Source organism: Mirounga angustirostris, unplaced genomic scaffold (genome assembly GCF_029215605.1).
Source record: "Mirounga angustirostris isolate CCGP_5_RB_7025 unplaced genomic scaffold, mMirAng1.0.hap1 SCAF_2, whole genome shotgun sequence".
Taxonomy (NCBI): domain Eukaryota; kingdom Metazoa; phylum Chordata; class Mammalia; order Carnivora; family Phocidae; genus Mirounga; species Mirounga angustirostris.
In genome coordinates, this window is record NW_026991710.1 from 81,023,492 (window position 1) to 81,151,977 (window position 128,486).

A 128,486-nucleotide genomic window follows, 5' to 3' on the forward strand; every position below is an offset into this window, starting at 1 on the left:
TTTATCCGTTTGTATAGCCCCAAGCATTCTTTACCCACCTGATTCCAACAGCTTGGAATTGGAAGACAGCTTGATAAAAAAGGTAATGAGAGCTCTCATTTTTGTCCCCCAGGGGTAGAATCCCTACTTTGAACTGGACATGTGCAGTAGTAACTCTGATGGATGGAACTTGGTGAAGTGCACATTTTCATTAGGCCCCTGTGGAGTGTCAGAGTTCTTTATCCTGCTCTGGTGGGGTCTGGGAGGGGGTGTTATAAAACGGGAAACTCAGAGTGGTCGAGTCACTTCTTCCCGCTCCAGGAGACTAAACCTAGACTGACTAAACGAGAGAGAGAAGAGTCATGTGATACGATAGAAAAGAACCTGGGCTTTGGAGCTTCACCAGTCAAGGTTTAACTCTCAGCCTAATCCCTGAGGGACTCATATCTTTGGGCAAAGCCATGGTTTCCTCACTACACAATGGCGACAACAGCCAGCTGCTCCGGTCATCACTGGCACATCCTAGGTGGATTGGGCAATATGAGCACCCATGTCTCCAAACACATTGGCCTTCCTCTGCCAATTGTGGCTCATCTTAGAAAAGTACTCGGCTACTATTTCACCTGTGTGACGTCATACGGAAACTAGGAAGAGATTCCAGAATATCCTTTTTTTTTTTTTTAAGGTTTTTTTTTTTATTTATTTGTAAGAGAGAGAACACATGCAGAGGGAGAAGCAGGCCCCTTTCTGAGCAAGGAGCCCAATACGGGACTCGATCCAGGGACTCCAGGATCATGGCCTGAGCTGAAGGCAGTCGCTTAACCAACTGAGCCACCCAGGCGCCCAGATTCCAGAATATCCTAATAAGATGACAGGTCTTCCCCAAGCTCACCCAGAGAGAGCCAGTATGAGGCAAAGCAATGCATGAGAAGGGACTGAAGTTAGTCAGACAGATACGTTTTCTCTCCAGCTGTGTGGGTTTTCCCTCACAACTGCACCAAAATCTCTGCTTCGAACTTTAAGAGACTTCCTCATTTAAGAAATGGTTTTCTTAAGTTTTTGTTCATACTTTATTAAGTTCCATAAGATGGTATACATCAGTTACAGCTCAATAAAACTGGAAACAAAATTTAAAAACAAAAAATAAGTAAACTTTAATAAGGTAGGCTACTTTGAAAATTATCCTATTTTTATTTATTTTTTGATACGTATTTATTTGAGAAAGGGAAAGAGAGAGCGTGAGCGGGGCAGGGGTAGAAGAAGAGGGAGAGGGAGAGGGAGAAGCCCAAGCCGATTCCCCGCTGAGCACGGAGCCCAAAGTTGGCTCCATGTGGGGCTGGATCTCACCACCATGACATCGTGATCTGCGCCAAAATCAAGAGTCAGACTCCCAACTGAGGGGCCCCGAAATTTATCCTAGGCTTAAAGACGTAACCATTGATCCCAAAATGTTAGCTCTTGAACTAGGCCACGCATTATAACTTTAGCCCACAGATGAGCAGTATTTTAAAATGTGTACCCAAAGTACACGGGAAAGTATCACTCTTTCTAAGTTATTTCTGAGAGAACTCTGGTTTCTATGTGTTTTGGGGGGTTTTTTTTGTTTTTTTTTTTTTAATTTTTATTTATTTACTTGACAGAGAGAGACACAGCGAGAGAGGGAACACAAGCAGGCGGAGTGGGAGAGGGAGAAGCAGGCTTCCCGCTGAGCAGGGAGCGCGATGTAGGGCTGATCCCAGCACCCTGGGATTATGACCTGAGCCGAACGCAGACGCTTAACCGACTGAGCCACCCAGGCGCCCCTGGTTTCTACATACTTTTATCAACTCTGAATTTTTCTGAGAAGTCCTTCACATTTTTTCTTAGATCCAAGGTCTATATACAAAATGTGATTTATAACTATACCCTATGGAAAAGAGCACCCCATTCTTGTCTTTTTGTGTTACAGATTTGTCTTGTACACTTTCTCATTGAAAATTGCCTCAGGATATTTGGAAAAGACATCACTTCCCTCTTGGGCGAGAACTCAATGAGTCGTGGTAAAAGCGAGAAGGCTGCAGGTACCGGGAGTAATTTAATTGACTTTAGTGAGAAGCAGACAGCAAGGTTGCCAGGGGTCATGGGAGATGTTTAGACAGAGCTGTTCTGGAGGCCAGCGCATCGCCAGGGCAAGGATTTCCATGGGCTCCTTCTTCCGAAGGCTGGCTCACAGGTCAAGGGAGGTTCCACACTGTTGTGACACCAAAGAAAGGATAAGATGAGGTCTCTGACTTTAAGAAGTTTCTAGTGTAGATCATAAGGGCATTAGGACTCATCATGGTATGCTACAGTGTTTGGGAATTTTTTCTAACAAAATTCTAAATGGGTGCTCTCTCTCTCTATATATATGTATATATATATAACATCATACATATATATGTATTTATATATATATAATATATAATTAGATACTTATACTATATAAATATATAATCATAATATATATATTTATATATATAAGATGTGCTCGGTTTGAAGCCAGAGCAAGTGGCCTTTCTTCCCCTCCCTCCTCTTTTGGCTCAGGGGCTCTTGAGGCACCACAGGATTCTAGTGCCCTTTGAAACGGGTTGAAAAGAACTGGCATCATTGAGAGAAAAGGACTTGACTTGATGTCAAACTACCTCTACAGAGTGTAAATTCCTGTGCCCCCATTTACCGGCTATATTACCTTGGCCAGTTATTCCAGCTCAGCATCAGTTTATTCATCTCTAAAATGTGGATAAAAGTAATGTCTAAATCTTAGAATTGTGGTAAAGACTAAATAAGATGATGGATGGAATCCAAAAAAAAGCCATTAATAGGACTAGGAGAAGTGCCCTTGAGACTAGAGCTAGTACGATTTGAGCCTAGCTAATCACAGCTACCTGGCAGCAGTCCACCTTAGAAGGTAGACTTTCGATTCAGAACCTGGAGACACGTATCATCAATCCCTCCATATTTCTGACATTTCTTGGTTTTATGATGCTTACCACATTGCTTTGAGGAAATCCTTAGGAAAATACAAGTTATCAGGAATTAAGATGAGCCTGGGGCACATGGGTAGCTCAGTCATTAAGCGTCTGCCTTCAGCTCAGGTCATGATCCCGGGGTCCTGGGATCGAACCCCGCATCGAGCTCTCTGCTCCGAGGGAAGCCTACTTCTCCCTCTCCCCCTCCCCCTGCTTGTGTTCCCTCTCTCGCTGTCTCTCTCCCTCTGTCAAAATATAAATAAAATCTGAAAAAAAAAAGGAAAAAGAAGTTTCAGCATATTAAACAACTACTACTACTACTAGTACTCTCTCTTCTTCCTTAGACTCCGATTGCAAGACTGTGACAAGCCGTTCTTTCAGAGACAGGGCCTTTTGGTGGGGCTTCAGCACTTGCCAGCACAACCGGTGCACAGCCCCACCTTCCGCAAAGCCAGGACAGCTCTTTGGAGTTTCCCTCATGGATGTGTGTGATAAAGACCACCTGCCCTTCCCAATTCTGGTAGGTCATCTCCTTTTGGTCTTCTGTAGCCCTCCTGAGAGGGGAAACTCTGAAAGGCCAAGCGTCCTCATCCAAATCTATCCCCAAATGGAGAAGTCATTACATAGTCCCTGGCTTTGGCAGAGAAGCTCTGTTACTGTTATTTCAACGAACAGAATCTGACTTAGGTCCAGCAGAGTCATGAGGCAAATACAACAGGAAAAGACATTCTTGTCCATTCCACTTGTGTCTTGTTTCCACAAAGACCCACCGAGGCCTGTTCAGATCAGTCAAAATGGACTCTGTGTCTGTGAGTCTCTGAGAGTCCACCTCATCTGCACACTCTCCCTTCATTGCGTTGCTGAACTCACATGAGTCTCAAGTCTCCTTCAGCGGAGTCTACTCAGTCTAACAATTGTAAACATCTGACACGAGCATAGACTCATCCTCTGGCAAATAGGAATCTGTTAATCCTAACAGAGTATGTCAAATGAAAGCCACAGAGTTTGGCCTGTGTTATCTCAAACCGCTGTAGTGAATTGTCAGTGTGGACATTCACTGAGTATTCGGTATCTCTGCAAGCACTGTACGGTATGTAGGGAACGTTCTGCTAGCTATGAAGAAATGTATCATATTAGGTACTTTGTTACCTGCTAGCTAGTACCCCAGTTCCTTGCATCACAGCAAATTTAGGGGCTAGCTAGGATTATCATCCTCCGCACTGCCAAACCGAATCAGAAAAGCCTCAGTACAGGATGTATGTGCCCCAGCTCACACAATAGATAAGTGGCATAATAGACTTCAGATCCATTGGATTCCCTGAGTCCAGCCCTTATTAAGACTCTACACAGCAGAGAGAGGACATGAAGATAGAGCAAAAGACAATGAAAGAGTCATGAGAAGGGAGGGTAATCAGAGAAAGAGAAGAGAGTTTCTGAGCCTGACTTTAAAAGAGGGATGGAAATAGAACAAGTAGGAATGGAGTATACAGTCACTTAAAGAGAAATAAACAAATGGGAAATGAGTATTCCCTAAATAGCCTTCCAGACTTGGGGAAGAGCATCTATGTAAGGGAATAATGAGAAAAGAATGGTAAAGTAGGAAACAGACGGTGATTCCGCAAAGGCCTTGAAGCGGAGAAGTTTGATTTAAAAGTGGAAACTCAATGGAAAGGAAAATCTGATTAAAAGAAGTATTTAAAATGTTTCAGTGTATGACTGTAAAATGGATATTTGGGTAGAAAGTATATAGAGACACTGAAAAAAAAAAACAATCTAAATTGACTTTAGTCCTTCCCACTCTAAAACAGTGTACCATTACATTCCCCTCCGCTTTCAAAACGGAGGCAAGCTTGTGCTCTGCGTTTGTGTATATGAGATGCCATATACGTTTCTTTTCTTCCTACAGGTTATGCTTTCCTTTATTAATCAAAAAGGGCCCCTCACAGAAGGCATATTCAGAAACTCAGCCAATATAAAATCCTGCCATGTCCTAAAGGAGAAACTAAATTCTGGGGTCAAAGTGAACCCGTACAGCGAATCTGTTCATGTGGTCGCATCCGTCTTAAAGGTAGGGAAGGTTCTACCATCATCCACACACAAGTAACTGAACCTATGATTGGTGTCCTTCATCATGACTGCTCAAGAACCATAACGGGCATAATAGTTTAAGAACCTGACAAGCTGAAAAACGCTTGACAAAATAAAAATTTAAGGAAGCTACTAGAGGAGTTAAAAGCCCCATGTGTTAGAAATACTTTCTGTTTTCACTACACACCGCCCTCCCCACCTTGACTCCTGAAGACTCCATGCAAAATACTAATACTGAAATGACTACCAGTCATGATAATAAATTTCAAAATACACACCAATACATACAGACTGTTTACTCATGCAAACATCCTCACCACCCTCCTAATGAAGGCAAACTTTCCAAAAGAAATAGAACAGGGAAATAATTTAATCCATCCACCTTGGCACTTATGAACAGCTCTGAACAAACCTATGTTAACGTAGTAATGACTACAGTCTTAGAATCTCAGTCACATTTGGTCTTCCCTTGTCCCCCGTTAATGTTCGAAGATGTGATAAATAGCAAGGTCCAGAAATGACTTAGGTAACCACTCCTACGTGGGGCCATAGTGATATCCCGTAGTAATACACATATAGGCATCAGGAGACAGGAGAGAAGAATGATGATACACGAGGTAGCAAGATGAGTGTTGCCCTCTGTAAGGTGCACACATGGAATCGATTTTCTAGCAAGAGTTAGGAGGTTCTTTCCTGATTCCGTGTTATAAGCACTGACTAGGAAGAGGGTGAGCACTTGTGGGGAGAGTGCTTAGACATTTCTAAAGTTTTCTCTTCCTGAAGTTGACGGATCTTGGTGGAGAATCAGACTCTGCAACCTTGGCCTTGATAATATCATGGCAAACTAACTGGACATTTGTCCTAAACTAGAAATGAATCTATCCTCAGGACCACAGTGAGTCTGCCATTAGACTCTCAACTTTTAGACAGTTAAGAAAAGGAAGAATGAAGCAATTGTGAGAGTAGCTTTCTTTTAGGGAGCACACATACCCCGAGTGAGAAGACCTAGTTCTTTCCTAATATGTTTGCAAGAGCCCACCTGTTCGTGTTTTGATTCTTTCAGGCCTTTTCTTGCTAGAATGAAGAGCTAGCACTGTGTCTAAAACAAGCAACATGGGTATGTGTATTTCTGTCCAAGAAGCTAATAGGATTTAGGATGGTCTATAGCCAGACCCTGTCAGTTTGTGGTACTTTGCAAAAAAAGCACACACAAAAAATAAGTTCCAGATGATAGAAGGGAGCTTTATCTTCATTTCCACCACAGCCTAAGCTCTGCTTTTATGCCTCTAAGTTTTAGCGGGAGAAAATCCAAGCACCTGCTCCTGCGTGTGCAAGTCAATGGAGAATCAGAGCCGAGCTCCGTGTGGGTCGCAGTTTGGGTATCTTTGAAGGAAGTGGGGGCTGAACTGAATTTTTTAACTACATATTTTCTCTGGAATATTTCCACTACATATTTTCTATTATATATATATATTTTTTTTTATCTCCCTAAGGATTTTCTTAGAAATATCAAAGGAAGCATATTTTTATCTGATCTCTATGACAAATGGCTCGGTGTTATTGATCAAGGCAACAAAGAGGAGAAGATAACTGCAGCCCAGAGGTAATGATGCACTAATTACACTACTCTGATCACATCTCCAAAATACAGCCAACATACTATCAGGAAAACATTGGCTTACGTTTTGCAGCTTTGCACACTATAATCATGACCAACGCCAAAGAGTTTCAATTCTTCACGCCCATGGGGCCCAGCTTCAGAATAGAGGCATGCTTTAGGGCTATTATTGTTCTTCTCCTGATCTTATTAATGTGGACTCCTTGGCCGTTTGACCCCTTCTGGATCCATGCAACTTGTAGACGAAATTCCCTGGTTCAAGACACATGCAAGAGCATCAACTGCCAGGGCTATGACCTTAAAAGTCTGTCAAACATTTAACTAATCAGAGAAGTGTTTATCTGGCTCAGGAACTGAATTCAGTGCACCAATTTTGTCTACATTCATGCCTGGAACTCTGCTACAGCGGGTTGTGTGCTAGATATACAAGGATATACCCTTTTCCCTGTCTCAGTTTTGCCAGCCTCCTAAGTGGAATCACTTGCCTAATTTAAAAGTGTGTTTTTCTGACCTTAGGCTTTTAGCCCAGCTGCCAAGAGCAAATGTTGTTCTCTTGCGATACCTTTTTGGAGTGCTATACAACATTGAGCAACATTCCTCATCCAATCAGATGACAGCTTATAATTTATCCGTTTGTATAGCCCCAAGCGTTCTTTACCCACCTGATTCCAACAGCTTGCAATTGGAAGACAACTTGATAAAAAAGGTAATGAGAGCTCTCATTTTTGTCCCCCAGGGGGTAGAATCCCTACTTTGAACCGGACATGTGCAGTAGTAACTCTGACAGAAGGAACTTTTTGAAGTGCACATTTTCATTAGGCCCCTGTGGAGTGGCAGATTTCTTTATCCTACTCTGTTGGGGTCTGGGAAGGGGTGTTGTTAAACGGAAAACTCAGAGCGGTCGAGTCACTTCTTCCCGCTCCAGGAGACTAAATCTAGACTGACTAAACGGGAGAGAGAAGAGTCGTGTGATACGATAGAAAAGAACCTGGGCTTTGGTGCTTCACTAGTCAAGGTTCAACTCTCAGTCTAATCCCTGAGGGACTCATAACCTTGGGCAAAGCCATGGTTTCCTCACTACACAATGGGGACAACAGCCAGCTCCTCTGGTCATCACTGGCACATCCTGGGTGGCTTGGGCAATATGAGCACCCATGGCTGCAAACACATTGGCCTTCCTCTGCCAATTATGGCTCATCTAGAAAAGTACTCGGCTACTATTTCACCTCTGCTACGTCTTATGGAAACTAGCAAGAGATTCCAGAATATCCCAATAAGATGACAGGTCTTCCCCAAACTCACACAGAGAGAGCCAGCATGAGGCAAAGCAAGGCATGAGAAGGGACTGGAGTTAGACAGACAGATATGTTTTCTCTCCACCTGTGTGGGTTTTCCTTCACAACCCCACCAAAATCTCTGCTTCCCAACTTTAAGATGCTTCTTCATTTAAGAAATGGTTTTCTTAAGTTTTTGTTCATACTTTATAAAGTTTCATAAGATGGTATACATCAGTTACATCTCAATGAAACTGGAAACAAAATTTAAAAGCAAAAAATAAGTAAACTTTAATAAGGTAGGCTACTTTGAAAATTATCCTTGTTTTATTTATTTTTTGATACGTATTTATTTGAGAGAGGGAAAGAGAGAGCGTGAGCGGGGCAGGGGCAGAAGAAGAGGGAGAGGGAGAGGGAGAAGCCCAAGCCCATTCCCCGCTGAGCACGGAGCCCAAAGTTGGCTCCATGTGGGGCTGGATCTCACCACCATGAGATTGTGATCTGCGCTGAAATCAAGAGTCAGACGCCCAACTGAGGTGCCCCGAAATTTATCCTAGGCTTAAAGACGTAACCACTGATCCCAAAATGTTAGCTCTTAAACTAGGCCACGCATTATAACTTAGCCCACGGATGAGCAGTATTTTAAAATGTGTACCCAAAGTACACGGGAAAGTATCACTCTTTCTAAGTTATTTCTGAGAGAACTCTGGTTTCTATGTGTTTTGGGGGTTTTTTTGTTTTCTTTTTTTAACTTTTATTTATTAACTTGACTGTGAGAGACACAGCGAGAGAGGGAACACAAGCAGGGGGAGTGGGAGAAGGAGAAGCAGGCTTCCCGCTCTGCAGGGAGCCCGATGTATGGCTGATCCTAGCACCCTGGGATTATGACCTGAGCCAAACGCAGACGCTTAACCGACTGAGCCACCCAGGCGCCCCTGGTTTCTACATAGTTTTATCAACTCTGAATTTTTCTGAGAAATCCTTCACATTTTTTCTTAGATCCAAGGTCTGTATCCAAAATGTGATTTATAACTATGCCCTATGGAAAAGAGCACCCCATTCCTGTCTTTTTGTGTTACAGATTTGTCTTGTACAATTTCTTATTGAAAATTGCCTCAGAATATTTGGAGAAGACATCACTTCCCTCTTGGGAGAGAACTCAATGAGTCGTGGTAACAGCGAGAAGGCTGCAGGTACCGGGAGTAATTTAATTGACTTTAGTGAGAAGCAGACAGCAAGGTTGCCAGGGGTCATGGGAGATGCTTAGACAGAGCTGTTCTGGAGCCCAGAGCATCGCCAGGGCAAGGATTTCCATGTGCTCCTTCTTCCGAAGGCTGCCTCACAGGTCAACGGAGGTTCCACACTGTTGTGAGACCAAAGGATAAGATGAGGTCTCTGACTTCAAGAAGTTTCTAGTGTAGATCATAAGGGCATTAGGACTCATCATGGTATGCTACAGTGTTTGGGAATTTTTTCTAACAAAATTCTAACAAAATTCTAAGTGGGTGCTATATATATATATATACCTCATACATATATATGTAGTTATATATATATATATATAATTAGATACTTATACTATATAAATATATAATCATAATATATATATTTATGTATATAAGATGTGCTTTGGTTGAAGCCAAAGCAAGGGGCCTTTCTTCCCCTCCCTCGTCTTTGGCTCAGGGGCTCTTGAGGCACCACAGGATTCCAGTGCCCTTTGAAACGGGTTGAAAAGAACTGGCATCATTGAGAAAAAAGGACTTGACTTGATGTCATACTACCTCTCCAGAGTGTAATTTCCTGTGCCCCCATTTACCAGCTATATTATCTTGGCCAGTTATTCCAGCTCAGCATCAGTTTATTCATCTCTAAAATGTGGATATAAATAATGTCTAAATCTTAGAATTGTGGTAAACACTAAATAAGATGATGGATGGAATCCAAAAAAAAGCCATTAATATGACTAGGAGAAGTGCCCCTGAGACTAGAGCTAGTATGATTTGAGCCTAGCTAATCACAGCTACCTGTCAGCAGTCCACCTTAGAAGGTCGACTTTCGATTCAGAACCTGGAGACACGTATCATCAATCCCTCCATATTTCTGACATTTCTTGGTTTTATGATGCTTACCACATTGCTTTGAGGAAATCTTTAGAAAATACAAGTCATCAGGAACTAAGATGAGCCTGGGGCACATGAGTGGCTCAGTCGTTAAGCATCCGGTTTCAGCTCAGGTCATGATCCTGGGGTCCTTGGATCAAACCCCGCATCAGGCTCCCTGCTCCGAGGGAAGCCTGCTTCTCTCTCTCCCCTTCCCCCTACTTGTGTTCCCTCTCTCGCTGTCTCTCTCTCTCTGTCAAAATATAAATAAAATCTGGGAAAAAAAAGAAAAGAAAAAAGAAGGTTCAGCGTATTAAACTACAACTACTACTACTAATCTCACTTCTTCCTTAGATTACGGCCAGAAGACTGTGACACACCGTTCTTTCAGAGCCAGGGCCTTTTGTCGGGGTTGCAGCACTTGCCAGCACTACCAGTGCATAGCCCCACCTTCCGCAAAGCCAGGGCAGCTCTTTGGAGTTTCCCTCATGGATATGTGTTATAAAGACAAGCTACCCTTCCCAATTCTGGTAGGTCATCTCATTTTGGTCTTCTATAGCCCTCCTGAGGAGGGGAAACTCTGAGAGGCCACGTGTCCTCATCCAAATCTATCCCCAAATGGAGATGTCATTAGACAGCCCCTGGCTTTGGCTGAGAAGCTCTGTTACTATTATTTCAAGGTACAGAATCTGACTTAGGTCCAGCAGAATCATGAGGCACATACAACAGGAAAAGTCATTCTTCTCCATTCCACTTGTATCTTGTTTCCACAAAGACCCACCGAGACCTGTTCAGATCAGTCAAAATGGACTCTGTGTATGTGAGTCTCTGAGAGTCCACCTCATCTGCACACTCTCCCTTCATTGCCTTGCTGAACTGACATGAGTCTCAAGTCTCCTTCAGCGGAGTCTACTCAGTCTAACAACTGCAAACATCTGACACGAGCATAGACTCATCCTCTGGCAAATAGGAATCTGTTAATCCTAACAGAGTATGTCAAATGAAAGCCACAGAGTTTGGCCTGTGTTATCTGAAACTGCTGTAGTGAATTGTCAGTGTGGACATTCACTGAGTATTCGGTGTCTGTGCAAGCACTGTACGAGATGTAGGGAACGTTCTGCTAGCTATGAAGAAATGTACCATCTTAGCTAGCATGTTACCTGCTAGTTACAACCCCAGGTCCGTGCATCACAGCAAATTTAGGGGCTAGCTAGGATTATCATCCTTCACACTGCCTAACCGAATCAGAAAAGCCTCAGTACAGGATGTATGTGCCCCAGCTCACACAATAGATAAGTAGCATAATAGACTTCAGATCCGTTGGATTCCCTGAGTCCAGCCCTTATTAAGTTTCTACACAGCAGGGAGAGGACATGAAGATACAGCAAAAGACAATGAAAGACTCATGAGAAGGGAGGGTAATCAGAGAAGGAGAAGAGAGTTTCTGAGCCTGACTTTAAAAGAGGGAAGGAAATAGAACAAGTAGGAATGGAGTATACAGTCACTTAAAGAGAAATAAACAAATGGGAAATGAGTATTTCCTAAATAGACTTCCATACTTGGGGAAGAGCATCTATGTAGGGAATAATGAGAAAAAAATGCTAAAGTAGGAAACAGATGCTGATTCCCCAAAGCCCTTGAAGCGCAGAAGTTTGATTTAAAAGTGGAAACTCAATGGAAAGGAAAATCTGATTAAAAGAAGTGTTTAAAATGTTTCAGTGTATGACTGTAAAATGGATATTTAGGTCTAAACTATATAGAAAGACACTGAAAAAAAAAAAAATCTAAAATGACTTTAGTCCTTCCCACTCTAAAACAGTGTACCATTACATTCCCCTCCTCTTTCAAAATGGTGGCAAGCTTGTGCTCTGCGTTTGTGGATATGAGATGCCATATACTTTTCTTTTCTTCCTACAGGATATGCTTTCCTTTATTAATCAAAAAGGGCCACTCACAGAAGGCGTCTTCAGCAAATCAGCCAATATAAAATCCTGCTATGTCCTAAAGGAGAAACTAAATTCTGGAGTCAAACTGAACCCGAACAGCGAATCTGTTCATGTGGTCGCATCCGTCTTTAAGGTAGGGAAGGTTCTAGCATTATCCACACACGAATAACTGAAACTATGATTGGTGTCCTTCATCATGACTACTCAAGAACCATAACGGGCATAATGGATTAAGACCCTGACAAGCTGAAAAACGCTTGACAAAATCAAAATTTAAGGAAGCTACTTTAGAAGTTAAAAGCCCCATGTGTTAGAAATACTTTCTGTTTTCACTACACACCGCCCTCCCCACCTTGACTCCTGAAGACTCCATGCAAAATACTAATACTGAAATGACTCCTAGTCATGATAATAAATTTCAAAATTCGCACCAATACATACACACTGTTTACGCATGCAAACATCCTCACCACCCTCCTAATGAAGGCAAACTTTCCAAAAGAAATAGAACAGGGAAATAATTTAATCCATCCACCTTGGCACTTATGAACAGCTCTGAACAACACTATGTTAACGTAGTAATGACTAGAGTCTTAGAATCTCAGTCACATTTGGTCTTCCCTTGTCCCCCGTTAATGTTCGAAGATGTGATAAATAGCAAAGTCCAGAAATGACTTAGGTAACCACTCCTACACTGGGGCCATAGTGATATCCAGTAGTAATATACATAGAGGCATCAGGAGACAGGAGAAGAATGATGATACACTAGGTAGCGAGATGAGTGTTGCCCTCTGTAAGGTGCACACATGGAATCGATTTTCTAGCAAGAGTTCGGAGGTTCTTCCCTGATTCCGTGTTATAAGCACCGACTAGGAAGAGGTTGAGCACTTGTGGGGAGAGTGCTTAGACATTTCTAAAGTTTTCTCTTCCTGAAGTTGACGGATCTTGGTGGAGAATCAGACTCTGCAACCTTGGCCTTGATAATATCATGGCAAACTAACTGGACAATTGGCCTAAACTAGAAATGGATCTATCCTCAGGACCACAGTGAGTCTGCCATTAGACTCTCGACTTTTAGACAGTTAAGAAAAGGAAGAATGAAGCAATTGTGAGAGTAGCTTTATTCCAGGGAGCACACATACCCCGAGTGAGAAGACTTAGTTCTTTCCTAATATGTGTGCAAGAGCCCACCTGTTTGTGTTTTGATTGTTTCAGGCCTTTTCTTGCTTGAATGAAGAGCTAGCACTGTGTCTAAAACAAGCAACATGGGTATGTGTATTTCTGACCAAGAAGCTAATAGGATTTAGGATGGTCTATAGCCAGACGCTGTCAGTTTGTGGTACTTTGCAAAAAAAGCACTCACAAAAAATAAGTTCCAGATGATAGTAGGGACCTTTATCTTCATTTCCACCACAGGCTAAGCTCTGCTTTTATGCCTCTAAGTTTTAGCGGGAGAAAATCCAAGCACCTGCTCCTGCGTGTGCAAGTCAATGGAGAGTCAGAGCCGAGCTCCGTGTGGGTCGCAGTTTGGGTATCTGTGAAGGAAGTGGGGGCTGAACTGAATTTTTTAACTACATATTTTCTCTGGAATATTTCCAATACATATTTTCTATTATATATATATTTTTTTATGTCCCTAAGGATTTTCTTAGAAATATCAAAGGAAGCATATTTTTATCTGATCTCTATGACAAATGGCTCGGTGTTATTGATCAAGGCAACAAAGAGGAGAAGATAACTGCAGCCCAGAGGTAATGATGCAATAATTACTCTACTCTGGTCACATCTCCAAAATACACCCAACATACTATCAGGAAAACATTGGCTTACGTTTTGCAGCTTTGCGCACTATAATCATGACCAACGCCAAAGAGTTTCCATTCTTTATGCCCACGGGGCCCAGCTTCAGAATAGAGGCATGCTTTAGGGCTATTATTGTTCTTCTCTGATCTTATTAATGTGGACTCCTTGGCCGTTTGACCCCTTCTGGATCCATGCAACTTGTAGACGAAATTCCCTGGTTCAAGACACATGCAAGAGCATCAACTGCCAGGGCTATGACCTTAAAAGTCTGTCAAACATTTAACTAACCAGAGAAGTGTTTATCTGGCTCAGGAACTGAATTCAGTGCACCAATTTTGTCTACATTCATGCCTGGAACTCTGCTACAGCGGGTTGTGTGCTAGATATACAAGGATGTATCCTTTTCCCTGTCTCTGTTTTTCCAACCTCCTAAGTAGAATCACTTGCCTAATTTAAAAGTGTGTTTTTCTGACCTTAGGCTTTTAGCCCAGCTGCCAAGAGCAAATGTTGTTCTCTTGCGATACCTTTTTGGAGTGCTATACAACATCGAGCAACATTCCTCATCCAATCAGATGACAGCTTATAATTTATCCATTTGTATAGCCCCAAGCGTTCTTTACCCACCTGATTCCGACAGCATGGAATTGGAAGACAACTTGATAAAAAAGGTAATGAGAGCTCTCATTTTTGTCCCCCAGGGGGTACAATCCCTACTTTGACCCGGACATGTGCAGTAGTAACTCTGACAGATGGAACTTTGTGAAGTGCACATTTTCATTAGGCCCCTGTGGAGTGGCAGAGTTCTTTATGCTACTCTGGCAGGGTCTGGGAAGGGGTGTCATTAAATGGGAAACTCGGAGCAGTCGAGTCACTTCTTCCCCCTCCAGGAGACTAAACACTAGACTGACTAAACGAGAGAGAGAAGAGTCATGTGATACGATAGAAAAGAACCTGGGCTTTGGAGCTTCACTAGTCAAGGTTCAACTCTCAGCCTAATCCCTGAGGGACTCGTAACCTTGGGCAAAGCCATGGTTTCCTCACTACACAATTGCGACAACAGCCAGCTCCTCCGGTCATCACTGGCACATCCTGGGTGGCTTGGGCAATATGAGCCCCCATGGCTGCAAACACACTGGCCTTCCTCTGCCAATTGTGGCTCATCTAGAAAAGTACTCGGCTACTATTTCACCTCTGCTATGTCAACAGAAACCAGCAAGAGATTCCAGAATATCCTAATAAGATGACAGGTCTTCCCCAAGCTCACCCAGAGAGAGCCAGCATGAGGCAGCGCAAGGCGTGAGAAGGGACTGAAGTTAGACAGACAGATACGTTTTCTCTCCAGCTGTGTGGGTTTTCCCTCACAACCCCACCAAATTCTCTGCTTCCCAACTTTAAGATACTTCTTCATTTAAGAAATGGTTTTCTTAAGTTTTTGTTCATACTTTATTAAGTTTCATAAGATGGTATACATCAGTTACAGCTCAATAAAACTGGAAACAAAATTTAAAAGCAAAAAATAAGTAAACTTTAATAAGGTAGGCTACTTTGAAAATTATCCTAGTTTTATTTATTTTTTGATACGTATTTATTTGAGAGAGGGAAAGAGAGAGCGTGAGCGGGGCAGGGGCAGAAGAAGAGGGAGAGGGAGAGGGAGAAGCCCAAGCCAATTCCCCGCTGAGCACGGAGCCCAAAGTTGGCTCAATGTGGGGCTGGATCTCACCACCATGAGATTGTGATCTGCGCCGAAATCAAGAGTCAGACGCCCAACTGAGGGGCCCCGAAATTTATCCTAGGCTTAAAGACGTAACCACTGATCCCAAAATGTTAGCTCTTAAACTAGGCCACGCATCATAACTTTAGCCCACGGATGAGCAGTATTTTAAAATGTGTACCCAAAGTACACGGGAAAGTATCACTCTTTCTAAGTTTTTTCTGAGAGAACTCTGGTTTCTATGTGTTTTTGGGGGTTTTTTGGTTTTTTTTTTAAACTTTTATTTATTTACTTGACTGAGAGGGACACAGCGAGAGAGGGAACATAAGCAGGCGGAGTGGGAGAGGGAGAAGCAGGCTTCCCGCTGAGCAGGGAGCCCGATGTAGGGCTGATCCCAGCACCCTGGGATTATGACCTGAGCCGAACGCAGACGCTTAACCGACTGAGCCACCCAGGCGCCCCTGGTTTCTACATATTTTTATCAACTCTAAATTTTTCTGAGAAGTCCTTCACATTTTTTCTTAGATCCAAGGTCTGTATCCAAAATGTGATTTATAACTATGCCCTATGGAAAAGAGCACACCATTCTTGTCTTTTTGTGTTACAGATTTGTCTTGTACAATTTCTCATTGAAAATTGCCTCAGGATATTTGGAGAAGACATCACTTCCCTCTTGGGCGAGAACTCAATGAGTCGTGGTAACAGCGAGAAGGCTGCAGGTACCGGGAGTAATTTAATTCGCTTTAGTGAGAAGCAGACAGCAAGGTTGCCAGGGGTCATGGGAGATGCTTAGACAGAGCTGTTCTGGAGCCCAGAGCATCGCCAGGGCAAGGATTTCCATGTGCTCCTTCTCCCGAAGGCTGGCTCACAGGTCAAGGGAGGTTCCACACTGTTGTGAGACCAAAGAAAGGATAAGATGAGGTGTCTGACTTCAAGAAGTTTCTAGTGTAGATCATAAGGGCATTAGGACTCATCATGGTATGCTACAGTGTTTGGGAATTTTTTCTAACAAGCCTAGTTCTCCCTGTCCCCCTCCCCCTTCTTGTGTTCCCTCTCTTGCTGTCTCTCTCCCTCTGTCAAAATATAAATTAAATCTGTAAAAAAAAAAAAAAAAAGGAAAAAGAAGTTTCAGCGTATTAAACAACAACTACTACTACTAGTACTCTCTCTTCTTCCTTAGACTCCAGCCGGAAGACTGTGACAAGCCATTCTTTCAGTGACAGGGCCTTTTGGTGGGGCTCCAGAACTTGCCAGCACAACCAGTGCACAGCCCCACCTTCCGCAAAGCCAGGACAGCTCTTTGGAGTTTCCCTCATGGATGTGTGTGATAAAGACAACTTGCCCTTTCCAATTCTGGTAGGTCATCTCCTTTTGGTCTTTTAAAGCCCTCCTGAGGAGGGGAAACTCTGAAAGGCCAAGTGTCCTCATCCAAATCTATCCCTAAATGGAGAAGTCATTACATAGTCCCTGGCTTTGGCAGAGAAGCTCTGTTACTGTTATTTCAAGGAACAGAATCTTAGTTCCAGCAGACTCATGAGGCAAATACAAAAGGAAAAGACATTCTTGTCCATTCCACTTGTGTCTTGTTTCCACAAAGACCCACCGAGGCCTGTTCAGATCAGTCAAAATGGACTCTGTGTCTGTGAGTCTCTGAGAGTCCACCTCATCTTCACACTCTCCCTTCATTGCCTTCCTGCACTCACATGAGTCTCAAGTCTCCTTCAGCGGAGTCTACTCTGTCTAACAACTGCAAACATCTGACACGAGCATAGACTCATCCTCTGGCAAATAGGATTCTGTTAATCCTAACAGAGTATATCAAATGAAAGCCACAGAGTTTGGCCTGTGTTATCTGGAACTGCTGTAGTGAATTGTCAGTGTGGACATTCACTGAGTATTCGGTGTCTCTGCAAGCACTGTACGGTATGTAGGGAACGTTCTGCTAGACATGAAGAAATGTATCATCTTAGCTAGCATGTTACCTGCTAGCTACTACCCCAGGTCCTTGCATCACAGCAAATTTAGGGGCTAGCTAGGATTATCATCCTCCGCACTGCCTAAATGAATCAGAAAAGCCTCAGTACAGGATGTATGTGCCCCAGCTCACACAATAGATAAGTAGTATAATAGACTTCAGATCCGTTGGATTCCCTGAGTCCAGCCCTTATTAAGATTCTACACAGCAGGGAGAAGTCATGAAGATACAGCAAAAGACAATGAAAGACTCATGAGAAGTGAGGGTAATCAGAGAAGGAGAAGAGAGTTTCTGAGCCTGACTTTAAAAGAGGGAAGGAAATAGAACAAGTGGGAAAGGAGTATACAGTCACTTAAAGAGAAATAAACAAATGGGAAATGAGTATTTCCTAAATAGACTTCCATACTTGGGGAAGAGCATCTATGTAGGGAATAATGAGAAAAAAATGCTAAAGTAGGAAACAGATGCTGATTCCCCAAAGGCCTTGAAGTGGAGAAGTTTAATTTAAAAGTGGAAACTCAATGGAAAGGAAAATCTGATTAAAAGAAGTGTTTAAAATGTTTCAGTGTATGACTGTAAAATGGATATTTCGGTTGAAAGTATATAGAAAAACACTGAAAAAAAAAAAAACAATCTAAATTGACTTTAGTCCTTCCAGCTCAAAAACAGTGTACCATCACATTCCCGTGCTCTTTCAAAATGGAGGCAAGCTTGTGCTCTGCGTTTGTGGATAAGAGATGCCGTATACTTTTCTTTTCTTCCTACAGGATATGCTTTCCTTTATTAATCAAAAAGGGCCACTCACAGAAGGCGTCTTCAGCAAATCAGCCAATATAAAATCATGCAGAGTCCTAAAGGAAAAACTAAATTCTGGGGTCAAAGTGAACCCGTACAGCGAATCTGTTCATGTGGTCGCATCCGTCTTCAAGGTAGGGAAGGTTCTAGCATTATCCACATATGAGTAACTGAAGCTATGAATGGTGTCCTTCATCATGACTGCTTAAGAATCGTATTGGGCTTAATAGATTAAGAACCAAACAAGCTGAAAAACGCTTGACAAAATCAAAATTTAAGGAAGCTACTTTAGGAGTTAAAAGCCCCATATGTTAGAAATACTTTCTGTTTTCACTACACACCGCCCTCCCCACCTTCACTCCTGAAGACTCCATGCAAAATACTAATACTGAAATGACTACTAGTCATGATAATAAATTTCAAAATACACACTGACACAAACACACTGTTTAACGAAGCAGACATCCTCACCACCCTCCTAATGAAGGCAAACTTTCCAAAAGAAATAGAGCAGGGAAAAAATTTAATCCATCCACCTTGGCACTAATTAACAGCTCTGAACAACCCTATGTTAATGTAGTAATGACTACAGTCTTAGAATCTCAGTCACATTTGGTCTTCCCTTGTCCCCCGTTAATGTTCGAAGATGTGATAAATAGCAAAGTCCAGAAATGACTTAGGTAACCACTCCTACACTGGGGTGATAGTGATATCCACTAGTAATATACATTTAGGCATTAGGAGACAGGAGAAGAATGATGATACACTAGGTAGCAAGATGAGCGTTGCCCTCTGTAAGGTGCACACATAGAATTGATTTTCTAGCAAGAGTTAGGAGGTTCCTTCCTCATTCTGTGTTATCAGCATCGACTAGGAAGAGGGTGAGCACTTGTGGGTATGGTGCTTAGACGTTTCTAAAGTTTTCTCTTCCTGAAGTTGACGGATCTTGGTGGAGAATCAGACTCTGCAACCTTGGCCTTGATAATATCATGGCAAACTAACTGGACAATTGGCCTAAACTAGAAATGAATCTATCCTCAGGACCACAGTGAGTCTGCCATTAGGCTCTCAACTTTTAGACAGTTAAGAAAAGGAAGAATGAAGCAATTGTGAGAGTAGCTTTCTTCCAGGGAGCACACATACCCTGAGTGAGAAGACCTAGTTCTTTCCTAATATGTGTGCAAGAGCCCACCTGTTTGTGTTTTGATTGTTTCAGGCCTTTTCTTGCTAGAATGAAGAGCTAGCACTGTGTCTAAAACAAGCAACATGGGTATGTGTATTTCTGGCCAAGAAGCTAATAGGATTTAGGATGGTCTATAGCCAGACGCTGTCAGTTTGTGGTACTTTGCAAAAAAAGCACTCACAAAAAATAAGTTCCAGATGATAGAAGGGAGCTTTATCTTCATTTCCACCACAGCGTAAGCTCTGCTTTTATGCCTCTAAGTTTTAGTGGGAGAAAATCCAAGCACCTGCTCCTGCGTGTGCAAGTCAATGGAGAGTCAGAGCCGAGCTCCGTGTGGGTCGCAGTTTGGGTATCTGTGAAGGAAGTGGGGGCTGAACTGAATTTTTAAACTACATATTTTCTCTGGAATATTTCCAATAAATATTTTGTATAATATATATACATATTTTTTTTTATCTCCATAAGAACTTTCTTAGAAATATCCAAGGAAGTATATTTTTGTCTGATCTCTATGACAAATGGCTCGGTGTTATTGATCAAGGCAACAAAGAGGAGAAGATAACTGCAGCCCAGAGGTAATGATGCAATAATTACTCTACTCTTGTCACATCTCCAAAATACAGCCAACATACTATCAGGAAAACATTGGCTTACGTTTTGCAGCTTTGCCCACTAAAATCATGACCAACGCCAAAGAATTTCAATTCTTCACACCCATGAGTTCCAGCTTCAGAATAGAGGCACGCTTTAGAGCTATGATTGTTCTTCTCCTGATCTTATTAATGTGGACTCATTGGCCATTTTACACCTTCTGGATCCATGAACTGGTAGACGAAATCCACTGGTCCAAGACAGATGGTAGAGCACTGCCTACCAGGGCTATGACCTTAAAAGTCTGTCAGACATTTAACTAACCAGAGAAGTGTTTATCTGGCTCAGGAACTGAATTCAGTGCACCAATTTTGTCTACATTCATGCCTGGAACTCTGCTACAGCGGGTTGTGTGCTAGATATACAAGGATGTATCCTGTTCCCTGTCTCTGTTTTTCCAACCTCCTAAGTGGAATCACTTGCCTAATTTAAAAGTGTGTTTTTCTGACCTTAGGCTTTTAGCCCAGCTGCCAAGAGCAAATGTTGTTCTCTTGCGATACCTTTTTGGAGTGCTATACAACATCGAGCAACATTCCTCATCCAATCAGATGACAGCTTATAATTTATCCGTTTGTATAGCCCCAAGCGTTCTTTACCCACCTGATTCCGACAGCATGGAATTGGAAGACAACTTGATAAAAAAGGTAATGAGAGCTCTCATTTTTGTCCCCCAGGGGGTAGAATCCCTACTTTGAACCGGACATGTGCAGTAGTAACTCTGACGGATGGAACTTTGTGAAGTGCACATTTTCATTAGGCCCCTGTGGAGTGGCAGAGTTCTTTATCCTACTCTGGCGGGGTTTGCGAAGGGTTGTTGTTAAACGGGAATCACGGAGCAGTCGAGTCACTTCTTCCCCCTCCAGGAGACTAAACACTAGACTGACTAACCGAGAGAGAGAAGAGTCATGTGATACGATAGAAAAGAACCTGGGCTTTGGAGCTTCACTAGTCAAGGTTCAACTCTCAGCCTAATCCCTGAGGGACTCTTAACCTTGGGCAAAGCCATGGTTTCCTCACTACACAATGGCGACAACAGCCAGCTCCTCTGGTCATCACTGGCACATCCTGGGTGGCTTGGGCAATATGAGCACCCATGGCTGCAAACACATTGGCCTTCTTCTGCCAATTGTGGCTCATCTAGAAAAGTACTCGGCTACTATTTCACCTCTGCTACGTCTTATGGAAACTAGCAAGAGATTCCAGAATATCCTAATAAGATGACAGGTCTTCCCCAAGCTCACACAGAGAGAGCCAGTATGAGGCAAAGCAATGCGTGAGAAGGGACTGAAGTTAGACAGACAGATACGTTTTCTCTTCAGCTGTCTGGGTTTTCCTTCACAACCCCACCAAAATCTCTGCTTCCCAACTTTAAGATACTTCTTCATTTAAGAAATGGTTTTCTTAAGTTTTTGTTCATACTTTATAAAGTTTCATAAGATGGTATACATCAGTTACAACTCAATAAAACTGGAAACAAAATTTAAAAGCAAAAAATAAGTAAACTTTAATAAGGTAGGCTACTTTGAAAATTATCCTAGTTTTATTTATTTTTTGATACGTATTTATTTGAGAGAGAGAAAGAGAGAGCGTGAGCGGTGCAGGGGCAGAAGAAGAGGGAGAGGGAGAGGGAGAAGCCCAAGCCGATTCCCTGCTGAGCACAGAGCTCAAAGTTGGCTCCATGTGGGGCTGGATCTCACCACCATGAGATTGTGATCTGAGCCGAAATCAAGAGTCAGACGCTCAACTGAGGGGCCCCGAAATTTATCCTAGGCTTAAAGACGTTACCACTGATCCCAAAATGTTAGCTATTAAACTAGGCCACGCATTATAACTTTAGCGCACGGATGAGCAGTATTTTAAAATGTGTACCCAAAGTACACGGGAAAGTATCACTCTTTCTAAGTTATTTCTGAGAGAACTCTGGTTTCTATGTGTTTTTGTTTTTTTGGTTTTTTCTTAAGCTTTTATTTATGTACTTGACAGAGAGAGACACAGCGAGAGAGGGAACACAAGCTGGGGGAGTGGGAGAGGGAGAAGCAGGCTTCCCGCTGAGCAGGGAGCCTGATGTAAGGCTGATCCCAGCACCCTGGTATCATGACCTGAGCCAAAGGCAGATGCTTTACTGACGGAGCCACCCAGGTGCCCCTGGTTTCTACGTATTTTTATCAAGTCTGAATTTTACTGGGAAGTCCTTCACATTTTTTCTTAGATCCAAGGTGTATATACAAAATGTGATTTATAACTATGCCCTATGGAAAAGAGCACACCATTTTTGTCTTTTTGTGTTATAGATTTGTCTTGTACAATTTCTCATTGAAAATTGCCTCAGGATATTTGGAGAAGACATCACTTCCCTCTTCGGGGAGAACTCAATGAGTCGTGGTAACAGCGAGAAGGCTGCAGGTACTGGGAGTAATTTAATTGGCTTTAGTGAGAAGCAGACAGCAAGGTTGCCAGGGGTCATGGGAGATGCTTAGACAGAGCTGTTCTGGAGCCCAGAGCATCGCCACGGCAAGGATTTCCATGTGCTCCTTCTCCCGAAGGCTGGCTCACAGGTCAAGGGAGGTTCCACACTGTTGTAGACCAAAGAAAGGATAAGATGAGGTCTCTGACTTCAAGAAGTTTCTAGTGTAGATCATAAGGGCATTAGGACTCATCATGGTATGCTACAGTGTTTGGGAATTTCTCTATCAAAATTTGAATTGGTGCCATATATATATGTCATATCATACATATATGTTTAGTTTTATATAATATATAATTAGAAATTTAGAATATCTAATTATTAAACACAATATATATACTTATGTATATTAGATGTGCTCTGGTTGAAGCCAGAGCAAGTGGCCTTTCTTCCCCTCCCTCCTCTTTTGGCTCAGAGTCTCTTGAGGCACCACAGGATTCCAGTGCCCTTTGAACTGGGTTGAAAAGAACTGGCATCAGTTCTTTCTCTCTAAAATTGTTGGTTAAAAATATTGTCTAAATCTTAGAATTGTTGTAAAGATTAAATAAGGTGATGGAAAAAAATAAATTTCAAAAAAGCCATTAATAAGACTAGGAGAAGTGCCCCTGAGACTAGAGCTAGTATATTTGAGCCTAGCTAATCACAGCTAACTCGTAGCAGTCCACCTTATAATAGACTTTCGATTCAGAACTTGGAGACACATCTCATCAATCCCTCTATATTTTTGACATTTCTTGGTTTTATGACGTTTTTCTCATTGCTTTGAGGAAATCTTTAGGATAATACATGTCATCAGGAATTAAGATAAATCTAGTGTAGTGTCTGAGAATATGCTTATATAAGACAACTGTTTATTTTTCATTTCAGTAGTGTCAGGAAATCCACCTCTTGAATCCAAGCCAGTGAGAGTGAGAGTGATTTACAAAAAGGCACAACTGCAGAATGATACGAAGACCCCATCTGGCATGGTTCCACCCAGCTACCTGTCTACAGTTTTCTAAGTCACTGAAGGCTACCATCCCCATAATGACACTTGACTCTTCCGTTTTCTTTAGTTCCTATAAAATAGAAAATAAAATGAACTGTTTTTCCAATGAATGAAAAATGAGCCCCTTCCAAGGAACTTGCTCATCCCATTTGAATTTTTCTTGCCTCATCTCATATTATCCATATTGAGGAAATCTTCCCACAAAGTATCTCCTCTGTCTTTGATACCTACCATCTCATATTATGTACTTTGTTGCATTTAAGTGTATTGCATATTTTTATACTGATGCAATAAAAATAATTCCATCACTCAGTGGGTTAGACAACCATTTTACTTGTTTATGATTCATATCAACACTTCAGTGGAGGCTCATCTGAGCAGTTCTGGTCTCAGCTGAGGTCACTTGAGCACCTGCAGTCAGCTGGCAGCTCATCTGGAGCTAACCTAGGAGTCTGTTTATTGGTGTTGGCTCTCAGCTGGTCCCCATGTCTTCAACGAGCTAGCCTGTCCTTCTGTATGTGGTGGAGGAAGAGTTGCCAGAAGCAAGAAAGGCTTTTCAAGAGTTAATGTGGGAGAGGACTGTGCAAAGCACCATGCCAAAGACAGTGATTTACAAGACAAGGAGGCATTCATTATTTATTAAGACCACACATGATAATCAAAACTCAAGGCAGCACCACTACTACACATATCCTTTTTTTTTTTTTTTTAAAGATTTTTTATTTATTTATCTGAGAGAGAGAATGGGAGACAGAGAGCATGAGAGGGGGAGGATCAGAGGGAGAAGCAGACTCCCCGCTGAGCAGGGAGTCCGATGCCGGACTTGATCCCGGGACTCCAGGATCATGGCCTGAGCCGAAGGCAGTTGCTTAACCAACTGAGCCACCCAGGCGCCCCTACACATATCCTTTTATTCATCGGCTTTTAATCCTCAGTGGATTATAATCAGCATTTCCTAAAAGGCATTCAAAGTGTGGTAGGAAGTATCTTTGAAATAATAACTGATTTTTTACCTCAGGTATTCTTTGCCTCTATCCTTGTTCCGGTCTTAAGCTGTCTTACGGACAACTAAATCACTTCCTCAGGGAATAGAAGCTATAGGAGAACATGAGGAAAAGGGAGCCCTTTGTTGCTTATGAGTTTTAAAAATTTAGCTTTCTAGGAAACAAAACTCACTCGTGGCATAGAGTAGATTTAGGTGGAAATCTCATGGGAAAAGCCCAAAATCATTAGGTACATGGGACATCTGCCCCTTTTCCTGGATAGAAGCCAAAAGAAAGCAGGAAGGCCTCACAGAATAGCGAACTGACTTGTCTAAGAAAGACGGGGCCCCTGTGGGTCCACATAGAGTTTCTTATACCTCAGCATGGAACAGATCAGTAAGAAAAGTATTCCCATCAATTCCAGAATAGTATGGAAGAAATACAGAGAGCCACCAGGTTTGAAAGACATGTCTCAACAACAGTAGTACTGACCAATTCCCCAGGACCAGAGAACAGTGAGGACATCTCAGCAGATGCTAGTATACATCAATGACCCAAAGCAGCAGATAAGTGCCACCTCGCCATTTCATAGCCTTCTAACTCCCTGGCACTAGAAGACTCCGGAACATAGACACACTCCTGGGGGAAATTAAGAGATCCTGAATTTCTACCAATCTGGGAACAGAGAATCAAACTAGACACCAAGCGAGCTATTTAAAAACACAGAATTGGACATTTATTACATATGTCAATGTATAGATTGAGGTTGGTATCAATATATATAGAATATATGATCCAAGCAGTTTTCCTAGAAAGGGTTCCCTGGTCAAATAGGTTAGGGAAATTCTATATTTTCCTTTTGAAGTCAAATGCTCCAGTTTTTTCCACATTTATTTGACATTACTTGGCCCTTTTGGAGTAACCCCATTAATTAATGATCCTGGGAACATACATTAATAAACATTGCTCTGAATTTATTTCTTCTTAACTCACAGATTTTACCATTTCACTCACCTGCTAAGAAGCCATCAATAGATCTTTGAATTTTTTTTTTTTCAGAAAAAAATGTCCTTTTTTAGATCCTCCACAATGCAACCTGCTCTACTAATCGATTTTGTCTTCACTCTTTCCCATTGTAGATCCTTTGCTTTAGCTAGGTCAGAAATGTTACTGGTCCCTGAATAAGTCACACTCACTTTTCTAACTATAATTCTCACCTCTCCTTGGTCTCTACGTTTCCACCCACTAACTAGGTAGCCATCTGGGTTCTCCACTCCCAGAATTTCACAAAGCCTTCCTGATCTCAAATTAATTGTTCTTTACATGAGCACTTGCCCCTACTAGCCATTGGCTCCTATGCTGCTTTGCACCGTCGGGAATTATGCCAGTGTGTTCATACATTATTCAGCAAATCCAAATTCCTGTGGTAAACAACTGTATCTTGTGTTAGTTTTATATTACTTTTAATGCCTGGCTAAATTTCTACTCAAAAAAATATGAATGAATATGTTCAATTTTCGAAGGGTGTAGAGATTTTATACATATTGGTAGCAACTGCAAGTTTTTAAAACTGAAGAGGTAGAATACAGCACATATGGAATTTCAATGGGTGGCAATAAGACATCATCAGTTTGACCAATTTTTTTAGATATGACTTCACAGCCTTATTCACAAGTTCTGGGATATACTATTTTTATTCATTATGTAAAAAATCTGATATCGGTGTGATGCATTTGGGAATAATTGCATTTTTGTATTAAATTTCTTCTAAATATCAACAATCCAGAATAAAAGGGGCAAAAAAAACATGGCTGGGCAATGCATCTGTGAGTTTTTAAGCCAAGGAAGATATTAAAAAAAAAAAAATTGAAAAGAAGAGGAGCTAGAAATACCAGAAGGTAAAGAAAAGCTGAAATTGAACTTATTTGTCAATGGCAACTCAAGAGTTTCCTGACCTAGGAAAATGGTTAATAAATGTTAGTATTTCCTTCAGGAGACTCAAGCATAATGTCTCCTTGAGAATAACAATTTATTTCTTAAATTTGAGGAAAAGATCCTAGGAACTCTGATAAACTGTAAAAGAACTTAATTGCCTAATCTAGAATGAATAAAAGACAATTAGACATTCTGATATTGGCCTTTACCGTACCTGGGAGTAAGATGTGTGTAGTCATCAGTCAATCTGCACTTAGTGATGTAGTTAAGGTTAAACATCTCCAGAAGTAAAATAAAGGTACTTAGAATGACTCTCCTATTTTATTCCAGAAAGAAAGCGACTCACAGGCTACCAATATCAGCAAATTAATATCATGGATGGTTGGGATTAATTACCATGATAAATTAAGTGGGATATATATATAATCACTCAATGTTTATTCCACAAAAGCAACATGTAAGAATTTGGTGAATGGAATATATATTAGTACAAGAAGCCACTTCTTTTCAGAGAGCACTGAACGATACCTTTTATATTTTTCTGTAATTCTTTCTATGCTAGCCGAATGGGCCAGTAATACTCTGAAGATTTATAGTGGATGGTGACTCTATTTTCCAGTTTTGTTTTGTTTTACTTACCCACAACATAACTGGTGCTAAGAAAAAATTGGCTTCCTTATGGTCCTGGGCCTAAATGTCAGTATTAATTTAGTTGGCTTAATCTTTAAAAAATGGTATCATTCCTTTGTCAAATAAACAACTAGAAAACCAAACTGTCAAAGGAAAGTTATAATTTCCTAAAATGGAAAAAGAGAAACTGCTTTGTAAGAATGGGAGTTTTTCCAAAATGTAAAAATATAAAACTAGTTGGGAAAGAAAAAACAAAACAACACCGTCTTCAGGATAGTGATTACCTCTGTGGAAGGAAAGAATGGGATTGAGTAAAGGGGGAAAAAAGAAACCTCAAGCACACATATATTAATTTAATTTCTTGAAAGATTTAAAAATGCTAACATTTCACCATGTGCTTCACACTTCTTAAGAAAATGTTAGAGGTGACTTTATTACATAAATATCCACAACATACCCATGTATACACACACACACACAATTTGTATATATAAACATACAAAACATTGTTAAATGAATAAGTAAACTACAGAAATTCTTATCATTCAGCAATTTTATCTTTTTACCATAGGTTTTGTGATTCCTCTGTATGGATGACCTGGTTCACTCCGTCTAGTATTCCATTATATGATAATGCATTTATGTGTGTACACATCTACCTTGATCAAACTTTCTAGAGGCTTGCCTAGTTTATTAGCTTTCAAAGAAATAGATTTTAAAAATCATCTCCATTAATGTTTTTTCCTAGGTTATTAATTTGTGTTTTGCTTTTACCATTCTATTGCTTCAACTTTCTTACTGTTTTCACTTCTTCATCTAGCTTCTTGGATTAAATGCTAGCTCATTTAAATTTAGTAAATATATTTAATAAGACTATTCATAACTTCTAAGTACTGCTTTATCTATATCTCACAAATTTTTCATATTTTAGTTTGTTGATAAAACCATTACAGTTTATGATTCTCTTTGTGAAGTATTTTTTCACTTACTCATTGTTTAAGCTTTTGTTTTTTTCAGATTTTCTAACCTATAGGATTTTAATTACTAGTGGTAGTAGTTAATTTCTAAATAAATTACATAGTAATTAGATAATATGGTTTGAATAACTATGACTTTTTGTGACTGAGAGTATACAGTTAATTTTATACATATCTAATGTGTTGCATGCATACTTTAGGAGAATGTGTATCCTCTGTTGTGTTGTCTTTTGGGTGCAGGCATATGTAAATTCACAATTATGTCCTATGCGTTCCTCAGATTCTCTGTATATTCTCCAAATATGTGGTTTCTGAAAGAGGTGTTAAATTTTGCCATTATGCTTACATGAGCTTTTCAATTTTATTTTGTAATTCTGAATTTTTGTAGTTGTTGGCTTTTGGTGTTTTATTGTTTAACTCTATATTGTTAGGCAAATACAAATTTATAACTTCTATAGCCTTTTCATGAAGTATAGCTTATTTGCTTTATTCACATTAATGTGTTGACTTCATATTCTATTTTGACAGATATTGTTGCACCAGCTCTTTTTTGGTTCATATATGCTTAGTGTATTTCTTTTTTTTCCTTTTTATATTTTCTGTTTCAGAGTGTGTTTGTGTGCATGTGTGTATAGCAGTGTGCCTTATAAGCAGCATATAACTGATTTTTTTTATATCCATGCTGATAATTTCTGATTTTTAATAGAGTGATTTAATCTATTTACATTTATTGTCGTTACAATGTACTTTGAGTTACACTGACCACCTTATTTTGTATTTTTCTTTCATCAGAGATTTCTCCTGGTTTCTTTTTTCTTCCTTTCCTAATTTTTATGTGTGTACACATCTACCTTGATCAAACTTTCTAGAGGCTTGCCTAGTTTATTCATGCAGGCTAATTTTTGTTGGATTGATAATTAAAGTTTAGTATTTTCTCTATCAATTTTTATTTATATATATTAAAATTTCTCAGCTATTATATCTTTGACTAATTTGCTGCACTATCCCTCTATTATCTTTTACTAGAATCCACTAAAATTTTATGAAACGGTGATTCTCAAAGAACACTCCATATAAACAACTCTTTCAATTTTTCTCTTTATACTGCATCCTGAGTAAAATTCTCAGTTCATTCTTCCAGTTTATTAATTCTTTAACTTTGGACATTCTAGAGTTAATTCTTTTAGTTTCATGTCTTTTTTTCACGCCTATATGTTTTCTGGGATTACTAATCAGATCTTTTTCCTATTCATATAATTTTATATTTTTTCAATAAAGATCATTTCAGGGGCGCCTGGGTGGCTCACCGGGCTGAGGATACAATTCTTGATTTTGGCTCAGGTCATGATCTCAGGATCCTGAGATGTATCCCCGACTGAGGCTCCCCGCTCAGCAGGTAGTCTGCTTGAGATTCTCTCTCTCTCCCTCTGCTCCTCCCTGGCTCTCTCTCACTCGTGGGCTCTCTCTCTCAAATAAATAAATAAATAAATAAATAAATAAATAAATAAATAAATAAATAAATAAATAAATAATCTTTAAAAAAAAACCAACACATCATTTCATTCATTTTCCTCTCTGATTTTGGTACCAAGAAGTAGGATGCTGCTGTGACAAATACCTAAAAATGTCAAAGCAGCTTTAGAATTGGGGAAGGGGTAGAGGTTGGAGGAGTTTTGAGGGGCATGCTGGGAAAAGCCCACATTGCTGTGAAGGGACTGTTGGTAGAAATAATAGATGTTGAAGGTGATTCTGGTAAGTGTTCAGAAATAAAAGCGAGAGCTTCAGGGATAGACTCTATCTTCTTAGAGAGTATGTAACTAATCAGAAACAGAATGTTAGAAATATGGATGTTGAACATCTTTCTGGTGAGATCTCAGATGGAAATGAAGAACATGCTGTTGGAAACTGTAAGAAAGGAGATCCTTGTTATGAAATAGCAAAGAACTTGGCTAAACTAGTGTTCTAGTGTTTTCTGGAAGGTTGAACTTGCAAGCTATAAGATTGGGTATTTACCTGAGGAGATTTCTCAGGGAAGTTTTAAAGGAGTTTGTTTCTTCCTGATTGCTCATAGTAAAATGCAAGAAGAGAGAAATGAGTTGAGGCAGGTATTAAGCAAAAGGAAATCAGGACTTGAAGATGTGGAAAATTCTCAAGTTTTCCAAAATCAGTTTGTCATTTCTACTCTAACACATGTGCTCATGCTGTTGCTGCCCCTAGATGGTTCCTCCTGTTCTCTTCCTGTCCAAATCCAACCTATAGAGTGTCAGCTTCCCAACAAAGTCTGTCTTGATTTGTTCAGTCATGTTGGCATTTTCTCTTGTGAATTTCTATAGCCTTGTAATCATTTTCGTGTAATGTTTGTGACAGGTAGTCTTTAAGGCACATCTTTTTTTTTTTTTTAATTTTACATTTTCTGAAACTGAAGTACCCCCCTGTCTGTGTATATATGTTGTTTTTTTTTTTTCCAGCAATTCTCTGTCCACCCTCAAATGCTTTTAAATGGATAACACATGCATAATCCATGAGTTCTAGAAAATGAGGAAGTAGGAAACTTGACTTCGCAATTGTTCTCAGGTGGTCCTCCATGGCACCTTCCGGAGCCACCAAGAGCAGGGCTAACCCAGTGGGAAAGTTAAGTAAACCAGTGGAGCCCTGCTCTGGTCACTCTTACAGCCTTGAACAAGCAGCTCACCTCTTTATTTATTTATTTATTTATTTTGTACTTTTTGGCTTTATTATTTTATTTATGGGTCTGAGGCAAAAGGTTTTGTGAACCTGAAAATATTGGTATAAATAGGTAGTAGGTTTTAGATTTGTCTCTCTCATTAGAACACAGGCTTCTGCACCCAAAGGGACTAGCGCAGTTATAGCTAGATAATTGGGTCAGCTTGCTCTTGATTGGTTTGTGTGCAAACATCAGACTACATCCACAGTGAGCATTCCTCTTAATCTTTTCAAACAACTGTGTGCCAATCTCCTAAATGTTAGTTTCTTTCTGTGTCTTAATTTTCTTTAAAAAGTGGTGTCTTAGGCCTCCCAGAATTAACATGAATTATTGCTCTAGTATTTATACACAGCAAGTTTTAGATTGCTTTCCAAAACACATGCATGGATTTTAAGGAAATCTGTAAATGGCTATAATTTAAGATCAGAAAGTATTACCCTTAAGATAATATTAGAATTTGGAAGGAAAAAAACACACCTTTTATTTAGGAACTTGTTATCTCGAACATAGAATTCTGTTCCTGCAGAATTTCAAGTTATATACTTAGTTTGGATGCAAGAAGCAAATGTTGGAAAACTAGAAGTAGGTGAAGTTTGAAAAGACTACACAGGGAATGAATTTACATTATCTACTTTCCCCCTTTTATTTGGGGGGGGTGAGAGAGAAAACAAGCATACACTTTATTGTAAGAAACTGGCTCACATGGGGTGCCTGGATGGCTCAGTCAGTTTAGCATCCAACTCTTGATTTCGGTGCAGGTCATGAGATTGAGCCCCACATCAGGCTCCATGCTCAGTGTTGAGTCTGCTTGAGATTCTCTCCCTTCCCCCTGCTTGCATGTTCTATAAATTAATTAATTAATTAAAATCTTAAAAAAAAAAAGTAATGGGCTCACACAATTGTGGAGGCTGGCAAGTCTGAAATCTGTAGGGCACGCTGGCAGGCTTGAAATTCAGGTAAGAGTTGATGTTACAATCTTGAGCCCAAATTCCAGGCTGGTCAGATAAATGAGAAATTTAGGCAAGGTTTCTATTTTGCAGTCTTTTTTTTTTTTTTTAAAGATTTTATTTATTTATTTGAGAGAGAGAGAATGAGAGAGAGCACATGAGAGGGGGGAGGGTCAGAGGGAGAAGCAGACTCCCTGCGGAGCAGGGAGCCCGATGCGGGACTCGATCCCAGGACTCCAGGATCATGACCTGAGCCGAAGGCAGTCGCTTAACCAACTGAGCCACCCAGGCACCCTATTTTGCAGTCTTGAGGCTGTATTTCTTCTCCTATGGAAAACTGGTCTTTGCTCTTAAAGCCTTCAACTGATTAGATGGGGCCCCCACACACTAAGGAATGTAATCTGCTTTACTCAAAGCCTACTAATTTAAATGTTAATCACACCTAAAAAATACATTCACAGCAACATCTAGACTAGTGTTTGGCCAAACTATTGGGCACCATAGCATAGCCAAGTTAACATATAAAATTAACCATCACAGTGACTCATTACCTATTAGGCTCTGTTTTCTGACATCTTTTCTTCACTCAGCTCTACTTAGTTTCACCTTAATCCACCAAATAAAATGCAACATGATTTCAGCCTTGTAAGGGTCTCCAATTTGCTAAAGACCTGAAATCCCCGAACTAATCAAGATTTCAGAGAGCTGTCTAGATGACACAGCCACAAAGACCAAATCTCCAGGAGCTTTGTGTGTCAGAGGTTTTCCCGCATGGTAGGTTTGGTGGAAGAGACAATGAGTGAAAGAAGTGGATTATGTGAGGCAGGTTGAGCTCAAAATGTTAACACAGATTTGTCCCTGAATTGACCTTATGGATGGTGTATCACTTGTGTCATTATTTCTAGAAGTAAATTTTCATGAAGTCTTTAAAGGAGTACCTTGGTACATATGTCAAGACTGATGAAGTGTGGGTAAGTAAAGGTGGATCTGAACTGCTCTTTCCTGCTGCATTTGGAATCTCAGTGGTCATCTCCTGGATTTGTTTAGAGCAGAACTGATACAGCACATTTCGAGCTCTCAAAATGACATTTGAATGCATTCAAATGAATGCAAGTAGCTGTATAAAGTAAGCACTAAAAAATGAGATTAACCACTGCTAGGCTTTATGAGCCCTAGCATGTTTTTCTTCTAGCACCGTGGTAATAATAAAACTTACTTGTAGAGGTCTTGGCAGTTTAAAAGCAGCACATTTGTATTTCCACATTTGAGTCTCCCTCCAAATAGCATGATGGTGGGAGGGGGGAAAGCCTGGATGGCTCAGTCGTTAAGCATCTGCCTTCGGCTCAGGTCATAATCTCGGGGTCCTGGGATCGAGTCCTGCATTGGGCTCCCTGCTCGGCGGGGAGCCTGCTTCTCCCTCTCCCTCTGCTGCTCCCCCTGCTTGTGCTCTCTCTCTCTCTCTCTGTTATCTTAAAATCTTAAAAAAAAAAACAAATAGAATGATGGATAAAATATTGTTCTACAGATATGGAATTTGGGATTCAGAATTCCGATTTCACTTGCAGAAGGACAAATAGTAAATACTGGGGTCAGAAGTAGATAGACCACAGCTTTTTCCACTACATCATCTAGTCTGTTAAATATTCTTAATTGCTGTTCTGGGAGATAAAAGTCATTATGTTTCTAAAGGAGATTATGAACAGCACTGAACGACTTGTTTTAGTGGTAGGGGTTCTTACACAGGAAAATAAAAAGCAACTACTTGTGGCATTACTGTGAAAGCCCCTTACTATGAATTATCAGAGAAAAAAGTTAAGTTTACATGAATTTCATTGATTTAAAATGTAACATGAAAATGCTGGAAGAAAAAAGAAATGGTGTTTTTCAGTTATGATAATAAAGGAAGTAATTTTCTTTTGTGACTGGTAATTGCATTGGAAAACATTTAAAAAAAATACGTGCCACTCAAATTTAAGTAGATCTTTGAAGAAGTGGAGGAAGGAGGAGATTCATTCTGAGGATCAGCTTGATCTTTGCTTCTTTCACAGAGATCAAAAGATTTATTGTTACTTGAGAAGGAAAAGCAGAATTCAATTAGGACTGAAATGAAGGACGCTGGGAGCAGAGTAGCTGCCTTCTGTACTTCCTGATTGGGTATCCTGTCTCCAACTAGATACTCTTAACTGATTCTTCAAATTCTTAATTTCAGTAATTAAGTCATGTAGACATCGGAAGGATGTTAACAGAGTCCAGTAAGAGCAACAGGATTCAAAGTCATTGCAAATAACTAGAGGAGCAAAGAGATGAAGGAATTGGAAAAGAGGACAACTTTTTTCCTGGCCCTCCAAAGTCAATCTGCAATGCCTCAAATGAGTTCATTTATCATTCACAAGCCAGATAATAGGTCTCAGAAATCTCAGAACGGATTCTCTCCATATAAATCCATCCTTTGTTTTAGGTTCAAAACCTAATTATTCCCATTCTGTCATCATCAGCTCGCGGACTTCCGAGGCCTGCCCAAATCAGAATTTGCTGGCTGAAAGTATATTTAGGGGCCTGAACTTGGTGACAGAATGTTCTTAACTTCCCTAAAATCAAACTCATCACACACAATACATTAAGTTCTGAAGTTGTGGGGTTTTTTTAATGTTTTATTTATTTATTCATGAGAGTCAGAGAGAGAGAGAGAGAGAGAGAGGCAGAGGCAGAGGGAGAAGCAGGCTCCCCGCCTAGCAGGGAGCCCGATGCGGGACCTGATCCCAGGACCCCGGGATCACGACCTGAGCCGAAGGCAGACGCCCAACCATCTGAGCCACCCAGGCGCCCCTGAAGTTGTGTTTTTTTTTAAAGCACAACCCTGACAAAAGTAAGTGATAAAGCCCCAACTGCATTTCATTTCCATGACAATGAAATGTCATGGAACAATGAAATGTTCTCTGTTTCTAAGAGAGGATCATACGTTCTATAGCACATAATTTAAGAAGGCAAGTTTTAGAGCAGTACAGACATTCAAAATTTGGGCCATGTATTTAATTATGTTTTAAACTGCAATTGTTATTCATTCTCCGTCTTTTGCCCTTTGCTTATCTCAGTGGACAAGCATATTCTCAATAGCCTTCCTCTTTTTCCACATATATGGAATTCCAACCATATAGAGTTGAGAATTAGGAAGGAAATTAGTATTCCCTAAACACCAGTCACTATCCTTCATAGTGCTTCATTTTATTTACTTCAGAGCTTTTCTCAATATTGCCTCGAATGACCTTGCTCTTTTGTTCAGTTGTTCATGGTTAATTTGTCCCTCAACAGAATGTAAGTTCCATGAAAGCAGAGTCCTTCTCTGTCATGTGCTCTTCTAGATCCTGAGCCCCCAGAGGTGTGCTTGGCACACAGTAGGTATTTATGCTTTGGTTTGTTTTTGTTTTTGTTTTTGTTTTTGTTTAGAGAGAGAGAGAAAGCACATGTGCGTGGGGGGAAGGGGCAGAGAGAGGGAGAGAGAAAATCTTAAGTAGGCTCCACGTTCAGCATGGAGCCCGACACAGGGCTTGATCTCAGGACCCTGAGATCATGACCTGAGCCAAAATCAAGAGTTGGACGCTTAACTGATTGAGCCACCCAGGCACCCTAAGGTATTAATGTTTTTTAATAAACTCCAGGCACAGGATTAGACACATTGTGAACATTACCTCATATAATTCTCAAAGTGATCTTGAATATCAATGTATTATCCCTTTTTCACACGGAGGAATCAAGCTTAAAGGAATTAACTAACTTGTCAAAAATCAAACAATTAGGAATTTAGGTCTGATGGTGTGTTCTGTTTGGGGTCCATGTTAGAAGGAATGTTCCCAAAGTGGTCCATGGCTGTAAGTGAGATGATTATGGGTAGTAAACAAAGTGGCATTAAGTAATGACAGCATTAGACCATAAGAAAAGTATTCCCTAAAACTTCTTTGTAATTAATTTTATTACATCAAGGATAAAGTCTCCGATTGGTGCCAGTGCCATTAATCTGGTGCTCAGATTAATGCTTCGCCAGTAATTGCTACTCTCTCCCTCTCTCTCTCCTTATTTCACTTAAGGGCGGCAGGTAAGTCTATAAAGCCAGAGTTTGTTGGCAGTGTATAAATTTTCTACAACTTAAAGCAAGTGGTTCTGGTTTCCCATTTGCAATAGTTACATAGTTCCTTCAGAAATGAAATTTTAGATAAAAGTCCTGAATTTAGGGGCGCCTGGGTGGCTCAGTCGTTAAGCGTCCGCCTTCGGCTCTGGTCATGATCCCAGGGTCCCGGAATCGAGCCCCGCATCGGGCTCCCTGCTCCTCCCTCTCCCGCTCCCCCTGCTTGTGTTCCCTCTCTCGCTGTGTCTCTCTGTGTCAAATAAATAAATAAAATATTAACAAAATAAAGTCCTGAATTTACTTAAGGAAAATATTAATGGTACAGGGGATCTATTCGGCAAAAATTGTGGAGGTGGCACAGTGTCTGGTTTAGGAAACCCTGCTCTAAAGCAAATTTACAAAGCCCTGAAATAGAAACAAGCAACAGAAGGCATTGCTATGATCGGGAAACTCAGACACATAAAATAAGTATCTCCAAAATTCTTTAGAAGTGGTGTGCTTGAGGAACAAAAAACGAACTCGACATAACTGGGGAAAATACCACTGAGATACAAATTCTGGATGTACAGTGAAGTTATAGTTCCTGACTAATGGTGCCAAAAATACAGTGGGGGACATATATAAGTAACCAGAATACAAGTAGGGAAATAAAAAATGCCCAAAAGAAGAAAAAAATACACGTGGATGTGAGAAATCACAGCTCTACGGTGTTAGTTACCTTTAATTACCTTCTGTTATCATTAAATTTGTTAATTATAATGAATAATTATTTACAGTAATGACATATTTGTTTAAAGTCATAATACATAAATTCTATAAATATTATAAATTAACTTACTTAATTTCAATTAATAATTTTGTCATGCATGCTCAGAATAATGAGTATCCTTGCTAACTCTATCATATAAGAGGAGAAATAAGAACAAATAGCTTTAATCTCATAGTAGATGGCACACAAATGCAGAATATTCCCAATTGCAAAAGGGCTGGGCACTCTTTCTTATAACTGCAAGAAAAGCCTCGATGGCTTTGGCAAACAGGACCTGCTAAACTGCCAACCATTTAGAAGAAATCGGAATTCATAACCCCGGTAAAGCTGCCACGTCTTTCACACGGTACCAAATCAGGGCTCCACCAAGGTATGGTGCTGCCCGAGAAACTGTCATCACTTAGTACACTTCTGCGTAAACCTCTCCCGATGAAGGGACTGGATTTGCTCTTCTAGTCTTTATGCTGACATCTGTTTGTAGGGAGTATCAGAGTCCATTCAAATGGTCCCAAAGCTGGGGCTTTCTGTGAGCCACCTGTCCGTGGCTTGCTCCTTGTTCTGCCATCAGCTTCCAAGGTAGAAGCTATAAGCTAATACAGGACATCTACCACTCTCTAGCTCCGGAGAGGCTATCTGGTGACAGGGCGGGCAAGGACCCGACAGCACAGACTCCACGTTCAAATTCTGATTCTCCCGCTTATTTGAGCGAGTTGCTTAGTTTCTCTAGGCCTCAATGTCTTCAACTGCAAATTGAGTGAACGGATCTTATTAGGAGATTTTGAAAATTAAGTGAAATAAAGCAGGAGGTTATTCGGTGAGGCCGGGCACATGATAAGTGAAACGTCAGTTATCATTAGCTACTATTAGCCTGTGTTAGAAGTACAGTGTTCTCTCCTCTGGGCATTCCAGAGCCCTTGGGAAACACGAGCCTTTTCATCGGACGCTCTTGTGTCGGTACTTAGGGTAGCGCTTCAGGCCCGCTTCCCCCATGCAACTTTTGGCTGTTTCCTCAGCCCCTCCGAGTTCTCCCCCTCCCCTCCCTGTACCTCCCCGGCCAGAAGAGCGACTCTGGAGGCCCTACCTCCCTCAGTGACTCAAATCCCTCTCCTTCTGCTACACCACCAAAGAGAAAGCCTGCATTAAAATTCAAACAGGGACTTTGGTTTCTCCAGAGACGTGACTTTCACCATAACCTCCGCAGAATCTAGTCTGGAACATTCTTCTCATTTGCCACTCGCTTTAGTTGGCTAAGAGTTCACATCGAATACAGTGCTTGTGCTAATCTTTTTATAGCCACTGGACGGCAGCTCCCTGGAAACTTCTACCTTTTGCTTCTGACAAACAGTATGTCAGACATTTGCCCAAACAAAACACAAAGAAAGTGCCTGAACTCCGCCTGTGCTATCTTTGCATGCCTTTCACTTTATAGCCAAGTGCTACGATAAAGACGTTGTGTACATTTAGTGAGATAGAGTGTGTAAGACCCTTAGACTCCTTCGCCTGTGTCTAGAACAAAATGTTTACTTCTTCAGAATATCTATCTGGAGGAAGAATCATTCCCGAATGGTCTATTTCCAGGAGTGTTTGCCGAGTGGGCAGTGGGCCCCCGCTGCTGGGTTCTCAAGCCCTGCCAGGCTGGCTTAGCCGTTTGGCTTTCTGAGAGCCAACTGGAACGAAGACACCACAGAACTCTTACTCAGTCCTTGCTTTTACTCATCCTGAGGCTTGATTGTTCACATCTCCTCGGATTCTCAACGTACCGGAGTACCCTTATTATAAATTACCTCTTTGGGCTTAGGCGAGCACAAGTGGATATCTGCCATGTATAATAAGAATTCAAATTTAAAACTGAAATTTAAAAAAATTTTAAGGACATTCAGTTTCTCAGCAATCTATTGGGTTTTTATACATCTTAGTATATTTTTCTTTCACTGTAAAAGCTCATCAACTTGTTTCAACAGCCAACAGGTAGGGTTAACTGCCTCTAAAAATATCAGGAAAGAAAAACACTCTCATTCAGTGAATTTCTCAAAGTAATGAGGAATATAAAACACACACGTACATAGCATTTCAGATTTCATTTTACCCTCGCCAAAATTATCTTCTTGTTAAAATGACCTAAATCTTTTGAATTAAAACAAGAGGAGTTTCTTATGATACTCAATATTCAATATTCTTGTGATATTAGTAATATGTGCCAACTCTAGAATTTTAAGTAGTGATATGATATACTTTTGCAAATGCGTATCATTTATTGTAGCAACAGATTTTAAGCAATTTGCGGGACTGGGAAGTCACAGTAGCTGCTTTACTTCTTTTTGTAACGTATATGTTAGGAAATTTAGTCCCACCATCCTTCCTCAGGCTCCTCTTTGACTATTTACACATACCCTTCCAACATACTACGCACTTTCTTGTCTCTGCATCTCCCCCTTAACTAAGTTTGCAAGGAAAACTTCTAATCATCCTGCAGGGCGGGATTTAAACATCACCGTCGGGGCAAGTATTCTCTGCACTTTCTGTCTATAGCTCTCTGAGCAGAAGCAATTTTTTACTTCCCTTTTATTTTTCGTCATATCACTTTGTAAAAACATCTAGCATTTTTATATCTGCTCTATTAGTAATTTCAGGCCTGTCACCCCAAGTTATCTGTAAATCCCTTTATGGCAAAAACTAGGTCACGTTCATAATCGTGTCTTTCTAGCACATTAGACAATTTCTCATTGATGACTGACATTTAGTACATGTTTGTTGTTGTCAACAAGGAATTTCAGTTCAGAAAAATGTGAGGAAAGTTTCAGGTGGTCCTGGAGTGATGGTTTTGAGAATTACTAAAATGTTATTAAATATAGTACTAGGGCCTTTTCTGGTTTAGACCTATTTTTTCGATTTATGATTTTATTAAAGCTTGCCAAAAGTTTTTCAAAGTAGTTTTATCAATTTCTATTCCAAGCAACAGTGTGTGAGAGTTCCAGTTGTTCCCTACCTTACCAACGCTTAGCATTTTCACATTATATTTATATACTTATATACATACACACCTATTACTCGATTTGGTTTGACATCTTATTCAGCACTTTTGTTTCTAATGTTTATAAGTGAAGTTGGACTATATTAACTAAACTTTTCCTAATTTAATCATTTCCTTCATTCCACTTTGGGTACATGCTTCCTTTTTTCTAGTTTCTTAGAGTGAAAACTTAGGTTCACACAGATTCAATAGTCTTTCTGGATTTGTATATGTATGTGTGTATACACATATGCATGTATGTATACATATATTTATATATTAGATATCATTAGATATATATCTTAATATATTAATGGTATTTATAGTATATAATATCAATCTTATGTCTTACATATTCTTATTAATATCTACTTTTTTACTGTATTAATTAATATGTAATATAATTAGTATATTAATATTAGCTATAGTAATATCAGGAAAATATATCTTAAGGTAGAATTATTTTCTGAAGAAGTTTAAGTTCTAATGATAAATATTTAATATATGCAATATATAATACATATAATATATAATCTAATATATAATAAGATATATATTAATGACATAAGTTTATCATATATCTTCATTTATACATAATTAATATGCATATATTAAATATAGGTTACATATTTTATATTTGTATTTGTATGTATATTGTATATTTATATTGCATTTTAAATGTATATTATATATTTTATATATATTACATATAATATATAAATTATACATTAGACTATATAAGTAAATAATATATAAGAAGTTTAAGATCTAATGATATATATCTAATATATACATAAATATATATTAGATTTATGTATGTGAAAGATATATTCAATTATATATTAGACTATAATTTCATACTTATATGTAACTTAATATATAATGTACACATATAATGTGTGATTGATATATATTATATGTCTATACATTATATATTATATAATTTATACCTTTCGTGCAATCTGCCAAGATAGGTGGGATTCTTTCTCACCAGATTAGCTTTCTGTGCTTATGCTACTGTGTTTTCTCCCAATTACTTAAAACAAATAAAACCCAGAAGTTCCTTACTTCTGAGACAGCTAGGATTGCTTACAGTTACCCTAATTTCTGCTTATGTTCATTTATAAATATTGTGCCGTCATTTCAATTACCAAGAAACCAAGCTACAACCATTCATTGTTCTCAGGTACTTATGCATCCATGTTAGAAATCAAGTGACCAACCTCCTCTGCTAATGCTTTTGACTCTTCTCAAAGCCAGCCACAGAATTCAGGAAAATCAAAGGTGAATGAATAAGCAAATTCAAGATGCCTTTTTAAACTATTTTGTTTTCTTTTTTTCTTACCCTACAAAGGAAACACTACTAGAAATAAACTTTATTTAATATTCCATCTTTCACAATTAGCTCAATAGTATCATAAAAGCTACAAGGGAAGAACTGTGAAATCAGACAAGTTTCACCCTCATTGGTTGTTACATTCTGGTAAAAGTGTTATTAATTTAAAGTATGTCAGAGATTATATACTTTATAGAAAAGCACTCATATATCATACATAATATGTTACTATCCTAAAGGGAAACTGATGTAATCCTTATGTAACATTTGCATATTCTACCCAAAAAGAGGATTTTACTTTCCTCCATTCTGATGTTGTTGGTTACTGATATAATCAACCACAGTCATTCATCCTTATCCTCCACAGGTAAAAATTTCCTTTCCTGCTTGCCCCAAAGCTCTGACATTAGGCAGAGAGGCCAAACACTGTCTTCTGTAAGGAAGGACAGTTTCAGAGCCTCGTGAAAAGGATTGTACCAGGCACTCTAATGACGCTTCAAGGAATGGACTCAAAATACAGCACAGAAGCAGCAGTTTGAAAGACACCTGGAAGGAGACTGATTTCCTGATCTTGCAACTTGTGCTGGGGGTATAGGGATCTTTAGGAGATTTCTCCAAGAACAAAAGAGCTGGTGGGTGCAATTTCCCTCCCCCGCGCCCCGCCCCCCAGTCTAAATATCTAGACAACTGCAGGATCCAGCATGAATACTCTTCACTTAGCTTGCTAACACCGTATGCCTCACCCCTGCATTCTCCTGCGGACCTGCCCACTTCAACACACCCTCAGCAAGAGTCCATCCAAAGCCGCATCACAAGCCTGGCAGTGTGCAAGCAGCCCTAACAGGGGCCAGCACCACTCCACAGTGACTCCTGCCCTGGGGAGAGGCCAAGAAAACCACATACACCAGTTTGTCTGCAGCCCCAGCAGTGGGTTGGGGGCAGACATATGGTCTGACTGCAGGCCCCACCCCCCAACAAAAGCTCCTCGGGGGACAACACAGGGAAAGTACCCTACAGTTCAGTGAGACTGAAGCTCTGGCAAACTGCTGATCTGAGTAAACTCAAGCCCAGGAGGGCCTCAGACTGGCCTATTAACAGCACAGAGACCAAACCCTGCCCACAACAGACAAAGAGAGCCATTGCAGATGACTGGACTGAAGACAAACACAGGTCAGCCACAACAGTAAGGCACATACAACACACATAGGAGACGCCTCTGAAGCATCAGGTTCTGGGCAACAGGGGACATTGCACTGCAGGGCACAACAGGAACTCTTCTTCATAAGGCCACTACCTTCAAGAGCAGGATATGTAGCTGACTTTCCTAACTCAAAGAAACAGAGAATTAGACAAAATAAAGAGATAGAGGAGTATGTCCCAAATAAAAGAACAGCACAAAATCACAGCAAGAGAGCTAAATGAAAGGGAGGTAAGTAAAATGCCTGATAGAGAATTTAAAGTAATAGTCATAGAGATACTCACTAAATTTGAGAAAAGAGTGGAGAACCTCAATGAGACTCTCAACAAAGAGATAGAGAACATAAAAAAGAACCAATCAGAGATGAAAAACTCAATAACTGAAATTAAAAAGACACTGGATGGAAAAGAGGCAGCACGCTGGAGGAAGCAGAAGAATGGGTCAGTGACCTGGAGGGGAGAGTAACAGAAAGCGATCAAGCTGAACAAAGAGGGAGAAAGAATAATAACAAAAAATGAAACTAGACTTAGGGAACTCAACACCACCATCAAGCATAATAACATTGCATAATAAGGATCCCAGAAGAAAGAGAAGAGGGGGCAGAAAATGTAGTTAAAGATATAATAGCTGAAAACTTCCCAAATCTGGGGAAGGAAACCGAGATCCAGATTTAAGAGGAACAGAGGGCCCCCAACAAAACCAACCCAAGGAGGTCCACACCAAGACACACAGCAATTTAAATGGCACAAAGTAGTGGGAAAGAGAATTTTTGAAGCAGCAAGAGGAAAGAAACTAGTTGCGTACGAGGGAAACCCCATAAGGCTATCAGGTGATTTTCAGCAAAAACTTTGCAGGCCGGAAGGGAGTGACATGATATATTCAAAGTGCTGAAAGAAAAAAACCTGCAACTAAATACTCTATTCAGCAAGGCTCTCGTTCAGAATAAATGGAGAGATAAATAGTTTCCCAGACAAAAAAAGTTAAAGAAATTCAGCACAGCCAAACCAGCCTTACAAGGAATGTTAAAGGAGATTCTTTGAGTGAAAAGAAAAGACCATAAGCAGGAATAAGAAGCACAAAAGCAGTAAAATCAAGTATATCTACAAAAACTAGTCAAAGGAGTCACAAAACAAAAAGATGTAAAGTATGTCACCATACACCTAAAATGTGGGGAGAGAGGAGTAAAAATTTAGTGCTTTTAGAATGAGTTCAAACTTAAGGGGAACCATCAACTTAATAAAGACTGCAATATGTGTATAGATGTTACATGTAAACCTAATGGTAACCACAAATCAAAATCTGGTAATATATATGCAAAAAATAAAGAGAAAGAAATCCAAGTAATCCACTAAAGAAATCCTCAAACTGTGAGAGAAGAGGGGTATGTTCCCTCTAGACCTACTTTGTTGAGGGTTTTTTATCATGAACGGATGTTGTACTCTGTCACACACTTTGTCTGCATCAGTTGAAATTATTGCATGGGTTTTATCCTTCCTTTGTGGTTGTGATGTATGATGTTGATTGATTTGTGAATACTAAACCACCCTTGCATCCCAGGAATAAATCCTATTTGATCGTGGTGAATGGTTTTCTTAATGTATTGTTAGATTCTGTTTGCTAATATTTTGTTGAGGATCTTTGCATCTATGTTCATCAGAGATACTGGCTTGTAGCTCTCTTTGTATTTTTGGTAGTGTCTTTATCTGGTTTTGGTATCAGGGTAATACTGGCTTCATCGAGTGAATTTGGAAGCTTTTCTTCCTCTATTTTCTGGAACAGTTTGAGAAGCATAGGTATTAACTCTTTAAATGTTTGGTAGGATTTGCCTGTGAAGCCATCTGGCCCTGAACGTTTGTTTGTTGGGAGTTTTTTTGGTTACTGATTCAATTTCATTGCTGGTAATCAGTCTATTCAAATTTTCCATTTCTTCCTGATTCAGTTTGGGAGACTATATGTTTCTAGAAATTTATCCATTTCTTCTAGGTTGTCTAATATATTGGTATGTCATTTCTCATAATATTCTTATAATCCTTTGCATTTCTGTGGTGTTGGTTGTTATTTCTCCACTTTCATTCTGATCTTGTTTATTTGAGTCCTCTCTCTCTTTTGATGAATTTGGTTAAAAGTTTATCGACAAAATTGATAACTTTGTTGGTCTTTAAAAAAAAAACAAAAACAGCTTCTGGGTTCATTAAGAAAGACTTTTTGAGGTGGCAACCTTTGAATACAGACTTAAAGAATGAGAGATGACAATCTATGTGAAGACCTGGGCCAAGTATATTCCAAGCAGAAGGAATAGCAAATCTGAATCTCTGAAGCAGCAACAAGTTAAGGGAAGAGCAAGAAATCTGGTATGGCTGAAGCAGAGTAACAAAAAAGGAGGAAGTAGCAGGTAAGTTCATTAAGGAGGTAAGGACAAGATCATATAGGGCCTTGTTTACCATGGTAAGAAATTAGAATACAATTCCAACCAAGGTTTAAGCAGAGTAGTAACATGAGGCAATATAATTTTTAATAAGATCACCCTGGTTGATATGTGGAGGACAGACTGCAGAAAAACCAAGAGTAGAAACAGGGAGATAAGTTAGGTAGTCCAGATGAAAAACGATTATGCACTGAGCCAGAGTGGCAGCTGAATAGACGGTGAGAAATAATTATATTCAAAATATACTTTGAATATAGAGTTAGAATGGTCCCTCTAAGAGCCCAATCCTAATGAAGAAGAAGCTCAAACTCAGAGAATTGAGTTCTCTCCTGCTGGCTCACAGGACAACCTTAAGTTTTCATGATAGGTTAAGGACCTTGCCATAGCTTAATGGGAGCTGAATTTCTAAAATATCTGGGCTGGCCATAGTGTGTCCTCAAAGCTGGGACAAGAGTTCCCATAGCTGCATATTTGACTGAGTGACTGACAATACTGTTCTCTGTGAGTGCCAAAATAAGCAGTTCTTTTTCCTCTCATTTGCCCATGAGGATCCATTATTAATACTTCATCTTTTTCATATACCTTGTTAATTGGTGGAGTAAATGATTTTGTAAAAAAATAATTTTCCTTTTCTTGGTAATGGAAAAGTCTTCATGTTATCCAAGCATAATAACCATCATTTATTAAGTGTTTATATAAGTCAGACTACACCAAATTTCTTACATATTTTATCTCATTTATTCATCTCAATATGCCTATGAAGTAGGTATTGTTATGACCCTATTTTTTTTTGCACATGAGGTAACTGAAGCCCAGAAAATATAACTGACCTGCCCAGAACCACATGGCCCATAAGAGTAAGAGCCAATGTTCAGACCCAGAACTTTTCCCAAAGTCGTTACTCTTAACCTGTATCATATGCATACACAAAAATAGGCTGTGGATAGCAAGAGGAAACCGATATAAATATTGTGAGACGGAAGAATATTCTAGCTTTCCCTTCTCATTCACATGTTCATCCAAGTCCGTTATACTTAAACAAAAAATTCCCCATTTCAGATCTTTGGGGGTCTTCTAGGGATTCTTTTACCTACCAGGAAAATTTTCCTACAATGGTGGAGATTTTTTTTTAATAAAAAGGAAGAGAACAAAAGTTAGAAGTTAAAAATGGAAATGATAGAGAATAGTTTCCCCTCTACGTCTAGGTAAATTCATTTCACTTAAGAGCTCTCTTTAATCTTGGTGAAGATAGAGACCCTGAGCGAGTAAAACCAGTATTCTTCCCAACACCTGCTCTCACACAACGAGGACTAAGGATAATCAGGGAAGAAGAACCTACTCAGTCTGCATCACATGCTTCACTAGACTGGCATTGTTCCAGACGAATAAATTACTTGACTACAGAAGGAGCAGTTATATTGGAATTTCAACTAAACAACTACAATAAGAGCAAAAAATAACAATATTAACAACTATGGATTTGTGCACTTATTAATTGTTCAGAAATGTGAGATCCACAACTCTGATGTGTCTGTTGTCCAATGCTTGGTCTGTGGTATACAACAAAAACTTTTCCCTGAAAATTCGTGTGAAATTTACATCCAGTGAGATTCACAGAACCCAATTTTTTATTGTCCATTTTGTCCGGGACTCACTGCCTTATTAAAATCACCCTCTGTCAGCTATTTTTTTCTAATGTGTATTGGTTTCTTATTTAGTCAAACTTACACATTTTATTTCCACTGAATATGGAATTCTAATTCCTTATTATTTAACCTTAACTCAAATCTTACCCTTTTTTTGATAAATTAGGACACACTGGTCTTATAAAATATTATTTGTAATTATCTGCTAGTACATTCCTCTCTCTTCTTTCATTTGACAAGTGAGACATACAATAACTCAATCTTTATGTAAAGATATTTGATGAAATAATATAGATTTTACAGAATACTGTGTATGTTATTTCTATTGAATAATTCATTTTAGTGTTTCCATCCATCAAAATATAGCATTCATATAGAGTTTCTCGAATAAATTTTTTGCCCCTTATGAACAGACATATATAAATGAAGTAACTGCCTTATAACATGAACTTGAGTTGACTTATTTATTTGTATGTGGGGGTTTATACACTGATTTGTCTCCAAAGATCAGTTGAATTAATTTTTAAAAATGGAAAACATAAAAATTTTACTGTGAAGACTACAGGGAAGGTTTTAATTAAGGAGAAGGCTGACAGATTTTCCTGGTGATGACAACACAGACCTTGTTAAATTTCTTTGTGAGGACAATGAGAGAAAAGATAGGAAGGGTGCTTTTATAAAGTTATTGTTATTATTACTCAAGTCAATGAGCTGTTAAGTACAAGCTTAATTATGACCTCTGTTCGTCATCTTGATACTTAATAATGCACCAGATGTGCTTTTCCTGCTTTGTCAATTGCCTGATCTATCAGTTGACTGAGTATTCCCTGCCAAATGTGTAACTATCTTCCATCTCCAGAGGAGATAGATGGTTTATCCACATCTAGCCTCCAGGCAAGTGCCAACTCATTTTCTTCTCAAAAGATCTTGCTCCCTGGGACCTCAGGTTCCATCAGAAATTAAGCTGGACATTTGTTGCTTACTCACCACATCTTAGGTCAGAAGAAACATAGGAAACAGTATCTCAACTTGATAAGTGATTGAGCTATGTCAGATGGCAAAATAACTTTAAGTTAAACGGTTATTTTTGACATGGAGTCTTTCCAGAAGATTCACTAGCTCCAGAAGTTAATGAAATGAGTGTCCTACACAGATACAGCAAAGGAGCACTACTAATTCAAGTGCTGCTCTGCAGCTAACAATTCCGTGGAAGTCTTTCATTTATTTCTCAGAAAAGTTGAGCTCAAATTGAATAAAGAATTGTATTTTTTAAAAGATAGAGAATGAAAGATTATAAAAAGGAGTATTTTAGATTCTTATCAATGGAAAGATATAAATTATCATTTTTTTCATTCTAAACTATCCTTTTACTAATGAAGAACATAATTCTCCAATTTTCAAAGAGTAAAAACTGATATTAAATTCCAAATTTACTTACCAATTGAATTACCCTTCAACTATTTCAGGTGCTCACTATTTTTTATTTTTGGTCTTCATAGGAAAATTTAGATCATAGTTTAGGTCAAACAACAGCCTTACAATTTTTTGTTTTGTTTTGCTTTGGTTAGGTAAAGTATTCTTTACTCAAAACTCAAGAGTTAGTCGTCAGTATTGTACTGACAAATACAGCCTAGGTAACATACACAATTATTTTTGCCTTTCAGAGTAAAAGACCTTTGTTCTTTAGCAGATACACACACATACACACACACACACACCTACAACTTGAAAACTGAGCTTCCGTTAGGCCCTTTCGCCATCTGTCTGTAGAAGAAATCAGTCATTTGATAGGCTTTGTCATATAGACTGACCATCTGCAATCCTGGTAACAGTATTTAAGCTATGAGATCCCAGTAGGAAATCTGTTTAAATGTGCTTTCTCAGGTCATCCAATGCTTCATGTTTTCAACTATTTTAAAAGTAAATAAAAGGGAAACCTTGGTTATATTGGGAGAAGTTTCCTTTTCAAGCAGAATGATCTAAGTAAACACTTCTGAAGATGATATCTGGATGCATACAATTTGACATTGTGCATTTCTGCAAAACTATGAGATTAGTTGAAGGTATCAATTAATAAATAGGGATTATGAAAAGTCATTTTAACAAATATAGAAGATTTTGATATATTCACAGAAATAATATAATTTTGGATATAATATTAGATAATTTTAGTTCTTTAAAATTAACATAAATTAACATAGTTACTTTCAGGAAATTTAATCCCAGAGCTGAAATAAGGCTGTCTATGCCAGACTATCAAATATATAGCTAGCACAAGCCGAATGTACTAGAGAACAAAATTAGAAGATGACTTCACGAAGAGTTCCATGGCAAAAGTCATTTCTACAAATTATAGAAAGAACTATTAGTTTCCTCTCATAAATATACAGTAAGAATATTTAGTTTAAGTTGTGAAAGGCTATCCACTCATGAAGGCTATTCATTAGATACTTAATTAAATATAAGGCATATTTTACAAAGGTACATTTTATGTGTAGCATATAATTCAATATTATCAAAATGCCTTAGTGTCCCTCAATCTTATAAAACTTAATATTCAAGAATGGGTCTGATTTCACTGTTTGTTCTTCATAAAACCAGGAAAGAGATAGTTGCAAATAATCCAAATTGTTCCTTCTATTATTAGGCATTACAGAGTCACTGAAGCATCTGTGGCCCCAACAGTCCTGCTTTCTAACTATAGACAGTCACCATGGGCTAGTGGGTACCTATATCCTCTAGATAACATAGAATGGAGCAGAGAATAAACACCTGTTCTTCAGGATCAGCACTCACTACCAGCCCTGGAGTCCTTCCTAGCAATTCCCCTATCCCTTCTACTCTACAGCTGGCCTTTTTTACTCATCCCTAACCTCAGCCAAGTTCCCTGAAGGTTATTCTTTGTCTCCTTAGATCTTTTACATACAGGTCTCTCCTCTCAGCCAGACTTCCTATTGAACTCTCTTGGCCATCTTGCCCAAATGCCACTTAACAGCTCAGGATGATCATCTGTGTCTTGTCTCTCCTTCTAGATTTAAAGTTCCTTGAGGGTATATACCATATTTTATGCCTCACTGTGATCTCATGTAAACCTACAAAGTACACTCAGTAAGTTTACATTAAGTTGATCCTAGGGCCATACAATTTCAACATAAAATTCATTGGACTGGATCAGAAAGAGTCAGACTTTAATTTACATGTTTTATTGGAGTTGGCTGCCTGAAGAGCTGTGTGGATAAAGACTGAGCAGTGGTTATCTGCTGTTTCTGTAGGACATGAGAAAGATGACACCCATGCAAATAGTTGTGATCTTAGCATGAATTCGAGGCAAAGAGTTGCAGCTTCTCATCTAAATGTTTTCGAAAGATTCTGTAGAAGTGGTCTTGCGTGAACTTTTATAGGATAATATGTACTCTTGGTCACGCTCTGCTTCTGTATTGGTCAAATGAATATTTATTTATTTCCTTTAGACCAATGGGACCAGTCTCTGGCCAGGAATCTGGGAAATGGGCTAGGTAGAGCCCAAAATGAATGCTGGCTTTTGGAGTGTAGGCTTTTAGGATTGCATAATACTATCCTTTATAATTACTGCACTCCTAATCTGTAATGATAGGCCATGTAAAAGGATATTCAGCGTCCACAAAAGACTGACTCTTCATAGTTCCTGGCTTAGTAGTAACAACCACAATGAGAATTTCTTGATTCAGAAAAGCAGAATAAAATTCTCTAAATTTCAAAGAGTAAAAATTATTATTAAATTCCATATTTTCTTACCAAGTGAATCACCCTTCAGCTACTTCAGGTGCTCACCATTGTTTTATTGATTCCTTGCTTCAAGTTTCGTTTTATCATATTTAATAGCAATTATTGACATTTTTTATGACTTCTCATAAAACTGGAGGCCAAAGCAAGTGGACTCACTTGCAAAAATTCTGAAAGTAAGATTAGTACTTCCATCTTCCAGAACTTCCTAATCCTACATACACTAAAGGAACCTGAGTGTCACCAAATGTGTGCCTTGGGTTCTCATCTCTCCATCTCACATCCTCCAGCTGCACCAACGGTTAAAGCCAATCTTGATAAAAGTTCTTTATTAGTGTGTTCTCATCAAAAAACACCATACTCTACACTAAAAAGCTAAGGAGTCAGCCAAGTTACCATTTGCCTTTCATCACTGTCTTAAATCTTGGAAGTTTAGATTTCAGAAGACCAAACAGTAGTCCATTTAGAATTATAAAGCATTATGAAACCAACAAGGTGCTTTAATTTCACTCAATTTACATTTAGGACCTCTCAGCTGCTATTTCTCAAGAGTTGCTGAGAAACAGTTTTTACTAAATCTACAGAGCATTTTAAAAAGGGTGTAATTTTCCTCCTACAACATGGAATGTAGAGAAGCTAGCTAATCAAAAGCAGGCTCTTTACTAATGTAACAGTGATACAAACAATATTAAATATTAAAAGTTTTATTCTTGGAGAAATATTTATGAGTTATGGGAAGAACTAACACATAAAAAGTATAAAAAGTAACCACAGAAACTTAAAATATTAACAGCACATACAAACAAATGGGTTAGCCTGTACTGTGAAATGGTAAATGGACTGAACAAAATATTATGTTCCATTTTCTCTTATCTACACTCATCAGAGTTAATATTGTGCAAAATGCTGGGCTATGCTATCTGTTCCCATTTGTAAAGAAGACTTCTGCACACTTTTCAATGCTCTCTTTTTCTTTTTGATAGGCAGAAAGTTTCATATATACAATTTGCGTATTTTTCTGTCAACGGTTTCTGCAGGTCAGTGTAAAAATAGAATGATTTGATCTTTTTAAAAGTGTGCTGCTTTTTGAAAGAACTTTTAAAGAAAATTTTTAGAACTGGGTGTTATACACAACTAATGAATCATTGAACATGACATCAAAAACTAATGATGTATTATATGTTGGCTAATTGAATTTAAATAAAGAAAAAAATTTTTTTATTTCATTTGTTTTTGAGGGAGCAGGCACAAGAAGTTTAGAAAGATTAGGCATACTTTATTCAATGTATTGAAATGATTTTATTTCTCTTCTGGTACACTGAGGTATGAGCCATTTAAACACTCAAATGGGGTGATCCTGTGGATGGTACAATGACAAATACCTTTTTAAAGAAACATCTCATTAGTACTTAGCTGGGAGGGCAGAGTACCAAACTGAAGGCAGAACCTAAATCCCTTTTTCAGCATATGCATTAAGAAGTAATTGTACATCTAAAACCTTTAGAGTCTTTTCAGTTTCGTTGCCCTGTCATTATAAATATGCACTGTATGGTTTCTCTTCTTTAAGAGCTTAAATATAAGGCAGGCATATACATTTCTGTCAGCACCATCCCAGTCACATCATCTCTCTCCCACATATAAATACTTACATAAGGTTAATTTATACCTGCATTTAAGAATGTTTGTATTTTGTATCCATATGATTTTAATTTTGTAGAATATTAGGTTACTTTACATTCTCTATATCATAAATCCATCTGTATCGCATCCCTCTGTCAGGAAGGCGTGTCTAGTATCTGTCCAAAATCCCTCCTGTTTTCGTGGACGTCTATTTCCTCTGTGTGTGACCTTCGCTGATACAAAAAACAGCTGTTCACCATTTTCTATGTAATGTCTTTTTACATGGATCAGACTTTGTATGTCAAACTGAATTCCGGGGTGCCACAAGAGACTTGGGTAGAAAACCCTACGTTTGATTTGGGAAAGAAAATTCTCTGTACTGATGGGAATAATTGCACCATTATACAGCTTTATTATTCATAAGCTGGCTTAGTCTTTGAAATGGAAAATTATGATCTAATTTAAATTCACACATTTAAGATATTAAGCTGATCCCTGCTGTGCAACAGCTTGAAGCGTGTATTCCAACACCGTCCTCAGAAAACTATTTCACGTGAGCCCAGGGCTGCTAAGAGTAAAAGGTGATTTTATTAAGTGTGATAAGACTTCCAAAGACCATGAAAAGAAATAACCCTTCCTCAAAGATCAATTGCTAACATATTTACATACAATACACAAAAGTACTGCCAAAGTAATTTAAGAAAACTTTTTTTTTCAAATTGCCCCCACAAATATCTACTGGACACATGCTACATCGCACTCACTATGCTTTATGACAGTGTTATTCTAGAAGGATTCCTGAGGTGGCCTCCACGGATCCTTCTCCTGGTGTTCACACCCTGTTGTGATTCCCCTCCCCTTGTGTGAAGGCAGAAGCTTGACTTGTTCCCCACAAACAGAATATGGCAAAGGTGATGGGATGTATGTAATTATGTGTATGTGATTGCATGGTTATGTACATAAGATTATAGTCCCGTCTCGCTGGGGTCTCTCTCCCTTGCTAGCTCCAAGGAAGCAGGCAGTCATGGTGGGATAATGAAGGCAAGGAAATGAAGGCGGCTTCTTGAGGCAAAGGGGGGCTCCCAGCCAACAGCCTGTTGGGGTCCCAGCCAGAACTCAGCAAGAAAAAGAATCCCTCGGTTCTACAACCACAAAGAATTGGATTCTGCCAACAGCCTGAGTGCACTTGGAAGCAGATCCTTCTCCCACTGACCCTCAGATGAGGCAGCTCTGGCTTCCCGCCCGGTTGCCTTGTGAGACCTCCCCTGAGCAGAAGACACTGTTTAGCGGAGCCTAGACCCCTTATTCACAAAAACTGGGAGATGACAAATGTGTGTTGCTTCAAGCCACTAACATTGTGGTAATATTGTTACAAAGTAGTAAATAACTAGGTCCTCAGTCTTTCTTTGTCTTTCTTGACCTTGAAGTCTTGGAAGCATACAGGCCAGTTATTTTGTACAAAGTGCCTCAAACTGCGTGTGTTTGTTTGGAAATCCCTCAATCCGATCCTCAGGATTAGATTTAGGTTCAGGAATAACATAGAAGTGATGTTGTGTCCTTCTCAGAATATCCTATTTAGAGGTTTATATGCTTGGTTTGTCCCAATATAAGTGATATTAAATTGATCACTTGGTTAGAAAGGTATCCATAAGTTCTCTCCATTGTAAAGATACTATTTCCCCATGATGACTAATAAAAAACTTATGAGGAGATACTCCATTCATCATCAAACTCTCACTGATTAGTTTTAGTAACCATTAATGATTCTCTTACTACATAATTCCTTTTGTATTCATTAGTTAGCATTCTACTGTAAGGAACATTCTCTTCTTTCCTATTTACTTACTTATCTAGTGATTGACTTATAGCAGAGTGAAATTACAGTTTCTTATTTTAGTCAGCTGTTAAAATTTGTTACTATTACTGTATCCCAATTTTGATATTTAAATTGCCCTAGATTTGTCCATTGGAAGCTCCCTGCAGATATATCCTCTGTCCTTCTGATATATTGCCATCTTTTCAAGCCTTTCTAATTTTCTAGCAAAACAAGATTTTCCAGGCTTATCTAATACTTTCTGTGTCCTAGACCTGGAATTTTTTCTCCACAGACTTCTGATTCCTTTTAAAGTGAAGAATGGTTTTTAGACACCAAAATCTGGGTACTAACTGTACTCATTGCTACTGGAATGTCATAGCTTCTAGTACTTCTCAGTGACAGAGCTGAAGTAGATACAGAGATATATCCAACAAAATATGTGTAAGACAAATATACTAAAAACTACATTACTGGGAGACATTTTAAAAGACTAGAATAAATGGATAAATCCACTATGTTCATGGATTATAAGACTCATTATTATTAAGTTGTCAATTATGAAAATGTCTTAGCATCTTACAAGGCTGCAAGTCTATATATTGGCTGGGATTGTGGTCACATCTGGGGCTCGAATGGGGAAATATCGACTTCTGCACTCACACAGGTTGTTAGCAGAATTTAGTTCCTTGTATTTGTAAGACTGAGGGATCCATTCTCTTGCTGACAGGAACTCCTTGTAGGCTGTCAGCTGGAAGGTACCCACAGCTCTTAGAAACTGCCTGCATTTCTTCATCATGTGGGATTTCTCCCCGTGATACAACTCACACCCACACACAACCCCACATGTTTAATTTTTAACCTCCAATTCCATTTCAACACCACAATGTACCTTCTAGTCTTCCCCCTTCAATAGTGAGGAAACTGGATCATAAGTGCAAATATATTATAAGTGCAAATATATTAATTTTCTCAAGCCTGGAATACACTGGAAGGTTGCAAAGGGGACAGAATATACTGTATGGGATTTGAATGAAAAAAAAGCAGGTCAGTCACTGATATGAGGAATTCTTAATCGCAGGACACAAAGTGAGGGTTGCTGGAGTGGGGGGTGGGGTGGGAGGGATGGGGTGACTGGGTAATAGACACTGGGGAGGGTATGTGATCTGGTAAGCGCTGTGAATTGTGCAAGACTGTTGAATCTCAGATCTGTACCTCTGAAACAAATAATGCAATATATGTTAAGGAAAAAAAAAAAAAGGGAAGAAGAAGAAGGTAGCAGGAGGGGAAGAATGAAGGGGGGGAAATCGGAGGGGTAGACGAACCACGAGAGACGATGGACTCTGAAAAACAAACTGAGGGTTCTAGAGGGGAGAGGGGTGGGAGGATGGGTTAGCCTGGTGATGGGTATTGAGGAGGGCACATTCTGCATGGAGCACTGGGTGTTATGCACAAACGATGAATCATGGAACACTACATCTAAAACTAATGATGTAATGTATGGGGATTAACATAAGAATAAAAAAATTAAAAAAAAAAAGCAGGTCAGGAAAGATTTCATGACTCCTGTAATTCACATTCCTTTTTTTGAGAATTTGATCATCATTGATTTATTTTTTTCTAGTTGTATGATCAAAACCTCAAGAGTAGAGGTAGGTAGAAGTCAAATCATGCAGAACTTTGTAAGCCACATTAGAGAGTTTGGGTTTTATTCTACTACGACGGGAATTGGAGGCCTTTCTGTTAGGCCTCCATTGTGCATTTGTTTGTTGTAAATAGCATGAACAGCATTTTTAAAGTTATTTCCTGATAATGTTTATTATTTACTCAATCTTCAACTCATTCTAAAACAAGATTGGAGATGCTTAGGGCAATCCATACCAGTAAGTTAAAACATTAAAAAATCTATCAGATAGGGATAAAAAATAAAATGGAGCTGGGAAACAAGAGGTCAGGGTGAGGTCACCTTTAAGAACTTTAAAGTTACAGAGATTTGTTACAAATTTTATCTGAGATCTCTGGAGACTAGAACAGTTTGAAATAACTCATCCCCCAAACCACTGTGATATGCTCACTTCAAGTAACCAGCCTTCACAAGAACCCCCAATCTGCCATGTATACCACACAGAATTCAGACTCGCCAATGGCAGAATCCACGGATTGTTTTTCTTGCAGTAACTTTTCAGAAAACTCTCTGGTTTCTGATAATTTAACCCTTTCAGGTTAAGAGAAAAATGGACAGTTAGATAGTGCTTGTTTATTTAATCAAGGCAGCCAGCTGAAGCAAACAATTCAAGCCAAAAATTCACTTCATTTTTTGTAGGAAAGTATAGTTTTAAATTATAACTGACCCTCTGTTAGGAGAAATGCATGGATTTCCACAGGGAAAAACTGAGCACTGAGGACAAAGTCTCGAGTTCACGAGCACTGTAATCACACATCAGGATCACAGAACTCGCATTTTAAAATCCGATATAATTTATTGCACATTATTTCACATTCTACTGCTTTGCTTACTTTTTGTTGGTTTGTGGTTACTTGCATACATCAGTAAAGTTTCAGAAAAACTATAATTGTAGAAGGACAATTATTTAATGCAGGAAGGATAAACCATTGCATTGGCGGATTGGAAGACATTTTTTAAAGTTCTTATATTATCAATTTAATTATGCATTTCTATGTAGTAATACTCATTCTATGAGTAATGTCTAACATTCTTGCCAAGAATAGTTTGAAAGGACTTTGTTAAAAGTATGTCAGCTAAATCACTATGGGTATATCACTGCTAATGGTGTCGTTCACACGTTGTGAAACATACAACTCCATATTTCATTCTGCCCCCAAATTAGGTCATTGCAAAATACCGTTATTAAAACTGCAAATTGCGGGACAAGGAGATGGAGATGAGAACAAAGCAAAAGGAAGACACCAATTCCTTTTTGGAAAGCATGATTGGGATAGGACAAAATAGAGTAGGAAAGCTGAGCCCTTTGAAACGGATACTTTTTTGTGGGGTGTGTGTTAATTCCATTTAAATATAAATGACTAATAAAACTTGGGCTAACCAGTCTGCTCTGTACTATCCCCGGGTAGCGTCTATGCTCTCTAACCTAATTGTACAGAGGTTCCCTTGTCTTCTGACTTCATACACAAACCATGATGATTACTTCAGTTTTACCTTTTCCTTTTCCCAGAAAATCTTGTTGCAGTCATAAAAAGGGAATGTTTGATGCAAAGACGCCTACTTTATAATTATTTGTGGTTATTAACAACATAGTAATTACGGAAATGCCTTTGTTGGAAGTTACCCACCAGGAGCCGCAAATCCGTGGCACACCCCCCCGGGCTGCCTGGGCTCGGAGGAAGGTCGATCCCTGCACCTTCCAGACCCAAGCCCTGGGGAGGAAAGCGAGGCCGGGCGGTCACTGTTCACTCAGACCTGAGAAAAGTCGCCAGGGTAGCCGCACCTCTTACTTTTGGTGGAAGGTTCCCCTAACTCCAGCTTTCAGGACTTGGGATGGGCGCACACATCGCGACTCTCCCTTTCGTACTGTGGGGCACTCTGCGAACACACCCCCAGTCACCTCTGCGCGCTCCCCCGGAACCCGCTCAGCCCACAGCGCACCCCAGCGGCCGAGCGGCCTCCTTCCAGCGGCGGCCACTTAGCGGCCGGAGAGCTCGCCAGTTGCCTCCGCCGCCGCCTTGGAATCTGGGGACCCGACAGACGGCGAGACCCAGCCTCCGCCCGACCCCGGCGAGGCCGCGCGGCTGCTGCGCCTGCCCCACCCGCCGCACCTGGGAGCGGTGATCACCAGGAGAGGTGGGGCGTGGCGAGCGGCTGGCCGGGCGCCGGAGCAGCTTCGCCAAAAGCCAGCCGGACGGCGCAAGGCGGAGGGGGAGGGTCTCGGGGCAGAGGCCGGCTCCTCCGAGGGAGAGACCCCAGCTGGGGTGGAAAACGGCACAAACCAGCTGCACAGACGCTGGGCGCGGATCATGGAGCGGGCCAGCCCCGGCTCCGGGGAGTCGAAGCTGCAGCGGGACCAGGATTCCGTGGAAGCGTGGCTGGATGATCACTGGGACTTTACCTGCTCTTACTTTGTTAGGAAAGCCACCAGGTAAGAAGAGGACCCCTGGAAGACCCACCCGGGGCGCTGAGAGTGACCTGGGGGCTCATCTCTCTCCCTTACTGAATTTTCCTCTTCCTTTACCATTAAACGACCTCGGTTCCCAGGCCCTTTGCTTTTGAAGTAGGTCTTTGGTCCTGTTAGGGTGTAGACACCTCGACTTTATGGCTAGTACAGTCGAAAAGCCCAAGCGTGGGATTCGATCCAACTTGCTCAAAAAGTTCAATGCAAAAATGTACATGCGGACCCCCCCCCCCCCAACACACACACACACGGCCGGTGAGAGCAAGATTATTCCCTGAGAGCAAGATTATTTACATACATCCGCGCTCACGGGCCTTCCCCCAGCCCTTCTTTAGCCTCCTAGTCCCCCTAAATCTCCTCAGCGAAACCAAAACAGTTTTGAGCCCCTTCCCTGCGGCTCCGGAAGCACCATTTCCAACTCGGTCCCAGCAGCTCCGCTCCTCCCCCGTCCCCCCTCGCCCTGGCCCTTGGCGGGCGGGGAAGTCGGGGTAGGGGCGAGACCACGAGGAGCCCAAAGGCAGCAACATGCCGGAGTCTTCCCAGAGTAAGCGCTGTCGCCTTTTGCCCCTTTCCAGTCCCTTGCTTGGCCCGGCGCTTCCTTTCACTCTCTCTTGCTCCCAAGGCGGCGCCGCTGAAAGGGCTCCGCAGAGGGGTTCGCGGCGCGCACACAAAGGGCGCTGGGGAGGCGCGGCGGGAGCCGACAGCGGGGCGCTGACGGGTCCCGCGCAGCCCCAGCCGACCCCAGAGGCCAGCTCTTCCCGGTCGAGAGCCAAGCGCCGGGCGGCCGCTGCCGAGGGCGGGGAGGAGGGTGCCTGTCCTTTGGGAGGTGGCTGCCCGGGGGGCAGTTGGGGCGCGCGTGGGAAAGGCTCCCGTAGAGTTGGGGAGGAATTGAGGTTGAAGCCGAGGAAGGAGGGGCCGGAGCAGAGAGTGGAGGCGGGCGGATGCCCTGAAGCCTGAGGAGTTGGTGAGAAGCCGCTGCGCGGGCAAAGGCTTCTACACGCGGACTCCGACTGACTCCAGGACGCGCCTCTTTGGAGAAGAGTCCCGGACCCGCCGCCGCCGCCGCCGCCGCCTCCAGGCAGCGGCCGTCGGGCAGCCGGCGCTGGCTGCCTTGGCCGCCAGGAAAGCGCACTCAGGGCGGTGATGGTGGAGCGGCCGGCCGAGGCTCGGCGCTGGGCTCCCCCCCGCCGGCGTTCGGCCTCCGCTCTGCCGGGCGCTCCCCGCCAGGGGGCGGCGCAGCGCGGAGCGAGCGGGCTGCGGCGGGCGGCGGCCCGGTGGCGGGGTCGGTAAGGGAGCAGGCTTGGAGTCACCGCCTCCCCTGGGCACGTCGTCGCCCCCCGGCGCCTCCCGGAGTCCAGAGTCTGCGGAGGCCGCGTGGTCTGCACTTCGACCTTCCTATGTTTGCTGTGTTGCCCTTTGGAGACAAAACAAGGTAGTCCCTTCAGCATCCCCCCACTTGCCACTTTACCTTGGGGGCGCGGGGCTGGGTGCTGGCTGGGGGCGCCCAGCGGGGGCGGGGGGGCAGAGGGATGCTTCATTGAAAATGGACTGTCTGATATTTTTGTCTTCCTTTATTCTCTTACGGTGTATTCCTTTGGGATTTTAGAAGGGGCTCTTTTTAAGGCAGTTTCTCCTAAACGAGTTTGTGTATGTATGTGTCGATTTCATTCCTTTCGGGGGTTTTGGACCGAGGCGATAGCTTAGGGCAAATCTTATCTCTTCTGTTTAATTACTCCGCCCTCCTTTTAAAGTCCTCTTTCCCCGCTTTGGCTGTCTTCCTTCAAAATCTGAATCTGGAGCAACCAGAGGATAAACCCTGAAAAGAAAAGAAAAAGTGGTTTCTTTTCAAAGGACAGTTTCCTGCGAGTTCGGGGTGAGGCACGAAGGCCATCTAGATCTGGAATTATTGATTGTTGTGGGCCCCCAGTTTTCAAAGGTCACCTGCTACTCCGAGGCCATCTGTCCCTAGTTTCCTTTCACCCTTGCACACTTCCACTTTTCTGCCCCCATTGAATGGGGAGCGGGCAGGAGAGCTGGGCTGATTTTTTTCAGTGTGTCAGGCTGTTCTTTGGAGATGTTCTGTAGGCAGATTATTAGTTGAAAGAAAAAAGTGATTTGTCTTACAAATCAACATCAGTGTCCTCTTCTTTTTTTTTTCCTTCTCTCCCTTTAAAGACAGAAACTTAGGATAGTTTGGTGATCTTTTTAAGTAGTCATACATAAGAACACTTCACTCAGAGCCTGCCAAATCTTTGAAAGTAACATTTTATTGGAAGTTAAATGGAAGGGGTTACATTTAATTTAATTTTCTTTTCACATTACTTTTTCTCCCAAGTAGCACAGGATTACAGTCCTCATTTCTCAAAGTTACACTTTTCTGTGTAAAATTCAGATCATCTGAAACTCTGTATAAAGACTTTTTTAGTTACGGTTTTTATATTATAGCTGATGTTGACAATAGGCTGACCACTTTCTATGACATGTATGTGTATATATATTCTTATATATTTCTAAGAGTTTATGTTGAGTAAAACGTGGAAAACGAAAGTGTAAAATATTTAAGAGTAGTACAGGCCCTCCTTAAGTATAAAGTGCTGAAAGTTGTCAGTTTAAAGAATACGATCTAAGAGCTTGTGTGTAGTCAGAGGTTCCTGTTTGGGCTTATATTTGGTGGCATTAACTAGAGATTTAAGATTGAGAGATTAGACAGTAGTTGATTATAAAAATAAATATAAAAATTCCAAACTTCTAAACCCAGTGTGATTCATATGGTTGTGGTAAAAACTTATTGCAGACATTTGAACTTTATAGCTAGGATTTTTTTTTTTAACTAGAAGCTGTTACTCTGCTTTTATCCTTTTTGTTACACTCTGTAAGTGTAAAATGAGTACTGTGTGTGATTCAGGACCCCATGAGACAGTTCTGTAGAAACATTTAACATGTTTTTAAATTTAAAATAAATTTGGATTCACTTAGATTGGCCATCTGTGCCGGTAAACAGGCATGTTGATGGAACTACTTCCATGCATGACATTCATGCATGCTTTTTTATCCTATTCCCAAACTGAATGATCTGTACTCAGTAGTAGTCACTGAACAGAATGAAGGTTTCTGGCATCCCTAAATTCTCATTTAAATACCCGTGAATTTTGGTTGACCTTGAAAGCAGTTCGGCTGCTATATTACATTGTTTCCTATAACTATCTTCAAATACAGAGCTAAGCACCTAGTTCAAAGCTACAAGCTTGGAGCATAGATGCTTTTTAGTAATCACAGCTGCTTTTTTAGTGCCCTGAAAGTACTCATGTGTATCAGATTCTTTCCTCCTAAAAGAAGCTGTAGGAGCCCTTATAATGATGTTTCTCATTGCCCTTCTATCGCTAGTGTTCTCAGGGTTTCAAATTCAGATCCATTTTAGAGTCTGCAATGCAAGGTCATGATTCCTAACAATGTGGTAGAATTAATGCAGTGGCAATTATTCATAGTTGCATATCTCAAAATAAATCTATTTGCTTAGCTAACAAAAACTTAAGTAGGCATATAGTACAATTCAGTAGCTTTTTTTCAGATCTGTGAAAATGGCTGATATTTTCATAAGATCATGTTTTCAACACCTCAAGGTTTACAATTTTTAGCATTTTGAATATGGTGTGCAACAAAATTTTCTTTTAAAGTAATTCCACCTAAATATTTAAATATTTAAAATATCTGAAACTGACCCTCCCCCCTCTCATGTGCTCTCTCTCATTCTCTCTCAAATAAATTAATTCTTTTTTTTTTTTTTTTTAAGATTTTTATCCATTTATTTGACAGAGAGAGACAATGAGAGAGGAAACACAAGCAGGGGGAGTGGGACAGGGAGAAGCAGGCCCCCGGCGGGGCAGGGAGCCCGATGCGGGGCTCGATCCCAAGACCCTGGGACCACGACCTGAGCTGAAGGCAGACGCCCAACGACTGAGCCACCCAGGCGCCCCAATAAATAAAATCTTTAAAAAAAAAACCCAAACCAGGTTTTGGCGTCTTCTTCCCTCAGGCCGGTCTAGTAGACCACAACTACACACGCCCAGCCGGGACCCTGCGGAGCTTGACCACCCAGAACTGGGCGACCACGCCTACCCCCTGCGCCTGCGGACAGGCCAGCTCCGAAAAGCGCCCAGAGGACCTGCAGGCCCCGCCCCACGGGGCGGGGCCTAGAGGCTCATCGCGCCTGCGCCGAGGCCCGAGGGCGTGCTGCGCCGTTACTTTTGAAACGAGTGGCGGGGAACTGCTGTGGGCGTCTCTGCTGTCGCTCTCTGCCGGGGGGAAGCGCACTCCTTCGTCTGTAGGACTGGCCATGGCGCTGCAGCTCTCCCGGGAGCAAGGCATCACCCTGCGCGGGAGCGCCGAAACCGTGGCCGAGTTCTTCTGTAAGTCCTCCTCGCGCAGGCCGGAGGGCGGGGTGAACTGAGGCCAGGCCGCCCGGTAGGCCCGTGGCTCAGCCACGGAGGCGGGGGAAGCGGTAGGGGGCGGAGGGGAGGCCGCGAGGCCGCGAGGCCGAGAATTAAGCTCTCTCTGCCCCAGCCTCCTGCCCGGCGGGAGAATCTAGGAAGAAGCGGATGCAGACGCCGCCTCCGGACTCCTTGCTAATGGTGGAGCTTGAGGCCTAGGTGCTGCTGAGGCCTGCGGCGCGATGTAGCCCCTCCACCTGCAGCGTTGCTTTCAACTACAGAGCCAGGCCCTTTCCGCCCGCCCCCAGCCTCCGCGACTTAAGAGGGCGTAGGGCCGGGGTGGGGGCCACGTATATTTTTAACAACCCCTCGGCCCCTCTTTGATTCTGGTATTGGCGGTGATGGACTAGATTTAGGAAAGGCCATTCCGGACCAGGACAGTTGTGCCTTCTGATAGAATCTGGCAGGACTTGTGAGGAGAAAAGGAGGAAAAAGAGGGAAAGGTTTGCTGAGAGCATTGCAGAGAACAGTTAATCAGTTGCTAACTGAGATGCAAAAGCCTATTTTGACACCCTCTAACCACATAATCTGAATTGGGACTTGGATTACAGTGAGTTGTAGTACTACTTTGACAGTAGATTAATGCCGTTTGGCGCTTTTCTCTTTTTTTGCCACAGAAATGCAGGTATCGTGTTCTCTCTTAATTAGAAGCAAGGTTTTAAGAATGTTTAATGCCACTTTTTAGGAATACTTTTATTACAGCCCATCAGGGGCTGTAACTTTAACCTACGAATTGGTGTGGGAGGGAGACACAATTCAATCTGTGGCAAGCAGCAATAGTTCAGCTCTCCCCACCGCGGCGTGCACTCACGCACACGCGCACGCACGCACGCATTCCCGCGCACGCACGCACGCATTCTCGCGCTCGCACGCACTCACAAGGCGGGGCCCCGGGAAAGGGGACTAGAGTTTATGTGTCCTACCATCAGCAGCTGGGAAGCTGTGTAGGCCCCTCTCTTCCTTCTCCAGGCCTTACAGGGGTCCTAGCCTGCTGCAAGGGGTAAGTTAAAGGGGTTTATGGAAGATCTTGCGGCACACTGGGCAACACTCCATCTGGTCAGTCATCAAAAGAGTTCTAAAGATCATTGAGTAAAAAATATATTCACTGGACATAGATTGGAAAAACAGCCAGTCTGCTTAGTCCCTGGGCCCAAGACATGGACAGTATTTGGAGGCAAGAGTACAACATAAGGAAATCATCAGAAGCACAGGCAAAGAATTATGTACCAGGATGTTCATAGAAGCATTATTTAAAGTTGCAGAACAACCAAAAAAAAAACCTGGACTCAAACCAAATAGCCCAAAATATGGGATAGTTAAATAAGATGGACTATTAAACAGACATTAAATATTATGTTTTCAAAATATATTTAATTAAATTGAAAAATACGGAATACTGTAAAGTTAAAAAACATGCACAGCCGTATATATAGTATGTTTTAAATCAGTGTCAAAAGTGCTACGTTCAAAATGAGCCGAGACTTGTGAAAAATACTTAGGACAATATAAAATACTCTTCCATCATATTTTAGGCAATGAGAAAAGAAAAGGCAGGAAAAGAACCGTACTGCTTGGGGAAGAGAGCAATTTGCTAACAAACATTAGAATTTCTTTTTCTCCAGCCAGGAAAATGATCTTCAAATTCTACAAATAGAATATGCAAAGAAAACGTAAATTTCAACACCAAATGGTGAAGAAAGCTAGTAGTCCATAGTTTAGATAAAGATAAAAATCCTGTGTTTGTGTACCATCACATCTATGACACTGGGCACATTGGCACATAATACCATCTCAGTTAAACTTGTGACAAACAACTAAGTATAAGAATGAATACAATGAATACACACTGAGAAGTATTCAAAATGGTGGTTATCAGTAGCTTAGAAGTGGGAGATATGCAAAGATAATTGATTAAAGGGTATAAACTTCCAGTTACAGGATTAGCAAGTTCAGGGGCACCTGAGTGGCTCAGTGGGTTAAGCATTTGCCTTTGGCTCAGGTCATGATCCCGGGGTCCCGGCATTGGGCTCCCTGCTCAGTGGGGAGCCTGCCAGGGAGCCTGCTTCTCCCTCTCTCCTCGCTCTTGCTCTCTCTCGCTATCTCTGTCTCTCTCAAATAAAAAAATAAAATTTTGAAAAAAACTAAGATTAACAAGTTCTGGGGCTCTAATGTATAACATGGTGATTACAGCTAATAATACTTTGTATTATATATGTTTATTTATATTTATATTATTATAGCTAATAATACACTTTAAAGTTGGTAAAAGAGTAACTCTTAAATGTTCTCACTACAAAAAAGAAATGGTAATTATGTGACAGGACAGAGGAGTTAGCCATAGGATTATGACTTAGTCATAATCATTTTGTAATACACAAGTTTATTAAATCAACACCCTGTATACCTTAAACTTACACAATGTTATATGTCAATTCCCTCTCAATAAAGTGGGGTAAAATTTTTTAAATATATATTTTTTAAAGTATCAAGGACTTCAAAAAAATTCAGTGATATATCGAGTTGCTCAAAAAATGTCCAGGTATGTCCTCAGTATTTGTAGATAAATTTCAAAACATCAACGAATCTCTTGAACGGTTTCAGAAGAGTGTGTAGAGATTTTCCAATAATTTATCCTGGAAATGAAAATTGATGTATTCGATACATTCAATCCTAAAGACCAAGGAGATGTTAGAGCAGATTGCCATACAGGTGATTGATCAGAAGGGATTGTCGTGCTTAATGTCAAAACAATTATATATCCTTTTATCCATATGTGACCCAACAGAACTCAGCCTCTGCTGGTAATTGTCTTTCATTATTTGGTTAAAAAAATTTTTTTTAACAAAAATAGGGAACCACTGGAGATTTTTGAACAGGGAAACACCTCTCATTGATAAAGATCAGTCAGTTCTGTACCTAATACACTGGAAATTGAAGAGACTGGAGGCCTAAAGATCAAGCATATGACAAACTAGAATATTCTAGGTAAAAGCAGTAATAGGGTAAGAAATACAAAGTAAAAGTCAAAAGGGTGTTAATAGTAGAGACATAAAGAGAAAAGCAGCAGTACAACTGACCTAGCTGGAAGATGGAAACAGAAAAAATCAGAGACTATGCCAAGATTTCAAAATTGGATGGCTAAGTGAATAGTTGTGCCATGACTAGAAAGAAGAAAGTCGTGTTTCCTAACTTAGAGTGAGGTGATGCTTAATTCGATTATTACTCATTATTCGTTGGAACTCTCAAATAGCGCATTGAGATTATGGACCCGGCCCTCTGGAGAAAAGTATATGCAGTCCTGCGCCTACACCGTGACCGAACCCGGGAGGTGGGGGTGTGGGGGTGGGGGGGCGCCGAGGTTGTGCACATAGCCTGCTGGGCCAGGTGGAGCACGCCATCTGCTGTAACTGATATTCGCAAAAATGAGTCCCCGTGTTCTACGAAAAAGAAGTTCATTGAGTTTTGAGTGTAGTCCACGTCCACTAACTGCTTCCTCTTATTCCATTCTTTACTGTGTGCTGAAGACCCATCAACGAATAAAGCAGTCTCTTGAGATTGCCACGAAGCACAAAATTTTAGAGATTTTTTTCAGTATTCTCTATATAAGAATAACAGTGTGTTGTAGAAATATTTCTATCAGAAATAGTAAAAAAAAAAAAATAGGCTTGTCATTTAAATGCATATTCTTCGGATATCTGGGAAGTGTACTGGCATGGAACAAACTTTTCTTGAGCAATGCTGGGAAAATGAGGTGTTGCTGTATTGGGTTAGTGATATTAAATCAGAGATTATATGTAGACAGTGAAGGGATTGAGAAGTAATTTTGGTTTCCTTTTCAGAACGGGGGGATCAGAGAGATTTTTTTTTTTAATAATAATCATCAAGTACGGTAATGGCAAACACTCTGAAAATATTAAGTGTTGCAAGCAATTTATTATGTCTATTACATTCTCAGAAAGACAATCAGTCAATATTGCAATCTTAAATATAAACTTGCAGAGTGCTAAATCCTCTTCCAAACTAAACTTCAAAACCCTCAACGATGATTGTCTATAATAAACAAGGCAGAGTAGTTTACTTATGGCCCAAAGTTAGACTTTGAAGTTCACTTTTAAAGAACGTATTTGATAGTAATTCTCCAAAAGAATGTTAATTATGAAAATGAAAGGATGGATTAAGTCCTGTAAAATTTTATTTTTCAAAGAAATGCTTCAATGCCTCCTTTGATATATGACTCATTTCACCACTTTAAAAGACATAGCAACAGTAAAAACTTCTTTAAAATTAGCAAATCAAAAATTCTAAAATCTCATGATCTGTGTTCACCTCAAAATCATAATACCATAATGATTGCAAGGATGACATTATTGTATGTACCACAAAGAAAGGAATAAAAACAAAGCTACACAAGTTATAACACGTGTTTTTTGTAGCTCAGAACTTTCACTACATACTTACTGAAAGAGCTTTATAATACCTACTGAGGTATAGGTTTTTATCTTATGCCCTGCTTGAATCTATATAAAAATGAAACTGTAAGAGGGGCACCTGGGTGGCTCAGTCAGTTAAGCATCCGGAGGACTCTTGGTTTGGGCTCAGGTCATGGTCTGGGGCTCATGGGATCCAGCCCCAGATTGAGCTCCAGGCTCAGGCAGGAGTCTGCTTGTCCCTCTCCCTACCCTTGCCCCTCCCCCTGCTCCCTGTTCACGTGCATGTGTGCTCGAGCTCTCTCAAATAAATAAATAAAATCTTAGAAAAACAATAAAGTATAAGCAAAACAAATCGGTTAGGGTATTCCTAAAGCTTACTCCCATCCCAAATCCAGTATTTCCAAACATGTTCAACTCAGAGTCATGGATGACCATGTTTCCCACACAATACTATCATCTATGCTATCAAGAGTGCTGGTCATACAGTATCGTCTCTGCAATTTTATTCCAAGTTGCTGATATTCATACTGTAAGTTTTTATGCACGTGGACTAGCAATGACAAGGACATCAGAACCACAAGACACAACCTGTTTCCAGAAATGTGAAAATGTAAAAAGAAATGTAAATGTTAGAATCTTTGAAATATGATGTATCTTAAGAGCTAAGATATAGTAAAGAAATTTGATTTACAGCTCTAATTTCTGACCCCCTCCCCTCATGGAAGTAGAGTTGACACACGGTTCCATTAGTTTCAGGTGTACGACCCAGTGATTCAGTGACTCTACACCTGGTGCTGTGCTCACCATTCAGCTCTAATTTCTTACAGGCTCTTGGACTTTCTTCGCTGTTCACCAGAAACTGTAAATCTGACATTTGCAAAGTGTTAACCTACTCTAAAGGGTGAATTTGGAACTTTAAAAAGGAAAGCAGTGGCCTTTCTACTGCTTCAGTGATGTCAGCACCAACAAAGGAAGCAGCCCCGGCATCCTCACCAGCTAAGGCAAAACCATCTATTTGGACTTATGTCTTCGGACCTGTTAAATTTATGTAGAACTGAACTCATCCTATCCCCACATTCCCAGGATTTTTAAAACAAACAAACAAGCAAAGTCCTTGCTTCTCGGAGGTTATAAGTAAATCTAAGGGAAATGGTGTTTTCTGTTGGGGTTGTTTGTTTGTTTGTTTTGAGAAAGCATTGTCATCTTATTTCAAGTTATAGACTGACTTCTAGAAATGAGATTCAAATTTTTTGAGGCTATAAACACCGAGCCAAGCAATACTCTTGAAGTAAACATCCTAGAAGTCAGACTAGTATGATATATATGATTAAGGCATTGCTGTGCTCACTTTTGCAAGTTTATACTTAAACCAGAGAAAATCAGCTACAAGATGAATCTAAACAAATAGTATGCCGGAATATATTATGTACACTGAAATTTTAGTTTTTTAGCGTTCATAGCGGTAATGACTCAGATCAGCTTTGATATTTTTTTTTCAAACTTACCAAATATCCCAGAAAGTAAAAACACAGAAATAGCAAAATATTTTTTAGAATTTAAATGTAAAATGTTTTTAAATGCTAAATTCTGATCTGTTTGCCACTGGGAAAATCACATACTTTGCAACTAGATTCTGAGAAAGGGGGATTAGGAAAAAAAGTAAAGAGCGAACGATATGTTTTACTAGACATTTACTTCATGTATGTTTATTACTTCTTTAAGAAACATAAGTTTTATCAATCTTTAGTTAAAAGCATGAAAGAAAAGCAATCTAAAATGGGTCAACTGAAAAAATATATATAGCAACGAAACGCTAAAAATGAAATTACATTAGCATGTACCTGTATTTCAAATAGGAAAGTAGATTTAGCTTGAGATGATATTCAAAATCTGTAAGTGCTGGGCACAGACACCAATCAATGAGAATGGCACTGCTCTCAATGGCCGGAACAACCATATATATTATCAACTGGATACCAAGCCAGCAAGTCAGCCTGTGATGTGCTCCACCAATTGCTCAACATCCCAATATATGGGAGAAATAAATGCAAGATGTCTACTACTTTTTGTTTGTTTTACTTACTAGAAGATTTTTGCATTTTCTTGGATCAGTTAATGTGGGGGAAAATGTTTAGAAAACAATGTGCACATTTTCCATTGATAGGCAAGAGATGATAGAGATATGGTGGCCAGTTACTCGAATTACTAGAGATGACAGGACCATCCAACAGAGGGAGGGAATAAAAGGAATTCAGAAAAATGACAACAGAGAAGAAAGATGGCTAATGAGAAATTTCTAGTAGCCAACATGGCGAGAGGACTTTTAGGAACTACTGTCCTGATTTAATTTGCTTTTAAAATTCTTTCTGTGTTTAATCCTCCTGTATTAACCATGAAACCTATGCTACTTACATAAATACCCTTGTTGTAGTATAGCTTGGGGAAACTAAAAACCCAAGGCTGAGTCCTATACTTGAAAGAAAGAAAGAAAGAAAGAGAGAGAGAGAGAGAGAGAGAGAGAAGGAAAGAAAGAAAAGAAAGAGAAAGAAAGAAAGAAAGAAAGAAAGAAAGAAAGAAAAAGGAAAGAAGCAGAGTAGGAAAAGGACAGAACCTAAGGAAAATTACAAATAGGAATTGAGAAATATACAAGAGTAGTAATTTAGAGCAGGCTGGAAATCATCCCACCCTAACCAAGAATTAATAGAAATACCGAGTAAGGCAATAGGCCTCTCACAATACTTAAAATGGGAGTTCATCTATTACATTTGGACATAGAAAAAAACTGTAGGTAATATCAAAAAGCTGGAGTACATGGGACATCTTTGCTTCACTATATAACACTTTACCATATAATAATGGTTGTCATTAGTTTCTTACTTCCCATGTGTCAAAGAACCTAAAAAGCTATTTTAGAATAAGTAGATTTATGGCTTATTTTGTATTTATATCTTTGACTCAATGTTTTCTACTATGTTTCATCATTTCACAATATGAAATATTTCCATCAAAAAAAAAAACCAAAAAAACCCCCCAAAAAACCCTCCTCTCTCATCCTAAAAATACACCCAAATCAATCAGTGTTATTCTCACTCAAATGCATAGATAGGCTGTCACGTACTTACGGACCGCTTGGATGGAAATACAAAAAAGGAACATTTTTAATGTCAGTTAAGAATAATCACTCGTATGGACCATAACTGACACTGAAACCAGTTTCTTCGTCAATGTTTGTGTAGGAGATGGCTTGGAAATGGACCAACTTTTTAAGGCCCACCTGTGTCAAATTGGTCTAGAGGTAAGGATCATGCGATGCAGATAACATGTTTATTTACTTCTTGGAATTCTATTCTACGTCTAAATACTTGACATAAAAAATCCTAGAATATTGCAATTTAGAATATTTGAGTGAAGTAAGCAAGTTAGACAAAACAAAAGGTTGAAGAACATTATGAATCCCCACATCAGATAAGATCCTTGATTTTTGTGAGGTGATATACTTGCCAGTAAAATAGCATTAGGTAGAACAAATAAAGAACAGAACAAATAAATGGAACAAAGTTGAAGAGTTGAAGAATCCTAAGTATAACTCCAATCACTGCTGTTTCAGAGGACGAGCAATAAACTTCTCAAGAGAGAAAATAAAGTAGATTTTGGTTTCTATGTGGGTATTAACAACTTGGCATCCACGAAAAAGTGATATATACTCATAGGGAGGCACTTGATTTTCAACTAATCCTAAAACAATTCAATTTAGCAAAACTCTACTGGTAAAGGCCATTTTACAATTGATTTTTTGTGTGTTGATTTTGTGTCTTACAAACTTGCAAAATTCACTTATTAGTTTGAATAAGTTTTTGCAGATTCAATTGGATTTTCTACAGAGACAATCTTGCCATCTGTCAATAAAGATAGTTGTACTTCTTCCTTTCCAATCTGTAGGCCTTTGGATTTTGAGGGAGTACAATATTGAATATAAGTGGTGAAAGCATACAACCTTCACTTGTTCCTGGTCTTAGAGAGGAAAATACTCAGTCTTTCATCATGGAGTATAATTTTAAATAAGGTTTTTTATAATTCTTTAGCAGGCTCAGGAAGTTCTCTTTTAATCCTAGCTTTCTGAAAGATTTTAACAAGGAATGGATGTTGGATTTTGTCAAATGCTTTTTCTGCATATATTTGAGCTTATCATTGGGTATTAAATTGATAGATTTTTCAAATATTAAACTAACCTTGCATTCCTGGGTTTATCTTGGTCATGACATATTATCACTTCTGTATACTGCTGTAATTGATTTTTTTATTATGTTAATCACCATACATTACATCATTAGTTTTTGATGTAGTGTTCCATGATTCATTGTTTGCTGTAATTGATTTTTAAAAATTTTCTTTGATAGTTTATGTCTTTCAAGAAATTTGTCTATACCAATTAAGTTACCTTAATTATTAACATGAAATTATACATAATATTCCCCTATTATCTTTCTTTTTTTAGATCAAAATGACATATAACATTGTATTAGTTCTAAGTATACAACATAATGAAAAAAAAAATTAAAAAAAATAAATAAATAAGTATACAACATAATGATTTGATATATGTATATATTGTAAAATGATCACCACAATAAGTTTAATTAACATTCATCACTGTACCTAGGTACAATTTTTCTCTTAGGATGAAAACTTTTAAGATTTACTCTCTTAGCAACTTTCAAATATACAGTATAATATTGTTAACTATAGTAACCGTCCTGTACATTACATCCCCAGGGCTTATTTATCTTATAACTGGAAGTTTAGATCTTTTGACCTCTTTCAACCATTTTTTCTATACCCCACCTGCACCCTCAACATCTGACAACCACCAATCTGTTCTATGTACTTATGGATTTCATTTTTTTATTTTTTTAATTCCCCATCTAAGTGAAATCATACAGTATATGTCTTTCTCTGTTGGACTTATTTCATTTAGCATAATGCCCTCATGGTCATCTATGTTGTTGCAGATGGCAAGATTTCATTCTTTTATATAGTTCAGTAATATTCCATTATATATATAGTGTGTGTGTGTAATATAATGAATGTAAAGTACATATATATACCACATCTTCTTTATTCACCCATCGATAGATACTTAGGAAATGTTCATGTCTTAGCTATTGTAAATAATGCTGCAATGAACATGGAGGTACATCAATCTTTTCAAGTTAGTGTTTCATTTCCTTTAGATATATACCCAGAAGTAGAATTGCTGGATCATAGAGTAGTTCTATTTTCAATATTTTGAAGAACTTCCACACTGTTTTCCAAAATGGCTGCACTAATTTATATTCCCACCAAGAGCGCATGAGGGTTCCCTTTCTCCACATCCTTGCTAGCACTTGTTATTTCATGTCCTTTTGATAACAGCCATTCTAACAAGTGTGAGGTCATTGTGGTTTTGGTTCACATCCCTCATTATTAATGATGTTGAACACCTTTGCATGTATCTGTTGGCCATTTGTATGTCTTCTTCCCTAATTATCTTTTTAAATATTTGTATAATCTGTGGTGATGGCACCTCTCTTTTTCCTGACACTTGCAATATGTGTCTCCTCTCTTTTTTTTCCTGACCAGTCTGACAAGACTGCCCCATAGCAGTTTGAAACCTCAATACCGCGATCAGACTGGCCTCTCCAGATCTAATGATCTATCACTGACAGCTGAATTTCCTCAACCTACAGCCTCCTTCATCACCAACCAAACCCAGGGCCCAGTGAGTGAGGAATAAGTCTGGGGTGTTCATGTAGCCAGATCCTGTTGGCCTAATCCATTAGACTGAGTGTCTGGCTCTATCTGCCTCTCTACATTCTGCCAAAATAACTGGCCTAGAATTCCAGCCCCCATGTTTACCCTATTTCATACCACCCCACACACAAACTGTAGAATTGGGATTCTGCCTTGAACCTCAAAAAATAACAAGAGGTCCCTAGTCTTTTGCCTCAATTATGATAAGCCCTTTTCTTTACCTGATTAGTATACTCTGAATTTGTCCACCAATGGCAGGGGATCTGGAGATTTGGAGACATGCACCCTGTTTTTCCTGACTTCCAAAATTGCTATTTATTATTCTTTATTGCTGTTCTCCAGCAGAAAGAATGATTCCTGTTACTATAATTTCCCATTTGTTACTTAGGCTTATGCCTTTCCATGGACCAAACTATATACATGGGAGTCAGCTTGCCAAGGCTGTTTCATCTACACTATTTCCTCCTTTTCCTTTCTGATGGAACATCACTCTCATCCCAGGATATCTCAAACTTAACGCCCATCCAAATTTAATATGACGATCATCCTGCCATTTAGGAATACTTTTTATTAACATCAATACCTACTGAATAAAGTCCAAACAACTTGCTCCAAATTGAAGTTTCTCAGCAATCTGGTCTCAAGTTTCCTTTTTCAGTTATCTATTACTATCCAACAAAGCTGGTCGTTGAGCTGTCCCTGAAATATTCTTGACTTCTCCCCACCTTTGGGGCTTCAGCTGACAATTTTTCCTTGAGCAAGCATAACCAACTACCTTCCTTCCTTGTATTAAAATTATATTCCTATTTCAAGGCCAAATTTAAATCCTACCTTCCCTCCCAAATGATTGGTTTAAGGGTATCCTCCCAGGCTGAGATAGAAGAACAGAATGATAAGTAATAGAAGCTACACTAGAAGAAAGTTTCCCAAGGAAGGGACCTCAAACATCATAGACTATAGGCCTTTTGAGAGCCAAGCCATAAAGAACATATCCTTATCCTTTGTCCAAGAGGCCTTGTGGACTTTTCTTCTTTATCAGACAAGAAATAGCTTCTAGTATGGCCAAAAAGCATTGTTTATATTACCCTAAACTCCCTTTTTAATGAGTGATGGCAAGATCAGAAGCAGCGCAAATGAAAATGGCATAAAGACACAGCCTGTCACTTTTAGAAGTGTTAATGAATGCCCTGTGGATTTTTTTTTTTTTTTAACTTCATGAGAACAGACAAGGAAATGTCTCCATAAAACTGTCGATTCTCAGGGAAACGTGTTCATGTTATGTAAATTAAAATTTGAAAGTCTACTTAACTGAAATCAGTAACTCAGTAACACCAAGAGTTGTGCATATGGAAAACACAATTCCTCAGTCCCAAGAACAGAGCTGTCCAATCTGCTGAGAGCTCTACATTATCTCCAGCTTGGCCATTTTAGGAATTGCTCCCATTCTATGTTACAGTGTAAGCGAGGAGTTCTAATTGACTCCAAAGAGATTTTCCCTGGTTGGTAACTGGTGGTGTGAGGGTGTATCTGTCCAGAAGCAGAAGACAAACCTGATTTCTCTCTTTGAGAAAATTTCATAAAGGCTAAAGTATTCTCGAGAAATGGAAGTAATTACACATGTATGCCCTGAAGACACTTTTCATCCGTGTGATTCCTAAATTTTTCCATTAGACAAATAGGATTTTTTTAAAAGTTTGAAATGAGCTTTTTGTGGGGATTTGGCTATAGATACTAAAATATAAATTAAGTAGCATTCCCATTCTTTATTTTATTTAAATGTTAAAAAGGCAGTTATATTTCCATTCTTTTTCTCATTCCTTACCAGCTTCAGGCAAAAAACTTTTTAACCATGCTACCCTCTGGTAGCACAGTTAAAAGAAATCATGAAATTATAAGTCACAGTATGTATAATATCTATAAATTTTTATCATGGCATTAGCTAAGAGAAAGCCTGAGGCTTTCCAACCTGGCAAAGGTATATTGCTCTATTAATAATTAATAGATAGGTTATGGCTATATAGTTGTTGTGGGTGCCCAGCTACAACACTGAAGAAAATTTAAGAAGGGTAGGATTATTTTACGTAAAGAAATGTAAGGTCAATAGTTTAAGCCAAAAAAGCCCCACAACTTTTTTTTTTTTTAAAGAAACCCAAAATAACCTTGCCCGAACTTGATGTACTCTAGTGCTATGATTCTCAAAGTGTGATCCACAGACCAGCAGAAAAGCATCCCTGGGAGTTTATTAGAAATGCCAAACCTCAAGCCTCACCCAGATCCCCAGAATCAGGGTTTGCATTTTAATAAGATCCCCTGGAAAGCTGTAAGCACATGAAAACTTGAGAAGTACTACTCTAGAGCCAAGCGTAACTGGGAGAAGAATGATGTGAGAAATGACTATGCAAAGACAAATAATGTCCTTCATATGTGCCATGAAGTTTGTACCGATGAGAAGGACTGGAGGGTTTTCTTAAGCAAAGGACTGATGTGATGTGTGTCTTATAAAGATAGTTCTAGTGGCCATGTGGAGATACATGTTTGTGAAGAGAGCATGGGACATGGAAAGTTCAGTGATGGGCTACAGTAACATGATAAGAATGATAACTCCTATTTATTGAGTGCCCAGTACATGCCGGACATCATGGTATTTATATTTTATATTTATATTTATATTTTATATGTGTTGTGTATAGTCTTCCCATAATCCCCAACGTGGGCCTCAAACTTACAACTCTGAGATCAAGAGTCACAAGTTCTACTGACTGAGCCAGCCAAGCGTCCCCCAAATGATCTTTTAAAAATAGAAATCCTCTGTTTAGCATCCAAATTAGAATAAAATGTAAATTTTGTAACCCAAGTCCACAGGCCCATAATAATTTGGCCCCTGCCTCTATCTGAGATCTCATTTTGTGACACACTCCCCCATCACTGTATTCATCACACTGTACATTGAATAACACCAAGCTTTTTTCCCCTTTCAGGACTTTGCACTTATGCTTTGCTTAGATCACTCTCATCCCAAGTGTTTAAACTTGTTACTTAAATATTTTAAAAATATAATCAACTATTGAAAGTAAAAATGATAACAAGGTCCAAGGGGCTTAATAACATGTATAAGTGAAAGGAAAAAAAAAAGGATGTATAAGTAAAATGCATGACAGCAATACCACAAAGACAGAGAGGGAAATAAAGGAAGAACACTTTAAAGTTCTTATTCTATATGTAAAGTATTAGAATATCACTTACAGGTAGGCTGTGAGAAGTTAAAGAGGTATAATATATACCCTAAAATAACCACTAAAATAATATAGCAGAGAGTTATAACTAATAAACTCACAAAGGAAGTAAAATGGAATCCCATTAAGTTAAACTAGCATATTAGCAATCTATTAAATAACACAAATTTAAAAGAGGGGGAAGGAATATTGTATATATCTGATATGGCAAATTAATTTTGGAATTTTATGATATTTCTTGCTCTTAATGCACTGGGTTATAGTCACAATAATATAATTTTCTCTCTACCTCCTATATTACAATCACTTCAAATCCCACAGTCAGTTATTTAAAAATGTAAATCAATACATCTTATCATGTACCACACTGTATTTTAAATTGCAACATTTATTTCCAAATATAATCAGTTATTCTTCTTTTTGTCATATTTCTCATTCTTCAACACTTCTCAAATTATCTCTATAGAAAATAAAAATAATAGAAGACAGATATCTTGATGTCTCATAAAACAAAACAAGAACATTTTCCCCAAGTTATACCTAGCTTCCACAGAATTTGGCAGGAAGCTTCCTGGTGGCATGAGGAATGCTAACTGGTCATTCCCATTTCTTTTTCAGTAATTCAAACTGGAGAAGACAAAATGAAAGTCAAACAACAATAAATTTGATTTGTCCTTTCTAACTAAACCTTCTGTTATTTAAATTTGAACCTTTCCACTGACTAGTAGGTTATCTTCATCATCTATTATCATTTCTGTTCAGGGATGAGACTAGATGTGTTCCTGGTACTTTCCTCTGCGGACTGCTTAATCTACTGAATTAGCTGCTTTTTTGCTAATTACCCAGAGTTAAGATTGGGGGATGGGTGCTGAAATTACCTCTCACATATGGATAGAGAATATATCTACTGGGAGGGGAGCTCCACTTACCTGGTTTCAGGTTCCACATGGAAGTTTATCCACTGCAGTAACCTTTCTGACTTCTGTTCCAACCAGGTAAGGAGTGACTTACCGGATTGGAAATTTTAGAACAAACCGGGTGGTTCAATATGGGCCATTCCTCTCTCAGTGGCAACCTGACCTTGGAAAGTCTGCCTTGGGGTCAGCTCTCTGTGATGGAGAAAGGGATCTGCCCTGAGAGGGAGGCTTGTGCCAGTGGCAAAAGGGTAACCCTGTCTAAATTGGAGGTGCACATACCTATTTGGCCATGGATTGTAAGAAATCCAAATTGTCATTGTATCCAGGTAAAAGTGGATTAATGAATAAATAACAATTTATTAATGAATAAATAACAATTAGTGAAGGCTTATATTATGAGAAGAACACATTGAATTTGGGGGTTAAGAAAAGTAAAAATACTACTCAATGAACATATGGAATCCAGAGGCTAAGAGTTCAATTTAAAAGGACTATGCTAGAATACTCTGATTCTAGAAAGCAGCTTTCTCTTTAATAAAAGTGATGTATTAAGTGATTATTTTCTTCTCTCAAAATCCTGCATCTGTCTCTGGATTGGTTCCAGACTTAGGGTAGGGACAAAAGAGTAGTACTTAGTGATCCAGTCAAACTCCAACACCTTGGTAAATGGGCAGGAGACCTTGAGAAATAAATAAGAGATGGATGAGGGAGGGGACAAAATTGCCCCGGAAATCACAGTGTTTTGATCAGGGCTGGAGATTTAGTGTGTTGGGCTATGTGGGCTTTCGGTCCTGGGTGGGGCATGGAGTCTGGCAGGTAACTTGAGACTCTTGACAGTTCTGGCTGACCCTGCAGGTGTGGCTGAGGCAGGGATTAGGTGTTTTCAGGCATTTTGGGGTGTAATAATATTTGCAGCTTTTGTAGTGTTTTTGAGTCAAGTCTTCAGGCCTTCATTTTAAGGTCCAAAGGCAGACATGTGGCATGGCCTTAACATGTGGCTGCGAACTGGGCCTGGTTTGGTTCTGAGATCTGTGTCACCAGCTCTGGGAACTCAAGTATATAGTCACTCTTCTTGGAATAAGAGCCATGTGGTTGCAGAATGCGTGGGGGTGGGGGAAGCTACATCTTTTCACAAGGTCCACTCCAGTCAAAGAGTCTTTAGCAGCAGATGCAAATGCATCCCGGAGCTTTCTGTTGCCTACACAGCAAATAAATGATGAAGAAGGTGAGCGAAACAGAGGGAAAAGTTATGGAGAGTTCTTTGATGATAATTATGACTACCTAGAGTGTCAGACTGAAAGGTTTTTTTTGTTTTTTTTTTTTTAAGATTTTATTTATTTATTTATTTATTTATTTGAGAGAAAGAGAGTGTGAGCAGTGGGGAGGAGCAGAGGGAGAAGCAGACTCCCCGCTGAGCAGGGAGCCCGACATGGGACTCGATCCCAGGACCCCAGGATCATGACCTGAGCCAAAGGCAGACACTTAACCGACAGAGCCATTCAGGCACCCCAGACTGAAAGTTTTTAAAAAGGAATTATTATGTGATTTAGAAAGACTACTCCCATACTAGTGTGCAGGATATATTAAAGCCCAGAAAACCAGCATGTAGAAGGAGGAGTGGAAAGGCTATCACAAGGACAGACATGAGATGGTCAAGGCGTGAGCTAGTGTGATGGTATTTGGGATGAAAACTTGGACCTGAGAGGACTCGGTGAGAGCACGGATGGAAGCAGCACAAAAGTTGGAAAAGCAGTGCTTCCCTGGTACACAAAGCGAGCACAAGAGATCACTGATATAGTATGGAAGATGTCCTAGGCCTGTGAGCTGCAAAAAGATGGACATCTGGTTGGAAATGTACAGAGAATACCTGGAAAATGCAGAAACACAGTCTGAGGGAGAGACTGGGATTGGACATTTAACTATGGGAATCACGGAGGTTATGGCTAATTGAGAGAAAGTAGGTAAAAAGAGAAAAATAGTAAGGAACAATACAGAACTTCCTGCTTACCTTAAGGAGCTAGAAATTAAAACAAAAAGCCATGCAAACCAAGGAACAGACTCTTGATAATAAAGAACAAACTGATGGTTCCCAGAGGGGCAGGGGGATGGGGGGAATAGGTGATGGGGAGAAAAGAGTGTACTCGTGCTGAGCACCGGGTGATGTATGGAATTGCTGAACCACTATATTGTACACCTGAAACTAATAATTCACTGAATGTTAGCTAACTGAAATTTAAGTAAAAACTTAAAAAATAAAGAGAATAAAATATATACATAAGGGGAATAAAACCATGAAAGAAGATAAGAAAGGAATAGTCAAGGAGGTGAGAAAGAAGCAACTGAGATTTATGACAAAATCTAATTCAAGAAGGATGGCTAATCTCAAAATATACAAGGTTCAAGAAAATATTCTGGGGAATCTAAAGTGCATCAAATGTTCAACAGCATTGATTTAGTCATATATTCAGCAGCTTTTCCAGAGTTCTTAACCTGTGCCCAACACTGTGCCCTTGTCCTGGGCAGAAAATAGAAAAGCCAGCTCAGACCCTTCTTTCTTGGAGCTTACAGTATAGTGAAAGAAACAGTTATTAATCAACTGATTGCATATATACAATGGAATATTACTCAGCCATCAGAAAGGGTGAATACGTACCATTTGCCTCATGGATGGAACTGAGGGGATTATGCTAAGTGAAATAAGTCAAGCAGAGAAAGTCAATTATCATATGGTTTCACTCCTATGTGGAACATAAGGAATAGTGCAGAGGACCATAGGGGAAGGGAGGGAAAACTGAATGGGAAGAAATCAGAGAGAGAGACAAACCATGAAAGATTCTGGACTCCAGGAAACAAACTGAGGGTTACAGAAGGGAGGGGGGTGGGGAATGGGGTAACAGGGTGATGGGTATTAAGGGGGGCACGTGTTGTGATGAGCACTGGGTGTTATACACAACTCATGAATCTTTGCATACTACATCAAAAACTAATGATGTATTATATGTTGGCTAACTGAACATAATAAAAAATAAAAAATAAAAATAAATAAAAAAATAAAAACCTAGCTAAAATTAGGCATAAAAAAATCAACTGATTGTACAAATAAATAATTATCAACTACAATGAGCGCAGTGTGTGGAAATCCAAGGCTGTAGAAATGAGATTGCACAATAGGGGAACCTTATCTATTCTGGGAGAGTATGAAAGGTAAAAGATGGTTTCCTTGGATCTTGAATATATTGATAGCCACATCTGCAGAAATCCTCTAGCATGGCTATTGGACTCACAAGCAAAGAGTGACATTACTGTTTTCATCATTAAAAAAAATCAAAAAAACATGAAAATGTATCATCTGCATTTCCTAGTGGAAACAAACAGACATCAATTTTAAAAGAAAAGGGATTTTAAAGATTAAAGAAAAAAAAAGATTTTTTTTTTTTATAATTAGTTCATTGTTAGAACATTTTGTACCAATGTTTACAAGGAAAAGAGACATCATCAAAACAATGTGTGGGAACATTCTAAATTATTTTTAATAATATGTGACATATTATATGAGTGCCATAAAAGGAAATGTGTAGTTTGGCTTTGATTTCTGGAATACAAATTCACCACTGAAACAAATATTTTCTTTTGGAAATCAATATTTTGGTTCTCAGGGCTCAAGCAAAGGTTTTATTTGGAAATTATTTTCTTGTATACTGACTGTGAAGACAGAAATCTGGGAAAGTAGATCACCATGCCAACAACCATTGATCAAACATTTATTGATATTCCCATGCAGCTCATATCTGTTTAATACATAGAGATAAAGTTATCTCAAAAAAAGATAAAAAGCGAAGGCATTAAGACCTCATCCATGCAATAAAAGTAAACGTGAAAGTTGATTCACCTAAAGAATTAAGAAATCAGGTTCAGGGATGCCTGTGTGGCTCAGTTGGTCAAGTGTCTGCCTTTAGCTCTGGTCATGATCCCAAGGTCCTGGGATGGAGCCCTGAATCAGGTTCCTTGCTCAGCGGGGAGCCTGCTTCTCTGTGTCTGCTGCTCCCCCTGCTTGTGTGCTCACTCTGTCTCTCTGACAAATAAATAGAATCTTAAAAAAAAAAAAAAAAGAAAAGAAATCAGGTTCAGAAATGTGAGCAGTGTTTGTTAGGAAACAACTTTGGTGCATATTAAAATGTTACCCTCTTAACCTTGGGGTTGTGTTACTATTGTTGCAACATTACAATTTATTTTTTTAAAGCAAAAATTAGACTCCTTTTAGAAATCTTCTTGGGGCTAGTTTCAAAGGTATTAAAAGTTTGTTGATATAGTTTCAGATTTCACATTGCATGGGATCTTCAACAAACTAGTACTTGTGGAGATTTGGAGTAATATTAAAGAAGAATACCCACATTTATCTGAAAAAATTAGTAAAATGTCCCTCCCTTTTCCTCCTGTACATTTGTCTGAAGCCGAGTTTTCTTCATATACTTCAATCAAAATACCACACTCTAAGAAATTGAATGTAGAAGCGGGTTAGAGAATCTAACGGTCTTCTGCTAAGACATACATAAAAGACATTTACAAAAATGGAAAATAGTGCCGTTCTTCTCAATATATTTTACTTTGTTTTCAAGAAACTATATTATGTGTGTTAACATGTAACGCGTATTCACTGTTATTTTTAAATGAATTAAATGGATATTTTAAATGAATTAATACATATTTCAAAAATAGCTCAGATTTAATATCTAATGTGATAAATACCCATAGATATAATATCAACAAAATGTCTTTGGGGGTCTTCAATAATAGAACTGCAAAGTGCTCCTGAGATCCTGAATAGGTACAATTCCTGTTTACCATGGTTACTAGTTGTTATTTTGGATCATTCCAGGGATGCTTTAAACACAACCTACTTCTTCCATTTTGGAATTAAACTGTAACTTTCACGGAGTGGTTTGCTTCAACATCACGGCCAAAGTGGTAGTGCCAAGGAAAGAACAGAGTACTTGCCCTTGCAGGTATTTGCCCTTGCAGAGATTTCAGAGGACCGGAGAAAATCATGGTCAAACTATACACTACCTATGCTGGGATCCTAATATGTCTGTTATTTGAAACTGAAAATAGTTACATTTCTTCCTAAGTATAAAAAAAGTCATTAAAAATGGAAGCCAATTCTATAAATAACCCCAAATTTATCCATCACCCAAAGATAGTGTTAACATTTTGGTATGTTTTCTTTCTGACGTTTTTTTTTTTATATTATAGTGTTTGCGTGTGCGCGTGAATGTGTGTGCATGTCTAAGGAAGAAATAATCCATGTATACACTTAGCTACGAAAGCTCTATGATCAGAAAAAGTTTCAGCTTGGAAATCTCTGGATTCTGAAAATCATTGGGGTCTAAGAAAGCTATCATATAAAGCTAAGTGTTAATTCCACTAAATCAAATGTTAACTGCTTTACATGCTACAGCAATAAAATGAAGTTTTAAATCTAAAATATAGCTGAGTTGAAATGACTGGGTGGCTCAGTTGGTTAAGCATCTGCTTTCGGCTAAAGTCATAATCCCAGGGTCCTGGTATCAAGCCCCACGTCAGGCTCCCTGCTCAGCGGGAGCCTGTTTCTCCCTCTAAGAACTCATTTTCTCTCTCTCTCTCTGACAAATAAATAAATAAAATCTTCTAAAAAATAAAAAAATAAAATATAGCTGAGTAACAGATTGGTCATTAAACTGTTCTCCAGTTAAAAACTTTAGGGATCTTAATACGCAGAAGCCATTCTACTAATCATATTAAAATGCTATTATGAGTTAGAATAAGCACAAGTAAACTGTCACAGTTCTGTTCTGGTATTTGGTATTATTAAGAAGGCCTGTATTTAAAAAAAAAAGAATGCCTGTATTTTAAAAATCTCATCTCACTGGATCTCTACCTTATCTACCAAATTTAGCCTTAAAACCTTTCTTAAAAAAGTAATGTAATCCTATACACTCACCGACATTTAAGTCATGTGAAAGGTAGGAAGTAATTAGTATCAGATGTTTCTTAAATTAAAGGCCATCTGCTTTTAATTTTTCCTCAGATGTCCTATCCACCTTCACTATGGAAAATATTAACTTTCCACAGATTAGGCATGATTGAAACAATTTTTAAGAGGGGAGAAAAACTGGTAGAACTGACCATTATACAATAAACCATTATACAATAAAGTTGAAATGAGAACATCCCAAATATGCAGGTGAATGCTTTTTTTTCTTAACTACCTTGCAAATGTTTCAACTCAATGCTTTTAATTATGTGACTACTCTCTTAAAAAAGGAAATACATACTCCTGTGGCCTTCTGAATTATTTTATGTATCACATTCAGGCCTCACTGATGAGTTCCAGCAATCAGATTTTGAACAATATTATCTGAAATAATTTACTGAAGTCTTAGAGATTTTTTTGTTATACCACAGTGAAAGGTATGTCACTATATTTCAGTCTATCATATATTAAATGAGTTGTTTTGAGCAAAATAAAGTCAATCTATAGTTTTGACTTAATATACAGTTTATAAACTTTACTGTTAAATGATTTCTTCTTGATTTCAAAGTTGGCTTGCACACTGCTCATTTACACATGGATGTGACTATGAACTGAAAAGGCATCAGACACAAAGAAAGGCATTTACAGACTAATGTAAATGTAGGCCAAACAATAAATGTAAGAATCGTGTTAACTTGCCATTGTATTTTCAGTTTAAAAAATGCTAACCTAATAATTAAGTTATACTAGTTAAGGAGTATATTTAATTAACATGAAGAGCACTTACTTAAAACATATTCACTAGTTTTAGATGTTATTGAAATCACAGTTTAATTCAAATGGCCATAAAAATGTTGGACTTCAAATAATTCCATTTATATGCATGTAGATGTTCTCACAGACTGTATAAAGTCCCCACCATGTTCATTTTAAGATGGAGATATACAACATTTACTTCAGTTCACAAAGTGTGGGCATAAAACAATCTACAGAAGCTTTTTATAGGGTTTAAAAGAGTTCTAATCACCCGTGCCAACTGCACTCCTCTCTCAACACAAAACTGCTTTTGAAACCAAGCATTCATTTGCTAAAACAAGGCATCTGCTGTTAAAGAGATTGATTATCCTGGGGCCTGACCTAATTGGGAGATTAGATATGCTTCTCTACTATGGATGGCATGGTTTATAAAGAAAAAAAAAAAATAGACCGAAAAAGAGAAAACTTCTTTTAGACTCCAAGTGCACTTTTATTTATTTCTAATTTTCTTTAATAGAAACAAACAGTATTGCGAATGTCAGGTTGGTGAAATTAGTGTGTCATGAGTGAAAAATGCATTGAGTTCATGTCATTTCTTTGGTAACAGGTACACATTCACTTTCATCACATAAGCCAAATAGTACCAAAAAATGACATTTTTGTCATATCCTACTGAGTTAAGATCATTATATAATAGATACACACACACACACACACACACAATCTGGTCTTCTACTGATGTTATCATTTCAGTGTTTTCTATTGCCAGTTAGGTGTCAGTTTTTTCCCCCAAACACAGACATCACCTCATTGCTGTGGCTAATTGCATTTTTCTTTCTAGCCTTTGACAACCAGACCTTTCTTAATGCTATTCACCAATATATCAGACTCAGGTCATCCATCCAAAACATGACAAAAGACCCAGATGCTCATGTAAATTGCACTCCCCCAAAGTACTGCCCTCTTCCTCCATGCAGATACAGATCTGTGACCCCCTCCCATTTTTGTCCACTCCCTTTGTTTTCACTTAATCTTTCATGGTTAGAAAAAGTGGTTATTTGTAGGCTTTAAGAAACATTATACTTTGTTTACATAATAAATCAAATAATCAAGTTAATTATGAAGTTAGATAAATTTTCTATACAAAATTCAAAAATTGCTTCTTCCCATTGAACTTCAAAATGGATTCATTTTCCACAAAAAAGACTTCTTGCTACCCATTTTTTACCCTTTCTTGAGCTCTCAAGATAAAACCAAGTTTGATTGTCCTCTTCCACTGAAAAAAAAAAAAGAAGAAAAAAGGTTTCATGTGGAATTGTGCAAGCAGAAGTGTAGGACTGAATCATTTATAAAATATCTCATAATTAAAAAGTTGATCTTATAAATGCTTTCTTATTGCCTTTGGTACATTTGTATTAAGCATTAATTACTCAAAATTACTACTTTCCTAAAGCCTTAACTTAAAAATAATTTTGAGATACTTAGAAACTACTGCAATGATGCTTTTATTTTTTTTATTTTTATTTTTTAAAGATTTTATTTATTTATTTGAGAGTGAATGAGATAGAGAGAGAGCACATGAGAGGTGGGAGGATCAGAGGGAGAAGCAGACTCCCTGCCCAGCAGGGAGCCCGATGCGGGACTCCAGAATCATGACCTGAGCCGAAGGCAGTCGCTTAACCAACTGAGCCACCCAGGCGCCCCTGCAATGATGCTTTTAAAGGAAGGTTATTATGGATTCAAATGGCATAGGGACATATTGTGTATGTGTGTAGATATATCCATATTCTAGATTCAAGACTTCTTTCTATTCATTTTCATTCATTTTTTTTTTAAATATATTTTCACCTCATATAGTTAAATGTTCACTATGTTTTGGATACTAAGTCACTGTAAGAGAAGGCGGAAACTGATAATTTCTTAAATAGAAAAACAATGTAACCAATAGAAACCAATGGCAATATTTTAGTATTTTAAGGGGAACATCAAGTTAATGTATATGATTTTCTGTCTTTAATTTTAAAGACTTTCAAATTTGAATAAAATTATGTGAAAACTTAATAAAATGATAAGAAACATACAGGGTTACTAGAGCTACTATCCTTATCTTCTATTCACAAACACAAAGTTTAACATGCTCCTCTGTTAGTCATAATCCCATGAAAAAAAGGCAGAAATATTTTACTGAATTTAAATAATAAAATGACATCAAACATTAGTAACCATTACAGCTAAGCAAATATTATGGGATATGGCAGTAACATAAGGAATGGAGTGAGTTAGGGCCTCAGTTGATTGAAATCTCTGTGGTGGGGCTGAAATGTGCAGGCCTACTCTCTGAATCGAGTCAGATCAGAGCAGAACAGCTCATACACATAGAGCAGTGGAAGACAAGTTAACAAGGCCAAGAGGAAAGGGTAGGAGCTAAGAAGAAGAGTAAAAATTTGGAGGAATTAAAGAACCAGAAATCAAAGACACCAAAGATAGGGAGAAAAGGGGGGAAACTGATGAATCTATGATAATGAGGCCAAAGGAAGGATTCTCCTGATGATTACAGCACGTGCTGCAATTTAAACAGTGAAGAAACAGTCTTGAGTGCTTCTTGCCTGGACTGTTACATAGCTTTCCAACCTGTAATTCATGTCAGCTACCATCATGTTACTAAAACATCACTATAATTAAATTCTTCCAAAGTTCCCAAACTTCCAATGGCTTCCTCATGTCTCCTGGGAGAAGTCCCAACTTTTCAGCCTGCCACACAAAGGCTCTCTAGAAAAAGGACCCAGATGTGATCTAATTACATCAAGACTGTGTCGTGGGTAAAAGTGAGCTGGTTTGGTGCTTCCATACTTTTGGTCTATTGATGTTAAGTTCTGTGCCTGTAATGTCCTACCTTTATGTCTACATCCAAAAAGGTTATTGTCCTACCTTTTCTTTATGACCCACACCAGACTTAATTGTTCTCAATTTAACCTTCCCTAACAGCCACCCATCTTTGCCTGCTAAAGTTCTAAACACTCTTCAAGTACTGCAATGTCCTCCAAGACACATTCCCATAGTTATTTTTGAATTCATTTTGCATTTACTGCATACATTCACTTGGCTGTTATCTTATCCCTCCTTCTTTGCAGCTGTTTTGGTATATTGGGTCCCCAGCTGCATTTGCCTGGAAAAGAAAGGCTGTTTTTTTGCATCCATATACCTCCACATCATGAGATAAATAGTACTCAGTAAACATCTATCGAGGAACAATGCTCTGTACTATTATTTCTTCTTGGTTGAATTCTCTTCCCATTCCGCACAATGGCTGCCCCCAGAATCTTTCCAACCCTTTTTTCTTGTCTGCCTATCTTTGCCCTCCCCCGCTCCCCTATCTTGCCTCCTCCTCCACTGAGAAACTGAAGGTGATTCCTCACTTCACTTAATATTTCACATCAAGAATGGAGGGAGGGACAGGACATAAGGACCCACTATGCATCACCTCATGATAGATTATCTAAAATATAGCCAGACCTTTCATACTTACAGGATTCATATCCTGCTACCATCTGGATTGCTTGGACTTGACTTCAGTTCTCCGAGTTGGGTGATCTTGGATAAATGATTCAACTTCCTTCTGTAAGTTAGTTTTCTTAGCTATAAAACACAGGTAATTAAAGTACGTAACTTGTGTGCTTGTGAAAGGATTAAGTCAGTAGATTCACATAAAGCACTTGGAAGAGTGTCTGGCAGAAAGGAAGTGCTCAATAAATGCTAGCTATTATAATTGTATTTTGTTTACCATAGTGGTAAGACAGGGTCTGTCCTCATCTTTTTCCTGAAGTTGCGTTACCTGAGGACTCCTCTAGTTATCCTAGACTACACATGTATCAGACTCAGGAAAGGTACTTGGGAAAGTGGAAGAAAAGCTATCTAAATAATAATAACAATAATTTATAATAACAAGAATATAGCAATAACAAGAATAATATATTAACAATAAACCAAAGCTTCAGTTGTATTATCTCCTGTAATCCTCACAAAAATTTTGTCACAAGTATTATCGTTACCTCCATTTTACAGGTGAGGGAAAAAATATCCTTACAGAATTCTTCTTAAATTGTCCAGATATTCCACCTCTAAAATATTTCTCTAGAACATGCGAGGATGACACCTTTTACTTGCACATGTGCCTGTGAACTCTGCTTCTGGTAGATTGGTTGGACATTGTTGCTTCCTTAGACAATGCCATGACCTTCCACCTCTATGCTACAAGTAGTAAAGTTTTTTCATGTGTTCCAAGTGGACTTTTACCATATAAGAATCTGTTGAAACTCCGAAGAGGGTTTTTATTCTGTGCCTTCAGCAGGTTTAAGTGGAAAATGGTGTTCAAAAGTCTGGGGCACCTTTTCCCAATAAAAATAATGTCTTTTCCTCACAGGATTGATCTGGCAGAAGCTGGCATGGAGAATGAGAGCTCACATTCCACACAGGCAAGTCAGTCATCCAAGCTACATTTGTCTATTCCATGTGTACCTGAGAGGGGGGGCAAGCAAGGAACACTACTGTCCCCAACTCAGGGTACCTTATCCTTCCTGTAAACATACTTTTAACTAATGGTTTCCAAAGTGGAATATGTGCACAAAATAGTCCCTTGGGGGTATAAGAAGAACTGTTAGAATGTCTACTTATATTGATTTTTTAATCTAAGAAAATACACTAAACTGTACTAAAATGTAACAAATAGATTGACACCAGCACCCTATCAGAAAGTTACAGGTCACTGTTGGTAGATTGAGGAAATGAAGGCCAACTGTTTCAAATTTACTCACCCTTTCTCTATGTAGGCAACACTCGGTACTGTGCTATCTAAGAAGAATTTCAGAAAAATTAACACTCAATATGTTCTTAAAAAGGAAAAGTGACTTTTTTAAATGAATGAGCAAATGATTTTCAAAAGACAGTCATGCTGCTGAGACAGCATGTTTGTATCGATTATTTTTTTAAAAAAAACTTCATCTGTACAATTGAAAACCTTGGAAACAAATTTTTCTAATCCATTTGTAATTTTTCTAAATTACAAATTAGTTCCAAAGGCAATTAAAAGATGGGAACAATTAATTCCAAACTAATAGAAAGATGTGTTTTCATATTTTTAAGAAATGGGCGAAAACTGCTTAAATCTTTGGTTTTAGATCCATTTGTTAAAACTATAAAAATACAGATAAATATAAATAAATAAGTCATTAATGGACTTCTTCCATTTGTATCCTCCTAAAAACAAAAACTTCAAAAACAAACCAAAAAACTCCCAAGTATTAAAATAAACTGAACTCAGTATCAGACTTTTAAATCATTTACAAATAATTAAACCAAATTTTTTTTAAAAATGAGGCATATTAACCACATAAATTTTAATAGAGTTATTAATACATTTAGTGAACATAAAAATAAATTATTTTCTAGTGATATAACAAGAATCATTTTTAAAGATTTTATTTATTTATTCTAGAGAGAAAGAGAGCGAGCCTGAGTGGGGGGGAGGAACAGAGTGGGAGAGACTGGAGAGGGAGAGAGAATCTGGAGCAGACTCAGAGCTGAGCTGAGCTCAGAGCCAGAGGTGGGGGCTCAATCTCACAACCCTGAGATCATGACCTGAACTGAAACCAAGAGTCAGACGCTTAGCCTACTGGGCCACCCAGGTGCTCCAACAAGTATCATTTTTAAAAGAAACATTCATCTCGGGCGCCTGGGTGGCTCAGTTGGTTGGGCGACTGCCTTCGGCTCAGGCCATGATCCTGGAGTCCCTGGATCGAGCCCCGCATCGGGCTCCCTGCTCGGCAGGGAGTCTGCTTCTCCCTCTGACCCTCCCCCCTCTCATGTGCTCTCTCTCATTCTCTCTCTCTCAAATAAAAAAAAAAACAAAAAAAAAACGAAAGAAACATTCATCTCATCTTTCTTTAATTTCTAACTTGTGTATGTTTTAAATATATACATATTTATTATGTTTAAATATAACATATATAAAATATAACATTTGAAATACATATATATTTTAAATATATATAAATATATAGTATATACTACATGTACCTAATAGTCTGGAAAAGTTTATAATTTAGAGATAAATAAACCTATATTGGTGTATATTCATCATTTTTTCTATTCCTAATGGGATACACTATTTTAAACAAGATCTTTGAGAAAGAAAAGAGGAAGGTATATACACATTTCCAGGGTCCTTCAAATAACCTTCCGTCAAGTTCCAGGGGGACCTGAGGCATTAAGTAATGGCCTGCCCTTCCCACACTCCTGATCTTTTTCCTCAGGCAGGCAGCCATCTGAGAGCAGCACAGAACTTTTTAAGTCCCTAAGACGCTTAACAGTGTTACAGTAGTATATTCGGCTGCCTTTAGGAGTTAAATATTATAATTTCTTATTAATTCAATGGAAACTAAAGATAACTCAAATTTAATAAGAATCTTAATGTAAAATTCCAAACCCAAAAAGGAACCCATCTCATCAATAACTCTTAATTATACAAACTCATAACCACACCTCACTTTTAAGAATATCAAAATTCTGTGAATACATTTTGAATATCTGAATGCTACGGCCTGCTGTTTCTCAGACAAGGGTCTGCAAGAATATTCTTGGAGATAAACAAATTAATGAAACTTCATTTCAAGTCTCCTTTTGATATGAATGTAACACGGGCTTAAAAAGGTATATTCTGGATCATCCAAAAGACAGCCTTACAACAGATACTTGCCATCTATTTCAGTGTGAAAAGTTAGCATCTTTATTTACAACTATACCGAAACTAAGCAATAATAAAAAGATACCATTTATTTTTTAATCCACTTGATCTCCAACACTAAACCAAAAACTCTAGGGTTCAGTAAGACGTTTTGTTGTCAGTTGATGTTGAACAGACTATGTACATTACTCAAGAATAAAAACCACTGTCATAATCAATTTTTAAGTGGGAAATCCCAGCAGAAATAATAGAATTAACGTGCATGACTGATCTGTAACCTGATAAATATGGCTTGACTACTATATTGTTTGAATGAGCTATAAACACAAGGCAGCTTATAAGAGAACAGTTCCAGGTGACAGAACCAAGTTTATCTAAATAGAAAAATATAAATTTAAAGTAAAGTGATTTTCCATGTTTTCACAAAGCTTTGTCTTCTCATGAGTGTTTTATAAGTTGGTATTCACAAATATTTGAGAAAGACCCAAATTTATGGTTTATTTTATTTTGTCTGTAGAACTCCTCAAAAAATATCTTTCTATTCACTCAGATACAATTTTGGTCTAATTATTAGTTGACAGATTTAGCAGAACTAATTCACCTTTACTTACATATGGGCAATAATAAAAATAACCCTATATACAGAATATTCAGAAACAACAAACAAAAAATGTATGATAGGCATAGAATGTTTGATGAGATTTAATATATAATTATAAAATCATTTAAGAAATTAAATCTATTTTTATTAATTTAATAGCAACCATGGCTTTTTCATTCTTCATAGAGGCTTTGTGTTGATAGTTTCTGTACCTGAAACTGTTCTGAGTTGTTTTGAGCTTCAATTACATTTCAAAATACACCGTGCTGTCAAATCCAACTGATTGCAGAACCCATTCTTCATATATATGTTACACACACACACACACACACACACACACACACACATTCCATCAGTCTGGGGATTAACTATGCATAAGACTATCACCTGCCTTTAAAATTATACCTTTGACACCTAATCCTGGTTGAGCCATGAAAAGACTTCTAAGTGATTATATGCCATTATCATAAGAGAATTATAATATCAAAACAAAATCATAAGAAAGCACAGTAATACTTTCTGATAAGAAACAGCCCATATTTTTCATTATAAGAACTTATGGAATTATTACTATGTTCTCAATAATATTTGGTTCTCAATAATATTTTCTCAATTTTTACTAAAGAAAAGATTATAATATCCTGTATATCAACTGGATCATTAAAAATTATAAATTACACCAGTATGGGGTTATATTTGTTCACTCTATTAAGCCATTGCTTATTAATACAATGTCATGATTCAAATTTGTTGTGCTATCTTTTTGAACATGTGGACCAACAATCAAAGAAAGTCCTTAGCGGGAAAGTATGTGAGGAAAATAGGTCTTTATGACAACATCCTTTTTTTAAAAAGAAAAAAGCACAATCTGCAAACTGACATAATTAATAATTAATTTATTACCTATGTGCACAGTAATTTTTTTCAAAAATTATCATAAAGTATCCCTCTGCTTTAACAGATTTAGAACAAACTGCTTTATGTCAAGATGTTGGCCTCAAGAATAAAATAACACCTAGTGATCTGAAGGAAAACTTTCGTAAGTCTGCAAGAATAATGATTCAACTACCTAAAATGTTTCCTTTCTCCATGTAAAAAACAATATGTAAATTAAGTGTAAATATAGTGAGCATCCATATACTAAATGTTTATAATATATGAATTCTGTAGTATATCATGAACAATCTTTCATTCTGATGTATTTCACATATACCGATACCTTAGAAGCCACTAAATACATTTTCCCTTAATTTTACTTTGAACTGAAGCACAAATTGAAACATATGCACTGAATTTTTGAAAGGTATTATTTCACGTGTAAATAGCGCCATCTTCTGGCGCAGTTGAAACAATTTGTGTATTAACATAAAATGCATTATGGATTGTAACTGCCGTTTTCTTGACAAGTTATATGTACAGTTTATTGAATAAAACCCCTTAATCTTGGGGCACCTGGGTAGCTTAGTCAGTTAGGGGTCCAACACTTGGTTTTGGCTCAGATCATGATCTTAGGATCCTGGGACTGAGCCCCATGTGGGGCTCCTCGCTCAGCATAGAGTCTGCTTGAGATTCTCTGTCCCTCTCCCTCTTCCCTTCCCACTCATGCTCCTCTCTCTCTCTCTAAAATAAATAAATAAATCTTAAAAAAAAAAAAAAAACCCTTAATCTAAAATCAGTTGATTTTTTAAAAATAGCCTTTAAAAACAAGAGCATTAATTAGCATGTCTTCAAATTGATAAAATTCAACAAGAGACTAAGTCAGAAACTCTAGATTCTACTATTAAATCTTCTAACTAGATATTGAATCTTAGACTAACCATGTATCCACTCAGGACCTCAGTTTCCTCAACTATAAGATTGTTCTACTAAGTCATTAATTAAGTTACTTTCAGTCTAAAATTCCATTTGATTCTAGCTTTAGAAATTTTCATTTCTGGTTTTAGCATCCTAATATTGAATTTAAGCCTGTTTATGACACACTTTTTCATAGTTATCTCTTTTGGTGATATGGGTTTGTTTGGTTATGCTCTCTGCTTGAATTTTCTTCAGAAATAAATCTTAATTTATATTTATACTTCTCACTGTCCAAATAGCTTTCCCCCAAATATTAGAAGGACTTCACTGAATTATAAATAAATCTAAACTCAAGTAACTGAAAACAAGTTTTTAAAAAACATTCTATAAAGATAAGATGGTTTAGATAAGATAGGTCAATGTCGAATGGAGCAATTAAAATTAATAGGAAAGACATCTCTCCAAAGCTTCTGGAAACTTAAGTGTTTATGTGATAAATAAGAAATAAAATAGGCTGAGTTTGGGCAGTTCTTCCTAACATACCCATAGACTTCACCAACACTAGCCTGTAGTGCAGGCTTGCCACCTTGGATTTATCTGTACTACCAGTACATTCTTCTCCCTTTTAAGTCATCGATTCAATTCTTGCCTCCAAATAGCTTGCTCTCATATATATACATATGTATATGTATACCTTCTTTTTTTTTTTTTTTTTTAGTTTTTGATGTAGTGTTCCATGATTCATTATTCCAACTCTTTGGCATCCATCTAGTCCAGGTTCTCAACCTCCTAGGCCCTCCTGGGCCTGCAATACTAAAATATCCATTATGGTCTAATGCTTTTCTAAAAGTAATGTAAGGATCATTTGGGATGCTGGTTAAAACATGTCATCTCCTAGACCCCATAAAGTAGACCAGCACTGTCCAACAGAAATCTCACATGAGTCACACATGTAATTTTAAATGTTCTTGTAGTCAGATTAAAAAACTAAAATGAAACAAGTGAAATAAATCCAATACATGTGAAAATATCATTTCAATATGTAATCGATTGAAAGACATATCACTGTGATACTTTACATTCTTTTTTTTTATACTAAGTCTTTGAAATCTGGTATTCTTATACTTGTAGCATATCTCAGTTCAGACAAGCACATTTCAAGTGCCTAAGAGCCACCTGTGGCTAGTGGCTATGGTACTGGACTGAATTAGATTTGGAGAAGGGAGAATAAAAGTCAGGAATCTACATATAGCAAAATACCCAAGTGATTCTTTCACACTCTCAAGTTTGAGGACCACCACTCGAGACCGTCCTATATACGATCCATTCTACAACCACTACTGAATTTACACTTGAAAAAAATACCCCTTTAATTATGTCAATTCTAAGAGCCTAGAAATCCCTGGTACGTCCAACTTATTTCAGATGGATATTCAAAGCTCCCAAAATGTGGCCTCACCTCATCCATCCAACCTGCTCTCCAATTTGAAAATGTCTTGGGTTCTTCCATGAAATTTTCCTAGGCAAGTATTCAAATGATCATTCATTCAACAAATATTGTTGGACTAGCCACTGTCATCATGGATCCTCCATGGTGACAAGGAAGATATAACACAAATCATGACGTAATTATTACAATGTCATTGTTTTCATTGTAAGAATGAAAACAATGCTCTGAAATAGTGTTCTGAGATGCTATGAGAATGCATAGGGCAGGATTTTATAGTCCGAGAGGTCAAAGAAAATTTCTAGAATACAGTTACATTTAAGTAAAAAAAAAAAAAGTATAAATATAATTAGCAATTTGAATGGATAGAAATTTCTAGGCAGAAAAAAGCACATTACGAAAAGCCCTGAGGTGGAAAAATGACTAAAGGAACGGGCAGATTAGGAAAGTAATCTGAAAGGCAGCCGAAGAGTTAGGCAGAAGCCAGATAAGGCCAAATTATGAGACTTCAATTTTTCTTTTTTTCAAGTATGCATATTTATTTATTTTTTTAAAGATTTTATTTATTTGACAGAGAGAGAGAGAGTGAGAGCAGGAACACAAGCAGGGGGAGTGGGAAAGGAAGAGGCAGGCTCCCCGCTGAGCAGGAAGCCCAATGGGGTTCCCATCCCAGGACCCTGGGATCATGACCTGAGCCGAAGGCAGACGCTGAAGACTGAGCAACCCAGGCGCCCCTCAAGTATGCATATTTAAACAAAACTAGATTACAAACTCCTCAAAAAGTACAGACTTGGTCTTCTAAACATAATTATTTCTTACATCTCACAGAGCACAAAAAAAATATTTAATACTTCTATATATGGAAAACATCTATTTTGCCAGCCTTTTAAGCTCTAGAATCTCCAAAATTATACTAACAATTATTTGTATCTTCAGGTAATTTCAAAACTATATTACCATGAAACTGAAGAAAGTCTTTCCTGAAGTGCTCTGTACTGACATAAAGTTCCTTAGAAAGAGAAACAATTTTTATTTGTAGTAAGGTGGGCATCATGCTCTACCAGTGTGATGCCAGAATTCTGATGCTAAGTTCCTGGTGGAAGGAGTGAAAAGATGGTGAGTCAAACACACAAACACACAGGTACAAGAGACTAAAGGATGTAAGGAAAATATTTTAGGATTACTCGGCCTATTACCTATGTTTTACTCTTCAAACGGATCAAAATCTGATATGTAACACTGTCATAAGCAGCATTCTAAGATGGCCACAAAATCCATGGCCTCTAAGGAGCACATCTTATATAAATAATCTCCTCTGCTTGAGTGTGGCCAGAACCTGTGAATATGATGGGATATCACTTCCCGGATTAAATTCATCAAAGAGGAAATTATCTGACTAGGTCTAACCTAATCAGATGAATCCTTAAAAGGGATCTCCATCAAGTCTGAGAGACTGAAAGTATGAGAAGGCCTATGGAAGAACTACCTGGCAAAGGCACAAAATTTGCCTCTGGCCAACAACTAGCAAAACCACCTCAGTCCAAGAAACAAGGATATTAATTCTGCCAACAACCAAGGGGCTTGGAAGAGAACCCCAGATCTTCGATGAGATTCCACTTGCAGACACCTTTATTTCAACCATGGGAGACTCTTAAGCAGAGCATCCAGCTATATCATACGAACTCCTGATCTTCACGACTAAGATAATGAATGGGTGTTATTTTAAACCATTAATTTGTGGTAATTTGTTAATAGAAAAATAAAACACGAATGCATTTCTCATAATTCAATAGTATAGCTGGTACATAGTTTTTGAGACTTCATTTTACAAATAATTTTTCTAGCTGCTTTAAGAATAAAGTTGTTCCGTAATTGACATGAACAGTAATTGTGCCCTTTAGTACTTCTCATCCTAACAGGAAGTCAATGAGTTTGTGAGTCAAAATTCCCTGAAAAGTTCTTCAGTGTACGTGGGCCTTTTTGATGAATGAGATCTTATTCCTCATCGGCGTCTGTGGGTGCAGCGTACGCGCGGGGTAGACCAGGCCTAAGTTCGACTGCAGTCCCTGCCGCTCCAGACTGCCTCACAGCGGAACTGGGTGGAAATAGGCTGAGCCCAGGATAGACAAAAACACAGGACAAAAAAGGCCGCGGCTCATCCCTTTAAGCCTAACCCAATTTCTCAAGAAAAGCCGCGATTCCATAGAGTAATCAGGCTCTCTCAAGCTGTGGCTTGGCTACCGCGCACGCGGTTTCTTTACTGACTCCCAAAGCATCTAGGAAAAGTTTCAATCGCTAGTTTCAATCTAGGGATCACTGGGGCCACTTAAGATGCAGCTGACGGACAGTTCATATCACCTTGAAAACAGCTCTGAAACTGACAAATTGTGCTCCTTGGTCGCTCACTCCGCACGCCTACGGAGCGGCCATTAAAACCAGGTTTTGGGGCGCCTGGGTGGCTCAGTTGGTTATAGCGACTGCCTTCGGCTCAGGTCATGATCCTGGAGTCCCTGGATCGAGTCCCTCATCGGGCTCCCTGCTGGGCGGGGAGTCTGCTTCTCCCTCTGACCCCCCCCCTCATGTGCTCTCTCTCAAATAAATAAATAAAATCTTTTTTTTTTTTTTTAAAGATTTTTATCCATTTATTTGACAGAGAGAGACAATGAGAGAGGAAACACAAGCAGGGGGAGTGGGACAGGGAGAAGCAGGCCCCCCGCAGAGCAGGGAGCCCGATGCGGGGCTCGATCCCAAGACCCTGGGACCACGACCTGAGCTGAAGGCAGACGCCTAACGACTGAGCCACCCAGGCGCCCCAATAAATAAAATCTTTAAAAAAACAAAAAAACACACCAGGTTTTGGCGTCTTCTTCCCTCAGGCCGGTCTAGTAGACCACAACTACACAGGCCCAGCCGGGACCCTGCGGAGCTTGACCACCCAGAACTGGGCGACCACGCCTACCCCCTGCGCCTGCGGACAGGCCAGCTCCGAAAAGCGCCCAGAGGACCTGCAGGCCCCGCCCCACGGGGCGGGGCCTAGAGGCTCATCGCGCCTGCGCCGAGGCCCGAGGGCGTGCTGCGCCGTTACTTTTGAAACGAGTGGCGGGGAACTGCTGTGGGCGTCTCTGCTGTCGCTCTCTGCCGGGGGGAAGCGCACTCCTTCGTCTGTAGGACTGGCCATGGCGCTGCAGCTCTCCCGGGAGCAAGGCATCACCCTGCGCGGGAGCGCCGAAACCGTGGCCGAGTTCTTCTGTAAGTCCTCCTCGCGCAGGCCGGAGGGCGGGGTGAACTGAGGCCAGGCCGCCCGGTAGGCCCGTGGCTCAGCCACGGAGGCGGGGGAAGCGGTAGGGGGCGGAGGGGAGGCCGCGAGGCCGAGAGGCCGAGAATTAAGCTCTCTCTGCCCCAGCCTCCTGCCCGGCGGGAGAATCTAGGAAGAAGCGGATGCAGACGCCGCCTCCGGACTCCTTGCTAATGGTGGAGCTTGAGGCCTAGGTGCTGCTGAGGCCTGCGGCGCGATGTAGCCCCTCCACCTGCAGCGTTGCTTTCAACTACAGAGCCAGGCCCTTTCCGCCCGCCCCCAGCCTCCGCGACTTAAGAGGGCGTAGGGCCGGGGTGGGGGCCACGTATATTTTTAACAACCCCTCGGCCCCTCTTTGATTCTGGTATTGGCGGTGATGGACTAGATTTAGGAAAGGCCATTCCGGACCAGGACAGTTGTGCCTTCTGATAGAATCTGGCAGGACTTGTGAGGAGAAAAGGAGGAAAAAGAGGGAAAGGTTTGCTGAGAGCATTGCAGAGAACAGTTAATCAGTTGCTAACTGAGATGCAAAAGCCTATTTTGACACCCTCTAACCACATAATCTGAATTGGGACTTGGATTACAGTGAGTTGTAGTACTACTTTGACAGTAGATTAATGCAGTTTGGCGTTATTCTCTTTTTTTGCCACAGAAATGCAGGTATCGTGTTCTCTCTTAATTAGAAGCAAGGTTTTAAGAATGTTTAATGCCACTTTTTACCTACTCTGCTTTCAGCAAGACACCCACAAACACGTTAAGGCATTTATGGTTTTATGCCATTAATGAAACGTAGCCACATCTAAATATGTTTTATTTTCCAGAGTTACAAAGTGATAATGACTTTTCTTTAACATTCCTTTTGTTTCCAGCATTTGGCATCAACAGCATTTTATATCAGCGTGGCATATATCCATCTGAAACCTTTACTAGAGTGCAGAAATATGGACTCACCTTGCTTGTAACAACTGATCCTGAGCTCATAAAATACCTAAATGATGTGGTGGAACAGCTGAAAGGTATTTAATTGTTGCAAACCATTTTGAGTTTTGCAGGCCTTGTAGAACCCATATTTTCTGGCATCTTGGTGGTCATTTTTCAGCTCTGTACAAAAAGGTATAAAACACTACAACCTCAAATATAGTGATTCTTAATTGGAAGGAAGCAAATAATATATAAATTGAAAGAAAGTCCACCCTTCCCATACTGCAGTTTGAGTGGGTTGAATATTTTGATATTAGGAATCTGATATGGCTTCACAAAACTGTCTCCATCAACTTCCTTAGAAATGATTTTTGCAGTTCATGTAGCCAGATGGAACAAGTTGGAATTTTCTGTCCTTATGATGGTGTTCACTATTGGAGAAAAATCCACTGTATATTTTTAACATATATTTTCTGTAACTGCCTAGAGTTTAAAGCCATCATTACTTAAAGGAAAATAAAATTGGATCCAACCTGGAAACTAAACTTAAAGAAAAGAACTACTAAGTAATAGAGCACCCAGTAGAGTTTTATTTTTTATATATTTCCATTTGTCTTTTTTAAAATCCTGCCTTTAATCAGTAAGCCTTTTCTATCTGAGCACTCACTGTTTTTCTTTAGCTCAAGAAATTACTATATTGAATCAATACTTGTTCTCCATCTATTCCTTTTTCCCCTCATATTTTTCTCTACTTAGGATTCCCACTTCTAATTTTTCTGTTGTAGGATGTTTCTCCCTAGCTCCCCATTTGATCTTCCAAAACTAGTTCCAAAAAACACTAGTCATCTTTTTTTCTTAATTCATGAGTCATATATATTTCTTTGTATCAAGTAGCTTTATTTTTAAAATTAGATTGTTTTTTTTTTTTTTTATTCAGGGCTAAAAAGTAAGATTATTAGTAAGCAACTAATAATCTATGTCATCTTAATTTGATGGAGAAGCAAGCCCCACCTAAGCTACTGGTTTTTGGGTTGTCTCCTTTAAGACTACACTGAGGATATTTCTTCACCTCGGATGTATGCAGACCTTCCTATTTAATTTCTCCCTTTTATTTTAGTTAAAATGGAGGAATTGCTCTTCTTAGAGGCAAATTGTTCAATCTGAATCCCCATTCCTCTAGCCTTAAGGATTTTATCCTAGTTCTTCTCTGGTATTTTTGATTTCTTTGTTTTGATCTCTCTTCAGTTTTAAAAGAAAAAAATTTCCACCCACCCCAAATCCTTAAGTTACTACCCAATTTCTTCCTTTTCAGAGCTAAATTGAGAAAAATCGATATATGTCAAGAAAAAGTTGATACATACGACAGCCCGTGTCTAGCAAGTGGCTATTTTTGTACTGCCTGCAAACTAAGAATGTTTTCAGATTTTTTTTTTTTTTTAAGATTTTATTTATTTGAGAGAGAGAATGAGATAGAGCATGAGAGGGGGGAGGGTCAGAGGGAGAAGCAGACTCCCTGCTGAGCAGGGAGCCCAATGCGGGACTCGATCCCGGGACTCCAGGATCATGACCTGAGCCGAAGGCAGTCGCTTAACCAACTGAGCCACCCAGGTGCCCTGTTTTCAGATTTTTAAAGGGCTGTTTTTTAAAGACTATGCAACAGAGACCTAGGTGGCCCACAAGCCCTAAATATTACAAAATTGTTTTGTCTCTTAAAAAAAGAAAAAAAAACACTACAGATTCCTGAGTATACTATCCCAATTTCCAAGATTAATTCAGGGCTTGTCCTGAGGCCCTCTTCTCACTATAATCTCTCTCTAGGATGATCTCTGACATGTACATAGCTTCACTAACAACCTTGGTGTAGTTGACTCACAAATGTACATCCAACCCAATTCTCTTAATTGTGCTCATATATTTCGTGGCTCCGTTGATATCTTCATCTGGCTATCGCAGTGATACCTGAAAACTAAACTTAAGGCGCTCCTGGCTGGCTCAGTCAATGGAGCATGCAACTCTTGATCTCGAGATATGAAGTTGCAGCCCCATGTTGGGTGTGGAGATTACTTAAAAATAAAATCTTAAAACTTAAGCATCATCTCCCATTTGCATTCTTTTTCTCAGTGAATGGATCAGCCATCCAACTAGTGATATAAACTAGGAAGTTGGGAGCTATCTCAGTCTTTCTTCTTGCTTACTCATAAGTAGTCAATAAATCCTAACAGTTTGAACCATGAAATCTCTTGAATCTATCTACTGATCCATCTCTACCAGCTTATCCTTCTCTAAGCCTTCATTACCTCTTGCTTGAATTGCTAATTAATTGGTGTCTCTAGATCCCCTCTTTACCTCTACTCTGCTTTCCACATCACAGCCAGAAGGATAGTTCTGAAATACAAATTTAATTACATCATAGCATACTTCAAATACAGTAATGACTTCCCTGGTTCTTGAAGTGTAACTTCTTTAATTTGGCCCATATGGCCTTGCATGGTCTGACCCCTGTGTATCGTACACAAACTGACCTTGTTCATTCTCCCCTTTCTTTACTGCAGTTGTATTACCCTTCTTTCAATCCTCTGGTCAGATGCTCTTCCCTTTTCAATATTTAAGACCTGTACCCTTTTCTGTATCATTTTGCATATTTAATGATAATTTATTTGTAGAACTGAAGTCAAGTGAGAACTCCCTGAGTGAGTCCAGTTTTCCTCTATTATGCTCTCATTGCGTCACATACTGCACCTTCATAGCGTTTACCACAATTAGAATCTTATATTTATCGGTGCAGTGATTAGATTAATGGCCATCTCCTGCATCTTACTTGGATTAGGGTGTACTTCCTGTTTTCTACTCTGTCTTCAGCACTCAGTACTATATCTGGTACAAATACTGAGAATTTGAAAACAGGAGCTAGGTTATTGTGGGGCAGGTTTTCTGTACAGGTTGGCAGAGTTCCGAAATACTAGCGGTAGGAATTTGCTGAGGATAGAAAGTGAGACCTGGGAAGAGAGTTGTTTTGTAATGCAGTGAAACAAAAAAGATTCCTTGTTATGTATTGCAGATTGGTTATACACGTGTTCAGTTCAGAAACTGGTGAGGTCCTTGAAAGGTGGCAATTTGATATTGAGTGTGACAAGACTGCAAAAGATGACAGGTAAGTATGAAGTAAATTGCTTCCATTTTTACAGATCTTTTTCCAAAACTGTTTTCTTTTACTAGATGAGTTCTACTTATATTGAACTAGTTTCATATAAAGTAGTTTGTTTCTAAGTATGTTAGATGTGATCTTTAATCTCCTGTGGAGAAGGATTGGGCTCACAAATTGTGCTCACGAAAGAATTTTGCCTATCACGGACTTTTAACATCATTGCGCTTAGGCTAAATCCATAAATTTCAAACTTTAGTGTTTATGATGCTATATGTAAAGCTACCATGGTGTCCGTCCTAGGTGGGCCATTTCATGAATTGTAGAAAGGTACTTTTAACCATGAAGTATTATCCTAGACTTTCTCCCAGCTTACTGTGCAGCTCTACTGTATTTCATTTAATGCTACAAACTTCTTAGACATTCCTTTTTTTTTTTTTTTTTAGGATTTTATTTATTTATTTAATAGAGCATGCGAGAGAGGGAACATAAACGGGGAGTGGGAGAGGGAGAAGCAGGCTTCCCGCCAAGCAGGGAGCCCGATGTGGGGCTCAATCCCAGGACCTGGGAATCATGACCTGAGCCAAAGGCAGTCGCTTAACTAACTGAGCCACCCAGGCGCCCCTCCTTAGACATTAAACTGAAGTTTTTAGATTATCTGGATGGGAGATGCCCATCATTATATGCTAATTTCTAGTATTGTCCTAGGCATGCTTACCTGTAAACTCTGAACTCTCTCTCATAATGAAATGATGGAGTTTGCTCCTGAAGCCTTTGGTCTGTTTTAGAAAATGTTTAATTATTAACGCCATACACGAGTAACATCTTATTTGAGGCAATAGGAAATTAGACAATTAGGCATTACTAAAAATGCCAAAATGATTATACCGATTCAATATTTTAGATACTGCTTGTTATCTTTATTTTAAGACATGCTGAAGCTTTCCTGACTTGAAGTACTTGGCAGGTTTTCTAGTCATCTGTTATTTAATGACTTGATACTAAGAACAACCCTAAAAAATGATTGGAAGGATAAATGAAATAATAGAGATACATATTGTGCCTACTAAGTTTCTTAAGGACATATATTTCATTTAAAAAAAAACTCCTTTTGAATGCATTACTTATTTGATTTTGGAAGCATTTAATCAGATAAATAATCTTACCTGTGTTTCAAATAACTTGTTAAAACTTAAAATGAATTAATTGGTTTCTTTGATAGTGCACCCAGAGAAAAGTCTCAGAAAGCTATCCAAGATGAAATCCGTTCAGTGATCAGACAGATCACAGCTACGGTGACATTTCTGCCACTATTGGAAGTTTCTTGTAAGTATTATACAACTTCACACTGGCTTAAATTTGTTGTGGAAAAGACTAAGCTACTACTTTAAGAATTAATGCGCTCATTAAGTTTTTTCTTAATTATAAATGTCATGTTATATGAATGAGAAAACTGTGATAAAGCTAAAGTAATGCTATTTGCATTTTATTTACAAGTGCTGAAAAGGAAAGCAATGAAAGTATTCTACAGTACTCACTCTTGAATATTTTGATGTCATTTGTCATTATTTTTATTTTCTACACATTTCTATGTATATAATTAAGATTTATAGCTATAATTGTGTCTTTGTTTTCTTAGTTACTCCTTCATTCATCAGATATATCCTAAATACCTACTACATGCCAGATGCTGTTCTGGGCACTGGGATACAGCTGTCACAGAACCAAGGTATTATCTTTTCTATGGCTTAGATTCATGCTGTCTCATGATTAATTGTATACTTTCTGCAAATATTTTTAGTGGTTTTCTCTTTAAAAAAAAAACTTGAGTTTTTCATAAAGTAAAAGGAGTACAGTATTTTCTGTACTAAAATTTCCATTGAGGAAAAGCAATTAGTTAATATAATTGATTAGAGATCAAGGTAAACTAGCTTTTCTGACACTATAGATGGTTCAAATGTGAAAGACACAGGAAGGGTGGTTGTACTTTAGAAAAAAATAATTGTACTTTAATGATCTTATCCCCAATTTAGGTTCATTTGATCTACTGATACATACAGACAAAGATTTGGTTGTACCTGAAAAATGGGAAGAGTCGGGACCACAGTTTATTACCAATTCTAAGGAAGTCCGTCCCTTCGTTCATTTACTACTACAATCCACAAAGTAAATAGCATGGTGGCCTACAAAATTCCTGTCAATGACTGAGGATAAGATAAGGACAGTGATGTACTTATAACTCTCAGATGTGGTTTTCCTGAAACCAAGTCAACTATAGTTGATACATTTTGTTTCACTGGTTAATTTTTAGATGGGGAAAACTTAACATTATACTTCTATTGAACTGTGCATAATTGTTCCATTTTTTGGTACCCGTATGACTTTATACAGGGTTGGTATAAATTATTGCACATTGTTCAGAAGGGAACTAGCAGATTACATCAGCATTGTTAATGTCAATTCCTTTAAAGGTGGTAACTGTAGATGGAAAGCTTTTGCCATAAAGCTAAATGCCTTCTTAAACCTTTTGGTCAAGTACCTTGATTCGGAATATAGGTAGGGAGATATTTAAATATAAAATACAGCAAAAGAAGTCCGAAAATTCAGAGTCTTTGTTTAGATCCTGAAATTATCTAATGATAATCTGTAAGTAATGAAATACTGCTCCTGTTAGGTCCTTTTGCCATTTATTTTATTTGTATATTTTCCGTATTAAAAGCATTTCCAATTATTTGATTTTAATTTATATAACTTGAACTTACAAAGCTATGTATATTGCCACTGTTTAAATTCCTGTGATACAGAACACTTAAACATTTTTTTTATGTTTTATAAAATCAAGCTTTAAATGATGTAATAAAGTTAAGTATGTATATTTTAATTTGTCTTAACATATTTTTATATTGGTGTGGTATTAACACAGTTAAATAGCAGGATGGATTCAGTATAGCAAATAATATCTTGTACCTACCAGGGCCTAAGAATACAAACTTGAGTCAGTCTGGAGGTGCTTTCAATTTAATGGACAAGCTTTGATTATACCCCTTTAATCTTATAACTGTGGACTTAAAATAAGCATCATTCTTTGTATAAAATAATACATGTCATTTGGAATTAATTCATTTTAGCATATGTTGGGCTGTAGAACTTTTCTATACTCCTAGCCTTATTGCTAGCCTAGTCTTCCTTATTTTGCCAAGGTCAGTTGAAGGCAGACTTCTAAAAAGTCTCTTCTAATCTCTGTTCTAAATCTTATCTCATTTTGTAATAATTAAGTGCTTACTATCAGACACTGTTCTAAGCTCTTTATATGTATTAACTCGTTAATCTTCACTATAAAGTAAAAACACATAGCCTGTATCCATTCCTTCAAAAATTACAAAGTGAACACCTGTTAACGTGCCAAGTATTGGGATGAATGAAACAGGGTCCTGGCCTTTCTGAAGTTTGAGATATGAAGGAGAGGAAAATACATGGCAAGCTTCCAAGAAGTAACTACACAGATTTATCACATATGTATTTGTCTTTGTTATTTCACCTGAATGATCTGTTTGATCCTGTTGCCTGCTTGTTAAGAATAAAGGGCAATTCTCTCACTACAAGACAAGTGTAGGTCCCCGTATTTGATGATGGGTGTAGTGAATGCTGTTGCGAAAGCCCATTCCCTTGAGAGTTGAAGCTATCTAATTTTAGAGGTCCACCCACAACTCTTGCCTGAATAAGAAAAGTAGTTATGCAGAAATGGAAATGATTTTGAATTAGGTATGGTCAAGAGTCTGGTTTTCCAACATGAGATATAGTACAAAGTGGTCACTAGTAAGATTAAAACATTTGAATTCTTGGCTGTACATAACCTTCATAACATGACACATTAGGTTGAGAAAGAAAGCAGAAATGGAAGTTCAGTAAAAATATGGAGAGAGTTGAAAATTCTGGAACTACTTTTGGGACAAAAGTTTGAAATTCTTTTCAGAAAGCAGTAACTGCTTTAGGAAACACAATGCCTCTGCTAAATGGCCGGAAATAATGTGGTTCTTCCCCCACAAAAGCTCACTGGTAGCAACTTTCTTAATATATCATTGGTAATACTTAAATTTCTGTCACTTGTGTTTTTATTTACCAAATTAAATGACCCTAATATTATCACTTTTAATTTGTGATTTCTAACATTGCTAATTTCCCCCCTTATAGATTATGTATCATTTAAGAAATACAAATACAAAGCTATGAGCTTTGTTGGTAAAGCTCAATTGGAAAAGCTTTGGCCTATGGCTCCAGCTAAACTTGTCCTGCCTTCTTTCCTATACCTGAAGCTCACCTTAGGAGGGAGATATTTAAACCAACAGGTTCAAGAATTGTGAATGACCGATGAGTACTGGGTGTTACGTGTAAGTGATGAATCACTAAATTCTCCTGAAACTAATATTACAGTATATGTTAATTAAGTAGAATTTAAATAAAGATTTGGAAGGAAAAAAAAAACAAAAACAAAATGTGCGTGACTTCCATACCATGTTAAACAGAGAAGCCAAGATTCCAAGAGAGTCTGATAGGCCTCTGATAGGCCTGGCCTGGACTCTGACTCGGTTTTGCTTACCGTAGGTACAGGAATGAAAACAACATGTTCCGATTGGGCCTGTCGAGGTCTGAAACAGAGCCCCAGATGGGACTGAACCACACCCGGTCTTCAGGACTCTTCTCCCAGTGTCATCAGTTGGACAGAGAAGTCAAGCCTTGATGGGAATTTTACACAGAGGTATAACGATCTCATGTTTTAGTTGGCTTTCGCTTCATAGCAAACAACCATAGGATAACCGTAAGCATTTTTTTTTTTTTTCCTGTAAGTCTGTGGATTATCTGGGGTGCTTGTTTTATTCTCATGCAAATCTGCAGGTCACATGTTTCATTCTACCATTGAAGGGGCAATAGCTAGCCAGGACTTTTAAAGCTTAGTTTCCAAACTTTGACACTGACATTTTTGCCCACATTCCACTGATTTTGGCCAAGTCTTGTGGCTGAGCCAAACTTCAGTGGGGCAGGGAAGTATACTCCTCCCATGGAGTTGGGGAAAGGGGTATGTGAAAATGTGATGAAAGTGATAATATTATTATTAGACAGGAAAGATCAGAATAGCTATAATGCCGCATTGTAACTCATTTTCCACCAGATGTCACTAATGCTGCAATATTCAAATTAAGGTGAACTTTTGACTTTAAAGGCTGTAATATTCAGCTTTTCTTATTGGAAATTAACAGTGGGATTTCTGGCTACAAAAATATAGACATCCAAGGAAGGAAATACAGCATCTGTAATTGGCTAAGCACTTCACATGAATTATTTAATTTAATTCTCATGCTTTAGTGCACAAGTAGAATTGCGGAATCAGCGGGCGTGCAAACTGCACTACATTTTTTAGAGTTTAGATGGTCTCTTCTGTCCATGACCAAGGAAGCTCATCTGGCTCCTCAGCAAGCACATCAAAAGGAGTGTTTCTTCACCCGTTTCCTAATGGCTCTTACCTTTGACATCCTCTTAGCAATTGAGTGTCCAGAGCAAACTGGTTTTCATTTACTCCGCTTTACAAAACTCTACGTCTCTTTGGGTGCATTTGTATTTACACTTTCCTCAGATGACTTCCTGTAACTTATCCATATTGTGCAAAGAATAAATCAAGTGTGCATTTCTGAGCAGTTGTGAGACACTTTACCCACTAGTCAAAAGAATTGTTCGTTAAGTAACCTCAGTTACTCTTTAGGGAATTAATTTTTGGCTAAAGTTGTAAATAATAATTTCTTACTCTTTTTTTAATTAAATATGTGAAATTAGATTTTAAGTTATTTTGTTCAGTGTAACCGTGATAAAAATTTGTGTTGGAATAACTATGGAATAGAAATGCTGCTAAATTCCAAATTTTATGAGCTACATTTTCTAAGAACAGATCTTTAAAGATCTTTCCATTCTTCACGAACATGGCTTTGAAAGCCAGCAGTATTAACTGATGCTTATTAAAAAAAATCTAGTTGGGAAAGCTACTTAAGCTTCATTAGAGTTGACAATGCTGTTCCAATCTGGCAAAAACACTGTAGCCTTAGCAACAAAACTATTAGAAAAGGCCTAGAGAGAAAAATGTCAAGAGTTGACCCTCTGATTACACAAGTCAGTTTATGTTACCGTTTCACCTATTTTTGTGCTCTTACCATTTGATCTATTTTTATACTAGAGAAACATCATTTCATTTATTTGTATAAATGTCATTTATGACATTTGTATATGTATATGTATAAATGTCCATTGTCATCTGCGTTTATCTGCACCATTTTGTTATGTAAGCTTGTTTGCACAAAGGTACACATCCTATCAAATTCTTTATTGTTTTGGCATTTTATCTGTGCTGAAAAAGGCCTCTGAATATAAGCACGACCGCTCAGGCTCCACTTCCATGCAGGGGAAAGATGTCAAACCTCTTTAAAAGCTATCTAGATATGGACATGCCCAGTGGATACCTAGACATGGATGTGAATTTCTTTCTGAATGGCAGTCTCACTGACTCACACTCATTTCCTTTAATCCTCACAACAGCCCTAGGAGGGTTATTGTTGCCATTTTACACACGTAAAGCCTGAGATTCAGGGAGCCTAGGTAATTTGCCCAACTTCAAACATCCAGAATCTGTCCTCAGGCCCGACCCCAAGGCCAATATTCTTTCTAGTATATCTCATTGCTTCTCAGAGACTAGGGAACAAAGGAGGGTGCCCCTGCTCCAGTGTGCACAGACTCAGCCAAAAAGACTAGACTGCTACATGACTCTAACCCCAAGTTGGGGAAGGAGAACTCAACAGTATTTGAGTATCAAGTTTCATTAATTTTTTAAAAAACACTTTTTCATAACAAGCGATCATTAAATGTTTATATACACACAGTATTTTGCTGTACCATAGCTGCATGCATCTTCTTCCATCAACATTTTCTTCTCTCATTCTTTCACTTGTTTTTGTAACTACATGCTGTGTTGGAATTTGAACGAGTGAGAAAGAGGAGACAGAAGGCGATTGAGATGTATGTTATCATCCAAATCATGGGGTTCCCTAGCAAAGCTGGGTAGAGTGAGGCTTAGATCTCAAGCAGAAACAGGGTTTGCTACTACACCTCCAGAAATGAGCCGGGAATGGCCAGGCAACTGCAGGCATCCTCGCGCAAGCCCACTCCAACATGGGAGCAAGAAGCCCTGCGTCCTGAACGCCAAGGGCACAATAAGAAAGCACTTGACTCGAACTCCTATAAGTCTTAGAAAGGTCTTTTCTCTGTTGCTTGGGATGGTGTGAGAGAGAAAGTGGAGAGAGGGGCCCCAAATCTCTGCCCAACACCACCTTCTGTCATCAGGATTGGAGTGGAGACCCGGAGAGTGGAGTAGCATGCATCCCTCTCGTTGAATATTTGCCAGCTTTTTAAGCTTTTTAGTGTATTACACTGTGCGTTCCACGGGCGTCCTGTGAGTTGCTTTAGGTAGCATGCTCACGGGCATTTTTTTTTTTAAATTTTAGTAACTATGTATTTTAATCTGTATTCAGAAAAACGTATAACATGTTCTAACACATTACCATGAGCGAAGATTCTAAAGTCCACTCTGAATGTTTAAAGAAAAACATATCAGTATTTTGTATGGATGATGCAAATGTAGACAAGGTAAGAAGGCCGCGCACACACGATGGGAGGCTGAGAACCAATGTCGTAGCCCTTTGTGCTCCAGCCTCCGAAGGGAGCCAGGGCAGCAGTCCCCTTAGCGGAGCCGCGCCTGCTCCCGCTACTGCTGCGCTCACACACGCCTGAACTCGCCTCCTCCCCACAGAGTCCTTCTGGAACTGCTGAAGGGCATCTTGCTTTCTGCCCACAAAAGACTCCGGCCCCATGAGTCCGGTAGAACGCCATGCAGCACGCTAAGCTGAAAGTTAACTCTCCGGTCCATTTCGTATCACTAATTAGGTCCAGTCATGTTGTCCAAAGTGGCTCACCAGACTTTGATGAAATGAACACAGAGACTGTATCCACACGAAAATGTCCCAAATTTGAACAATAGGACACTCTTTGTTTATGACTCCACTTCCCCCCAAACTAAATCCCCTCACAAAAGCCCATAGAAATTAAAGTCCAAGTGCCTTCATTCTCAATCGTATACAGTTGGCTCAGTGTCAGCCAGAGGCTTTTACGCAGAGCCTGGGTTCCGGTAGCTGTAGCGGTGTCCTGGGATTTCACAGGAATGGGCGTAGCTTCTTCAGCCTCTTCAAAGTTGGTTCGAACCTCGAATTAGTTCTAGTCTCCAAGGGCCCAGCAGTCACAAAAGAGACTGCATCTCCCCTATAGAAGTTGTCACAAACAAAACTGTGGTCCCCCAATTAAGTGAATAGGTAATGGCGTGGCAGGTAACTTAGTGCTCCCTCTATTGGAGACAGCGAGGACCTGGGAACTGTTGGGTTTCAGTCCCAGGGCAAGCCAGCCAGAGGCACCCGCCTTGAGTCCACAGCCTGTGAGTCCGTATTCACTGAGCACACAGCGCCCAGCAACCGTTGTGCTTCCACATGTTTAATATGTGTGTGTATTTCTTTGTGTTTGTTGTTGTTACTGTTTTGTTTTGGTGACTCGTGTGTAGTCATCTCCCATATATATTGCCTACTTTCAGGGAGGGACCTTTTCTTTTTTTTTTTTCTTTCTATTAACATATAACGTATTATTTGTTTCAGGGGTACAGGTCTGTGATTCATCAGTCTTCCACAATTCACAGCGCTCACCATAGCACATACCCGCCCCAATGTCTATCACCCAGCCACGTCATCCCTCCCACCCGCCACCACTCCAGCAACCCTCAGTTTATTTCCTGAGATTGAGAGTCTCTTATGGTTTGTCTCCCTCTGGTTTCATCTTGTTTCATTTTTCTCTCCCTTCCCCTATGATCCTCTGCCTTGTTTCTCAAATTTAGAGAGTGACCCTGAGACATTATTGCCTTCTTCGAAAATTTAGATATTCTGGTTTCATTTCCTTGTGTCTCGTGTCCCATGCTTTTGGCACTTTGGTGCAAGATTGTGGTCTAGAGAAAACGTCTACTCCCAAACTCCTCCGAATGTGTTCTCTCCAGAACAGTGGAGTGAAACACATTCTCCTCTGTCAGTGCATGAGGAATGGGGTAATGAACGTCACCCTGCTCCCTTAGCACTATGTTTAACTTACTGATATGCCACGTCTTATTTGTTCTGATAGTAGTAATTGTCATCACTCTTCCATAGACTTTTCATTCCTACCTAGGCAAGCTGAGTTGGACCTGGCTAGGAAGTAGTTGACCAGAACCAAGATTCTAAGGAAATAAAATACCACGGTCACAGTGAGAGCCAATGAGTCAGGATTACTCTTTGTCAAGAACGAACAGAAGGATACCAAAGTTTAGCAAGACTTTAAGAAGATTCTAGATATCACAGATGAAAGTAGTCAAAAGTTAATATTCCAAAGAGTGGCGCCATTTGAAAAGACAGAACACAAGCACAAACAAATAAAAAGGATTCCAAGACACTTAAATTAAGGGCAGAAACTTTTCTTTTCTCTCTTACTCCTTCCTGTCTCAGTAGGATCTGACCACTGGTGTAAGGAAAGAGACTGCAGCTGGGAAGGAAATGATGCCAAGAGCTGCAGCTGCAAAGAGTCAGGGTTTTTTTTTTTTTTTAACTTTTATAGTGTAAAATTAATACATACACACATTTTAAAAAACAAGCAGTACAGAGTGGTACCAAATGAAAAGGAAATTCCCTGCCTGAACCTGTTCCCCAACTCCTCATTTCCAGCTCCCTATTTTTAAATATTTTCTGTTCTACTGGTGGTTATCACAATACCTCTGAAACCTATTTAATACTTTCATTTCTTGTTTTATGAACTTGAAATAGCATCTATTGAAAGATGAGAAACTTATTTCTTTTATCCATCTGCTTCTACATTTTCCAGTTACATTGTTTTGATTTTTCTGGTTATTACCATTTTAAAGAGTATGCTTACGTCTGTATTTTGTTACATCAATTTTAGACAGTGTATCTTGATTTTTTGCTATATAAATAAATAGGTGAAAAAGATCTGTGACATTATCTCTTCCACGTCTCTGCTGCCTTAATATTCAGACTTCCATTTTTTTTATATTATCAATGTTAGTATTAGTCAGATTCTTTTACAGTTGTTGTCTTCCAAGTTTTGTTTATACGTTGATTCTACAAATTAAAATAGCATTTCCATTATTCCAATGATTAAATTACTCCTTACCGAAGGACCAAATAGCTCTACTTACTGAGAAAGAAAGGGTAATCTTATGTCATTAAAACTGAAAGATGAATGTTCCAAGTGTCAAAGTCAAGTGGGATTCCTGAAACTCAATCTTCAAGACTTTCTAGTACATTTAATTTGGTCGATGATATCTTTAATTTCCAAAAAATCTTTTTCTTTGTTCTTATTTTATAGCCACCCATTCTTTGGCTTCTTGACTCTGAAGATGTTAGTTGGTTTTGTTTTCTTAATCAGTTTTTTTTTTTTCCTGTTCTCTTACTTGTTTTCTTTAGGATTCGACTGTTACAATATCTGTTCCACTTGGACCTTCTCATTTTTGTTTTTCACTTACTCTAAATTTTCTGGGGTTTTTTCCCCCATATATGTGAGTGATGAAAAAGGTTGACCAGTATTGATAGCGTGATTTGCCACTGCGGTATTAGACCTCTTTCATGAATGAAAAGATGGATGGCAGGTTCTGTGTACATATAAGCTAGTAGTACTGTTTTAGGGTACATTTAGATATTTTGTTCACCATGTATTTTTTGAAAATTGACTTTTTAAAATACTACATTGAAATTAAAATATCGTATCTTATTTACTTAGTTTTTTGGTGCACCTCAAATTTTGTGTGCCTGGTTTCACTCACTGTAGTATCTATTTGGGCCAAGGGCCTGAAAGGTTAAATGTAATTTCCAGGTATGGTCAGTAGAGGGCAGCAAAGGGTAGTGGAGTGAGCACTCGCAGCCAAGGCCTGGGCATCCCTTTTTTCCCTCTATAGAGATAAAAATCCATCAGTGGTAGTAGAAAGTCCAGAGTGCCAGAATCAGGAGAGAAATTACTCATAGGGATACTGATCCAGAATGGGGATCAGCTGAGGAGGCACAATTCACAGCCTGGTATCTATCTTAGTGATGTGAACCACTAGACATCAGGAGGGGAATCATTCGACTTTCCCAGTCCTGACTCCTCCTACTCCCTGCCTGTCTAAAACCTCAGATCTGGCTCCGTAAAATAACAGGAGTCTCCTGTCCATCTTGGGAGCTGATGCAAACTTCCTGACTGAGAGTTAGGACATGGTCCCAGCAGTGGGCTAAGTGTTCCTCAACCAGCCATTTCAGGGAGGAGAGACTGAGTGGGATAGGGGCACCATAGGCAAACACTGACAGCTGATGAAAACACTCACATATGTGTCAGTTAAATAATCTGGGAGCCAACCTAAACGGGATGTGGCTTAAAATATATTTTCTTTCCTCCTCCAGAAGGAAAACATTGTTTAGGTGAGGAAAAACTATATGACTTTGAAATTAGACAAACTTGACTCTGCAGATTATTTGGTATGTGGTTCTCAGTTACTTCACTTTATTGAGCTTCAGTTTCTCCATCTATAACATGGAAATAATGATTCTTACCTCACAAATCTGCTGCAAGGAAATGAGATGATGTCCATAAACTGCCTGGCAAAGAACTTGGCAATTTGTAGTTACTCAATTGGCATTACTACCTGTTCTCTCTCCCTGTCTTTGGTCATGGGGAGAATACCCATTATATTGTTGCTATTTTTGAATAAAAAGTCTCATTGTCTCCTGTAAGCATAACTAAATTATTTGAAGGATTAATCTGTTAGGTACCATACTAACATTTGTGCAGTATGATCTCATTTAATTCTCACAACAACCCTATGAAGCAGATGCTTTTATCATCATTTTGATTTTGCAGATAAGGACATTGAGGCTTTAGAAGTATAACTGGTTTACCCAGTGTCATGTAGGTAGTAAATCATAAGGAAGGATTAAAACTAGGTAATTGGATTCCAGAGCTCATGCTCTTGACACTACATAATGTTTTCCAATATACACATTTAATCAAAGATTTAAAATTGTAAGGGAATAAATCAGAGAAGAAATTAAAAAATACATGGAGACAAATGAAAATGAAAACACCATGGTCCAAAAACTTTGGAATCCAGCAAAAGCTGTTCTATGAGGGAAGTTTATAGCAATCAAGGCCTACCTCAAGAAGCAAGAAAAATATTGAAGAAACAACCTAAACTTACACCTACAGAAGCTAGAAAAAGAACAAACAAAACCCAAAACCTAAAGAAGGAAGAAAATAATAAAGATTAGAGCAGAAATAAATGAAATAGAAACTAAAAAAAAACCCAATAGAGCAGATCAATGAAACCAGGAGCTGGTTCTTTGAAAAGATCAACCAAATTGATAAACCTTTAGCCAGACTCATAAAGGAGAGGGAGAGAGAGAGAGGACTCAAATAAACAAAATCAGAAGGGAAAGAGGAGAAAGGACAACCAACACCACAGAAATATGAAAGATTATAAGAATATTATGAAAAATTGTATGCAAACAAATTGAACAACCTAGAAGAAATGATAAATCCCTAGAAACATATAACCTCCCAAAACTGAATCAGGAAGAAATAGAAAACTTGAACAGACTGATTACCAGGAATGAAATTGAATCAGTAATCAGAAAACTCCCAACAAACAAAAGTCCAGGAGCAGATGGCTTCACAGGTGGATTTTACCGAACATTTAAAGAAGAGTTAGAAGGAAAGCTTCCAAATTCACAAATTCATTCTTTGAAGCCAGCATTACCCTGATACCAAAACCAGGTAAAGACTCTTAAAAAAAAAAAAAAAAAAAGGGACGCCTGGGTGGCTCAGTCAGTTAAGCCTCTGCCTTCAGCTCTGGTCATGATCCCAGAGTCCTGGGATCGAGTCCCCCATCGGGCTCCTGGCTCAGCGGGGAGCCTGCTTCTCCTCCCATTCCCCCTGCTTGTGCACTCTCTCTCTCTCACTCTTGCTCTATCGCAAATAAATAAAATCTTTTTTAAAAAAGAGAGAACTACAGGCCAATATCTCTGATGAACACAGATGCAAAAATCCTCAACAAAATAATAGCCAACCAAATCCAACAATACATTAAAAAATCATTCACCGTGATCAAGTGGGATTTATTCCTAGGATGCAAACGTGATTCAATATTCACAAATCAATTAACATCATACATCACATCAACAAGAGAAAGGATAAAAAGCACATGATTATTTTAATAGATGCAGAAAAGCATTTGACAATTACAATATCCATTCATGATAAAAACTCTCAATGAAGTAGGTTTAGAGGGAACATATTTCAATATAATAAAGACCATATAAAAACCTACAGCTAAAATCATACTCAATGGTGAAAAACTAAAACTTTTTCCCCAAGATCAAGAGCAAGACAGGGATGTCCATTCTCACTACTTGTATTCAACATAGTACTGGAAGTCTTAGCCCCGGGAATAAGACAAGAAAAAGAAAGAAATGGCATCCAAATGGGTAAGGAAGAAGTAAAACTTTCACTATTTGCAGGTGACATGATACTATATATACAGAAAACCCTCCAGACTCTACCAAAAATAGACTAGAACTGATAAATGAGTTCAGGAAAATTACAGGATACAAAATCAATATACAGAAATCTGCATTTTTATACACTAATAATGAAGAAGCAGAAAGACAAACTAAGAAACAGTCTCATTCACAATTATACCAAAAATAATAAACTACCTAGGAATAAACTTAAACAAGGAAGTGAAAGACCTATATTCTGAAAACTATAAAACACTGATGAAAAAAAATTGAAGACAACATGAATGGAAAAATATTCTATGCTAATAATGGAAGAACAAATATTTTAAAATGTCCCATACCCAAAATGATCTACAGATTTAATGCAATCCCTATCAAAACACCAATAGCATTTTTCACAGAACTAGAACAAATAATTCTAAAATATGTATGGTACCACAAAAGACCCCGAATAGCCAAAGCAATCTTGAGAAAGAACAAAATTGGAGGTATCACAATCCCAGATTTCAAGATATATCACAAAGCTGTAATAATCCAAACAGTATGGTACTGACGGAAAAGTAGACAATGGATCAACGGAACAGAATAGAGAATCCAGAAATAAACCCATGATTTTATGTACAAGCAGGGAGGCAAGAATATACAATGGGAAAAAGATAGTCTCTTCAAAAACCGGTGTTGGGAAAACTGGACAGGTACATCCAAAAGAATGAAACTTGACCACTCTCTTACACTATACACAAAAATAAAATTCAAAATGGATTAAAGACCTAAATGTGAGACTTGAAACCAAAAAAGTCCTAGCAGAGAGAACAGACAGTAATTTCTCAGACACTGGTTGTAACAACATCTTTCTAGATATGTCCCCTGAGGCAAGGGAGACAAAAGCAAAAATAAATTAGTGTTTTTCTATTTGGGGGGTAAATACTCAGTTGTGGATCATATAGCAATTCTATCTTTAATTTTCTGAGGAACCTCCATACTTTTTTCCACAGGGGCTGCACCAGTTTGCATTCCCACCAACAGTGCACAAGAGTTCCTTTTTCTCCACAATCTTGCCAAAACCTGTTGTTTCTTGTGTTGTTGATTTTAGCCATTTGGACAGGTATGAGGTGATAGCTCATTGTGGTTTTCATTTGCATTTCCCTGATGATGAGTGATTTTAGCGTCTTTTAGTGCGTCTGTTGGCCATCTGTGTCTTCTTTGGAGAAATGTTTGTTGATGTCTTCCGCCTATTTTTAAAATGTGAAGAATGTTCCAGACTAGATTCTGCGGAGGTTATGGTGAAAGTCACCTCTCTGGAGATATCAAAGTCCCTGTTTGAATTTTAATGAAGGCTTTCTCTTTGGTGGTGTAGCAGGAGAGGGATTTGAGTCACTGAGGGAGGTAGGGCCTCCAGAGTCGCTCTTCTGGCTGGGGAGGTACAGGGGGAGAGAGAGAGAGAGAGAACTCAGAGGGGCTGAGGAAACAGCCAAAAGTTGCATGGGGGAAGCGGGCCTGAAGCGCTACCCTAAGTACCGACACAAGAGCGTCCGATGAAAAGGCTCGTGTTTCCCAAGGGCTCTGGAATGCCCAGAGGAGAGAACACTGTACTTCTAACACAGGCTAATAGTAGCTAATGATAACTGACGTTTCACTTATCATGTGCCCGGCCTCACCGAATAACCTCCTGCTTTATTTCACTTAATTTTCAAAATCTCCTAATAAGATCCGTTCACTCAATTTGCAGTTGAAGACATTGAGGCCTAGAGAAACTAAGCAACTCGCTCAAATAAGCGGGAGAATCAGAATTTGAACGTGGAGTCTGTGCTGTCGGGTCCCTGCCCGCCCTGTCACCAGATAGCCTCTCCGGAGCTAGAGAGTGGCAGATGTCCTGTATTAGCTTATAGCTTCTACCTTGGAAGCTGATGGCAGAACAAGGAGCAAGCCACGGACAGGTGGCTCACAGAAAGCCCCAGCTTTGGGACCATTTGAATGGACTCCGATACTCCCTACAAACAGATGTCAGCATAAAGACTAGAAGAGCAAATCCAGTCCCTTCATCGGGAGAGGTTTACGCAGAAGTGTACTAAGTGATGACAGTTTCTCGGGCAGCACCATACCTTGGTGGAGCCCTGATTTGGTGCCGTGTGAAAGACGTGGCAGCTTTACCGGGGTTATGAATTCCGATTTCTTCTAAATGGTTGGCAGTTTAGCAGGTCCTGTTTGCCAAACCCATCGAGGCTTTTCTTGCAGTTATAAGAAAGAGTGCCCAGCCCTTTTGCAAGTGGGAATATTCTGCATTTGTGTGCCATCTACAATGAGATTAAACCTATTTGTTCTTATTTCTCCTTTTATATGATAGACTTAGCAAGGATACTCATTATTCTGAGCATGCATGACAAAATTATTAATTGAAATTAAGTAAGTTAATTTATAATATTTATAGAATTTATGTATTATGACTTTAAACAAATATGTCATTACTGTAAATAATTATTCATTATAATTAACAAATTTAATGATAACAGAAGGTAATTAAAGGTAACTAACACCGTAGAGCTGTGATTTCTCACATCCACGTGTATTTTTTTCTTCTTTTGGGCATTTTTTATTTCCCTACTTGTATTCTGGTTACTTATATATGTCCCCCACTGTATTTTTGGCACCATTAGTCAGGAACTATAACTTCACTGTACATCCAGAATTTGTATCTCAGCGGTATTTTCCCCAGTTATGTCGAGTTCGTTTTTTGTTCCTCAAGCACACCACTTCTAAAGAATTTTGGAGATACTTATTTTATGTGTCTGAGTTTCCCGATCATAGCAATGCCTTCTGTTGCTTGTTTCTATTTCAGGGCTTTGTAAATTCGCTTTAGAGCAGGGTTTCCTAAACCAGACACTGTGCCACCTCCACAATTTTTGCCGAATAGATCCCCTGTACCATTAATATTTTCCTTAAGTAAATTCAGGACTTTATTTTGTTAATATTTTATTTATTTATTTGACACAGAGAGACACAGCGAGAGAGGGAACACAAGCAGGGGGAGCGGGAGAGGGAGGAGCAGGGAGCCCGATGCGGGGCTCGATTCCGGGACCCTGGGATCATGACCAGAGCCGAAGGCGGACGCTTAACGACTGAGCCACCCAGGCGCCCCTAAATTCAGGACTTTTATCTAAAATTTCATTTCTGAAGGAACTATGTAACTATTGCAAATGGGAAACCAGAACCACTTGCTTTAAGTTGTAGAAAATTTATACACTGCCAACAAACTCTGGCTTTATAGACTTACCTGCCGCCCTTAAGTGAAATAAAGAGAGAGAGAGGGAGAGAGTAGCAATTACTGGCGAAGCATTAATCTGAGCACCAGATTAATGGCACTGGCACCAATCGGAGACTTTATCCTTGATGTAATAAAATTAATTACAAAGAAGTTTTAGAGGGAATACTTTTCTTATGGTCTAATGCTGTCATTACTTAATGCCACTTTGTTTACTACCCATAATCATCTCACTTACAGCCATGGACCACTTTGGGAACATTCCTTCTAACATGGACCCCAAACAGAACACACCATCAGACCTAAATTCCTAATTGTTTGATTTTTGACAAGTTAGTTAATTCCTTTAAGCTTGATTCCTCCGTGTGAAAAAGGGATAATACATTGATATTCAAGATCACTTTGAGAATTATATGAGGTAATGTTCACAATGTGTCTAATCCTGTGCCTGGAGTTTATTAAAAAACATTAATACCTTAGGGTGCCTGGGTGGCTCAATCAGTTAAGCGTCCAACTCTTGATTTTGGCTCAGGTCATGATCTCAGGGTCCTGAGATCAAGCCCTGTGTTGGGCTCCATGCTGAACGTGGAGCCTACTTAAGATTTTCTCTCTCCCTCTCTCTGCCCCTTCCCCCCACGCACATGTGCTTTCTCTCTCTCTCTAAACAAAAACAAAAACAAACACAAAAACAAACCAAAGCATAAATACCTACTGTGTGCCAAGCACACCTCTGGGGGCTCAGGATCTAGAAGAGCACATGACAGAGAAGGACTCTGCTTTCATGGAACTTACATTCTGGTGAGGGACAAATTAACCATGAACAACTGAACAAAAGAGCAAGGTCATTCGAGGCAATATTGAGAAAAGCTCTGAAGTAAATAAAATGAAGCACTATGAAGGACAGTGACTGGTGTTTAGGGAATACTAATTTCCTTCCTAATTCTCAACTCTATATGGTTGGAATTCCATATATGTGGAAAAAGAGGAAGGCTATTGAGAATATCCTTGTCCACTGAGATAAGCAAAGGGCAAAAGACGGAGAATGAATAACAATTGCAGTTTAAAACATAATTAAATACATGGCCCAAATTTTGAATGTCTGTACTGCTCTAAAACTTGCCTTCTTAAATTATGTGCTATAGAACGTATGATCCTCTCTTAGAAACAGAGAACATTTCATTGTTCCATGACATTTCATTGTCATGGAAATGAAATGCAGTTGGGGCTTTATCACTTACTTTTGTCAGGGTTGTGCTTTTAAAAAAAACACAACTTCAGGGGCGCCTGGGTGGCTCAGATGGTTGGGCGTCTGCCTTCGGCTCAGGTCGTGATCCCGGGGTCCTGGGATCAGGTCCCGCATCGGGCTCCCTGCTAGGCGGGGAGCCTGCTTCTCCCTCTGCCTCTGCCTCTCTCTCTCTCTCTCTCTCTCTGACTCTCATGAATAAATAAATAAAACATTAAAAAAACCCCACAACTTCAGAACTTAATGTATTGTGTGTGATGAGTTTGATTTTAGGGAAGTTAAGAACATTCTGTCACCAAGTTCAGGCCCCTAAATATGCTTTCAGCCAGCAAATTCTGATTTGGGCAGGCCTCGGAAGTCCGCGAGCTGATGATGACAGAATGGGAATAATTAGGTTTTGAACCTAAAACAAAGGATGGATTTATATGGAGAGAATCCGTTCTGAGATTTCTGAGACCTATTATCTGGCTTGTGAATGATAAATGAACTCATTTGAGGCATTGCAGATTGACTTTGGAGGGCCAGGAAAAAAGTTGTCCTCTTTTCCAATTCCTTCATCTCTTTGCTCCTCTAGTTATTTGCAATGACTTTGAATCCTGTTGCTCTTACTGGACTCTGTTAACATCCTTCCGATGTCTACATGACTTAATTACTGAAATTAAGAATTTGAAGAATCAGTTAAGAGTATCTAGTTGGAGACAGGATACCCAATCAGGAAGTACAGAAGGCAGCTACTCTGCTCCCAGCGTCCTTCATTTCAGTCCTAATTGAATTCTGCTTTTCCTTCTCAAGTAACAATAAATCTTTTGATCTCTGTGAAAGAAGCAAAGATCAAGCTGATCCTCAGAATGAATCTCCTCCTTCCTCCACTTCTTCAAAGATCTACTTAAATTTGAGTGGCACGTATTTTTTTTTAATGTTTTCCAATGCAATTACCAGTCACAAAAGAAAATTACTTCCTTTATTATCATAACTGAAAAACACCATTTCTTTTTTCTTCCAGCATTTTCATGTTACATTTTAAATCAATGAAATTCATGTAAACTTAACTTTTTTCTCTGATAATTCATAGTAAGGGGCTTTCACAGTAATGCCACAAGTAGTTGCTTTTTATTTTCCTGTGTAAGAACCCCTACCACTAAAACAAGTCGTTCAGTGCTGTTCATAATCTCCTTTAGAAACATAATGACTTTTATCTCCCAGAACAGCAATTAAGAATATTTAAGACTAGATGATGTAGTGGAAAAAGCTGTGGTCTATCTACTTCTGACCCCAGTATTTACTATTTGTCCTTCTGCAAGTGAAATCGGAATTCTGAATCCCAAATTCCATATCTGTAGAACAATATTTTATCCATCATTCTATTTGTTTTTTTTTTTAAGATTTTAAGATAACAGAGAGAGAGAGAGAGCACAAGCAGGGGGAGCAGCAGAGGGAGAGGGAGAAGCAGGCTCCCCGCCGAGCAGGGAGCCCAATGCAGGACTCGATCCCAGGACCCCGAGATTATGACCTGAGCCGAAGGCAGATGCTTAACGACTGAGCCATCCAGGCGTTCCCCCCTCCCACCATCATGCTATTTGGAGGGAGACTCAAATGTGGAAATACAAATGTGCTGCTTTTAAACTGCCAAGACCTCTACAAGTAAGTTTTATTATTACCACGGTGCTAGAAGAAAAACATGCTAGGGCTCATAAAGCCTAGCAGTGTTTAATCTCATTTTTTAGTGCTTACTTTATACAGCTACTTGCATTCATTTGAATGCATTCAAATGTCATTTTGAGAGCTCGAAATGTGCTGTATCAGTTCTGCTCTAAACAAATCCAGGAGATGACCACTGAGATTCCAAATGCAGCAGGAAAGAGCAGTTCAGATCCACCTTTACTTACCCACACTTCATCAGTCTTGACATATGTACCAAGGTACTCCTTTAAAGACTTCATGAAAATTTACTTCTAGAAATAATGACACAAGTGATACACCATCCATAAGGTCAATTCAGGGACAAATCTGTGTTAACATTTTGAGCTCAACCTGCCTCACATAATCCACTTCTTTCACTCATTGTCTCTTCCACCAAACCTACCATGCGGGAAAACCTCTGACACACAAAGCTCCTGGAGATTTGGTCTTTGTGGCTGTGTCATCTAGACAGCTCTCTGAAATCTTGATTAGTTCGGGGATTTCAGGTCTTTAGCAAATTGGAGACCCTTACAAGGCTGAAATCATGTTGCATTTTATTTGGTGGATTAAGGTGAAACTAAGTAGAGCTGAGTGAAGAAAAGATGTCAGAAAACAGAGCCTAATAGGTAATGAGTCACTGTGATGGTTAATTTTATATGTTAACTTGGCTATGCTATGGTGCCCAATAGTTTGGCCAAACACTAGTCTAGATGTTGCTGTGAATGTATTTTTTAGGTGTGATTAACATTTAAATTAGTAGGCTTTGAGTAAAGCAGATTACATTCCTTAGTGTGTGGGGGCCCCATCTAATCAGTTGAAGGCTTTAAGAGCAAAGACCAGTTTTCCATAGGAGAAGAAATACAGCCTCAAGACTGCAAAATAGGGTGCCTGGGTGGCTCAGTTGGTTAAGCGACTGCCTTCGGCTCAGGTCATGATCCTGGAGTCCTGGGATCGAGTCCCGCATTGGGCTCCCTGCTCCGCAGGGAGTCTGCTTCTCCCTCTGACCCTCCCCCCTCTCATGTGCTCTCTCTCATTCTCTCTCTCTCAAATAAATAAATAAAATCTTAAAAAAAAAAAAAAGACTGCAAAATAGAAACCTTGCCTAAATTTCTCATTTATCTGACCAGCCTGGAATTTGGGCTCAAGATTGTAACATCAACTCTTACCTGAATTTCAAGCCTGCCAGAGTGCCCTACAGATTTCAGACTTGCCAGCCTCCACAATTGTGTGAGCCCATTACTTTTTTTTTTTTAAGATTTTAATTAATTAATTAATTTATAGAACATGCAAGCAGGGGGAAGGGAGAGAATCTCAAGCAGACTCAACACTGAGCATGGAGCCTGATGTGGGGCTCAATCTCATGACCTGCACCGAAATCAAGAGTTGGATGCTAAACTGACTGAGCCCTTCAGGCACCCCATGTGAGCCAGTTTCTTACAATAAAGTGTATGCTTGTTTTCTCTCTCACCCCCCCCAAATAAAAGGGGGAAAGTAGATAATGTAAATTCATTCCCTGTGTAGTCTTTTCAAACTTCACCTACTTCTAGTTTTCCAACATTTGCTTCTTGCATCCAAACTAAGTATATAACTTGAAATTCTGCAGGAACAGAATTCTATGTTCGAGATAACAAGTTCCTAAATAAAAAGTGTGTTTTTTTCCTTCCAAATTCTAATATTATCTTAAGGGTAATACTTTCTGATCTTAAATTATAGCCATTTACAGATTTCCTTAAAATCCATGCATGTGTTTTGGAAAGCAATCTAAAACTTGCTGTGTATAAATACTAGAGCAATAATTCATGTTCATTCTGGGAGGCCTAAGACACCACTTTTTAAAGAAAATTAAGACACAGAAAGAAACTAACATTTAGGAGATTGGCACACAGTTGTTTGAAAAGATTAAGAGGAATGCTCACTGTGGATGTAGTCTGATGTTTGCACACAAACCAATCAAGAGCAAGCTGACCCAATTATCTAGCTATAACTGCGCTAGTCCCTTTGGGTGCAGAAGCCTGTGTTCTAATGAGAGAGACAAATCTAAAACATACTACCTATTTATACCAATATTTTCAGGTTCACAAAACCTTTTGCCTCAGACCCATAAATAAAATAATAAAGCCAAAAAGTACAAAATAAATAAATAAATAAATAAAGAGGTGAGCTGCTTGTTCAAGGCTGTAAGAGTGACCAGAGCAGGGCTCCACTGGTTTACTTAACTTTCCCACTGGGTTAGCCCTGCTCTTGGAGGCTCCGGAAGGTGCCATGGAGGACCACCTGAGAACAATTGCGAAGTCAAGTTTCTACTTCCTCATTTTCTAGAACTCATGGATTATGCATGTGTTATCCATTTAAAAGCATTTGAGGGTGGACAGAGAATTGCTGAAAAAAAAAAAAAACAACATATATACACAGACAGGGGGGTACTTCAGTTTCAGAAAATGTAAAATTAAAAAAAAAAGAAATGTGCCTTAAAGACTACCTGTCACAAACATTACACGAAAATGATTACAAGGCTATAGAAATTCACAAGAGAAAATGCCAACATGACTGAACAAATCAAGACAGACTTTGTTGGGAAGCTGACACTCTATAGGTTGCATTTGGACAGGAAGAGAACAGGAGGAACCATCTAGGGGCAGCAACAGCATGAGCACATGTGTTAGAGTAGAAATGACAAACTGATTTTGGAAAACTTGAGAATTTTCCACATCTTCAAGTCCTGATTTCCTTTTGCTTAATACCTGCCTCAACTCATTTCTCTCTTCTTGCATTTTACTATGAGCAATCAGGAAGAAACAAACTCCTTTAAAACTTCCCTGAGAAATCTCCTCAGGTAAATACCCAATCTTATAGCTTGCAAGTTCAACCTTCCAGAAAACACTAGAACACTAGTTTAGCCAAGTTCTTTGCTATTTCATAACAAGGATCTCCTTTCTTACAGTGTCCAACAGCATGTTCTTCATTTCCATCTGAGATCTCACCAGAAAGATGTTCAACATCCATATTTCTAACATTCTGTTTCTGATTAGTTACATACTCTCTAAGAAGATAGAGTCTATCCCTGAAGCTCTCGCTTTTATTTCTGAACACTTACCAGAATAACCTTCAACATCTATTATTTCTACCAACAGTCCCTTCACAGCAATGTGGACTTTTCCCAGCATGCCCCTCAAAACTCCTCCAACCTCTACCCCTTCCCCAATTCTAAAGCTGCTTTGACATTTTTAGGTATTTGTCACAGCAGCATCCTCCTTCTTGGTACCAAAATCAGAGAGGAAAATGAATGAAATGATGTTTATTTTTTTTTAAAGATTATTTATTTATTTATTTGAGAGAGAGAGCCCACGAGTGAGAGAGAGCCAGGGAGGAGCAGAGGGAGAGAGAGAGAATCTCAAGCAGACTACCTGCTGAGCGGGGAGCCTCAGTCGGGGATACATCTCAGGATCCTGAGATCATGACCTGAGCCAAAATCAAGAATCGTATCCTCAGCCCGGTGAGCCACCCAGGCGCCCCTGAAATGATCTTTATTGAAAAAATATAAAATTATATGAATAGGAAAAAGATCTGATTAGTAATCCCAGAAAACATATAGGCGTGAAAAAAAGACATGAAACTAAAAGAATTAACTCTAGAATGTCCAAAGTTAAAGAATTAATAAACTGGAAGAAAGAACTGAGAATTTTACTCAGGATGCAGTATAAAGAGAAAAATTGAAAGAGTTGTTTATATGGAGTGTTCTTTGAGAATCACCGTTTCATAAAATTTTAGTGGATTCTAGTAAAAGATAATAGAGGGATAGTGCAGCAAATTAGTCAAAGATATAATAGCTGAGAAATTTTAATATATATAAATAAAAATTGATAGAGAAAATACTAAACTTTAATTATCAATCCAACAAAAATTAGCCTGCATGAATAAACTAGGCAAGCCTCTAGAAAGTTTGATCAAGGTAGATGTGTACACACATAATAATTAGGAAAGGAAGAAAAAAGAAACCAGGAGAAATCTCTGATGAAAGAAAAATACAAAATAAGGTGGTCAGTGTAACTCAAAGTACATTGTAACGACAATAAATGTAAATAGATTAAATCACTCTATTAAAAATCAGAAATTATCAGCATGGATATAAAAAAAATCAGTTATATGCTGCTTATAAGGCACACTGCTATACACACATGCACACAAACACACTCTGAAACAGAAAATATAAAAAGGAAAAAAAAGAAATACACTAAGCATATATGAACCAAAAAAGAGCTGGTGCAACAATATCTGTCAAAATAGAATATGAAGTCAACACATTAATGTGAATAAAGCAAATAAGCTATACTTCATGAAAAGGCTATAGAAGTTATAAATTTGTATTTGCCTAACAATATAGAGTTAAACAATAAAACACCAAAAGCCAACAACTACAAAAATTCAGAATTACAAAATAAAATTGAAAAGCTCATGTAAGCATAATGGCAAAATTTAACACCTCTTTCAGAAACCACATATTTGGAGAATATGCAGAGAATCTGAGGAGCGCATAGGACATAATTGTGAATTTACATATGCCTGCACCCAAAAGACAACACAACAGAGGATACACATTCTCCTAAAGCATGCATGCAACACATTAGATATGTATAAAATTAACTGTATACTCTCAGTCACAAAAAGTCATAGTTATTCAAACCATATTATCTAATTACTATGTAATTTATTTAGAAATTAACTACTACCACTAGGAATTAAAATCCTATAGGTTAGAAAATCTGAAAAAAACAAAAGCTTAAACAATGAGTAAGTGAAAAAATACTTCACAAAGAGAATCATAAACTGTAATGGTTTTATCAACAAACTAAAATATGAAAAATTTGTGAGATATAGATAAAGCAGTACTTAGAAGTTATGAATAGTCTTATTAAATATATTTACTAAATTTAAATGAGCTAGCATTTAATCCAAGAAGCTAGATGAAGAAGTGAAAACAGTAAGAAAGGTGAAGGAACAGAATGGTAAAAGCAAAACACAAATTAATAACCTAGGAAAAAACATTAATGGAGATGATTTTTAAAATCTATTTCTTTGAAAGCTAATAAACTAGGCAAGCCTCTAGAAAGTTTGATCAAGGTAGATGTGTACACACATAAATGCATTATCATATAATGGAATACTAGACGGAGTGAACCAGGTCATCCATACAGAGGAATCACAAAACCTATGGTAAAAAGATAAAATTGCTGAATGATAAGAATTTCTGTAGTTTACTTATTCATTTAACAATGTTTTGTATGTTTATATATACAAATTGTGTGTGTGTGTGTATACATGGGTATGTTGTGGATATTTATGTAATAAAGTCACCTCTAATTTTCTTAAGAAGTGTGAAGCACATGGTGAAATGTTAGCATTTTTAAATCTTTCAAGAAATTAAATTAATATATGTGTGCTTGGAGTTTCTTTTTTCCCCCTTTACTCAATCCCATTCTTTCCTTCCACAGAGGTAATCACTATCCTGAAGACGGTGTTGTTTTGTTTTTTCTTTCCCAACTAGTTTTATATTTTTACATTTTGGAAAAACTCCCATTCTTACAAAGCAGTTTCTCTTTTTCCATTTTAGGAAATTATAACTTTCCTTTGACAGTTTGGTTTTCTAGTTGTTTATTTGACAAAGGAATGATACCATTTTTTAAAGATTAAGCCAACTAAATTAATACTGACATTTAGGCCCAGGACCATAAGGAAGCCAATTTTTTCTTAGCACCAGTTATGTTGTGGGTAAGTAAAACAAAACAAAACTGGAAAATAGAGTCACCATCCACTATAAATCTTCAGAGTATTACTGGCCCATTCGGCTAGCATAGAAAGAATTACAGAAAAATATAAAAGGTATCGTTCAGTGCTCTCTGAAAAGAAGTGGCTTCTTGTACTAATATATATTCCATTCACCAAATTCTTACATGTTGCTTTTGTGGAATAAACATTGAGTGATTATATATATATCCCACTTAATTTATCATGGTAATTAATCCCAACCATCCATGATATTAATTTGCTGATATTGGTAGCCTGTGAGTCGCTTTCTTTCTGGAATAAAATAGGAGAGTCATTCTAAGTACCTTTATTTTACTTCTGGAGATGTTTAACCTTAACTACATCACTAAGTGCAGATTGACTGATGACTACACACATCTTACTCCCAGGTACGGTAAAGGCCAATATCAGAATGTCTAATTGTCTTTTATTCATTCTAGATTAGGCAATTAAGTTCTTTTACAGTTTATCAGAGTTCCTAGGATCTTTTCCTCAAATTTAAGAAATAAATTGTTATTCTCAAGGAGACATTATGCTTGAGTCTCCTGAAGGAAATACTAACATTTATTAACCATTTTCCTAGGTCAGGAATCTCTTGAGTTGCCATTGACAAATAAGTTCAATTTCAGCTTTTCTTTACCTTCTGGTATTTCTAGCTCCTCTTCTTTTCAATTTTTTTTTTTTTTTTAATATCTTCCTTGGCTTAAAAACTCACAGATGCATTGCCCAGCCATGTTTTTTTGCCCCTTTTATTCTGGATTGTTGATATTTAGAAGAAATTTAATACAAAAATGCAATTATTCCCAAATGCATCACACCGATATCAGATTTTTTACATAATGAATAAAAATAGTATATCCCAGAACTTGTGAATAAGGCTGTGAAGTCATATCTAAAAAAATTGGTCAAACTGATGATGTCTTATTGCCACCCATTGAAATTCCATATGTGCTGTATTCTACCTCTTCAGTTTTAAAAACTTGCAGTTGCTACCAATATGTATAAAATCTCTACACCCTTCGAAAATTGAACATATTCATTCATATTTTTTTGAGTAGAAATTTAGCCAGGCATTAAAAGTAATATAAAACTAACACAAGATACAGTTGTTTACCACAGGAATTTGGATTTGCTGAATAATGTATGAACACACTGGCATAATTCCCGACGGTGCAAAGCAGCATAGGAGCCAATGGCTAGTAGGGGCAAGTGCTCATGTAAAGAACAATTAATTTGAGATCAGGAAGGCTTTGTGAAATTCTGGGAGTGGAGAACCCAGATGGCTACCTAGTTAGTGGGTGGAAACGTAGAGACCAAGGAGAGGTGAGAATTATAGTTAGAAAAGTGAGTGTGACTTATTCAGGGACCAGTAACGTTTCTGACCTAGCTAAAGCAAAGGATCTACAATGGGAAAGAGTGAAGACAAAATTGATTACTAGAGCAGGTTGCATTGTGGAGGATCTAAAAAAGGACATTTTTTTCTGAAAAAAAAAAAAATTCAAAGATCTATTGATGGCTTCTTAGCAGGTGAGTGAAATGGTAAAATCTGTGAGTTAAGAAGAAATAAATTCAGAGCGATGTTTATTAATGTATGTTCCCAGGATCATTAATTAATGGGGTTACTCCAAAAGGGCCAAGCAATGTCAAATAAGTGTGGAAAAAACTGGAGCA

At 38.8% G+C, this 128,486-nt stretch overlaps 1 protein-coding gene and 1 pseudogene across 1 annotated transcript in view; both read left to right on the forward strand.

Annotated features, from left to right (window-relative positions):
• LOC135363533 (uncharacterized) overlaps positions 1-27,945 on the forward strand; it is a 217,677-nt gene extending 189,732 nt beyond the window's left edge. The window contains exons 52-69 of the mRNA XM_064584015.1: positions 1-82; positions 1,928-2,039; positions 3,311-3,486; positions 4,873-5,034; positions 6,548-6,657; positions 7,189-7,378; positions 9,028-9,139; positions 10,400-10,575; positions 11,963-12,124; positions 13,633-13,742; positions 14,273-14,462; positions 16,113-16,224; positions 16,686-16,861; positions 18,248-18,409; positions 19,924-20,033; positions 20,564-20,753; positions 22,401-22,512; positions 23,441-27,945. The exon at positions 1-82 is cut by the window's left edge and continues 108 nt beyond it. Coding sequence (XP_064440085.1) covers positions 1-82; positions 1,928-2,039; positions 3,311-3,486; positions 4,873-5,034; positions 6,548-6,657; positions 7,189-7,378; positions 9,028-9,139; positions 10,400-10,575; positions 11,963-12,124; positions 13,633-13,742; positions 14,273-14,462; positions 16,113-16,224; positions 16,686-16,861; positions 18,248-18,409; positions 19,924-20,033; positions 20,564-20,753; positions 22,401-22,512; positions 23,441-23,574 — 2,578 coding nt within the window. The 3' untranslated portion in view covers positions 23,575-27,945. The remainder of the gene's footprint in view (positions 83-1,927; positions 2,040-3,310; positions 3,487-4,872; positions 5,035-6,547; positions 6,658-7,188; positions 7,379-9,027; positions 9,140-10,399; positions 10,576-11,962; positions 12,125-13,632; positions 13,743-14,272; positions 14,463-16,112; positions 16,225-16,685; positions 16,862-18,247; positions 18,410-19,923; positions 20,034-20,563; positions 20,754-22,400; positions 22,513-23,440) is intronic.
• A 29,179-nt stretch (positions 27,946-57,124) lies between these two features.
• On the forward strand, positions 57,125-104,048 carry LOC135363614 (mitotic spindle assembly checkpoint protein MAD2A-like; annotated as a pseudogene).
• The last annotated feature ends 24,438 nt before the right edge of the window (positions 104,049-128,486 follow it).